This window comes from Eptesicus fuscus, chromosome 3 (assembly GCF_027574615.1).
Source record: "Eptesicus fuscus isolate TK198812 chromosome 3, DD_ASM_mEF_20220401, whole genome shotgun sequence".
NCBI lineage: Eukaryota > Metazoa > Chordata > Mammalia > Chiroptera > Vespertilionidae > Eptesicus > Eptesicus fuscus.
The window spans coordinates 107,990,828-108,135,006 of NC_072475.1; the positions used below are offsets into that span (position 1 = coordinate 107,990,828).

At 41.1% G+C, this 144,179-nt stretch overlaps 1 pseudogene; it reads left to right on the plus strand.

Annotated features, from left to right (window-relative positions):
* The first annotated feature begins 9,169 nt into the window (after positions 1 to 9,169).
* LOC114229333 (cilia- and flagella-associated protein 300-like) lies at positions 9,170 to 79,091 on the plus strand (annotated as a pseudogene).
* Positions 79,092 to 144,179: the final 65,088 nt, after the last annotated feature.

Sequence of the window (144,179 nt, forward strand, 5' to 3'; positions counted from 1 at the left end):
AAGGAAGAAATAAAAAACATCATGGCAACAAATGACAATGAAAACACAACAATCCAAAATCTATGGGACACAGCAAAAGCAGTCCTGAGAAGGAAGTTCATAGCTCTACAAGCCTACTGCAAAAAACAAGAAACAATGGTAATAAATTACCTAACCCAACAACTCAAAGAGTTAGAGAGAGAGCAACAAGAAAAGCCCAGTGTAAGCAGAAGGAAAGAAATAATAAAGATCAGAGCGTAGATAAACGACATAGAGATCAAAGAAACAATACAAAAGATCAACAATACCAAGAGTTGGTTCTTTGAAAGGATAAACAAGATTGATGAACCTCTCTAGCCAGGCTCACCAAGAAGCAAAGAGAGAGGACCCAAATAAACAAAATCAGAAATGAAAGAGGTGAAATAACAACAGACCCCGCTGAAATACAAAGGATTGTTACAAAATACTACGAACAACTGTATTCCAACAAACTGGACAACCTGGAGGAAATGGACATATTCCTAGAAAAATACAACCTTCCAAAACTCAATCAGGAAGAATCTAAACAGCTCAACAGGCCAGTAACTATGGAAGAAATTGAAGCAGTCATCAAAAAGCTTCCGGCAAACAAAAGCCTGAGGCCAGATGGCTTCACAGGAGAGTTTTATCAAACATTCAAGGAAGAACTAAAACCTATCCTCCTCAGACTCTATTCCTAAAAATTCCAGTGGAAGGAATACTTCCAAGCTCCTTGTATGAAGCCAGCATCACCCTAATACCAAAACCAGATAAAGACAACACAATGAAAGAGAATTACAGACCAATATCCCTCATGAACATAGATGCCAAAATCCTCAACAAAATTCTAGCAAATTGGCTCCAGCAGTACATCAGAAAGATCATACACCATGACCAAGTAGGATTTATCCCAGGAATGCAAGGATGGTACAATATCAGCAAATCAATAAACGTGATACATCACATAAACAAATTGAGAGAAAAAAATCACATAGTCATATCAATAGATGCAGAAAATCATTTGACAAAATCCAACACCCCTTCTTGATAAATGAAACTGTATAGCCTGAAAATTATTTTGGAAGGAAATAAAGAGAGGTTTCCTTCAAATATCGTAGGGATTGTAATTGATAACCAAAGCATTAGGCCTCAGAAGGTGGATATAAGAAAAGATTGTCTTAAAACTTTAAATGACTTTTAGAAATTATTAGGGGACATTAACTGGTTAAGACCTTATCTGAAGATCTCTACAGGAGAAATGACAAATTTATTTAGTTTACTTAGAGGTGACTCTAATCTTTCCTCTCCCAGAACTTTAACAGATGAAGCTAGGAATGAGTTGGTAAGGGTTGAGCAGGCAATTTCCTCAGCTCAAATAGCACGGGTACAGCCTGAATTACCTTTATTGGGACAAATTAACCCTACTGCAAATAGTCCCACTGGAGTCATCTTTCAAAACAAAAATTCTCCTGCCATTATTGAATGGGTCCACCTAGGACATCAATCCTCTAAAACGGCAGTTACCTATGTAGAACTATTGGCCCAATTATTATTTCAAATTAGGAAACGGTGTAAACAGCTTAGAGGGGAAGAGCCCCAGTTGGACAACAAACAGCCCGGAGGTCTCCTGGGGCATGGTAAAGGACACAGTACGGACGCCTGACGCCTGACAAAGTCTTTCTTGCCATGCTAGCAGTAATCAGCTGTACGGTAATATTACCTGGGACAAATGTGGAAGTATTTTGGACTTATGTTCCTGACCCTTCATGGGTAAGAACCCTTAAGTGGGCTGATCCCCTGCCTAATGTAGCCACCAATAATACCAAACACCTTGGTCATCCAGGAGGAAAATGGTGGGGCAAGGAAGTATAATTACACAGGTGTCGCCACCCAGCTTCCCTTTTGTATGACACAAAATCAAACCACTGCCCCTTTGTGTATAAAATTAAAGAGAGGTACAGAAAATGTAACTAAGACCCTGCCTATACAAAAAGAAATTGACAGCCAGTTTGAAAAATTGAATTGCCATGCCTAGAGCAAAGTATCCTTACATGATATTTTCTACAATGTCATTATAATTTTTGATGTTTTACAACAGCATACTGTACAATTACCCCAAACAAACTTAAAAATCTAATTTTTTGAATGTTTGGCAGCAATTTAATAAGGACATGAAAGGATTTAATCCCTTCCACTTCGTGGAAGGCCCCCTGGGAAGGCACTTAAGCATTCTATATTGGCCCTTTTTGCCAAGAGGGACCCTCTTCTCACAATCCAATTGCCCACAGCTGTTGCCTGAGTTTTCAGTTCATGCTGAGGTTGAAGCCTCGTGGTGGCTGGTACCATGGATCTGTCTCTCACCCAATGGCGTGAGCTGGCCCTCCCTGGAGAAGAAACCTGGGTTCCCCAAGACATGTGATCAATGCCGGGGCCCGCCAGCTGGCGAGGGGATCCCAAGGCAGGTGCTGGGCATGGAGGCCATAGGGGCACAGTCTACCAAGGAGACAGAACTGAACCTCACATCACCCTGCTTGGCCCCGGAGGATGGCTGGTTAGTCAATGACGGGTAAGATTCCTCAAGGGAGGAACAACCTAAGACAGGCACAGTCGCAGAGGGGCCATCAGGAGAGAACTTGGGGGTCAACAGAGGTGGGGCACAGAACCTTACCCCCCCAACATTGCAGAAGCTTGAACACTTGCCCCTTCTGAGGGAGGTCTCCTGCCCCATGGCTGCTTCGCGCTTCCCATGCCAGCTCAGATCGGGACCCAGGCAACATACAGAGACTTGGCCCAGCTTAGATCTGGAAGAGACCCAGATAACAAAAAGACTTGGCCCAGCTTAGATTGGGACCCAGGCAACAGAGAGTTGGCCAATGGCAGCTGCCCTATATCTAAATCCAGCCTAAATTCAGGAATGCTCAGGGCTTTCTCCAGGATGCAAAATAATCCTTTTCATTAATATTTACAGAGTAAACTAAGATTGTTGTTAGAGTATTAAATTTGACAGTAAAATAGTAAAGTTTTCAGATTAATTTAAATTGGCTAAATGAAATAAGTGAATATTTAAGAAAATTTAATTGTACAAAAAGCTGTTCCTAAAGTATTAACCAAAATTTCTATTGGTATTTCATTTCATGGTAAAATTACTTAATATGCAATGAACCTAAAGCAGTCATATTTTTGTGCAAAAAATTTAAAGTTATCAAGACTGCATTATAAAAATTTTCCAAAAGCCTCCTAAAACTTAAATAAAAAAAGGGGGGATTGTAGAAAAATACCATGTAAGAAAAAATATCCTGTAAGTAAATTACATCTTGAAAAATTTTACTTTGAAAATTAATTTTCATATAGCAGGACACCCATGAAAAACATACATGGTGTCAAAATAAGCCAAAGGAAAATTGTTTGGGCAAAAAATAATAAGGATCCCAAGAAAAATTTATAGAAAAGATTCCTTTATTAACTTTTGGTCGAGAATATGTTTGTATATTATCAGAAAACAACTCCAAGACCATGTGGATTCCTGTAATAGAGAGGAATTCACAGGAATGATCCAGCCATGAAGACAGAAGAGAAACAGTCCAGAGATGGAGGATGCTGACGAGGCCTTGCCATTCTAGCAGTCAGCAGTTGTGTGTCGCTGCAGGTTGCCCAGGTCCAAACCATAGAGGTCGGACCTGCATTGCCACCATTTGTCCACCATCCAGATACCATTGCTGATGTGTACACATGAGGAACTTTTGGACATTGAAACTTTGGACTCAGAACTTTTGGACATTTAAACTTTGGACTCAGAAATTTTGGACATTGAAATTGGGACTCAAATATATTTTGTTCTTATATGTTTATTTCTGGTCTGTTAATGCAAGATTGTTTTAAGGAAGGAATTGGGGGAGATGCCGGAAACCGAACATTGAGACATTGGAAGTTAAATGTGAAAAGGGAATCTGGAATGCTGGTCAACCTTAATCTCTCTGAATGGTCAGAGCCATTCACTCATTGTTTAGTTGAGACATTGGTAGTTAAAGCAACTCTCACCTGTTAATCATATGTAAATTTTTGCTGATTGTCTATTATTGGAATTTCCTGCCTAAAGGATATGGGTGTATCTCAGAACCCCAATAAAAGGGATGGCAAAGGCCAGAGCAGGGAGCAGTCCTCCCCCTAGATGTGGACTCCTGCCTGGCTCCCCATTTTTCCAAATTAACTCTTTTCCAGTCTCTTTACATTTTGATTGCGGCCTTCTCCAGAAACTGGACCTGAACAGGAATTCTGAAACACGCAGGACGTGACAAGGGATTGCACATGTTCACTCTAAATAAATACCATAAATATCAAATTTGTCTTTAATGTACACAAGTTTGTTTTTTGGCTGTTAATTTATCTAATCTGGAGCATATTGATAACAATGTAGGAGATAATCATATTTCATTTTTCTATAGTATTCTTTCATATAACTTAAAGTATAGAAATTAGTCACAAAAATATGTTGGCAGGAATGAGGGAATAGATTTAAAGTAATTTCAGCAAGTTTAAATTGTTGCTTTTAACTTTCATCCAAAATAGCAGGCCAGGCTGAGGGACAGCCCCCTCTGTGCACGATTTTGTGCACCGGGCCACTAGTTCTATAAAAAGCTTAACTCCAAACATATTTGCTGAGTCTCATACATTTCAGAGCTAGTTGTGTTTGTTGGCAATAAGGCTGAAAAAAAAATTTCCTTCATATCAGCATCATATTGGAAATACATTTATATTAGAAAAAATAGTGTATTGACAATATTTGTAATCCTATCCTTTTTCCTAGAGGAAGAATCTGTGACTCACGTCTAACAATAGAATATAGCAAAGATAAAGGGATTTCTTAGATAAAACTAAGGTCCCTAATCAGCAGAATGAGTTAATCAAAGGGGAGATTATCTAATTCCTGAGGTTCTGTTATTTATCGCCTATTTTTTGTATGTTTTTCAGATTTAGTAAATTCTATTGATCTGTTGACCTATCTTTAAATTCACTAATTATGTCCTTGATCATTTCTTCCTTACCTTTCAAATGTTTTTCAGTTTGCTTATTATCTTTTTTAGAATTATAATTTTCAATTGATTTTCATCACTTCTACTTATTTGCTGAGGTATTTTAGTTTTTATTTTAAGAGAATTATAATTGACTAGAGGCCCAGTGCATGATTGAAATCATACGAGGAAGCGCCCCGCCTCCCGCCTCCCTCTGCGTGAGGAGGCGCCCAGTGGGGTGCCTGCTTGAGAGGTGTTTCATGCACCTCATGGTGACCAGTCCTTTGGTCGTTTTGGTTTTGATGCCTCTTGGGCTTTTATTATTATGTTTGTTGAGGCATTTTTAGGACAGCAATTTTTAAATCTTTATAAGCTAATTCCAGCAGCTGATTCATCTCAGTTGATTGTGTTTTTTCTCATTTCAATTAATACGATAAATTTTTCTGATTTTTGGCATGAGAAATGGTTCTCAATTGTTTCATGGACATTGTAGTTATAATGTTTTGAAGTCTCTTGATCTTATTTAACGCTTTTATTTAGGAGGTGTTTTCTCAGATTAGTTTTAGTGTCTATGTTCTGGTATATTTTTGTGGACTTTAGTTCCCATGACAGTTTAGTTTTCAGAGCCCCTGCAAAGCCAATTTCAGTGGCTCTTTGGGTACTTTGGGTGCTTTCTTTTAATCCCTGCCAGTGTCATCTGTGCAGTGAATGGTGCTGGGTGTCGTTGGGCCCTGGGTGGGAGGACCTGTGCCTGGGTTTCTTTATGTCATGGGGGACTCAGAGGTTTCTTACACTGGCCCTGTAGTCCTAGATAAATCCACTGCAGAAGTTTTGGTGGTGAACTGGAGACTGGGACTCCCTAGGCCCTGCCACCATTGCTGCTGATGGGTAAGGCTGCAGCTGGAGCCTGGGTAATAAAGCAGGAATTGGGGCTCCCCCAAGGTCTGTGCTTGGCTCCCTTTTATTGGTCTTTTAGTCAGAGAAAACAGACATTCTTGGGTGATGTGTGAATGTGTGTGTGTGTGTGTGTGTGTGTGTGTGTGTGTGTGTGCATTTTGGGGATTGCTGTTATAGGCCTTTCTGGCATCTTTTCCACCAGTATATGGTTGGTTAACAGAAAATCCAGAAACTCACACATTGTTAGTCCTCAAGTTCTGAGGTTCTTAGCCAGTTTTCTTCTTCTTTTCAGCTTTCAAAATCATTTTATCCTTGTCTGATAGGTAATTTTCAGGATATTTGTCTGTATTTAGAGGAGAAAAGCAGGAAAAAATGAAAAGTGAGTCTATGCTATGTCATTTCAGAAATGAAAGCTATTTATTTTTTACTGTAAATGTATTAGTGGGTGTGGTGGTCAGAACCATAGAGGAGGGAGGGAAGCAATTGCCTACAAGCTAGGAGCTCTCATTCAGTCACTTTACATGTTTAAACTTTATATAAATCAGATTATACTTTATATATTCTTTTAAAAATCAAGGTTTTTTTGTTCAACTCTGTATTTGTAGGATTCATCCTTATGTATATGTATTGTTCAAATTTCACTCACATACTATTATCTAGTATATCTCACAAATTTTTCACTCATTTTTATTGGTGAATATTTAGGTTGTTTATAGTTCCATCTTTTATGTTTTTAAATACCATATAATAATTTATTTTATACCTGAATCCTTATAATCTACTCTATTTTTGGTAATAAATGAGTAATGTAGCATACTTAAGAGTCAAAAAAACATGCTAAAGATATGTAGATATCAACTGTTTGGTGTAGCTCAGTGGTTGAGCATCAACCCATGCACAAGGAGGTTGCCAGTTGGATTTCCAGTTAGGGCATATGCATGAGTTGTTGCCTAAATTCCCAGAAGGGGGTGTGCAGGTGGCAGCCAATCGGTGTCAATGTTTCCCTCTCACTGATGTTTCTCTCTCTCTCCTGCTCCCTTCCTCTCTCTCTAAAAATCAATAAAAATGTATTTTACAAAAGATATATAAATGTCAATAAAATAAAAAAGAGACATAATTAGCAAAATAAAGCTCTTTGAAAATATTAGTTGGTAGAAAACCTTCTAGCTGGAATGATCAATTAAAAGAGAAGATGCAAATTAAGCAAAAATACAGAAGGAAATAGAGGAATAAACTATTGACATAAGTGAGACAATAACAAATTATTGTCAACAACTACATTTTTATTAACTTAATAATTTAAAGAGTATTTATTTATCTATGTAAATAAACAAAAATATAAAAGGCCAAAATTAAGGCAAGAAAAATAACAGAAATCCTGAATAAATAATCACTTAAGAAAAGTGAAACAGCATTGGAAGACTTTCCTCCTTCACAAAGTCCTGGCACAGTTTGCTTAATAGGTGCATTTTATTGATCTTTCCAACTTTTATAAGTTTTTCAAGAAAATAACAAATGTGAAAGAATTACCCAACTACTTTTATAGTTACTCTAATCTTGACTCCAAAATCAAATAAGAGAGTAAATAAAATTATGAGTTCATTTAACTTATGAGAATAGTTAAAATATAACAAATTAGCTAGCCAATTTGAATCATCTATACTAATAAAAGGGTAATATGCAAATTAGTCAGGATGCCCTCACAGTAACAACCGAACAGCAGGCTGCGTGGGGTGACCAGGCCGGCAGGGGGGTCAATGAAGGGTGACCAGGCCAGCAGGGGGGACAGTTGGGGGTGAACAGGCCAGCAGAGGGGCAGTTGGGGGCAATCAGGCCAGCAGGGGGCAGTTGAGGGTGACCAGGCTGGCAGAGGGAGGCAATTAGGGGAGATCAAGCCAGCAGGCAAAGATGGTTAGGGGTGATCAGGCTGGCAGGGGGGACAGTTAGGGACAATTAGGCAGGCAGGCAGGTGAGCAGTTAGGAGCCAGCAGTCCTGGATTGTGAGAGGGATGTTCAACATCCCCTGAGGGGTCCCAGATTGGAGAGGGTGCAGGGTGGGCTGAGGGGACCCCCCCCATGCACAGATTTCATGCACCGGGCCTCTAGTGTTTTTAAAAAAGAATATATGACAATCAAATAGAGCTTAATATAAAGTCAAGGATAGCTCAAAATCAGAAAAATCTGTCAATGTAATTTATCACATTAATGAACCAAATTGAAAAAAATCATTGAATAATTTTCAACAATTATCTACCTAATAAAAGAGTAACATGCTAATTGACCATACCTTTGCGATGCCCACCAGCCAATCAGGAGTGAATATGCAAATTAACCCAGCAAAGATGGTGGGTTAATTTGCATACACAGGCACTGCTGAGTGGCCGGGGACTGGGGACGGGGCAGGACACTTGCGTCATCGTCATGGCAATGACATAGGCGGTCCACACCACCCCAGCCACTCAGGGCCTCTGGGTAGTGTGGGAAGGCAGAAAGGCAGCTCCGGGCTGGAGTGGAAAGGCGGCTCTGGGCCAGAGCAGAAAGGCTGCTCCAGCCAGAGCGAAGGCGGTGCTGGCAGCCAGGGGAACGAAGGCCCATACTTGCACTAATCTTCATTCGTGCATTGGGCCACTAGTTTATTATAAAAATAATCAGAAAACTGCATTTGTAAGGTAATTCATTGATTTGAAGATATCATATATTAAAACATCCATTACAACACAATCTTTTTTTTTTTAATATATTTTATTGATTTTTTTACAGAGAGGAAAGGAGAGGGATAGAGAGTTAGAAACATCGATGAGAGAGAAACATCGATCAGCTGCCTCCTGCAAACCCCCCACTGGGGATGTGCCCACAACCAAGGTACATGCTCTTGACCGGAATCGAACCTGGGACCCTTGAGTCCGCAGGCCAACGCTCTATCCACTGAGCCAAACCGGTTTCGGCTCAACACAATCTTAAATAACAAAATGCACACTATTCCCATCAAGTCAAAGAATAAGACAAAAATGCCAATTTTTACTCCTGATTTAATATTACTAAAAATCCAACACAATGTTATACAGAGTAAAAGCATAAAAACTGTAAGGATTAAATAGAATAAGTAAAATTATCATTATTAATAGGTGGTATCTTCTAAAAAGAAAATTCATTGTGATAAACTACCAGGACTGATAAGAGTCTAGGAAAATGGCAGATAAAAACACAACTTACGAACTCTGGTTTTCAAGTAAGGAGCTTGGAAGTCACTGTTCCATCCTAACAACATGGGAAAAGCTGAAGAGACTGAAAAATTAACACCTCTTCTTGTGTCCATAAAAGAAATGAGAGACAGACAGCTGAATACAGGAGTCATGAACTACCAGAGCAGAGACTCTCAGCAGAAACCTCCATGGGAACTAGTATCAAGGTAGGAAAACATGACTGTAATTAGTGGATTGCTGGAAGCTCAGTGTAGACAATTCTGAGTGTTAAAAACACTAGGAGGGCTCAGTAATAAAGAAGTCCCCACAACAGTGTGAGATTTACCTACAGGAGCTCAACCAGGCTCTCAGTAAATATTGGAGAACAATACTCCTGGTGGGAGTAAGGCGAAAGGAAACTTTTTTGAAACCCACCAGAGCACTCCATTCTTCTTCATCAGGCCCAACGTCAGGGGAAACTAGTTTTTCAGAGCCTAACCTGCTGGGGTATTATCAGAGCCTAACTGACCAGGGGGAAGGAAAAACCCAATTCCAGCCCACTCTGGCTTCCTGTCCCATTTAAGATTCAAAAAGGTCCACTCAATGGGCAATCTGCAATAATCTTTACAAGAAAAGCAACTATGACAAGGATAGCATCTAGATTTCAGTGGGTGAATTGGAATGGTGGAAGATGGAAGAGGACTGCAGCACGTTTAGATCATAGCCAATGTATTTAAAAGAGAGAAGGAAAAAAGAGTAGTAATAGGCAAGTATGAGATCAAGAACGTTTTCTCTCTTCATCACTTTCCCCCTCCTACTGCAATTCTGGTACAAACATGAGTTCTGTAAAATTGAATTCGAGTAAACATACCCATTTTTATCTAAAAAAACTTTGTTTTCTTTGTTTTTTTTAGATAAGAAAGAATTGAGTGTACTGAGACTTTGGGGAGAGATTAAGCAAAAGGGGAGAGGCAGAAGATAAAACAAAGAAGGAGATATTGGTTTAGTGAGGCTCTAATGCAAGAGTGAGGGGATGGAAAGAGGATTAAGATCAAGGATTAGAGCTAAGAAGCAAGATTATCTTCTCTTTCTGCTGAAGGTACAGTGTTAGGTTAGGAGCTTGGGAACAGCAATAAAAGTCTGAAACTGAAAAAAAAAAAAAAAGGTATTTTCTCCTCTATTGGAATGGAACCACCTTCAGGATGCTCAGAAAATGGCCACGTCTCAATGACAAGACAGCTATGGCTGTCACAGGAACCTGTCACAGAATTCCAACTGAGTGCTAAATGCATGTTTTTCATTAAAACCTCCTCAACAATCACTAAACAGATGGTTTCCCACAGTTAACTTCATCAGAATATCTTGTCAGGCCAAGCCTGTTTTGCTTTGAAGATGGCTTAAGTCATAACAATTTTCACTGGCCTAAGTCATAACTATATTTCACTGTTGGGCTGCTCACCTACTAATTATTTACACAAGCCAAATAGCTTTTGTGAAAGCTAGGTTCAGGAGAAGATGTGACTGTCATTTTCATAAATCTAATTTATTTCTTTACTAAAAGGGTTCTTTTAAAAATATAAGTCTAATTACTTAACAATCTTGCTTAAAACGAGTCACAGCCTCCTTATCTTAATTTGGGATAAAGCCATCTTTTTTTTTTTTTTTTTTTTTTTTTGGTCATGGCTCTCAAAGGAGTGATTGCATGGCCTGGATCATTCAACCTCATCACTTGTCCACTCCGCAGCCCCACCCTCTGGCGCAGAGTCTTACTTTCAAATTCGTGATTTGCACTTTTGTCTATGAGCCTCCACATGGGTTCTTCTCTATCATTCACCTGACTTGTACTTCATCATGTTCATTTATATCCTGTTTCATGTCTCATCTTAGATATCAGTTCTGAGAATCTTCCTTAACCTTCCATAGATTAAATCTCCTACCATGTGTTCCCAAGCTGCTCTGGGTTTCTGCTTTGCAATTGCCTTTTTATCTGTCCACCTCCCTCTGTTGTTTTTAGCCATATAAGTTCAGAGACCATACCTAAAAGGTCACTGTTATTTTTGTAGTACCTTATAGGTAGTTCCTGACACAAAGTAGGCTCTCCGAAAACATTTGTTAAATTAAACCATGGTTCTATTGTTTTCTGAATTTGGGAACAGACTATAAATACAGCAAAATTGGGGTTTGAAGAAATGATCCAGTTCTGGTGCTATTTTTTACTAGCTATATGACCTGGTAAAATGACTTAAATTTCTTTAAACCTTATTTTTCTCAGTTGTAAAATGGAGATGTCTACCTACCTTCTTATTTCATTGTTGTAAGAAGTAAATAAAACTATGTATGAATAGTATAATGAATAGCACAAAATAGGTAACATTAATGATGCATTAGTGTCTTTACTTAACCCAAATAAATCTCTGCAAGTATACAAAATTATGACAGCTATATCAATTACCTAGAGAGTATTTGTGCATGCAATTTATTTTTCAACTTAAAACATCAATGCCAACATTTTCTAATCATTTTCCTCCTTTTCTTCTCCTTCTACTCATTCTACTATGGCAGTACAAAGTATATTTGAAAAGAGATATTTATACAATTAGTTGAGAACTAAAAGTAGCTAATATTTCTTAAGCAATTACTCTGTGTCTGGCATTGTGCTAAGCAGTCTATATGTGCTATATCCCTAGCACTTATTTTTTATTATTTTATTCATTGTTATGAAGAAAGTACTCATTTGTCTTCCTGCACTCAGCAGTAATTAACTGATAATCTTATCAATTACCTTAATTTAGGTGGGCAGAGTATACCTAATATTTCTTTTGTGTTCCCTCACTTTTCATAGTGCTAGTGCATGGTAGGAAGAGAAAGATACATGTGAAAAAATTGACTCTGAGCTGCTCCTCCCCAACAGTTTTCACAACACATGCCAATCTACAGCTGTACAGATATGGCCCCTTCCTCTGGAAAATGTCATGATTTCTGGGCTGTCTTCTTCTGGGAATTCCCATAAACATCCTGGACACTTCAATGTCATTGAGATTTCATATTGTGTGTGTTTGGGTTTTGTAAATATATAATTGCTGCTTATTGCCATATTATTCTGTTTCCCAGTAGGTTTTGAACTTTGTAAGGGTAGAAGCTGTGTCTTTTTTGTCTTTTTTGAATAAATCACCCCATCACTTACACACATGTATACACACACACACATGAATATTTTCAGGAAATAGATATGGCTGACATGTTTGTGTATCTTGCACAGGTTTATTTAGGGTAAGTAAAAAATGCTATATGAGCAGTGTTGGCTCCTGTGGAAAGTTGGGGCTGATAAGAACAACTGGGAGAAAAAGGGGTTTACAAAATGAATAGCTGTGTTTCTCTGTTGAAGACGGAAGAGATGAGAAAAAATAGGAAACCGAGTGTGCTAATGTGACCTTGGACTCCTGGCCAACCTTATTCTGCCACCTCAATCAAAATAATTTTCTCAGTTAAGGTCTTTGGTCTCATCTGTCAAATGAACATGCTAAAAATGACCTTCACAGGATAGTCTTCAGGAAAAGCTAATAAATGATTACAAAATCTGAGAGAAGAAGTATAGGGTAAGTCTTAAATAATAAAGCAGGACATTTCTGTACTAAGTCAAACTAAGAAGCATTTAATTTGGAATTTACCAGTGTTTGGCTATCTGTTCAAAGAAAAAGGATCACAATAAATGTATATATAAAAGAAAAGCTGACAGTTGAAAAACCGAAATGAAAAGTAATGACATAAACAATGTTTGAGATGTCTTCAAGGAGACGAGTTCTCTGAAAGTTGAGATCTCAATTTAGAACATTTCTTTCTTTCTAATTGTTGTTTTGCCTGCCATTGCAATATGATGAAATGGCCATAAACTTAGTGTGATAGGTTTGCAGAATAATTTAATTATAATTTAACATTTACTTTTATGCTATGCAATTACTTTCATTGCTTTTTGCTGAAGACAATACATTTAAGCAACTGCACACAGTGAAAAAATAGCTGACAGGGTCAATTCTAAAGTTATACTAAGGTTTACTTACATTCCTTTTTCACCCAGTGGACTTAATAAGTTAGGCAGCATGAGACTAGCTGAAAGATAATCAGACAAGTAATCAGGAACCCTTGATTCTCCTCTAAACCTTTGCATGATCTATCTCTCTGAATTTTGTAGTTTCCACCATCTTTAGTGATTAAATCATTATTTTCTTATCTGTAAACATTGTCATTGGACATCAGTGTTTCTTTCATTCACTGACATTCTTAAAGAATCCAAGAAAAGCTGTGTAGTTTATGAGATTAAATTCATCCCCAAAGCCCAAGTCATCTACATATGTTGGGTGTCTACTTTATGGTATTCTGAAAGACTGGTTCATTGTGTTTGGCTGTTATTTTGTATTCTAGATTTCTTTACATCTTTCCTGAAAATTTGCATTACAAGTAACTTTCACATGAGTTTTACTGCAAAACATTTGTTGTCTGGTTACAGGGCAGAAATGATTATACCAAAACATCACTTAATATATTTTTGTGTTAATGATATTTCCATGCTCTCTGTGGCTTGAGAACTATTCCATGTTAATTTTGAAATTAACAGGGATATGTTTTACTACCAACACAACAATTTTGACTTGTATTCTGACAGTAATCAGGCTCTGTTAGAAATAGGAGTTCCAAGTAAAAGGAATAACTTAGATACCTATATTTTTAAAACTTACAAAGGACATATAAATTTTTAGAATATTTACATATTTTCTAGAGAATACCAGACATATTTTTAAAAATCTGGAATTTTCTATAAAATATATAAATTAACATAAAAATTTCACCCACTTATAATATACGATTCAGTGTTTTAAAATATATCTGTATGCTTGTGTAGCCATCACCACAATCTAATTTTAAAACATTTTTTACCTGTCCTAAAAGAAACCCCACTAAGCAATAAATCCCTATCTCCCCCATCTCTTCCTTCCCCACTCCTACGCAATCATTAATCTATTTTGTCTCTGTGGACTTGCTTATTCTAGATATTTCAAATAAGTGAAATCATACAATATTTCTTTCACTTAGTAAAATGCTTTCAAGGGCAGCAATGTGGTAGCATGTATCAATACTTCATTTCTCTTTTTTTCATTTTTCTCTTTATATATACAGGCAGTTATTCCATATTTAAATGTTTATTTTGTGGATATATCACACACCAATGTAGATATAATTTTGCTAAATATCACTACATTTCTTTCTATAGTGGTTATAACATTTTGCATTCCCACTGGTAGTGTACAAATGCACCTGATTTTCCATAGCCTTGTTGACAACTGTTTTTATAAAAAAATGTTTTCTTGTTGTTGATAATTTTCCTTGTTCAATAAAAGTATCAGTGTAGTATAAATCACTTAATATTAGTGTTTGTGAGATATATTTTTAACTTTATATATTTCTGGGATTTAATGTTTAAAATAAGTTTCCTTTTAATATTCTATAGTTTGGCCTTTATTTTATTTTATATATTTTAGGGTTTTTTTTGATAGTTGCTTTAATTCAATATGAAAAATGGTCTTTCAGACCATTTACATTTAATGTAATTATTGATTTATTTATGTTTAAACTTACCATATTAATATTTGTTTTTGTTCATTTTTTTTTTAATGTTATTTTATTGTTTAAAGTATTAACAAATAGTAGTACCTATGTCTCTTTTTTTCCCCATTGACCTACCCCTTGGCACATGCCCTCATGTTCATCTTTTTTGTATCCCTCTTTCTACTTCTGTACTCTTGGGATTAATTGAGTATTTTTAAAAATTTATTTGTATTATTGAGAATATTACAGATTTCCACCCCAGGCCTTCCCCACACTATTGTCTGTGTCCATGGGAAATGCATATAAGTTCTTTTGTTAATATCCTCTGGCTCCTTTTCCCTTCCCTCTGAGATCTGTCAGTCTGTTCCATGCTTCCATGTCTCTGGACCTATTTTGTTCATCAGTTTATTTTGTTCATAAGATGCCACATATAAGTGAAATCATATGGTACTTGTTTTTCACTGACTGGTTTATTCCTCTTAGAATAATACTCTCCAGGTCCATCCATACTTTCTCAAAAAGTATGAGATCCAGCCCTGACCAGTTTGGCTTATTGGATAGAGCATCGGCCTGTGGACTGAAGGGTCCCGGGTTTGGTTCTGGTCAAGGGCATATACCTTGGTTGAGCGCACATCCCTAGTAGGGGGTGTGCGGGAGGTAGCTGATCGATATTTCTCTCTCATTGATGTTTCTGACTCTCTATCCCTTTCCCTTCCTCTCTGTAAAAAATCAATAAAATATATATATTTTTTAAAGTATGAGATCCTTTTCTTTTACAGTTGCATAGTATTCCGTTGTGTAAATGTACCACAGCTTTTTTATCCACTCATCTACTGATATGCACTTGGGCTGTTTCTAAATCTTAACTATTGTAAATAATGCTGCCATGAACATAGGAGTGCATATTCTTTCTGATTGGTGTTTCAGGATGCTTAGGATATATTACCAGAAATGGGATCACTGGGTCAAATGACAATTCCATTTTTAATTTTTTGAAGAATCTCCATACTGTTTTCCACAGTGGCTGTAGGAGTCTGCATTCCCTTAGTGCACTAGAGTTCCCTTTTCCCCACATCCTTTCCATCACTTGCTGTTTGTTGATTTATTGGTGACAGCCATTCTGACAGGTGTGAGGTGATACCTCATTGTAGTTTTAATTTGCATCTCTCTGATGACTAGTAACATTAAACATTTTTTTCATACGTCTATTGGTCATCTGTATGCTTTCTTTGGAGATGTATCTATTTGGTCCTTTGCCCATTTTTTCAATTGGATTATTTGTCTTTTGTTGAGATGTATGAGTTCTTTATATATTTTGGAAATTAACCCCTTATCTGATGTATCATTGGAAAATATGTTCTCCCTTATAGTGGGTTCCCTTTACATTTTGAGGATGGTTTCTTTTGCTATGCAGAAGCTTTTTAGTTTGATGTAATCCTATTTGTTTTTCCCTTTGTTTCTCTTGCCCTAGGAGATGTATCAGTGAAAATTCTGCTACATGAGATGTTGAGATTTTAGTGCCTATGTTTTCTTCTAGGATCTTTATGGTTTCACAATTTACATTTAAGTCTTTTATTCATGTTTAGTTTATTCTTGTATATGATGTAAGTTGGTGGTCTAGTTTCATTTTTAATACTTCATTTGTCTTATTTTCAAATAATATACATTGAGTGGGTATACCACATTTACATTTTATTTATATATTCATCAGTTGGTTAATATTTGGGTTGTTGTCAATTTATTATTATTAGGACATGCTAATATGAACATTTGTTTTTAATTTTTGCACAGACATATATTTTACTTTTTCTTGTGTATATACTTGAGAGTAAAATCACTGAATCATATGCTCTATGTTTAAAATTTTGAGAAACAGTCAACTGTTTTTAAAAAATGCTACACAATTTTATATTCCCACCATCATGCACGAGAGCTCCAATTTCTCTATAACTTTGCTGACACTTTTATTTTTATTGTAACCATCCAATTCCTATGAAGTGATATCTTTTTGTGACTTTGATTTGCATTTCCCTAATGACTAATTATATTGAGCATATTTTCATGTACTCATCAGTCATTTCCATATCTTCTCTGGAGAAATGGCTATTCAAGACCTTTGCCATTTTTTAAATTAGGTTATCTTTTTGTGAATTATGGAAGTTTTAAATATATATTATATTTTTAAAATTTTTAATGTTTTTATTGATTTTTAGAGAGAGGGAGAGGGAGAGAGAGAGAGAGAGAGAGAGAGAGAGAGAGAGAGAGAGAGAGAGAGAAACAATGAGAAACATAGATCAGCTGCCTCCTGTATGCCCCCTACTGGGGATTGAGCCCATAACCTGGGAATGTGCCTGACCAGGAATCAAACCCATGACCTCTTGATGCATTGTGAGATGCTCATCCAACTGAGCCACACCAGCCAAGGCTATATATTGCATTTGTTATTTTTCAGTTGTTGTTATAATAGCCATCCTAGTAGGTGTGATGTGATATTGAGCACTTACTTTCTGAGGTATTTATTTAGCTACTAGAGGCCCGGTGCACAATTTTCATGCACTCAGGGAGAAGGGTGTCCCTCAGCCCAGCCTGTGCCCTCTCGCAATCCAGGAGCTTTAGAGAAATGTTTATTCAAGTCCTTGGCCAGTTTTTGGATTGGATTGTTTAGTTCTTTTGTTGTTGAGTTTTAGGAGTTTCTTTTATATTTTGGATATTCAAGCATTATTAGATACAACATTTGTGAACATTTTCTCTCATTTTGTATGTTGTCTTTTTACTTTCTTCATAGTGGCCTTTAATGCACAAATATTATTAATTTTTATAATGTCTTATCTATTTTTTTCTTTTGTTGCTTGTGCTTTTAGTCTCATATCTAAAAGTCCTTAATCAAATCCAAGTTCTTGAAAATTTAACCCTATGTTTTCTTCTTAAAATTCTTATATTTAGATCATTAATTTATTTTGAGTTATTTTTTGTACATGGTATGAGGTAGTGGTCCAAATTACTCTTTTGCATGTAGAAACCCAGTTGTTTCAGTACCACCTGTTAAAGAGACTATTCTTCCCATGTCAAATAGACTTAGTGCCTTTTTCGAAATCAATTAGCCATAAATGAATGTATTTGTTTCTGGACTATATGTCTCTCTGTCTGTCAGTACACCTTTTTATTACTATTAATTTGTAGTAATGGACCACTTAGATTCCATATAAATTTGAGAATCAGTTGTTCTGTTTTTGCAGAAGGGGCTATTGGAATTTTGATAAGGGTTGCATTGAATCTATAGATTGCTTTGTGTAGTATGAAAATATTAACAATACTAAATTTTCCTAAAAAATGAGTATATTATGGATTTCTATTTAATTCATATCTCTGCAATGTTTTATAGTTTGCAGCATTCAGGTCTTTCACCTCCTTGGTTAAATTTATTCCTAGGTATTTTATTCTTTAAATACTCTTGTAAATAAAATTGTTTTCTTAATGTACTTTTCAAATTGTCTGTGTTGGTGTATAGAAACACAACTGATATTTATGTGTTGATCTTATACCCTCATAGTTTTCTTGGGATTTTTCATATATAGGATTATTTCATCTGTGAACAGAGAACATTTTACTTCTTCCTTTCCAATTTGGATGCCTTTATTTCTCTTTAATATCTAACTGTGATGGCTAGAACTTCCAGTATAATGATTAATAAGAGTAGATAAAGCAGGCATCCATGTTTTATTTTTTATCTTAAGAGGGAAGCTTTTAGTATTTCACAATTGAGCATGATGTTAGTTGCTGGTTTTCTTTTAAAAAATATTTTAATTGATTTCAGAGAGGAAGGAAGAGGGGGAGAGAGAGATAGAAACATCAATGATGAGAATCATTGATCACTACCTCCTCCATGCCCCTAGTGGGGGATTGAGCCCATAACTTGGGCATGTGCCCTGACAGGGAAGTGAACCGTGACCTCCTGGTTCATAGGTCGACTCTCAACCACTGAACCACACTGCCTGGACAACTATGGGTTTTTCATAAACGTTATTTATCATGTTGAGAAACTTCTATTCCTTGTAATGTTATACTTTTTTCTTTTAATCATTACATATTTTAAAGAACTTAAGAAAAGAAAAATAGTCTACTGTATTTATATAGGTATTTAACACCTTTGCTGTTGTTCCTTTATTTCTGAAGTTACAATTTTCTCACTATTATAACTTCCTTTCTATCTGAAGAACTTACTTTAGCACTTTCTGTAAGACAGATGTTTTTCTTAGGTCTCCTTCACCTGAGAATGTGCTTATCGAGGTTTTATTCCTCAATGATAGTTTTTGAATATCAGAATATTGAATTCTGGTTTGACAGTCCTTTCCTTTCAAAACTAAAACTGTTGTTCAGTACCCATGGTTTCTGATGAGCAATCCATTGTCATTCAAACCATGGTCCTCTATAGATATGTCATTTTTTTACTATCTGTCTTTAAGATTTACTTGTCTTTAATTTTCAGACATTTGATTATGATATTTCTAGGTATGAATTTCTTTTGTTTATTCTTTTTATTATTAAATGAGCTTCTTGAATTTGCAATTTTATGCAAATAACAAATTAGTTAAGTTTTCAGCCATTATTTTTCAATTATTTTATCTATGCATGGTTTTCTCCTTTCCTCTAGAACTCTGACTACATAAAACAGTGATGGCGAACCTATGATACGCATGTCAGCACTGACACGCGTAGCCATTTCTGATGACACGCGGCCGCATGCTGAGGATGAAACATTTGCTGCTCCTGAGGATGAAACATTTGCGACTAGAGTCTTGGAGTTAGTTTTTTCCTCAAAGTGACACACTACCCGAGTTATGCTCGGTTTTTTGGCGAAGTTTGACACACCAAGCTCAAAAGGTTGCCCATCACTGATAAACATTAGAGCTGTTGATGTTTTCTGACAGATCCATTAGTCTCGGTATTATATATTTTTTTATTTTGCTACAGAATGGATATTTCTATGAAAATATCTTTAATTCATTGACTCCTTTGTTTTCTCTATTTAGCTATTGAGTAATTCCAAGGAAATTTTTATTTCAGTTATTGTGCATTTTTGTTTCAAAAAATTTTTATTTGGGGCTTTTTCATATCATTAGTTTCTTTGCAACTATTGCATTTCTATCATTTTTAAAATAATGTTAACCTTTACTTCTTGAAACTTGGTTATAATAGCTCCTTTAAAATTTTTGTAATATAATCCCAATATCTGCATCATTTCAGAATTGACATCTATTGGTTTTCTATTCTTTTATAGGTTATTGAGATTTTTCTGGTTTTCATACGCTAATTTTGAATTGTATCCTTGAAATCTGCTTATTGTGTTCTGAGATTTTGGATCCTATTTAGTTCCTATGGATATTGTCAGTGTGTGTGTGTGTACTGCACACAATTTATCAGTTAATAGATCTGACTAAGTAGTAGCTGAAAGTTCCAAACTACCTACTGTGGGCTATGGTTCTAAGTGGATCAACTATTAGGATGTAGTGCTAATTGGCTCCGTCTTGTGTGTACACTATCCAGAGGTTGGTCTGAAATTTTTGGGGTAGTCTACCAACAGTTCAGTTCTCAGAGCATTTGGTATGCTATTTAGGGTCACATTCATGATCAGGTTACACTAAGGTGACCAGATTTTAACATTGGTAAAGCGGGACACCATTGACTGGGGGGGGGGGGGGGGGGGGGGGAGGGGAGGGGTTCCTTTTTAAAAAAAATATATTTTATTGATTTTTTTACAGAGAGGAAGAGAGAGGGATAGAGAGTTAGAAATATAAGTAATACGAGTACTGTCTGCTAAATTCGATGAGAGAGAAACATCGATCAGCTGCCTCTTACACACCCCCTACTGGGGATGTGCCTGCAACCAAGGTACATGCCCTTGACTGGAATCGAACCTTGGACCCTTGAGTCCGAAGGCTGATGCTCTATCCACTGAGCCAAACCAGTTTCGGCCTGGGGGGGGGAGGGGGGAGGGGTTCTTGATTAAAAATTTGGTCTATATTGTAATCGCTTTTGGTTTTTTTAATAAAAGGAAATTCACTTCTTAGATCATTGTTGAATTTGCATCCTCTTTTCTTACTCATTATGTTAAAAATCTAAAAAAAAATTTAAAATTATATTATAAATTATCCTACCTAATAATAGACAAATAAACAAATTGACCATACCTACGACACATCCACAAACCATGCCCACAAGCCACACCCACCATCCAATCAGAGCGAATATGCAAATTAACCCAACCAAGATGGCTACAGCCACAGAGAGCAAGGTTTCCTAGGTAACAGAGGAAGCCAAGCTTTCCGCCTGCCCTTGCCAGGCCTAAGCCTCCACTCAAGCTATAAAGTTTCAATTATAAAAGGTAAACAAATTCAAACAAAAATGGCGGCAGAACAGAGCTTGAGAGAGCAGGCCAGGGTTGCCCCCTGCAACAGGGGAAGCAAAGCTTTCTGCACACCCTGGCCAGGCCCACCCACTTAAGCTACAAAGTTTTAATTATAACCCCAACAGAAATGGCTGCCAGCCACGGAGGGAGCCCCAGGCTTGGCTCCACTCCAGGCAACAAAGTTTCAATTGTAGAAGGAAAACAAATTCCAGATACCAGGGCCTCCACTTGGGTTGCCAGGGGGTGTGGCCAGCCAGCAAACCACCTCAGGCCCCTCACTCAGGCCGCCCCATGCCCCAAGGGAACCCCACCCTGATCAGGGACACCCTTCAGGGCAAACCAGCTGGCCCCCACCCCTGTACCAGGCCTCTATCCTATCTAATAAAAGAGTACTATGCAGATTGATCATCACTGCAACACACAATATAGCTGCCCCCATGTGGTCAAAGATCCTGCCCCCATGTGGACACAAGATGGCCACCAGGAGAGGGCAGTTGGGAGGCACCTGGCCAGCAAGGGAGGGCAGTTGAGAGGCACCTGGCCTGCAAGGGAGGGCAGTTGGAGGTGATCAACCCTGCAGGAGAGGGCAGTTAGGGGTGACCAGGCCAGCAGAGGAGGGAAGTTTGGGGCAAACAGGCTGGCAGTGGAGTGGTTAGGGGGTAATCAGGCTGGCAGGCAGAAGCGGTTAGGGGCAAATAGGAAGGCAGGCAGGCAAGCAGTTGGGAGCCAGCAGTCCTGGATTGTGAAAGGGATGTCCGACTGCCCGTTTAGCATCGGGCCTAAACGGGCAGTCAGGACATCCCTCGAGGGGTCCCAGATTGGAGAGGGTACAGGCTGGGCTGAGTGACAACCCCCCTCTGTGCACGAATTTCGTGCACCTGGCCTCTAGTTATATACATATTGCTTAAAAAACAGTAAGTAGGTACATAATTACATGAACATATTTTATTGTTAATTTATAAATTAAATTAATTTGATTGTTATAAAGTAACTATATTTTAAAAATTATTTTAATCCTATATTTCTTTCTAAATAATAACAATACTAACTTGTATTATTTTTCCTCTGAATTTGCCGTAACATAAGTCGTAAGTGTCACTTTCAAGGCTGGCGCTAGACTTTTTGCCGCCACTATAAAATATAAATAATATGAGTACTGTCTGCTAAATTCAAGAAAATTTATGTATTTATGAAATAAATAAATAAATAACCTACCTAAATTATCTGAATAGCTGATTTGTAATGACATCACTTGTTTAACTAGCTTACTAGCACGCAGTACGATGTGTATCGTCTGAGAGACAGTTACAAAATGTTTTTGTCGTTGCCAATCCCAAAAAATGCCATTGTTCATTAAGTCCAAACAATGGTGGTTGAATTCTAACAACTGATCAACAATGCGAACTTTGATAAGCAGTTCTCGATAATCAGTTCTCAACAATTATTTGTTATTATTAAAGTTTAACATTATAAAATTAACAAAAATAATATAAAACTCATATCCTGGCTAAATAGCCACATGGCCGCCGAAAACCATATATTCCCTTCCCATTCTCCTGCCGTTCCCTAGCTTGTCATGCATTCTTTCCAAAAATCGGGACTTTTTTAAAACTCTGCGGGACACGGGACAAACTGTTAAAATTCGGGACTGTCCCGCCAAAAGCGGGACGTCTGGTCACCTTAGGTTACACACTTCTTTATAGGATCACTTCCTTGAATTTTCAGTCTCTCTGAAACTTTCTGGCTCCCAGAGGCTCCCACTTTTTTCTTCTGCCTAGAAAGCTAGGGCTTTAGCTATCCCAGTATGTTATATTCTTCCCACAATTATGCCTAACTCTGGGGCCAACTAGCAGGACTATAGAGAGAAAAAAGGAGAATTGAGATACTCCCCCACATTCTCATGTCACAGTTCCTCCTGCTAATATGGAAGGTTTCCTTTCCCTCAGAATTTAGGTTCCTGCCCAGATGCTGCTGCCCAGCCCTGCCACCACAGCCCTGCCATGGGTTTGCCTTGGACTAGGATGGAGAGAATAGAAAAATAAATAAATAAATAAATAAAAACAGTGAAATTTTAAACTCTCTCTCATCCCAGAGGCTCACTTCCCTGATGTTCAGACCAGAAATGAAGTTCTTCTCTTATAGCCCTTTCTGCTCCTGTTCCAGCTCCTGTGTTCCTTTTCAGTCCTGACTTAAGAGAAAACAAGAAACTCACTCCCATGTGGTCTTACTTTGAGTTCTGGTTTCCATTTCTCATTCTACTTATCATTTAACTTTTCTGCCTTCAGATAGCTGTTTAATGCATTTAGTTGTATTCAGTAGGAGAGACAGAATATGTTTACTTTTATCTGAGCTAGCACCAGAACATTAAATGCATATTAAAAAGTGTACCGTATTTTCCGGCGTATAAGACGACTTTTTAACCCGGGAAAATCTTCTCAAAAGTCAGGTGTCGTCTTATACGCCGGGTGTCGTCTTATAGGGCGGGTGCTGAAACTTCCGAGCCAGACTGGAGAATCTGTGGTCGCTGCATACGGTGGGGGGAGCTCAAAAATGGCCGCACTCCATTCATTTCAATGGAGCCGGACAGAGACCGCAAGTGCCTCTGGTTGGCTTCTTTTTGTGCTGCATAAGGTCTCCGTCAGGCTCCATTGAAATGAATGGAGTGCGGCCGGGTGCTCGCCGCATATGGCGGGGATGCGGCCGTGGCCGTTTTTGAGCTCCCCCACACCCCCACACCGTATGCGGCGACCTTATGAAAGCAGCAAGGGCGGCGCTGTACAAGTATGGTAGAAGAAAATCCACTCACCAGGATTCGTGGAAAGAAGTGACTTAACGCGGTCCCGATGACAAGGTGAGGGGGCGCCTCACCGGGAAGGTGTAAGTGAAGGGCGGAGCAAGCTGCAGGTGTCCAGGATGCCCGGGGTATGGAAAAAAGAGATAGAGCTGTGCCCAGAAAAACACGCCTCTTTCACCCATCTGGCCCTCCCTTGTATCCTATTACCGTACGTTTGTTTGCACTTCAGTGGGCCAAATCTAACCCAGATCACAGCAACAGATTTAAGGCCACTGTATCCTGGTGTACTAGATTCATGGGAAGGCATAATATGGTACTGAGGTAAAAGACAAAAATTGCCCCAAAATTACCTGCAGATCTTGATAGCTAAGTAAATAGTTTCCATCAATACGTAATACAACAGCGCACTAAACATGGCTATGCGTTAAGTAGTATTGGAAATATGGATGAAACTCCAATGAATTTTGATATGTTTGGAAATAAAACTGTCCAACAAAAAGGTGAAAAAAACAATTTTAATTAAAACAACAAGACATGAGAAGTCCAGTTTTACAGTGGCACTAGGATGCACAGCTGATGGCGCCAAACTGAGACCAATGATTATTTTTAAAAGAAAAACAATGCCGAAACTCAAGTTCCCTGTTGGTTGTTTTGTACATGTGAGTGAAAAAGGCTGGATGGATGAAGAAGGGGTAAAGCTATGGCTTGATAATGTATGGATCAGGCGACCAGGTGGACTTATTCAAAAACGTAGTCTACTGGTGTGGGATATGTTCAGGGCTCATTTAACTCCCAGCACCAAGCAAAGGCTTGCAAGACCAAACACAGATGAGGCATTATTCCTGCAGGATTGACATCGTTGGCACAGCCACTGGATGTGTGCCTAAACAAGCCATTTAAAGATCGCATTCGAGAACAGTGGAATGAATGGATGGTTAGCGGCGAAAAGTCATTCACAAAAGGAGGAAACATGCGTGCTCCACAGTTGGATGTTTTGTGCAAATTTGTCATAAAAGCCTGGAATGATATTGATGCAGAAACAGTAATCAAGTCTTTCAAGAAGTGTGGCATATCAAATTCATTAGATGGTATGGAGGACGACTACTTGTGGCAAGATGAAGAGGAAGCAGCAGCTGAGACAACACCATCTGATACGGAATTCGATCCATACGATGACTGCCTTACAAATGTATCACAAGATGTCATTGATGTGGTACTTATGATATCAGATGACGAACAGGAGGATTTTGAAGGTTTTAAAGGGAAACTGTCACGCCAGCAAAACCTGTAAAAATACCGTAGCTTGCAGTTATGATGGGTGTTGCTAACTCGCCAGGGACTTGCCCAGCACTTGCTCTCTCTCTATTGTTTGTTATCTTCCTCCTGTCATCATCAGTTCCAGTTTGGTTGACAGCTTAGAAAACAAACAGCATGGCAGCTCCCATGGGTTTATTGTCTCATCCTTCCTTTCAGCTTTAGAGTGAATTAGGAAAAGTTTAATCCACTTGCACTGTTTTATGTTTACAGGTTTGATGACAAACAGCCTTATGTTTATAAGTGACAGTTTTCCTGCTAAGTACCTGCATGTCATAAGCATTTGAATTAAAATTACCATATTGAAATCAAATCTGATGTTTTTTTTAAATTTTTATTTGGTGTGCCTTGGAAGAGGGGTAGTCTTATACAGTGAGTATATCCCAAACTCTATATTTTAACTGGAAAAGTTGGGGGTCGTCTTATATGCCCAGTCATCTTATACACCGGAAAATAAGGTATATTAAAATAGATGAGTTTTTATTTTTGTCTATCTCATGTCTTTTTTTCCCCCTTCACAGTTTTTTAGGTTTACATTTTCTAAACCATTCTAGGCAACTGGCACAATTTATTTTTGAAAAAATTGTGTTCCTATAGAACAACATCCAGGCCTTCTATTGATATTTAATTTCATGCTTTAATTATCTTACCATCAAGAATCACTTCTTTATATTATTCTACCAGCCAGCTTCACCTTTGGTCCATGCTGGGCAGAATCAAAGTGTAGGCATTCAGGTTGACCAGATGTTTCAGGCCTTTCAGAAGGATGATTTCATTATGAAACTGAAGTGAAAACCATTGAAGCTATAAACGTTCTTTGCATATACTTCTTAATGTCATTTTTAACCAGTTATATAATGAAGATATTGAAAAAGATAGTAGACATGTTTTTAAATGTTTAGATTCTTTTTTGTGATCCTTTTCTTATTTCTGATGATTTATGAAAAGTTTTGCTAGTGTAAGACTCAGAAAAATATGAAGTGTTCATATATTTAGATAGACAATGGTTCCCATTTTGCCTTTTCAAATATCTTTGCCTCGGTGGAGCCCTTTGTTAATATGAAGATGTACTTAATCCATATCTGGAAACAACAAAGCTTATCTATAAGGATGGAAGGAATTCTCAAATCAAGAAAATAAAATTTGACCTCTTACATCTTTAAAGTTATAGCATATGATTCTGTTGCTATGTTCAACAGTCATGAACAGACATTTTCATACTGTATTGTGGATCCTATAAAATGTCATGTTCAAAAAAAAATGTCATGTTCACATTTTATATTACTATTATAGTGTGAGGGAAATGTCTTAACAATAATCTTTCAGGTTACCTATATCTAGTATTTTTATTTATGATTTTTAAATTTTAATACAGATTTATATATAAAATTATTGTTACTTGAATAAAAAGTTAATTCAAGTAAAATTTAAAGACCCCAATTAAAACAGAAGCAAACAAATGCCAAGATGCCTTTCTTTAAATTTATCTGGAACAGGCATCCTCAAACTATAGCCCGCGGGCCACATGTGGGTGTTTTTGCCATTTTGTTTTTTTACTTCAAAATAAGATATGTGCAGTGTGCATAGGAATTTGTTCATAGTTTTTTTTAAACTATAGTCCGGCCCTCCAACAGTCTAAGGGACAGTGAACTGGCCCCCAGTTTAAAATGTTTGAGGACCCCTGGTCTGGAAAATTGACATAAGTCAATTCCATAGCTAGTACAATCTATACCACCATATTTGCAGAATTTTTATGAAAAGTTACAAAGAACTAAAATTCGAGTTCACATTTGTTGCATTAAGATTGAAGTGAGTCCTCAATTTTCCATGTATTTTATTTTAGAAGCTAACTAATTCTGGATTGAAATTGTGTCAGGAAAGTAAATATCTCTACCACTAGTCATTAATATTGATTCGGGGTCTTTTTGATGAGCAGGGTGCAAGGGTGATTTCTTTCCCAGGTTCTTGTCCAGATGGATTCAAAGAATGAAGCCATGGACAAAAAGTGGCAAGTGAGAAGTACAGAAAATATATTGCAAGCAGATACTGTCTCTAAAATTCTAATTCTAAGACTGTCTCTCCTGGCATGGAGAAACAGAGGGGTCCCCTTAAGAGGGTGGCCACTGCTCTCTTTGTCTTGAGACATCATAATATTCTGGAGACCCTTTTTCTTAATCTAGGACCCCCACTTTACATAGTACCAGTTTCAAAGGCCAAATTTCACATGGTCCCCCTACCTCTTTCTTTCCCCATATTTTGTACCATTCCTCTATCCTCTGTGAAAATGTTTCCTGATATCCTGTGATTGTTTTTTATCCTTTGTGAATGTATTTCTGCCCCCTTATCCTGTGGAATTTCTCTATCCTTCATATATCCATTTTATCTGTTTGGGTTTGAATTTCTTTTGATCTACCTTATTGCTTTCTCCCAGTTGACCTGGCTGGAGATGTTTTATTTACCCTTATGACGTTCTCAGCTGCTCAGGTCAAGGCTGCTTTTGACCTAACTGATGGCTGCTTTAATTGTTCAGGCCAAGATGTCTCTCCTCTTTGGACCCCCTCCCTCATTAAGCTAGCTAGCTAACTCTTATCAATATGAATTGTTAGCTTTTTAAATTTTAGTTTTATTTCATTATATTTCTTCATTGTATATTTATATATCAAAGGCTATGAAAGAAAAAAAAAACACTTCTTTTTATTTCACTTAAACTTTAGTCCATTTTCTTTAGTTTTATCAATAGCATGTTTTCTAAGTAAGAAGTTGTGATATAGATACTTATCAGACTTTGATATTTTAATTGACCTTATCAATTTAAATAAAAATTCCTGAAGATGTATATTCACATTTAAGAACAATGACACAATGAAATGAAAGAAAGGAAAATTTCAATAACTCTCCCTCTCATTATGTTACTGTTATAATTAGCTAGTTATTAATAATAGGAAAGAAGCAAAAGGGAGACAAGACATTAAAAACATGATCATTTGAGGAGCTTCACCAGAAAGTTGCAAATTTACATGCCCCAAGATACCACTAGCCCATTTCCTACGCATTACTGGGTGATGGGTGCATGTGCAGTAAAGTCAGGGTGACATAGGTAAGATGCCTGTCGTCAAAACTGGAAACAGAAATCATTGCCCAGAGGAGGCAGAGCCACTGCAAACCCATGAAAATTTGGGAATACATAATACCCCCCCAAAAAAAGGAGCTCCCTCTCGGTTCTTGTGTAGCTCCTGGCTCTCTGATTTTTCTCTTGTTTGCCTGTGTTCCCTCCATAGCCACGTGGCCCTGTGGATCCTACATGCAATGGACTGATGTACTGGAACTTGAAACACAAACTAAGCTAGCCTGCAGAGACATGGAACGAAAACTCTGGACAATGACTTTAATTCTAGCCCTACTAAAAATGCAGCTTGACTTTTTCCTTGGCAGGATAAAGGAAGAAGAAACCTTGGAAACTCAGGAGTTTGATTCCACAGAAATAAAGCTTTCCATAATATCTCATCCTCCCATGGGAGTCTCAGAAAATTCATTTTCTCAAGATATTGAAACGGAATCTTTGGTCTGGAACCCGGATTCTTTGTCCACTGGAATCGAAGAATGAATCCACGACAGAAAGTAGTATAGCAGAGGTAGAGATTTATTGAAGAACAAGTACAGACTCCCACATAGGTAGGGGGAAGAGTCCCACAGAAGGGACTCCAAAGTAGGGAGGGGGAAAGGGTCCTACTCGGTTCCCTTTTCCTATGGCTTATAAAGGCTGCATATTATGGTGCCTTGATATCCCCTCTGATTGGTCACTATTCCCTTAGGCTGGCTACTATAGTAACTCCTGGGCTCAAAGGTTGAACCTCACATGGGACAAGTGAGGTTCTCCCCTCCTCCTTCCTTATTGTTTTTTTTTTTTTTTTAAATCCCCTTTGGCCTTTCTTCCTCTCCTTCTGGATGGAAAGCTTCTCTATTTTGTAAATATAGACCTTTTGCTGTTCCCAGCTCCCTCATTCTATAGAAATGTACCTGTTACAGCTTTTCAGCTTCCCCTATTTTATGGAAATATATCTTCTGCTGCTCTGCAGCCCTGTGCTTTCTCCATGGTCCCCTTAATTTCTAAAATTTCCTAAACCTGTCCTATTTTACCCCTAAAATTCCTGTTTCAGTCCCCCCTCAGATTAGGAAACCCCAACTGCCGTTGGGGACAATGGATGCCGAATCCTTTTGACTGCTTCCTGCTGGCAAAGGGGGTCATCGTTTGGAGGAGGCAGTCAGGGTCCCATCAGAAGTGGGCTACTAAGGGTTCACGGGTGCAGTGGCCTTCGTCTGCAGTTTCATGCAGAGGACCATTTGGAGCTCTAGGGCTTCTGAATGGGAGGATATGAAACCTAACAAGCAATGGTTAAAGATGAGTAATAATAAAACAGTATAAACCGAGGCCTGAGGAAGTGGTTTTGGTTGGTTGTAGTGGTGGCATAAGTTGTAAAGAGATGTGGGAGATATACATCTACTTGAGATTATTTGACTCTGAATTGGGCTGCTTATAATATACTTAGTAGTTAGGGATTTGGGGAGCCAGGATGGCTTGAGAAATTTACTATACCAGTGAGAAGGAAAACTCCTATTTTGTAAAACTACTGTTTGGAATTCTCTGCTGTTGTTTTAGACAGACTCTTATTCTAAAAAAAATAACTTTGCTTTAGCCTGCTTGAATAATGAGGGAGATAAACTTAGCTGCCTGACCTTGTAGGCCAGACACTAGATATGCCCATAATCTCTATGCCATGCCAGGTGCATTTTTTAATTGGATAGAACTGTGTTGTTTTCAAGGCCAGCAGCGAGATAACCACTAAGTGCACATAGGGCTGGCTCCTTAATAAAAAGGGAAGTTCTGCTTGTAGCTTTGCTTAGAATTTGAATTCATTTTCTCTAAGCCCACCGCGGTGAATAAAGTGAATCTCTCCAAACTCTCCTCCTGCATTGTTTGATTGTTCCGAATCTCTGTAACATAATTTGGTGCATTGCTTCGGGAAAACCAACCATGCTTGGATCTTTAGCCTCTGGTGAGTGGACAGGGTTAGGGACCCGGGGGCATTGGACAGGCTTCCGGGAGGTGCCTCTCTGCTGAATTAGCAGAGTTAAACCGGGGGACTCTGGGCGCTCCCGGACCTCAGCCCAGGACCCGGCCATCATCTGGAGAAAGCGGACAGACACTTCTGGACCTGTTGACAGAATCGGTAAGGTAGGTGCCCCGTCAGTTCAGCCTACTCCAAGTGAGTGGAAGGGGGAGCTTGATCACCTCCCCGGAAGCCATTTGGCTTCCTCAGGCAAATTAATCAGGAATTGGGTGGATTGTTGTTTAAACTCTGAGTGAATGTCTGGTGAAAGTGTGTGAGTGTGGAGGGAGAGGGCCTGCTCTCTCCTCTCCTTTGTGTGGCTCCACGACTTCAGTTACGGAGTCCGAGTGGGCCCCAATCTGCGGTTCCGTGATTCATCATATGGCATAACGGTGACTCACCCCCATGTGGAGCTGACCAGGCCCAGGGTTTATACGGATGCACCTTAGCTAAGACGAATCTAAGCTCCCAAGGGACGCGGCCAGGCGGGCATCTGAGTGAGGATCTGTGAAAACAGTTCACCCCTCCCTTGTCTGTCTCTCGCCACTGATCATCATGGGGTCAGGACAGAGTGAACCCACTGTTCTCAATTGCATGTTGAAAAATTTTAAAAAGGGATTTGATGGAGATTATGAAATTAAAATGAAGTCTGAAACATTGTGGAAATTCTGTGAAGTGGAATGGCCAGCCTTCAGGGTTGGCTGGCCCTCGGAAGGCTCTTTAGATGAAGGAATTATGAGTTCACTCTGCTGTTTGTTTGTGTGTGGGACTAGCCAATTTGTTACCGAGAAGGGGGGACTGGACACAGTCTTAACCCCTCCGGGAGTTTCTCACCAAGACATTGGTCGAGAATTCTGTTCTGGGGCATGGGTGCCTGGAGAGCCCCCAAGACCATCTGGGGAGTTGGGCATTGTTTCAATTATCTGCTCAGCTCCAATTTGGGCTAGTCTGCTGAGAGAGTGTGAGTATGGATGTTTGTATGTCTTGGCATAATTATCTGTTCATTAACTGGTCTGTGTGAAGTAAAAGCTACTTTGTGCTATATGGCTATGCACATGAGAGTATTTGTTATCTCTTTCTATTGTTTAATTTGTTTAAAGATAGTACCTACTGTGATGGTCTGCAAATGTCTTAAGCAGCGCTGCTGAGTTATTTTTCTCAGAGATGTCTGCTCTCTACCACAGTGGGAGGGAATCATCCCATTTAGCTAATAAAAATTCCTCTCTGTTTGTATGTTTGTATAAGTAAGGGTTTCAGTTTGCTCTGATTTGTGAATTTGCTGTATTAAATTGAATTTTTAAAGTCCTAAGGTTAATTTAAAAGTATAAATTTGTGATATTTCAAAAAGCAAAGAACTTTTATTTATGGCTTTCTTATCTCTTTTGGTGCTCGGAGACTCCCAGGGACAGGGCTTACAGCTCCATAGGGCGGATAGATTTACAGGCCCTGTCCCTGCCTGTGACATCATAGTCCAACGTGGAACTAAGGCTGACGTTATTATTAACTATCTATGGACCAAGTTAACCCTAGTTATGTGTCTTGTGTAGTCTTTTGTCTTCGTGGTTATGTTTCATTTGACTTAATTTCAGTTATTTATTAGGATCCTTATAGAGGACATAACCTGGTCTTTCCCTTCCTCTCTCGTCCTGATTCTGATAGCATCAGAACTGGATTAAAGATCTTTTCTTTCAGGAGGCCATCCAGGCTTTCAGCTCACAAGAAATCCTCTCCTGTGAGAGGAGAGAGGGACCCCCCAGAAGGGGCTGGATGCTCTCCCTCCTGACAGGTGTTTGTTTTGTGTGTTTTTTCGTGTTGGTGTCAGGACTGTTTGTTTTGTCTTTTTGTCTTGTGTTTGTCTGTCATATTTGGGCCCTATATGTGTATTATTTGTTGAGTTTTGATTTGTCAAGGTCTTGTCAGTTTGTTGTCAGTTAGTTGAAATCCTCTTAGAGGACATTGAGTGGTTCTTCCCTTCCTGTTTAACCTTTGACTGTGTGATTAGATTACTGAGCTTTTTATCAAGGTTCCTTGCAAGGTTTTGCCTCTCCTGGAATAACACTATGTGTAATGTGTCCCTCCCCGAGCGAGACTGCAGGATGACTTTTCCTTCACAGTCTCTGGCGGACTCCAGGAGTGGTTTTAACTTTTTTTCCTTCAACACACTGGTCTCGCCCACTGGCCTGAGGTGGCAGTGGCAGCGGAGCCAGAAAAAGCTGAGGCTGTGGCAGGGCCGCAGAGTTTGCAAGTCTATTAATCTTGTTTCCTTTGTCCAACATGAGTGCCATTTCTGTTTTGTTGAAACATGGGTTAAGAATCCTGTCCTGGGATGTGGGAAAGGGAGGCCCCCATCAGGGGACTTAGAGGCAGTGTTCCTGTTATCTGCTCAGATCCCAAGACTGTAAGAATACTTGTTTACTAAAATGGTATAAGTACAGATGTTTGTTTGATATTTTGTTTGTCTGCCTGGTTATAATTATCTGTTCATATGTAGAAGTCTGTGAGAAGAAAAAAAGGAACATTTAATTTGTTTAAGGCTGAGTGCTCTGACAGATAGCAACCCCCCGAGTGGCCACTGGGATCCCTTTTTCCCAGGGATGCTTGCTTTCTGTCAGAGGGGGAATCTGCCCACCTAACAACATTTCTGTCTATGTTTATTAATTTAAAGGTATAAAGTTGTAACAATTGTAGTCCAAAGAGATTTAAAGCAGGGACCAAATTTTAAAGTTAACTATTTACAAGAAGGAAGCCAGAGCTAGCAAAGTCACCAAGTCTTCCCAGCAAGCTCAAAAACTAAATGAATCTTATTTCTGACACCTGCTGCCACCCAGTCTTAATCAGTGGTAGAGAAACGGTCTCAGAAGTATTTGTCTCAATTGGCCATTTAAGTTTAATGTGATTAATGATTACAGTACATTGCAAAATCTTAAAAGAAAAGAAAAATATTTTGTGGGCCACTTGGTCCTTATATGTGTATGTCATCTCTTAAGTTATAGTTTTAAGATCAGTAATTTTTAATAGAAACACACTCAAGCAGAGTGGCTTTTCAGAAAGATCAGGGAGTCTGATTACAGTGTAGGGGTCACTGGTTCCCCCATGCCACCTTCAATGGCAGGAGGCAAGCACTTTTCCCAGTGGAAACAGAGAGTGGACTGCCACATGAAAATGCCTCGGTGGGAGCCCTCCTTTGCCACCTGGGACCCGCGAGGTGCTCCCTGCCTCCGCCCATCCGGTGTCCATCCCCTCCAGGGGTTGTTTTGAGTAGCTGGAGGTGTGGCGAGGAGAGAAATTCCCTTGTGACCCCCTGCACCCCAATGAGACCCAAGATCTTCCCGCAACTCCTTGGACACTTTTTACCGTGTTCTGTTAGGGGGCTTAAAAGTGGCAGCTAGAAATTCCCCCATTCCTCTTTTCAGGCTTATCAGAATTTGAGATCCTTATCTCTTAGGAAGAATGTGGCATTTTGAATTTCAAGTGGCTGGAGGACTGGGAACAGGGTGCTGGGACTGTTCTCTCCTCCCTCTGCCTTTTCTAGCATACAATACTGAAACATTAATTGCTAGAAATGTTTAGAAATACTAAATGGAAGATTTGAGTCATGGTTATGCATTTTTGAAGGACATAGAAAGAAAGAAAAGGTCAGCAGCAAATAGAAAGGAATTAGTATGCCTATTGTAGGAAGCAGGGGCACTGGAAGAGAGAATGTCCTGGCAGGTTAGCTAGAAAAGCAGAAAGAAGAGACTCAGACTCAAACTCAAAGGGTCTTTAACTTAGAGGAAGAGGACTGACAGGACTGGGGTTCCTTACCATTAAGCCCCCAGGGTAACCTTACAAGTGGGGGGCAAACTTGTTAGTTTCCTGGTGGACACTGGGGCAGCCTATTCAGTCTTGACAGAGCCGATGGGACCCGTAACCTCTAAGAAGACAGCAGTCCAGGAAGCCACCGGACAAATTGCCTGTTTTCCTTGGACATCAAAAAGGACTATGGACCTCGGAAGGAACACGGTAACTCATTCATTTCTGGTCATGCCAGAATGCCCGTACCCCCTGTGTAGACATGACCTCCTACAGAAACTATTTGGACTGCCATCATATCCTTTGAGGGGGACAGAGCGGGAATTCCTAGGGGCAGTTGGATACTACAACCTGTGGATACCGGGGCTCGCGGAGATTACTAAACCTCTGTACTCAAGTATTAGGGGAATGCAGCTGCTGAATTGGGCCGAAGTGGAAAAACGGGCCTTTGAGGAGCTAAAGAAGGCTCTCGTCTCAGCACCTGCCCTAGCCTTGCCAGACGTAATGAAGCCCTTCCACCTCCACGTGAGTAAGGTAAGGGGCATTGCCAAAGGGATTCTCACTCAGACCCTAGGTCCCTGGAAGAGACCTGTAGCCTATCTGTCTAAGAGGCTAGACCCTGTGGCAGCAGGGTGGCCAGCGTGCCTCTGGGCAGTGGACACCACAGCATTGCTGGTGAAGGAGGCAGATAAGCAGACTCTGGGCCAGGAACTAGCCCTGACAACACCCCATGGTGTGGAGGCCCTCCTTCAAGGTGCTCCAGAGAGAGAGATGTCAAACACCAGGATCACCCAGTGCCAAGCTCTTCTCCTGGACCAGCCCCGCATTCGGTTCCATAAGACACTGGCCATCAACCCTGCCAGCCTGCTTCCAGATGATGATCCAGAGGAACCCATTCATGACTGCACAGAGGTTACAGATGCAGTACAAACAGCTCTCCCAGACCTGACAAATATCCCGCTCTCACCACCAGATGAGGTATTGTTCATGGATGGGAGCAGTTATGTTTAGGATGGCATCCGATATGCAGGGGCAGCGGTAGTCACCCTGGATCACACCATTTGGGCACAGTCTCTGAACAGGGGGACATCAGTATAAAAAGCTGAACTTTTGGCCTTAATCCAGGCCCTTCGATGGGGACACAGTGCCATCCCCCAGGAAAGAGGGTTACCAACTTCAGCCGGAAAGGACATTAAGAGATATTAGCCTTATTAGAGGTCATCTGGCTCCCAAGGGCAGTTGTAATAATGCACTGCAAAGGACATCAGAAAAGGGGAGACAATTGAAGGCAGAGGAAATAGAGCCACAGACCAAAAACTGCCAAGGAAGCCGCCCAAAAACCAGTGGGGCCTTTACAAGTTTTAGTAACCCTGCGGGACTCCGACCTACAACGGAGCCCCTCCTACATCAAACAAGAGGAGGAATTGGCAGAACAGAAGCAAGCCATCAAAGGACCAGATGGTTGGTGGACCCTACCAGATGACAGACTGTTGGTCCCAGAGGCTCTAGGTCGGACGTTAGTTGCCCAGTTACACCAGGCTACCCACATAGGCGTAGATAAGGTAATAGAAGCATAGTCACTAGAAGTACTGTCTGTGCACAGGTAAATACTAAGCAAGGTAAGAGGGTCCCCCTGGGAATTCAGGCCCCAGGGAAATTCCCCAGGAGAGCATTGGGAGGTGAATTTCACAGAGATTAAGCCACCAGCATCAGAGTACAAGTACCTGCTAGTTCTCATAGACACCTTCTCGGGTTGGGTTGAAGGATACCCCACTAGGACAGAAACTACCTCTATAGTTGTCAAGAAATTACTCCAGGAGATTATACCTAGATTCGGGCTGCCAGTAGTCATAGGATCAGATAACAGCCCCGCTTTTGTAGCCAAGGTATCTCAAAGTATAGCTCAAGCCTTAGGACAGGCATGAGCAGGACTCTAAAAAGGAGTTTAACTAAATTTGTCCTAGAAACCGGTGAAAACTGGACCAACCTCCTGCCCTTCACCCTCTCATGGGCCAGGTGTACCCCCTACCGGGAGGGGTTCCCCCCTTTAAAGATCATGTATGGTAGACCTCCCCCACTCTTCCCAGGACTAGGGAAAAACTAAAAGCTGGAATTCATAACCATTCCCTTACTCAAGTCCTTACAGGCTCTGCAGTATACCCAGAGAGCCACCCATAAGCTTGTTTGAGATGCTCTGCCAGTGCCCACCGCGGACCCTGTACATCCCTTCCAGCCCGGGGACTCGGTGTGGGTAAAGTTCACTGCCCAAGGACTCACCCTAACCTGAAAGGGACACTACACTGTTATCCTGAGCACGCCCATGCCTGTTGAAGTAGATGGCATCCAGACCTGGCTACACCACTCCCAGCTCCTGCACCAGGAAACGGCCTGGATCCTGGCAACCAGCGGCCTCACCCGTGAGATCCCTAGCCTGGGCTCCACGCAGGCCAGGAGGAGGCTTGACGCCTGCAGGAGGGAAACTGGGTTTCCGTGTGGACAGTACTGATGGGGACTGTGGTACTAGGGGCCTTGGTAACTAAAAAAGTTTCAACACCCCTGTTCACCATAACATCCCATGGTTATTGTACCACAAGGCTGAAAAGCTTGTGGGACAAGGGGGGGCAATGAGAAGGAAAAACCCCTATTTTGTAAAACTACTGTTTGGAATTCTCTGCTGTTGTTTTAGACAGACTCTTATTCTAAAAAAATAACTTTGCTTTCTAGCCTGCTTGAATAGTGAGGAAGATAAACTTAGCTGCCTGACCTTGTAGGCCAGACACTAGATATGCCCATAATCTCTATGCCATGCAAGGTGCATTTTTTAATTGGATAGAACTGTGTTGTTTTCAAGGCCAGCAGCGAGATAACCACCAAGTGCACATAGGGCTGGCTCCTTAATAAAAAGGGAAGTTCTGCTTGTAGCTTTGCTTAGAATTTGAATTCATTTTCTCTAAGCCCACCGCGGTGAATAAAGTGAATCTCTCCAAACTCTCCTCCTGCATTGTTTGATTGATCCAAATCTCTGTAACATGACCGCAAACAAATTTCCTGGGTGGACAAGCTGTACTGACCACCACGGTGATGACCGGAGGTCACACAGAGGCCATCTGCTTGCCTCCCATGTAAGCGTACATACCCTGTGTCATGGTTCAGGTCCCTTGTCTGTGATTTAAAAGGGCCTGAGTGGCTGTAATGTTTTGAATTACCCACGGAACTGGATGGGTTGGAGTGCCTGCTGACCTGAATTTCCGAGGGGTCTTCTCTAGGATGAGGACTTGAGAGTTTACACAGTACCTGGAACCCTGGTTTGGCCATTATCCAGTGATCCGAGTAAAGTATTAACAGCTCCTGTTCCCATCTTGTGTATGCCCTCGTCATTAAAGAATTTATCCTCTGCCTGATTTTATATTTTACACTCCCGGCTTACTTGCTTAACTTTTAGTTTTTACTGACCCTTAATTTCTGTTGTTTTATTTTCAAACCTTTAAATGCCATTTTAGAGATTTTATTTTCTTTTAAACTGGGCAACCAACTTGGTTGCTCCCCTAAAAGATACCTGGGAAAGGGATTTTGTAGGGAACAATTTAGGTAAAAGGCATACCTTTTTAGTTTTTATTAATGGTGAATACTAGTGGAAAATATTTTTATTTCCCCCTTTTAAGCTTAAATTTGTCCCTGAATATTTAGTGTTTATTTGTATATTTTACTTAGTTATGCTAGGAAAGGGGTGATGTACCACCTTTTTTAAATATATTTTAGTTATTGTTTCTAATTAATAATTTCCTGAAGTTTTACAAACACCTTTTAGTTCAACTATGACCTGCTTAGAAGCCTGCAATTTAGAGTAAGTCAGAGTCCTGTCTATGGGTTTTTCTAAAGACTTAAATGCACCAAAGTAAGGCAATGGCTATCCAATGACAAAATTCAAAAGTGGCATGGTTCTAGATTTGTTTAAAATGCAATTGATAAAACCTTTGCTTCATAATATTCTGAGACAACAACCTTCTAGTACAGAAAACAATTTGTATGTAACCTGTGGCACATGGCTTATTGCAGACGGCGCATTAAAGCATTGAAGACAATTTATAAATCCTAATAAGAGAAACATAAAACCCCAGAATGTCACTGGCAGACACAGAGAATTATCATGCTTGCCCTTTTTCCCTGACTGAAAGCTTCCTGTTTGAACTTGGCTGTGAATCTGCGTTAAGTTTTTCTTCTGAAGTAGACTGAAATTTCTGTAACATTCAAAGTATATGTATTACATAGAATATTGCTATTAATTTTTATTTGACAGAGTTTCCTCATGCAACCTCAAGTATATTGTATTGGTCTAATTTAGTTTAAAGATATTTCTTTTTAGGGAGAGAGAATAAATCTTTGTATCACCTCAGGGCCCTTGAGATATCACAAATCTGTCTCTCAGTTAAATTCATGAAATATTACATTCGGAAAAGCTGTCAAATATACCCAATTTAAAGATTATTAAAACTTAAACCGGTTTTAACATTAAAGATTTGGTCTTGACCGCAGAATTAATTATTTTCAATCTGGCCATAAAATTTTTATATGATATACTTTGAATGTCAGAGAAAATGCTGGGTGGACACGCCTTACCGCCCGTCCATTCCCTTGCTGCCTTGCTGCCGTGCCCCCAAGGGTGCAGAAGCCGCAACACTGTGATCACCTTATAGTTAACCTTAGTTCTGGCTTCTGCAGGGCCTGCGCGGGTTTGTGACGTCACAGGCCGGCGTGGACCACCTGGTTCCCATTAATACTTAAGATGCCTACCAGATGTTTAATGGATGTGATGCTGGGCGGGGCTTTTCCAATTTCCCCTGCCCTGCCCCTTTTCTAAGGGCCTGCACAGGTTCCGCCACTTCTAAAAGCTGCTTAGCATCTGAGTAAAACTGCTATTTTTTCTTTTCACGCTTCACCCCAGGCAGGGAAGACAATGGCTACAACCTTAGCTAGTGGTCTTTGTTTAAACTTCCCTGCGTTTCACAAATTTACACTTTAAAATTAGCCTTATAATCTTAAAATCTTAACCTACCAGAACAACCTTTGTTTCTGAGAGATACAAAGCCTACATGGAGCAGAGACAGAGGGCTTTCTATGTTCATAAAGACAGACGGCAAAGAGCAAACCAACCTAGCAATCAGTAACCAAAGTACTATTAGGGACAAGGAGACTCAAGATTCAAACCCTGCCACATGTTCCTCCTCTCCACAAGCAGTTGGGCCCCAGAAAATTGGGACATTCCTTACTTTTAAACAGACTGATTCAAACATCAATAGAAACACAGTATTTACAAGTGCGCACAATCCCCGGACACTTCACAAAGCACTCCGTTAAAAAGCAATGTCACTCGTCCTGGGTTTGGGGACTGACCTCCCCAGAATCAGCATTTTTCCAATGGGCTATTTTGGGCATTGGCTTGCCTGGTTGCCTTGTGTATATGCCCCTTGTGTCATTTTTGCCATTTTCTAAAGAAAAACCATCTCAGGGCTTTTCTATAGCATCCGGGAAGAGATGGGGCTCCTGCCAAGGGCTGTTGCAGAAAACCGAAGAACAAAGCAATAGTTAGAGAGATGGAGTTACATTTATTACGTGCAGGTCCAGAGGAAAAATGTCTCTCAAATTCTGGGCCCCAACATGCAGGAATTCTCCCTATTTATATGATTCTACCTTCTTTGTCTCCCAAATATGGAGTGTTTCCGGCCCCTTTTGCAAGTTCTTAAAGAGCCCGTATGTACTGGGGCCTTGAAACCTCAACCAGAAGCCTAGTCTGGCGCCAGCACTGATAACCTTGTCTGGGGAAAATTTAATGGCCTTGCTGAAGTGGGAGTAGTCTTAGCAATCAAGAATTTACAGAAGCCAAATAGCAGGGTTAAAATTTCAAACAGCAGTTTTCATATAAGATGGATGCTTCAGGGCCACCCAAAATTGAGTGGGGTGCCTCCCCTTGAACTAGCCTTTTCCTCTACACAGATACAGAAAGTCCCAGGAGCATCCTTAATTTGTGAGAAATGGCTCACCTATTCAAATTTCAAATGATGGACTGGGAAATAAAAACATGGCAAAAATGAGACTTTTAAGAACACTCCTGAGAGTATCTAACCATTTTATGGAATCACAATGAAGGCGAGAGGCGAGTTACCCAGTAATTAATGGGCTAACTTAACAGCTGTGTCTGGCTGTAATGCTGAATTCTCTGAAAGGCTAAAACTTCTACAGGGGTGGAAAACAGTTAGCTGGCTCTTCCTTTCTTAACTCTTGCCTAGAAGTTTTCCCCCAGGACCCTTACTATAAAGGCCCACACAAATGGAGGCTTAGGATTTTAAGCTTATTGTGACCAGACTGCGGAGACAGTGGTCTTGGCTGCATACTATTTGATCTGACTGAGATAGAGAGCAGAAGAAAAGGCAGATGATTCTCCAATTAAAACCTGCTTGGGATCTGGGCCAGGGGAGTGAATGTATGTAGTGGGTCAGAAATGTGCTATTTTTGGAACTGTGTCTGTTTCTCTCCCAGCTGTCTATGACAGCTGCGAGGACCCAGGATGCTAGGTGACCAACCCTGTATGCATCCCCTGGATGGGTCAGAATTTAATTAATTGTGTTGTTAAAACCCTATTGAGGCGGTCTGCACGCCGTGGAGAGATTCTCTCCCATCACCTCCACTGTGGCTCTTATGTAAGAACATCCAAGAATCCCGAACCTTAGGGAGAATTACCTCTTTGATCTTCAGAGCTGGGCATGGACCTAAACACTCGTTTAGTCAATGGCTGGGCTTTGAATTGTGACTGGTGAAAGCCTAACGCTCTAACCTGACCCAGCACCAGTTTATCCTTCCATGGGAGACTTTTTCTTCTAGTGGCAATCACCCTAGTGACTTTTACTTGACTGACCCATGCCCGCTTTGTTTTTGGCCCTGGAGAATATATCCAGGAAGAAGAAGTGAAAGAGAGATAGAGAGAAATGCCCGCTTTTTAGATGGCAGCCAAGTTTAAGTGACTGGCAGGTGGCTGTCAGCCTCCAAAATCATACAAAAGAGAAAAGAGACAGAATCCATGGTTACTCACCATTCGATGTGAAGAAGGTTGACTGACGTACGGAGAAATCCCGGGCCGACACACCAACTGAAATGGAATTTTTGGACTGGAACCCAGATTCTTTGTCCGCCAGAGTCGAATAATGAATCCACGGACAGAAAGTGGTATAGCAAAGGTGGAGATTTATTGAAGAACCTGTATAGACTCCCACATGGGAAGAGGGAAAGAGTCCCACAGAATGGACTCCCAAGTAAGGAGGGGGAAGAGGGTCCAACTGAGTTCCTTTTCCCTATGGCTTATAAAGGCTGAAGATCTGGTGCCTTGATATTCCCTCTAACTGGTCACTATTTCCTTAGGCTGGTTACTATGTTATATTGTAAATCAGAAGATGCCTTAATCAATAAGCCAAATTTATTTGGAGTCTTGTTCGCTAGTGCTAGCAGGCCCAGAGGAAAATCTTGCTTCTCAAATTCTGGGACCCAATATGGTGGAAGTCTCCTAAATTTATACATTTTTCAGCTCTTTGTTTGCCAAATTTGGAATGAGACTTCCGGAACTTCTGAAAAAAAGTCCTGTGTGCTGGGACAGGCCATGAGACCATATATCAAGGCCTGGCCTGGCGCCAGCACTGACAACTCTGTCTGGGGCATAGTTTATGGCCTCTCTGTAATGGGGAATAGTCTCATTTTTCCCTATTATTTAAGCAAGCAAATGTTTACAGAAGCCATAATAGCAGGGTTAAATTTTAAACAGCAGTTTTTACACAAGACGGAGGTTACTATACTTCAACTATAGTAACTCCTGGGCTCAAAGGTTGAACCTTACATGGGACATATGAGGTTCTCCCTCACCCCCCTTTCTTACTTTTTTTTTTTCTATTCCCTTTGGGCTTTCTTCCTCTCCTTCTGGATGTAGGGCTTCCTTCTCTTTGTTTTGTAAATATAGACCTTTTGCTGTTCCCAGCTCCCTCATTCTATGGAAATGTACCTGTTGCAGCTTTTCAGCTTCCCATATTCTATGGAAATATACCTTCTACTGTTCTGCAGCCCTGTGCTTCCTCCATGGTCCCCTTAATTTCTAAAATTTCCTAAACCTGTCCTATTTACCCCTAAAATTTCTGTTTCAATATCACAAGAAACCCACATCCCCCAACAACAGGTGAGGACAGGGAGTGCTCCCCATCAGTAACAATTAGGATAGTGTGTAAATATCCACCTGTTGTATATATATATCTGCAATCTATTGAGTGTGCTGAATATATGCTTCAAAATAATATACATATGTAGATGCTTATGTAGGCAAATTCTTACTTCTGATTGACTTGACATATACTATAGAATTCCCCCCCCCCTCTAATTTTATGGTCTTTACAACTAATTATATATTTTTCACTACATGATTTAAGGTATACCAAACATTTTGTGGTGTTTAATAAGAAGAATCTATGTAAGTCCAGGTTTAACCTGTGGAGTAAGTGTAGGAACACTGGGGTTGTTATGGGAGTAGAAGGGTAAGACATAACCTCAGCACTACAAAGAATAAAATATGCCTGACCTTATGTGCATTTAAGAAACAAAATTGATTTATAATAAAACTAACAAATGTAGAGGTAAAAAATTTTCAGAATCTGAAATGAACAAAAAACAAAAAAGGGTTATGTTTCCTTATAGTGGATCTTTTGTGGTAGACTGTAACAAAGCAATAAAAGAATCAGCAATACTTGCATGCCCAGTGGACCATTTAAATATTACCATGAGTGAGAACAAAAGACTTCAAAATTCCCTAGCTCTCTTGTTTAAATCTATATGGGAATACAGATTTAGAGCTAAATGGAGCACAATGGCACAGAGAGCCTCAGGAGGCTACAAGGACTATGAATATTGATGGGAATTCACTTCTGTGGTGTGCTCTGAACAAATGACAAAAGAGTAGTAAACAACAATTTCCTTGGAGATGCAAATAGATTCCATAGGCTGTGAACTGAGACTCTTTTCCACTCAGATCTTATTCAAAGTAAACAGTATATTTAGAAGGGGAGGCATACTCTAACAATTAAATTGGGTATGGCAAACTAGAAACAATAAAACAGAATTAGTTCTAATCTAACTCATTATAACTATAAACAAGACTTTTCTCTCTCACACCAAGTAGGATAGAGATGGCATTATTTTTGTTTCACACTTTTAGAAATAAATGAATTCACTCTGGAAAAGTTGCCTTTGAGTCTTTAGCAAGATTTTGCTGGATCTGAAGTCTACGAGTGCTACCCTTCAGAGAGATACAGTACTTTCTGGAAGATTAATGCTAATATAATGTTTCTCCTGTTGAAAACTCTATTTTCTGAATAAGAAAATTTGTCTCTGGAGTCTGTAGTGGTTCAGAAGTGTCCTTTTAGATGACAAAATGCCATGAAGCACTGTTACAGAAGACCAAAGAAAACCATGCAACGCTTTAAAAGAAAAGGAGGGACACTTTTTATTTATGCTGGTGGACTCAGGGAATAGCTTTCCAAATCTGAGTGAAGGAACATGCAGGGGCTTCTCTTTATATGTCCCTGTGGTCTTTGTCCCGCAAATATGGATTATGCTTCCGGTCCTTTTCGTGGGCCTTGCAAGAAGGGCCCCAGGTGTTGGGGTTCTCCAGGCCATGTGTGATGGTCTGGCCTGGTGCCAGCGTTAATAACCCTCCCTCCCGGGCAGTGCACTGTTCACAGTTTTATGGCTTCTGTAACAGGTTCTGCAAGACCAGTATCTGGGAAGGAGGTAATGACTGAATTATAGGTTATCAAGATTGTACACTGAGCTTGCTGGCATGGATTCAGATCACTTGCCCCCAAATATCAGGGTTAGATTGGAATTAGCCCCTTTTAGCCTTCTCATTCCCCCCGCCCTTGTCCCACAAGCTTCTCTTAGCCTTGTGGTACAACGACTTCGGGATGTTATGATGAACATGGATGACGACCGGTCTTAACTGCTTCCAGCTGAAAAGGGATGATGACAAAGGGGTTAGCATCCCGTTTCTTCCTCTTGGAGGGGTTTGTAAGGAATTCTTCTGGTTTGTAGGACCATCTGAAGTTTAAAGCCATTCCTGTCCAGTTTGCAGGCAGGCAGAGGTAAGCAGCAGTCCCCCACACATAGAATGTTCCTGCAGGGGAGAACCAGGGGTAGGTGGTATTTTCAGTCTTGAGGGTAGAGTTGCATAGTTCATCTGGGAGGCGACCTGTTGGATGTTGCCCTGGGTACTGCTGATACAAATAGGAGCACCATTAGTTAGCTGCACATTGGCCGTGACAGGTCCTATTATTTTTTCCGCTCAATACAATCCACCCCCCCACCCCCACATGCATTTGGTAGGGGAGTCGTAACATGCCGCAGACTGATAAGTATAGCTAACAAAAATCTTGCTTGATAGGGCTTTCCGTAGACTACCATGTCTAGCATATTTGGATAGTGAGTTTCTAAGCAAGGACACATGGCAGTGGCTCCTATGGGAGGCAAGTATGTGCTAGCTAATATTATTAGTGGGAGCATGTTATTCCCTCTATTTCTGTTCAGTTGTGGGTCCAAAACAGTGAACCACTAGGACAAAGAGCAGTATTATGGCTATTCCTGCAAAGCAGATGTAGCCAAGGATGCATGACAAGGAGTAATCCAACAATTCATGATGAGGCCTTTCTTTCCTTGTTGTGTGGGAAGCAGTAATTTTATGGTGCTTCTGTGTCCCAGCAAGGGCAGATGAGTTCTCCTCCTGGTACTAGCCTCGGGTTCCAGCGGCACTCATAAAAAGACAAAATGAGAATTATTAGAAAGATAAAACCAATGACTAACCAGAAATACCAGAGCATATTACCTTTAGGAGATAAGAAAGGAAGATTAGTGTTAGGGAGAATTCAGCAGGGCATTTCTGAATTCCTTGGAGCAGATTGATCGGCCAGATCCGATGTCTTCTTGAGGGTGATCTACAGGGGGTGTTTCTGGTCAGAGGTCACCTTCCACTCAGGCGGGGCGTCACTTGGCTGGTGGGCTGCCTTCACCCGGGAGTGGTGGATCCAGGTGTTTAGTCCTGCAACCTTAAGAGCTGTGGGGGTGGTTAATATGACTGGATAGGGTCCCTTCCAGGTAGGCTTGAGGGGCTCCTTTTTTTAATCCTTTACCCAAACCTGGTCTCCAGGTTTATAAGGATGTACAGCTGTTCCTAGAGAGATGGGTAGTCTGTCAGTAACCCATCTGTGGACCTCAAAGACAGTTTTTCCAAGTCCTTGTAGTTGTTTCTGGATTTCTGAGTTACCTATTTCCCCCAAATCTCCGTTTGGTCCAATTAAGGGAAGGGGTCTACCATATAGAATTTCAAAGGGAGAGAAACCTACCCTGGCCCTTGGGGCACAACATACCCACAGGAATACAAGAGTCAAGATATCTGTCCAGGGTAAGGTTGTCTCTTGGCATAGCTTAGCCCTAGCCTGCTTTAGAGTCCGGTTCATGCGTTCTACTTTCCCTGAACTCTGAGGCCTATAGGCTGTATGTAGGTTCCATTTAATTCCTAAAGCCTTAGCTACCTGTTGTACTATTTCTGCTACAAAGGCTGGGCCATTATCGGACCCTATGGTCAGAGACATTCCATACCATGGAATTATATTCTTCAGCAATGCCTTAGTGACTTCTCTCGCCTTTTCCGTGCGAGTGGGATATGCCTTGACCCAGCCTGAAAAGGTGCAAACAAAGACTAGCAGGTATTTATTCCCTCTGCTAGGCTCTATTTATGTAAAATCTACTTCTAAGTCCTCAAAAGGAGCTTGCCCACAGCGCTGAACTCCTATCAGTTCCACAGGACCCTGTTTGGCATTGGGTTGAGCACAGAGGAGGCATCGCTAAGAGACTGAGGCACGTAAAGAGGGAAGGTGGGCAATTAGGTAGTACCTGCCTAACAAAGCTTCTAGGGCAGTCTTCCCTAAATGAGTGAGTTCATGCTGCTGGAGGAATACCTTATGGGCTAACTGTTCTGGGACATAGACCCTATGATCTGGGAGTATCCACCAGCCTTCCATTGTTCTCTTGCCCCCTTCTTGCTGGGCCCATTCCTCTTCCTGAGGAGTGTATTTTGGAGGTTCAGGTAATTCGGGGGCCAACACAATCAGTGACGGTGCCACTTGTTCTTTAGCAGCCAGCCTGGCAGCGGCATCAGCACACTGGTTTCCTTCTGATACTGAGTCTTTCCCTTTCTGGTGACCTTTGCAATGGATGGCGGCTATTTCCTTGGGTTCCCAGACTGCTTCTAGTAACTTTAAAATCTCATTCTGATTTTTTATTCCTTTCCCTCTAGCTGTCATGGACATGCAGGGTAGCAAAGGCATAGTGCAAGTCAGTGAAGATGTTGGCACGCTTATTCTTACTGAGTTCTAGGGCTCTTACTAGGGCCCAAAGTTCTGTCCTCTGCGCTGACCATCCTTCAGGCAGGGCCTGTGCCTCAATTGTCTCAAAGTTTGATAGCACTGCATATCCGGCTCGTCTTTTTCCTTCATCTAAGAAGCTGCTGCCGTCTGTGAACAGTAAGTCCGCATTTTGCAGGGACCTATCCCTTAGGTCTGGTCAGCTGGAATAAACCTCCTCTAGGACTTCCAGGCAATCACGCTCAGGGGCTCCCTCAGCAATGGGTAGAAAGGTGGCAGGATTAAGTGTTCTCACTGCTTCTAGTGTACCCGCAGATTCTCACATAACAGCCCTTGATACTGAGTCATTGGAGCATGAGTCAGCCAGTGCTGCCCCCTTGCTTCCATCAGGGTGACAACAGCATGAGGTACTTTTACATTTAAGTTTTGTCCTAAGGTAAGCTTATCTGCTTCCTTGACTAACAATGCCATGTCTGCAAGGGCCCTGAGGCACGGGGGCCACCCGGAGGCAACTGGGTCAATCTATTTGGAGAGATAGGCTACTGGTCTTTGCCAGGGTCCAAACTCCTGTGTTAGAACTCCTAGGGCTACCCCGCTGTTCTCATGAACAAAAAGATTAACCCTTTGCTTTTTTCTTTATTCCTTTATTCTAATGCTAACCGTGTCAAGTCACACTTGACATCCCAGTGCAAAAAGTCTTGTGTCACTTCTGGTAGCCCTAGTGCTGGGGCCTCAGTGAGCTTTGCCTTTATAGTGATGAAGGCTTTCTCCTGTTCGAGACCCCAGTTAATGGGTGCCTTCTCTTCTCCTTTTAAAGCTTCATAGATAGGTTTAGTCAGGTCTGAAAACCCTGGGATCCAAATTCGACAGAACTCTGCTGCTCCCAGGAATTCCCAAATATGCTGCTGCGTGCAAGGGACTGGGATGACACATACTGCCTGCTTTCTTTCAGCCCCTAGCCTTCATCTGTTTCCCTTGGAATTGGATATTGGCGGATTTTAACAGGCTGTGCCCCAGGCTTTAAGTCGATTAGCACTGGGTCGTGGTCCTTAGCCAGGCCTGGAGGATTCCCTTCCTCCCAGACCAGTGGAAATTCTTTCTGTAATTCAGGTTCTAATGGTGAGGCATTTGACTGCGTGGGGGGAGGGGGGGCGGGGGGGCGAGTAATAAAGTCTCCATTCTTCCTCCCTGCTAGGGACAGGATCATTGGGGAGGTCTCCGCACTTAGGCGAAGCTGTGCTGATCCATTTGGAGCAAAAGTAATTTCTGCCCCCATTTTGGCTAAAAGGTTTCTACCCCTTACAGGCACTGGACAATCTGGCAAGTACAGGAATTCACGAATTACTTGATGGCCGCCAGGTTGGCATCGGCGAGGGTGGCAGAATGGTCTATGGGTCTGGTCCCCAGTAGCTCCAATAATTGTGATCTCCTTTCCTGAGAGAGGTGCTACTTTCTGTGTAACTACTGAGTGCTCAGCTTCTGTATCGACCAAAAAGTCCACAGTCTGGCCCCAAATTTTCATTCTGACCATGGGCTTGTGGGGGCCTAGCTGAAAAGAGCCCGGTCTGTCCTAGTCAGAATCTGCCATTGGCTAGCCCAATGCGATCTGCTTCGAGTGGCTCTAGTTGATAGTGAATGGGCAGAAAAGGGGGTTCAGTTTTCTTACTTTGTCATTTGGGACATTCATTCTTCCAGTGTCCTGTCTACTTACAATAGGCACACTGGTCTCGTCTCAGGCTCACTTTCCTTTTCCCCCTGATCTGTATTCTTGCTTCCCTTTCTGATCTGTCTGGGAGCCTGAGCCTCTAAAAGCCGCTGCTACTATATTGGCCCTTCTTTGTATTCTCTTTTCTTCCTCCCTCCTTGCCACACTGTCTCAGTTGATGAAAACCTTGTTGGCTATCTCCAGCAGTTCGGTGGCATTCTTTCCTGGAAACCCTTCCAGCTTCTGTAATTTTCTCCTGATATCAGGCTGGGCTTGGCCTACAAAAGTGGCATTTACCATGGGCTGATTTTCTGGGGCCTCAGGTCTAAAGGGGGTGTAGATCCGGTATGCCTTACATAGTCTCTCAGAGAAAGCTGCTGGACTTTAGTCAGACTTCTGGAAAACCTCGGATATTTTAGCCATATTGGTGGGCTTCTTGGCTCTGGCCCTGACCCCCTGGAGGAAGGCCAGCTGATATCTTTCTAGCCCGGTCCTTCCATCTTCTGAGTTCGGGTTCCAATCGGGTTCCTCATTTGGGAAGGCCTTCCTGGCCCATCTGTCTGTATCTATTATTCCTGTCGGGGCCTGGATCTGGAGCCACTTCCGAGCCTCTGTTACTACTCTCATGCATTCCTCAGTGTTAAAGAACGTGAAAAGGAGCTGCTTGCAGTCCACCCCGGTGGGCTTCTGGGTCTGGAAAATCATTTCTAGGAGGTCTACCATGGCCTGAGGTTTTTCAGAATAAGCTGGGGTGTGATGTTTCCAATTCAGGATGTCACTTGTGGTAAAGGACTGATAATAATAGACTGGCTCTCCCTCCTGCAAGGTCCCATCTTCACCAAGCACTTGGGCACCCCGAATCTCCCTTAGAGGCATCTGACGTGCCGGTTGTGGCTTGGGCCCTTGATCGGCTGAACGCAAGCGCTGTCCAACTGGCTCTGGAGAGCCCAGTTGAGGAGAGGTGGAGGGGGGCAGTGTTTCTAGACTTTCTGGACCTTCCAGACCAGCGGGGGGAGCACTTGGTGCTGCCTGTGGCACACATGGATGTGGTAAACCTGGCGGGACTTCATCAGGGGGTCCTGGCAGAACAGGGGGTTGGGTTCCCTTCTGAGAGACCTGCTTCTTTTCTTCTGCCTGTTTCTCTTCTGCTTTCTCCTCTCCTGCCTGCCTCTCCTTAGCCTGCACCTGCCCTGCCTGCCTCTCCTTAGCCTGCACCTGCCCTGCCTGCCTCTTCACTCCTGCTACTAAAACCTTACTCTGTCCCTTCTTACACACACAGAACCGGACCCAAGGTGGCAAGGTTTGAGCAATTTCTAACCAGCTGTCTATGTAGGGAAACTGATCTGGGTGTCCAGGGTCTTTCGTGACTACATTCCAGACCGCCCCGACCAGTCCCTTATCTAAGGACCCTTCCGAGGGCCAGCCGACCCCAAAGGCTGGCCATTCTAATTCGCAGAATTTCCTCAGTGTTTTGGGGTTATTCTGATACCATAGTCTCCATTGAAACCCTTTTTAAAATTTTTCAACATGCAATTGAGAACAGTGGGTTTACTTAGGCCTGACCCCATGATGATCGGTGGCGCGAGACAGACAAGGGAGGGGGTGACTTGTTTTCACAGATCCTCACTCAGATGCCCGCCTGGCCGCGTCCCTTGGGAGCTTAGATTTGTCTTAGCTAAGGTGCACCCGTATAAACCCCGGGCCTGGTCACCTCCACGCGGGGGTGAGTCACCGTTATGCCATATGACAAATCGCGGAACCGCAGGTTGGGGCCCACTCGTACTGTGTAACCAAGGTCGTGGAGCCACACAAAGGATAAGAGAGGGCAGGCCCTCTCCCTCCACACTCACACACTTTCACCAGACATTCACTCATTGTTTAAAAAAACAGTCCACCCGATTCCTGACTAATTTAACTGATGAAGTCCTATGACTTCCGGGGAGGTGATCAAGCTCTCCCTTCCACTCACTTGGAGTGGGCCTGACTGACTGGGGACCCTCCCTTACTGATTCTGTCGACAGATCCAGAAGTGTCCGTCCACTTTCTCCAGATGCTGGCCAGGTCCTAGGCTGAGGTCCAGGAGTTCCAGGAGTCCCCCGGTTCAATTCTGCTAAAATCAGCAGGGCGTTCCTTCCGAGGCCTATTCCTTGCCCCCAGACCCCAAGCCCTGTCCCCTCACTGGAGGCTAAAAAAGCCAAACGCGGTTGTGTTCCTGGTCTCAGGGAACCAGTTGTTGCAGAAGACCAAAGAAAACCAAGCAACGCTTTAAAAGAAAGGGAGGGACACTTTTTATTTATGCTGGTGGATTCAAGGAATAGTTTTCCAAATCTGAGTGAAAAAAACATGCAGGGGGCTTCTCTTTATATCTCCCTGTGGTCTTTGTCCCACAAATATGGATTATGCTTCCAGTCCTTTTCGTGGGCCTTGCAAGAAGGCCCTCAGGTCTCCAGGACATATGTGATAGTTTGGCCTGGAACCAGCATTAATAACACTCCCTCCGAGGAAGTGCACTGTTCACAGTGTTATGGCCTCTGTAACAGATTCTGCAAGACCAGTATCTGGGAAGGAGGTAGTGACTGAATTATAGGTTATCAAGAATGTACACTGAGCTTGCTGGCATGGATTCAGATCGCTAGCCCCCAAATATCAGGGTTACATTGGAATTAGCCCTTTTTGGCTTATCAGCATTAAGGGAAAGGTAAAAATTGGAACAGTGGATTCAAAATCTGGAAATTATATTCTAAGAGAAAAAAAAAATACTTTTTTTTTTAGAGGAGAAAAACAGCAAAGTCTATTGAATGGAAATTTGAAGAAGAAAAAATATACTCACCCTGAAGTCAGATGAGCAATTAATTAGAAATAATGGAGTTGAAACTGTCCTTTATAGAATTTGGCACAATATCCATAAATAACTACAGCACTTTTGTTGTCAGTTGGAAACAGGCTCTCCCATGGGATCATGAGAAAAGAATTTCAAGGATCCATGCATGGGAGATCAAGATGTGGCAAGGTAGTTTATTGCTGATGGCTGCCTTTGCCCCTGGACTTCCAATTTCCCACCCCTCTCTGTCCTGACATAGAAAATGTCCTACCGTGTCTTCAGCAGGACCAAGGTAAATGCCAATGCCCAGAGTTTCTGTTTCATAGTCCTTCTGAGCCTCTGCAGTCTGAAGGCCCCAGGTGTTCATTCACATGCTCCCAGGACAGGGAGAACACAAATGGATGGGGCAAGTGCGGGTCAGGAGCAAGAGAGCTCCTTGTCTCCTGTGATTAAGCATTCCCAAGCTTGGGAGAAATCAGAAGCTTTCTAAAATAGCTTCCAAACTTTTGAGAGCTACTTATGGGGTCCACCTCCAGGCCAATGATGACTGACAATCCTCTATGGTCAAATACCTCCTCTTGTGCCATTATTTATTTTATTATGCATGTCTTTACTTTCCCATTTGTTATATTCCTTCCCTCAGTGATTTGTGGGGAATGGACTGGTGATTTCCTGGTGGGGATGAGGGGGGAGTGTGAAGCTGTAGCTTCCTGGTGAAGCAAACATGCCTTTGCTTCCCAACTGAATATGCTCAACAATGCCTGGCTCCCCCTTTGCTCTCTTCTTTCCAGTAACTAGCTAAGGCTGGTAATACTTTAAAGCAGTGGTTCTCAACCTTCCTAATGCCGCAACCCTTTAATACAGTTCATCATGTTGTGGTGACCCCCAACCATAAAATTATATTTTTTGCTACTTCATAACTATAATTTCACTACTGTTAATGAATCGTAATGTAAATATCTGTGTTTTCCGATGGTCTTAGGCTCTACAGCAGTGGTTCTCAACCTGTGGGTTGCATCTAGTTACCTTTACCATGTAGAGCTGCTGTCAGACAATGCTCTCAATCTGGCATTTATCAGTGCCTTTTCAAGATGCAGCCGAGTCCTGATGAGCTGAGAGTATTGATACTGTTGTAGTTAATCTAATCTACACTAATAAAAGAGAAAGATGCAAATTGGTCATACCAGCATGATGCCCACCAGCCAATCAGGAATGAGTATGCAAATTAACCCAATAAAGATGGTGGGTTAATTTGCATACACAGGCGCCAAGTGGCCAGGGGTTGGACACAGGTGTTCCACACTGCCCCAGCCGTTCTGGGCCTCTGGGCAGCGTGGGAAGGCAGAAAGGTGGCTCCGGCCAGAGTGAAGGCAGTGCCGGCAGCCAGAGGAAGGAAGGCCCATTCTTGCACGAATCTTCGTGCATCAGGCCTCTACTTATTAATAATAGGAAAGGAGTGCCTGTTAATGTAAAAACATTCAAACCTTTAAAGAAATTTTATGAGTTTATTTGAGCCAAAGTGTCGACAATTGCCAAGAAGCAGACCGTCAATGGATTGAGACAATGCTCTAGAGAATGGTTGTCTTTCATGTGGTCTTTTTTTTTTTTCTTGTCCACACAACCTATGAACCAGGAGGTCACAGTTCGATCCCCAGTCAGGGCACATGTCTGGATTTCGGGTTCAATCATCAGTAGGGGGCATGCAGCAGATAGCCAATCAATGATTCTCTCTCATCATTACTGTTCTATCTCGCTCTCCCTTTCCCTTACTCTCTGAAATCAATAAAATATAGTTTTAAAAAGTAACAGGAAAGGAATGAAGGGAAGGCCAAATATTATAGGCAAGTTATTTGGGCAGCTTCACCAAGAAGCTACAACGTTACACTCCCCAGGGTTCCAACAGAGGGGATATAGATGCATGTCCAGTAAGTTGGGGCGACTAGCAAAGGTGCTTACTATCAGTCACACTTGGGAGCAGGTCATTTCCCAGAATGGCCACTGCAAGGGCACAAAATATGGGATATTTACTCCCCTAAACAAAGAAGCTCACTCTCTTGTGCTCTTGATTGCTGTTGGTTTCTCTTGTGCTCTTTTGGTCTCCCTTGATTTCTCTTGGCTCACCTGGCTCCCCTGCATTTACCACACACAATGGACTGATGGACTGTAACTAGCCTGATGCTGAACTGGACCCAGCTGCAACATGGAATGGAAACTTGGGACATTGACTTTGCTTTTAGCTCTACTAAAACTCCAACTACACTTCTTCTATGGCTGGATTAAGGGACATGAGACTTTGGAAACTTAGGGATGTAATTCCACATAAATAAAAATCACTCATTCTCCCATGCAATCTCAGAAAATTATTTTTCTCGAGATATCGTAAGGACTCCATCCCAAGCACTTAGTGGGGGAAGGGACCTCCCAATGACAGTATTTGGTCAAGTCTTTTAAATCTTGACACATTGCAGCAAGCTGACCCAATTATGGCCCTATTTTCTCTAATGATCATTAAAGATGTAAGTCCCTTCGATCACCCATTTTCCCTTTATTGTTCTACCTGACAAACTCACAACATTTTTCACATGCTTTCTGAGAAACTTCTGTTCTTCAGTTATTAGACTCCCATTTGTCCTCAATCTCTTCACTGATCCTTCAGACAATGCTTACCCTTATGTGAGCACGGGCTCTTCCTTGAGAAAATCTTTCCAACTTTCACCAGTAAAAAGAAGGCTGTCATCCTACCAAACCCTTCATATTCTGGTCTGTGATTTGTTGGATCCATGGCAAGAGGCTGCTAATTGTCTTTGGTTAGTTATTCCCCTTCCTTCTGTGGCAATGGAGTGCCAATTTTTAGCTGAGTCATAGTCATCTTGAGTAAGGATATTTTCCAGAATCCCTTAAAACTGGCTGGCTTGCAATAAAGTCCTGTTTAACAGGATATCAGTAGAATTAGTGTATATAACTTCCTCAAATGTCTGTAAAAGAATGAAATAAACTCTTCTTATTTCTCCCTCCTATTAGCTGCAAGGTGGATGTGCTGGACCTGGACCAATTGTAACTTGAATGGAGGCCACGAAGTAGTATATCATACTAATATCTATTTCCATGCACATAGCATAGTAATAAGATAAAACAAACTAACACTAGTGTTACAGAAAACTGGAGAAGAACCAAGCAATGCTTAGAGAGATGGAGTTACATTTATTATTATTATTATTATTATTATTATTATTATTATGTGTGGGCCCAGAGGAAAATGTCTCTCAAATGCTGGGTGAAGTCACACAGGAAGTTTCTGGTATTTATATGTTTTTACCTTCTTTGTCTCCCAAATAAGGATTTTTCTGGTTGCCTTCGCAAGTTCTTAAAGGGCCCTATGTGCTGGGGCTTTGAGACCTCAACCAAAGGCTTGGCCTGGAGCCAGCACTGATAACTTCGTCTGGGGAAGGTTTATGGCCTCTTTGGAACAGGGAGTAGTCTTATTTCCTTATTATTTAAGCAAGCAAACATTTACAAAAGCCAAAATAGCAGGGTTAAAATTTCAAACAGCAGTTTTTATATAAGATGGATGCTTCACTAGTAGACCAACTATGACATATTGATTAATTAAAATATAAAATAATTTTTTATATTTAAAAATGATATAATTTTTATTTTGAAGAAATACAGATCATCTAATTAAATTTTTATTGAATTATGAAACAATTTCTGTAACATCCTGACAAGCATTTGCTAACCTTTCTTTTAAAACTGCTTAGAAGGAGCTATCTCACAACATAATTCATTAAAATTTATGTTATTATGTGGATGTGGTTATCTCAACAGTGCTTTGGAAGGACAGAGGTAAACAGGATCAAATCCCATGCTGAACATAGAAGTCCTAGAAATTTTGAATTTCTTAGTGTTGACACTTCTAGTAAAACATTGAGACTTAACTCTTCATAACTTCTCTCATTTGGTTTTTAGCTAATTTTGGAGATGAAGACAAGTCTAGTAAAGAGAGCTTGTTGAGCAAATTGAAGAACACATACCCGCACTAATGAAAGTAATTTTACTGAGCTCCATCCAGCTCTATAATTCAGGAAATTTCTCTTTTATCCTGTCCTTAGTTTCATTCACCTTCAGTTGTAGAAATAGCTTTCAGTTAAAGATAAAACAAACTAACAATAGTAGGCCAACTATGACATATCTGTGTGCTATATCTAGCCTAAGAGTCCCAGAATGTGACCACCATGTTAGATAACATGATTTAAGAATATCCTCTTCCTTTTGGACCTTTTTTGTATTAGAAGCTTAGTTATGCCTTGCATTAGAAAAACTGATAGAAAATGAAGTTTTGTGGATAGAAAAACCAAGAACTGGGGAGCATTCTCAACTTAGGTGCCTTTCATGACATCATGGAAAGAGACAGTGAGATTATATGTATGACATTAAAAATTTAATCACAGTAGGGCTGGGACTAATCATTTGAAAGGAAAAATAATATCTCTCTTTCACATGGTTTCTATCTTTGTATGGCTTTAATCACCAATAAAATTTTTTTAAAAAAATTACCTTTATTCTTGAAAGTAATACAGATGTACCCATTTTCCCCCATTGACCCCTTCTAGCCTGCCCCCTAACCCCATCCCAGGCCTTCACCATACTATTGTCTGTGTCCATGGGTTATGCATATATGCATATAAGTTCTTTGGTTAATCTCTTCCAACCCCCAGCCCCCATCTTTCCTCTGAGATTCATCAGTCTATTCCATGTTTTTATGTGTCTGGATAGATCCCAAGCTGTTTTTTTTTTTTTTTTAATATATTTTTGTTGATTTCAGAAAGAAAGGTGAGAGGGAGAGAGATAGACAGAAACATCAATGATTAGAGAGAATCATTGATTGATTGCCTCCTGCACGGCCCCCTTCTGGGGAATGAAGCCTGTAACTCTGGGCATGTACCCTTGACTGGAATTGAAGCCAGGACCCTTCAGACCACAGGCCAATGTTTTATCCACTGAACCAAACCAGCTAAGGCAGATCCCAAGCTTTTTTGAAGACATATTATTGGAAGTAGTATTAGTAGTGTATGAGCATGTGAGAATGTCCTTCTGGTAAGATAAATAATAAACTCTGTCTCTTTATTGTCATTCAGACAGCCATGAATCCCTGAAACAGTAGTCCCCTTTTATAACTTTCCAAGGTTTCAGTCATCCATGGTCAACTAAGGTCCAAAAAAATAAAAATAAAAATTCCAGAAGTAAGCAATTTGTCAGTTTTCAATCATATGCTATTCTGAGTAGTGTGATGAAATACCTATGCAGGGCATGAATTATTCCTTTGTTCAATGTCTCCACACTGTATACACTGCCTACCTTCTGTTCAAGTAACCCTTATTTTACTTAATGTTGTCACATTCACATAATTTTTATTACAGTATATTGGTGTAATTGTTGTTTAATTATTGTTGTTCTTAATCTTTCGCAATGCCTAATTTATAAATTAAACTTTATCACTGGTATGTATATGTAGGGAAAAACATGCTATATGTAAAGTTTGGTACTATCCATGATTTCAGACATCCACTGTCAGTCATGGGACTTACCCGCTGCAGATAAGGGGAGTCCACTGGATTTCTGTTGTCTTATCTGTTTTTATGTGTGTGTTTATAAATATATTTTGAGACTTTTTTGTTGTTGCTAAAATTCAGTTATAGGACATTTCTTCCTCTTGCTGCATGTGTTTGCCTTCCTTAAGAGAACACAGATTCCTGAGTGAACACAGCTTTTTATTCCATGCTTCACTCTAGATCCTAGAGTCTAGAATTATGTTGCCAATCAACTTTTAAATCTTTATAATCAGTAGTTTCTGAAATTCTATCTTTTTTCATGTTACAAGGGGGCTCAAATATATGGTGATGGAAGGAGACTTGACTTTGAGTGGTGAACACACAATACAGAGTACTGATTATGTGTATGCTTGAAACCTATATAATTTACTAACCAATGTCACCCCAATAAAATTAATAAAATTTCAAAAATTAGAATATTTCTTTATTCTGTATTTCAGAAATTTATCACAGTTGCCAAAATTCTAAAATAATTACTGTTTGTTCCATGATCATATCTATAGATTTTTTTCCCTGAGGTGTAATTAGTAAGAACCCAGGATATTAAAGACATTTAAAACAGCTCAATGCTCTTGTATTATTTTGATGTTTTTGTTTGTTTACCAAATACTTATTTAAGCATGAAGTGTTTAGGTTTGCAGTTGGGAATGGAGCTGTAACAACGAGATACAGATTTTGCTTTCCAACACTTAAGAAGGATAGAGGTAAACACTTGGGTTCAAATCATAGTGATAATAGTTAACGTAATTGAGAATTGCTATTTTATGTTTGCTTCCTTGATGCTCATTTTTCCCTAACAGAGTTATGGGATCAATGTTATTCATTTTACAGAAGAGGATGCTGCTGAACAGAGAGCTCCAATGAGTTATTAAACATCTCACAACTCATAAGTAGAAGTATCAGTATTTAAATCTAAAGTTTGTATTCACATCAAATTACAATTATGGCTCATTAGCCCACTTAACTTGAAATCCTATCCCTCATTAATTCAATTGACTGTGCCCATTTTGATTTTAATGTCATTCTTCTTAATAGAGAATCTAGAAAAAAAATAGGATTCCAAAGTAATGCTTATTTTCTGTCACCTACAGATGTGTCCTAATTTCATCATCATTGGACATATACGACTATGAAATGCTAATACAAGCATAATATTACATTGAACAGACTGTTGAATCTCAAAGGGAAGGCAGGGGTGGTTGGGTGTATAAGAAGAGATTAACTAAGAACTTAGAACTTAAATGCATATATGCATAACCCTTGGACACAGACAATAGGGTGATGAAGGCCTGGGACAGAAGGGGTCAAAGGGGAACAAGAGGGGACATCTGTAATACTTTCAACAATAAAGATAAATTAAAATTTTATATATATATACTAGAGGCCCGGTGCACAAATTTGTGCATGGGTGGGGTCCCTTGGGGTGGCCTGCAGGGATCAGGCCCCAGCTGGTGCCCCCAGGCTCACAGCCCCAGCTCATGTCCCCAGCCCCGCAGCCCCACCTGGCACCCTGCTGTGGCCTGGCGCCACCCCTTCAACTGCTCCACCATCCCACCTGCAGGGCGATGGATGGGGGCTGGGTCGCCCCCCCCCCCCGCCCAGTCCCTCAACCCCTGGGAGCTGGGCAGCCCCCTGTCTCCATCGCTGGTCGCTGGTTGCTGTCTACGGGGCTATCGGTGGGGTGATCAGCCCCCCACTTCACACTCACCTTGTCCTGTACCACCCGCTCACCTGCTCCACCATCCCACCACAGTCCCACTCTCGTCAGGGCCCATCTGGGTTGGTAGCGCCTCCACTGCCACCCGCTACCAGCACCCACCATGTTCCGCGCCGCCCCCTGGTGGTCAGCGCATGTCATAGCCAGCAGTGGAACTCCCTGTGGAACAATTTGCATATTGAGCCTTTATTAGATAGGATATATATATTAATTGTCTTTTCCCAGTGATGGGAAATATCCTTTTCATCTTTCTTATTCTAGCTTTAAAGATATTTTTAAATCCCTCTATGCTATTTGTCCTAAGATTCATTCACAACTATTCTTTCTATACATTTCAACATCTCTATCATGAACTTATGGGTTTATTCTCCCTTTTTTGTGTTTCTTCTTTCACTTATTCATATGTCCTTTACCTGCAATTATCAAAGACATCTCTGGGAGTTAAAAAATGGTGGCGGAGTAAGTGGATGCGACATGAACATTCTCCCAGAAAAAAAACTGGTATTACAACTAAAATATGGAAAAACTTCCTGAATAATCAACAGAAAACTCACAGGAGAGAACCCTGACACCAGAGAACCAAAACTGGAGACCACATAAAGAAGAGTAGGAGGAATAGAGGTGCAAAAGGGCTGTCTAGGAGCCCACAGACTAGCATCTGAAGTCCTGGAGAGATATCTCAGCTGTAGGGGGTTTCCAATAAGAACTCTGGGACCTAATTCCCAAGCTGGGCCCCCCAGCAGAAAGCACCAGAACTGAGGAGAGTACTCACATAACATCTGGTTGTGAAAAGCAGTGGGGTGCTGTCTGCCAGAACATAACAGCTGAAAATTCAGGCACCCTCTTAAAGGGCCAATGCACAAAATTCCCCATGGAGCTAGCCACACTGTGCTCTGGCAGAGGAAGGGGGAAGTGGACTGGAGCTCTGAGGGCAGAAGCCAGAACTGGGGACTTGGGGGATAGAGTTCAGAATGCAGACACCCTAAGTTTCCTGGGCTAAGTCGTTCCCTCACACAGTGGAGAACATCTTTCCACATAGACATCTGCCTTGCTTGGGAGGAAGACAGTTGACATACCCTATTGGAAAATATCTTGCCCTGGGGACACTTAAGAGATTAAAAATAACCATTAGCCTCCAGGCAGTAGCAACTGTCAAACCTGTTGAAAAAAATCTCACCACACCTGAGGACGATTGCCTGGGGGGCAGTTCAAGTCAGAATCTTATCAGTCTGTAAGTAGAGGTGGTCTCTGGATGCTTTGAGTCTTTGCCTGATACAGTTAGACAGAAACAGCCTTTAACACTGTCCTGCACTAGAGATTGAAAGGTGTAGAATATCTACTTACTACATAGTCACAAACCCAAACAAAAAAACAAAATGAGGAGACAAAGAAACAACCCCCAAATTAAAGAACTAGAGAATTCTCCAGAAGAAGAGATACATGAAATAGAGATAAGAAAATTATCTGAAACAGAGTTCAGAGTAATGATGGTAAAAATGCTCAACAGCATGAAAAAAAGATATAATAACTGAAAAAAGAACAGTCTGAGATAAAGAATGACATACCAGTAACACAAATAAAGAACACATTGGAAGGAACACACAGCAGATTAGGAGAAGCTGAGGATCAAATCAGTGAATTAGAAGACAGAGTTGAAAATATCACTCAATCAGAAAACCAAAAAAAAAAAAAAATTAAAAAGTAGGAGGACAGCTTAAGGGGGTTGTGGGACAATGTGAAACATTACAATATTAGAATAGCAGGTATGCCAAAAGAAGCAGAAAGGGAGAAAGGCATAGAGAAGGTGCTTGAAGAAACGATGGCAGAAAACTCCCCTAACCTGGTAAAGGAAAAAGTCACACAAGTTCAGGAGGCACAGAGAACCCCAAACAAGAAGAACCCAAACAGGCCCACAACCAGACACATCATAATTAAAATGCCAAAAATTAAAGACAAAGAGAGAATCTTAAAAGAAGCAAGAGAAAAGAAAACTGTTACCTACAAAGGAGTTCCCATAAGGCTGACATCTGATTTCTCATCAGAAACTCTACAGGCCAGAAGGGAATGGCATGAAATACTCTAGGTAATGAAAAGCAAGGATCTGAGACCAAAATTACTATATGCAGCATAGCTATCTTTCAAAACAGATGGTCAAATAAAGAGCTTTCCACACACAAAAAGGCTAAAGGACTACATCACCACCAAGCCAGCATTACAATAAATGCTAAAGGCATTGCTGTAATGAAAAGAAGAAATAGAGAGAGAAAACTAGCCATACAGAAATATAATGGCAATAAATAAGTACCTATCAATAATAATCCTAAATGTAAATGCACTATATGCTCCAATCAAAAGGCATAGGGTAGTAGAATGGATACAAAAACATTACCCAACTATATGCTGTCTACAAGAGACCCACCTCAAAACAAAAGACACCCACAGGATGAGAGTGAAGAGATGGGAAAATTTTTTTTCCATGAAAATGGAAAAGAAATAAAAGTTGGAAGAGAAATACTCATATCTGACAAAATAGACTTCAAAATGAAGGCCATCACAAGAGATAACAAAGGTCACTACATCATACTAAAGTTGATCCAACAAGAGACTATAACCCTGGTAAACATATATGCACCCAATATAGGAGCACCTAAATATATATATACTAGAGGCCCTGTGCACGAAATTCGTGCATGGAGGGGGGCGTGTCCCTCAGCCCAGCCTGCACCCTCTCCAATCTGGGACCCCTCGAGGGATGTCCGACTGCCCGTTTAGGCCCAATCCAGGATCGGGCCGAAACGGGCAGTTGGACATCCCTCTCACAATCCAGGACTGCTGGCTCCCAACTGATCACCTGCCTGCCTTCCTGATTGCCTCTAACCGCTTCTGCCTGCCAGCCTGATTACCCCTTAACCACTCCGCTGCCAGCCTGATTGATGCCTAACTGCTCCCCTGCCAGCCTGTTTGCCCCCAACTTTCCTCCTCTGCAGGCCTGGTCACCCCTAACTGCCCTCCCCTACAGGGTTGATCACCTCCAACTGCCCTCCCCTGCTGGCCATCTTGTGGTGACCATCTTGTGTCCACATGGGAGCAGGATCTTTGACCACATGGGGGCAGCTATATTGTGTGTTGCAGTGATGGTCAATCTGCATATTACTCTTTTATTAGATAGGATAGAGGCCTGGTGCATGGGTGGGGGCTGACTGGTTTGCCCTGAAAGGTGGGGGTTCCCTTGGGGCATGGGGCGGCCTGAGCGAGGGGCCTGTGGTGGTTTGCAGGCCGGCCACGCCCCCTGGCAACCCAAGAGGAGGCCCTGGTATCTGGAATTTATTTACCTTCTACAATTGAAACTTTGTAGCCTGGAGCAAAGCCAAGCCTGCTGCTCGCTCCTCAGCCAGCAGCAATTTCTGTTGGAGTTAATTCACCTTCTATAATTGAAACTTTGTAGCCTTGAGTGGAGGCTTAGGCCGGCAACAGGAGGCTCGGAAAGCTTACTTCTTTTGTTACCGTGGAAACCCTCCCGCTCTCAGTGGCTGTAGCCATCTTTGTTGGGTTATTTGCATATTTGCTCCTGATTGGCTGGTGGGCGTGGCTTGGCTGGTGGGCGTGGCTTAGGTGTAGCGAAGGTGTGGTCAATTTGCATATTACTCTATTATTAGGTAGGATATATATATCCTACCTAATTAATATATATATTAATATTTATTATAAATTTATATAAATTATTTAATAATATATATATATATTATAAATAGGGAAGCAGGTTGTTTATCACGACAGTTACCCAAGCACAGGAACATAAGGATTAGACAGTCAAGCATTGGAAAAAAGTCATGTGGTCCAATGAATCACATTTCCAGTTGCATCATGCAGATGGCAGAGTGAGAATTTGGCAGAAACAGCATGAAAGCATGCACCCAACATGCATGAGTACAACCTTTCAAGCTGGTGGGGGCAGTGTTATGGTTTGGGGCATGTTTTCCTGGCATGATTTGGGCCCTTTAATTCATGTGGAACAACGTCTGAACAGCACAACATACCTAAGTATTGTTGCTGATCAAGTTCATCCTATCATGTTGATGGTGTATCCCAATGGAGATGGCTTCTTCCAACAATTCAATGCACCATGCCACGGTGCTCGTATTGTGCAGGAGTGGTTTCAAGAACATGAGGGAAACTTTACCTTGCTTAGGTGGCCCCCACAATCACCAGATCTCAATCCAATTGAGCATTCGTGGGACCAAGTTAAAAGAGCCATCAGGCACCTGGTTCCACAACCATCAAATCTCACAGAACTGGACAGTGCTATTCATCAGGCATGGTGACAGATTCTTCGCATCACCTTTCAACATCTTGTGGAGTCAATGCCAAGAAGAATCGCTGCAGTATTGAAGGCAAAAGGTGACCCAATGAAGTACTGATGGGGTGGTCATTATAATCTGGCCACTCAGTATATATATAAAACTTCTAGAGAACTATAATGAAGAGATCGACAACAATACAGTCATAGTAAGGGACTTTAACACCCCTCTGACTTCACTGGATAGATTTCCAGACAAAAACTTAACAAAGAAACAGAGACTCTAAAGGACACACTGGAAACACATGGAGGCTAAATAGCATGTTATTACACAATAAATGGGTTACCAATGAGATCAAAAAAGAAATAAAAATTTTCCTGGAAACAAATGGAAATGAATACACAACAACCCAAAATCTCTGGGTACAGCCAAAGCAGTCCTGAGAGGAAAGTTCATAGCACTACAGGCCTACCTAAAAAAACAAGAAAAATCAGCAATAAACTATTTAACCCTACAACATAAAGAACTAGAGAGAAAACAACAAGAAAATCACAGAGTAAGTACAAGGAAGGAAATAATAAATATCAGAGCATAAATAAATAACATAGAGACTGAAAAACAATATAAAACATCAATGAAACCAAGAGCTACTTCTTTGAAAAGATAAAGAAAATTGATAGCCGAAACCGGTTTGGCTCAGTGGATAGAGCGTCGGTCTGCGGGCTGAAAGGTCCCAGGTTCGATTCCGGTCAAGGGCATGTACATTGGTTGCGGGCACATCCCCAGTGGGGGATGTGTAGGAGGCAGCTGGTCGATGTATCTCTCTCATTGATGTTTCTAGCTCTCTATCCCTCTCCCTTTCTCTCTGTGAAAAACCAATAAAATATATTTAAAAAAAAGAAAAAGAAAATTGATAAACCATAAGCCAGACTCATCAAGAAATAAGGAGAGAGGACGCAAATAAATAAAATCAGAAATGAAAGTGGACGAGTAATGACTGATACCACAGAAATACAAAAGACTGTAAGAAAATACTATGAACTGCTATATGCCAACAATCTGGACAATGTGGATGAAATAGACAAATTCCTAGAAAAATATAAATTCCCAAAACTAAGGAAGATTAAAAAAACCTGAATAGGCCAATAACAACTGATAAAATAGAAGCGTAATAATAATAAAAAAACTCTCACCAAACAAAAGCCCAGGTCCAGATGGCTTCACAGGGAGTTACTAAAACATTCAAAGAAGAACTAACACCTATACTCCTCAAACTATTTCAGAAAATCCAAGAGGAAGGAACACTTCTAAACTCTTTTTTTTCAGACTAGCATTATCCTAATTCCAAAGCTAGATAAAGTTACTACAAAGAAAGAGAATTACAGGCCAATATCCCTGATGAACATAGATGCTAACATCCTCTACAAAATATTAGCAAATCACATACAGCAATATATTAAAAAGATCATACATCATGGTCAAGTGGGATTTATTCCAGGGATGCAAGGCTGGTACAATATTCACAAACCAATAAATGTGATACATCACATAAACAAATTAGAAGACAAAAATCACATGATCATATTGATAGATGAAGAAAAAGCATTCGACAAAATCCAATACCCATTTTTGATAAAAAGTCTCAGAAAAGTGGGAATAGGGGGAGCATATCTCAACATGATAAAGGCCATATATGACAAACCAACAGCCAACATCATACTCAATGGGCAAAAACTAAATCCCTTTCCCCTTAGAATGAGAACAACACAGGGATGCCCACTTTCACCACTCCTGTTTGACATACTACTGGAAGTGCTAGACATAGTGATCAGACAAGAAGAAGAAATAAAAGACATTCAAATTGGAAAAGAAGAAGTAAAACTGTCGTTATTTTCAGATGACATGATATTATACATAGAAAACCCAAAGACTTCATCAAAAAACTACTAGACTTAAATAAATGAATTCAGCAATGTAGCAGGTTACAAAATTAACACTCAGAAATCTATAGCTTTTTTTAGACATCAACTAGAGGCCCAGTGCATGAAATTCGTACATGGGGCAGAGGACAGGGTCCATCAGCCTGGCCTGCACCCTCGGGGGATGTCTGACTGCTGGGCTATGTCGCAATCTGGGACCCCTCAGGGAATGTCCAACTGCTGGTTAAGGCCCAATCCCGCACCAGAAGTCGGACATCCCTCTCACAAGCCAGGACCACTGGCTCCTAACCACTTTCTTGCCTGCCTGCCTGATAGCCCCTAACCACTCTGCCTGCCTGCATGATTGACCCTAACCACTCTGCCTGCCTGCCTGATGCCCCTAACTGCTCGCCTGCCTGCCTGATCATCCCTAACCACTTGCCTGCCTGCTTGATCACCGCTAACCTCCTCTGTCAGCTTGCCTGATTGCCCCTAACCACTCGCCTGCCTTCCTGATTGCCCCTAACCACTCACCTGCCTGCCTGATCACCACAAACTGCTTCTGCCTGCCTGCCTGACCGCCCCTAACTGCCTCTGCCTCAGCCCCCACCGCCGTGGCTTCCTCCAGAAGGACATCCTGAATGACGTCCAGAAGGGCTTTCAGCTCTCTGGTCTAGTTAGCATATTATGTTTTTATTATTATAGATAATTAAGTAACAGAAAGAGAAACTAAAAAACATATACCATTGCAAAAAAAAAAAAATTAAGATACCTAAGAATAAACTTAACTAAGAAAGTAAAATACTGTACTCAGAAAACTATAGGATGTTGAAAAAAGAGATAGAGGAAGACATAAACAAATGGAAGAATATATCATTTTAATGGATTGGTAGAATCAACATCATTAAAATGTCCATAGTACCAAAAGAAATCTATAGATTCAATGCAATCCCTATTAAGATACCAACAGAATATTTCACAGACCTAGAACAAACCTTCCAAAATTTCATATGGAATAAAAAGACCCCAATGAGCTGCAGCAATCCTAAGAAAAAACAATGTTGGAGGGATCACAATACCAGATATCAAGCCATATTGAAAAGCCACTGTTCTCAAAACTGCCTGATACTGGCACAAGAACTGACACATAGACCAATGAAACACAACAGAGAACCCAGAAATCAACCCAAGCCATTATGCTCAATTAATACTTGAAAAAGGAGGCAAGAGCATACAATAGAGTCAGTAAATGGTGTTGGGGAAATTGGACAGATACATGCAAAAAAATGAAAGTAGGCCACCAACTTATACCATACACAAAAATAAACTCAAAATAGATAAAGGACTTAAACATAAGACGGGAAACCTTAAAAATTTTGGAAGAATCATAGGCAGCAAAATATCAGACATATGCCAAAGCAGTATCTTTACCAATACAGCTCCTAGAGCAATGGAAACTAAGGAGAAAATAAACAAATGGGACTACATCAAAATAAAAAGGTTCTGCAGCAAAAGAAACAATCAACAAAACAACAAGAAAGCCCATTGCATGGGAGAACATATTTGCCAATGTTATTTCTGATAAGAGCTTAATCTCCAAAATTTACAGGAAACACATATGACTTAACAAAAGGAAGATAAATAATCCAATCAAAAATGGACAATGGACCTAAATAGATACTTTTTGAAAAAGGACATACAGAAGGCCAAGAGACATATGAAAACATGCTCAAAAATCACTAATCCTCTGAGAGATGAAAATCAAAACAACAATGAGATACCATCTCACACCTATCAGAATAGCTATCATCAACAAATCAACAAATGACAAGCACTGGCGAAGATGTGGAGAAAAAGGAACGCTCTTGCAATGCTGGTGGGAATGCAGACTGGTGCAGCCACTGTGGAAGACAGTATGGCATTTTCTCAAAAAATTATAAATGGAGCTTCTATTTGACCCAGTAATCCCACTTCTAGGAATATATCCCAAGAAATCAGAAACACCAATCAGGAAGAATATATGCACCCCTATGTTCATAGCAGCACAATTCACCATAGCTAAGATTTGGAAACAGCCTAAGTGCCCATCAGCAGATGAGTGGATTAGAAAACTGTGGTACATCTACACAATGGAATACTATGCTGCTGTAAAAAAGAAGGAATTCTTACCATTTGCAACAGCATGGATGGACCTGGAGACCATTATGCTAAGCGAATTAAGCCAGTTGGAGAAAGATAAATATCACAGATCTCACTCATATGTGGACTATAATGAACAACATAAACTTTTGAACCAAAATAGAGTCAGAGAAAAAATATTTTAGACTATAATAGTAGTAGTCTTGTTATTTTCAGACTTTTAAAGGCAGTGACTGTGATGACCGAAAATACTGGTCAACCGAACAGCAAGCTGCATGGGGAGACCAGGTCAGTAGGGGGGCAGTGAGGGAGGACCAAATGACTGAACAGCGGGCTGTGTGGGGTGACCAGGCCAGCAAGGGGGCAGTGAGGGGTGGCCAGGCCAGTGGGGGGGGGTGTTCAGTTAGGAGTGACCAGGCCAGCAGGGGGTCAGTTGGGGGCAACCAGGACAGTGGGTGGGGGCAGTTAGGGGCAACCAGGCTGGCATGGGGCAGTTGTAGGTGACCAGGCTGGCAGGGGGATAAGTGAGGGGTGACCAGGCTAGCAGAGGAGGGCAGTTGGGGGCAACCAGGCTGGTAGGGGGGCTGTGGGGGCGACCAGGCCAGCAGGGGAGGCAGTGAGAAGTGACCAGGCCAGCAGGGGAGGCATTGAGGGGTGACCAGGTCAGCAGGGAGGGAAGTTGGGGGTGAGCAGACTGGCAGGGGTGGGCAGTTAGGGATGACCAGGCTGGCAGGGGGGCAGTGAGGGGTGACTAAATGAGAGGAGACCAAACGACAACAGCAGGCTGTGTGGGGCGAACAGGCCAGCAGGGCGGCAGTGAGGGGTGACCACACCAGTGAGGAGGGTAGTTGGGAGCAACCAGGCCAGTGGTGGGGAAGTTAGGGGTGACCAGGTCAGCAGGCAGAGGCAGTTAGGGGCAACAAGGCTGGCAGGGAGAGGCGGTTAGGGATGATCAGGCTGGCAGGGAGGGAGGCAGTTAGGGGTGAACAGGCCAGCAGGGAGGGCATTTAGGGGCAATCAGGCAGGCAGGCAGGTGAGCAGTTAGGATTGTGAGAGGGATGTCCCGGATTGGAGAGGGTGCAGGCTGGGCTGAGGGAACCCCCTCCCATGCACAAATTTTGTGCACCGGGCCTCTGGTATTATTATATTTAAAATAGTTTTTCTTGAAATATTAATGCTTATTTCATGTAATATTATTATACTTAAAATAATTTGTGTTTTTTTACAAAAACATTTCTGGTGAGCAGTATTTTAAATGCCATTATGCTAAGTAAAATAAGCCAGGCACAGAAAGGGAAAAACTAAGTAATCTCACTAATATGTGAGATCTAAAAAATGTCAAGTACATAGAGACAGAGAGTATGATGGTCTTTACTTGGGGTGGGAAGAGTGGGAATGGAGAGATGCTGCTCTTAGGGTACAAAGATACTGTTATGCAGGATAAAAGTCTAGAGAACTAATGTTCTGCATGATGACTATGGTTAATAATACTGTATTGAATACTAGAAATTTGCTAAGAGAGTAGATTTCAGGTACTTTTACTACATATAAAAATGGTACCTATGTGAGATGATATTTTAATTAGCTTGACTATAGTAATCACTTCAGTATGTATGTACATAAAATCATTGTTCACACTCCTTAAATATATATAATATTACTAAAAACTAATGTAAAGAAAGAAATGCTCTTCCCTCCCATGGTTTCTTCTATTAGGGTCCTACACAGACATTAGTTTTCTCTTTAATTGAAATATCTTCTTTCTGAATATATTTGATAGTAGCAATAATCCTTCCCATCTCCTAAACTTCTTCCACTTATTTATGCATTCATTTGTTGTTTCTTGTATGTGCCCTGACCGGGGATCGAACCCACAACGTTGGGGTATTAGGTCAATGCTCTAACCAACTGAGCCACCCAGCCAGGGCACCTAAACTTCTTAAAATCAATTTTTCTTGCCTTCTTTAATAGTATATCACACGTAAAGTGCATCCTCGTTTATAACCTTCATTTCAGGCTCTCCAAGTACAGTGGTGACAGTTGTGCTTTCTCAAAGAGGCCTTGCTGAGGAAATAGCCTGTGTGTAACTCTTCAAGTCATGCAACTGTGGCAAGAAGCTTGCACAGTTAATTCATCTAAAAAATAGTGCTCAAAATATTTATCTTCTAACTGTTAAGAATAAATGAGGTCTTGTAAGATATTGTGCATGAAAAGTGCATTATCCCATGTTAATTGAGATACTTATTCTTTAGAAAATAACAGTGTATACCATTATAAAATTATGTGCCCACCTAAAGTTATGTAACATTTTTGCATGACTCCAAGTGGTGCCATTTTCATAGCATCCCATGTACGTGGTATGCTCTGCAATTGTGCAAAGGCTTAGTTTTTACCTCAATCAAGCTCCTTACTCCATGGTCTCCAGAGTCCACTAAATTAACAAACATGCATTCAGTGTCTATTAGGAGCCTAGCACTGTGCTAGATGACAGGAAAATAAGGACATCATCTCTTTTCTAATAGAGCATACATTTTAATAAAATGTTCAGGTAGAGAATTATGCTAGAGGGAAAAAAAAGAGCAAGGCCCTGTACTCTCACATATAGCTTCTTGGTTTACTTCAGGAAAAAGCTTCTTCCCAGGGTGAAGTTAGGAAAAGCTGCTCTTTGTCAGGAGGGATGCAGCAAAGTTCTAGTTTCTTGCCCCTGACTTCTGACTTGGAGAACTGAACCCAGGCTGATTTCAGCTCTCACTCACATTTCCTAGCATCTTAGTGCAGAGTACAATCTGCAAACTGTACTCGGAGACACTGAATTGACAATTGCAAAGGAGGCTGCACTTTACTTCTGGATATGCTGTCGCAGAAGATCCAGTAACACTACCTAAAGAAACTTCAAATTTTGTATTTCCTACATGAAGCCAAGTTACCATGTCTTGGCTCACTGTTGCATTCCATGAAATGTGAACCTGGTATTTATAATCATTGAACAGCAATTTAAAATTTGAGTCTAGTATTTAAAGAAAATGCCAAAACAGAACTTTTAATTTTTTTTTTTTGGGGGGGGTCTTTCTCTTTTAACCAGAGAAATTTGTGTACTGGGTGGGGGGAAGGGGTTTCCCTCAGCCTGGCCTGTCCCCTCTCACAGTTCAGGATCCCTCAGGGGATGTCCTACTGATGGCCTAAGCCACAGTCTGGCTTCCCTCTGTGGTAGTTGACCGCGCTGCCCCCATCACCCTGCTGCTGCTGCTGCTGCCACTTCCTGCCATAGCAGCTGTGAGGCCTGAGCCCCAGGCCTCACAGCCGCTAGGGCTCATGGCTGCCTGAGCCAATGGCTGCCTGAGACCATGGCTGCTTGAGCCCCAGGCTTCACAACAGCTGTGGCTTTGTCCAGATGGACGTCCGGAAGACATCCATCCTAATTAGCATATTACCCTTTTATTAGTATAGATACATCATACCCATGGATTTGGGGGGTAAGGGAAGAAAATGAAGTATGGTAGCAACCATACTTGGGTAAAAACTGCTGTTTGAATTGTAACCCTGCTATTCTGGCTTCTGCATGCACTTACTTGCTTAAACAATAGGGTGGTTACCTCAGCTTCCAGACTGAGACCTGGAGACTCACAGAGGTAATTTTCCTGTTCCTGTGGACCAGAACTACAGGAGATTGATTCCCACTGACAGTAGCTCCAGGAGTAGAAACTGTAGATAACCTTTAGAGATTACTAACTCTGCTTGATTCTGCTTTCGCAAGATAGGGCCACATTCCAATGTCCAGCACGATGTGGCTGGGAACACCCCCAGCCTTTAGAATTTAGAACAAAGGAAAATTTTTGTGGTTTGGACCTTTAAAAAGACTGCCTACACCTGGGACGGCACGGTCGTGAGGGTGGCCACCTGCGTGTGGTGCCCTTGCGGCCATCCTGGCCAGTTCAATAAATTCTTGCCTGTTTTTTTTTAATCAATCAGCAGCCTCCGGTGGTCTTATTCTGACTCCAGGGTTTGACCCCACAACAGAAAATATGTTTCTTCCTGTCCCACAGGGTAAAATCATCAAATTTTTCTAGAAATTGGCTATACTTACAGGTAGAAATGTTGTCAACAGTATGATATTTAAGGGAAAAAATCTAATTTGCAGACTTCATTGAAGTCTATAGTGTTGGTTGGTGAATTAAGCTGGCAAATTTCTTTTTTATCCAATATTAGCTCATTAGTGGTGTTGTAATTCAAATTACTAGTTTCCCAAAAGTCTTGTAAAATATATCACAAACTAAAGTTTACATAAAACAAACTGCTGTACTTCCTTTTACCTTTTAACCCTGAAGGCTCATGAAAAAATATATACACTTTGGCATAGGGAACGGATAATTAACGGTTGCCTGTAATTCTGAAGCTGAGTGTGTTCAATCCAGGTAATTACACCAAATCAAGTAGAAACACTATTATCAGCTGTTAAATGCTATTGTACTACTAGGCTTTTTACCTTTCTTTTTCCACTTGAGATGAGATATGACACCTTAATTGAATATATCCTCAAGTTGATGAAACATTTTAAAATATTCAAAAGTACTTTCCCCCTAATGAGTATTCAAGGAGATTTCTAAAAGTAGCTGAGACCAACCTCACAAATCTGCACATAAAAATGTATTTTACCTGATGGTTCCGAAGTCTCTTCTGGAGCGGAACCAAACACCTCTATATTTATAATTTATGTTTTAAGCTTTAAAATATGCTTTTCAAATCAATTTTAATTATTTTAGTCACATTCATTTACTGCTCATTTTGAGTGAGACCAGCCTGAGAACAAGATTGAGAAGCACATCACCCTAGAATTTGTAAGTACTCGAAGAGTTGTTTGGCACGACAATCCAATTTGCAGAGGAGAACAATGACACTCAGAGAATTTTGTACTATTTTTAAAAAGTCATCAAACTTTCTATGGTCTACCAAGAACTAATAGCCGATTTCCATCAAGAAGCCTGCTTTCCACTCTAAAATGCTCCCAGGAGTTTCAAGGTTCAGAGCTCAAACTGATGAGAACACTTAACAAACACTGAGACCATGAATTCTTTTAAAACTGTCTTATAAATTTATGTCCATCACTTAAGTATTATTATTCAATAATCATACTAATTTTCATGAATAGGATAATCAAGGAATAGAGAGACAGAGAAGTAGAAATAGAAACTTAGATAAAATAGTTATATAATTTAAATACCTTCCAAAGGTAGTTTTTGACTAATAGGACATGTATTATCCCGTATGTTTAACTGTCAATGTAAATATAGAAGAGAAAATACAAATTATTCTTCTAATTATTCCCTTCCCTTATTTAATATTTTTAAAGCCTTATCTTTTAAGAATTTTTAAAAAAATTTGATCAGTTATATCTTCAACTCTCTTCATTCAAAAGATTTAGATATATCATCTAGATCAAAACCAGAACAAAACATAAAAAATAATGTATTTGTTATTTCATCCATCAATATTGATTGCAAAAGAATGAAGAAACTAGGTTGTAGAAGAAAGATGAATTGCAAAACCATAAAGGACATTCCAATTAGAGTACTGGTTTGGGAAAATTTTATTTTTCAGATTTATGCCTATTTAACTTACAGCGATACTGAGACATTTAACTGAAATGAAGTAATAGGAATGAAGAGAACTAGGTCATAATCTCATATATTCTAGTTAGTCATTTAGATGGTGTAAGTTTCCCAAGGGACAGTTAAGCAAAGGAAGGACAATGGGTCAATAACTAGACCTTGAGGTTTCTCGTGTTTAAAAATGATATTAAAAAGCTAAGAAATAAGAAAAGACTAATCAAAACCAGAAGCCTAGGAGTTGAAAGGGAAGATGAAAATCAAGGTAATTTAGTATTCCAAAAGCCAATGCAGAAAGCAGTCTTGGAGAGGTTACTGATGATTATGGGTTACAAGGGAGCCAACTCACCCAGAGTATCTGAGAGTCACTTACCTAGTATACCTCCACATGTTTCTCTCTTTCCAGCCTTCCTGGGAGACTTGATTATTATACTTGCTCTCTAGCCTGAACCCCACCTTCAAAGTTCTGGAGTCATTCAGGATTGAAATAAAGAATCACAAATATGTCCTTAAAAGTGGTTTACCCTGAATGGTTGTGTTATGCCCAGAGTTCGGGGTCCCCAATAATCAACCACAGGGAGCCTTTTCTCCGATGCAAAAGCAAAGAGTCTTTATTCAAACCCGGGTTTGGCTCCCAGCCTCTCTGGTGCAGCAGCGAGACGAGAGAGCGAACTCCGGGGGAGCGATGGGTTATAAAGGGTTGGACATTTGGGTGGACTTAGGGAAGTGACGTGGGTTACAGAGATCGCCTTATTAGGTCAGGGTTTTTCAGCAGGGTCTTACAGCGCAAAGGTCAGGAAGTGACCAGTACATTCTGAGGCTGGAGCCATCCCCCATTGTTTCTTGACTGGTCAACAGTGATGTCCTGTGGTTATGCCTTATTAGGACCTAAGCTGCATCTCTGGAGCTTCATTGGTCCACTCAGGCAGTGGTTGGGGAAGTTAGGACATTTCTGAAGCTCCTGTGGCCACTCCCAGCAGGGGAGGAGGGGGGATCAGACTGACTAGCTCCGCAAGATGGAGGATAGCCAGTTCTGCTTTGTCCTTTCAGTTGTAGACAGAATAAATATTGAGTATTAAAATAATTGTAGAATAGATAGCTATGTTACTTTTGATGCTTACTCCTCCTCTTGATTCATAATTTTGATAATTGATGTGCTGACTTTTCCACTCTGAATTTCTCTTTCCTGGTCTACTACTGCAGTGCTGTGAAGACTATGAAAATTTTCATCCTAGATTTTTAGAACTCAGGGGTCGCTCAGGCATCATCCCATTTAATCTCATATCATGGGAAAAAAAGCAGATACAAAATAGGAAGAGCTTTGCCAAAAAATACAGCTAACTGGCTTAGGGACTGGTCCAAAGTGTTTAGATTGACATTATGAGTTAACTATGATTTATCTTATTTTAAGTTTATTTTTATATTATATCAAGGACAGAGATATTTAAACAGAAAATAATAAAGACTAGGTCTCAGTTTTGCTGTTACTGTGTGACCTTAAATAAATTAATTCACCTTTTGGCACATCCTTTTTCTCACATATAGGGTAGACCTGGTAATGGAACCTTTTACACTGAGTTGTGAAGACTAAATAAACAAATACATGTAGACCCTTAGAACAGTTTCTGCAAGTAGTAAGTAATCAATATACTCTGTTAGTGAGCTATGTTAGTATTGTTGTCATTGTTATTACTATTGTTATTCCTTGGTAGGTGCAAAAACCATTTGGACTTTTCTGCAGGAATTCACTATATTGTATGCAATTCATTTAATAAAAAATAAAGTATGTTCCTGAGAAATTTATGGACTTAGGGTATTTTAGTTTGATTATAATTATGCTATTTATTATCTGTTAAATTAATTTAAACTATCTGAATCTCAATTTTTTATTTTATAAAAGAAGACAGGAAATTATTTCAGTTTCATGGAGTTACTGTGAAAATGAAACAAATAATGCATATGAAGGAATTATGTAAATTATAAAGTGATGTATACAAGTAAGACACTATATTTTTTGTTTGCTTGTTTATCCCTTGGTAGGTCACTAAGTCCAATGCCACTGTGTCCCACAAAATTATTACTTAAATTGAATATGGAAGTGGTTTGTATTACACCATTCATTCATTTTCTCTTATTCACATATATCTGATTTCCTTCATTTATTCCTCCTTCTTTTTCTGTTCTTTCCGTCACCTTCTTTCTTTCTTTGTTCCTTCCACCAATTATTTTTGAATGCTACCATATGCCAGGGCCTATTATTTACATATTGTAAATAATAAAATTATCTTTCCCTCAAAGTATCTCATTGTCTAGTATGGACAACAAACACATACAAGAGAAGTAAATTACTAAGTATGGATAATGCAATATGAATTAGATAGGGAAGTTCAGTTATGCAATTATTTAATAGGGTATTTAGGAATGTGTCTTTATCTATTTGTATTCTCTTTGTATTACAAAATCTTTAATCTCTGAAAACAAAAGTTGTGTCCAAAAAATGGAGTTACAGATTTTGGCAGAGCATTCATTATAAATGCAGGATGCTCCAGGAAGGAACACGGTAACAGGCAGGATGACAGTGAGGGAGAGTGTGAAGGAGTAAGGAAGTGAGAGGGGAGTGTGTGTGTGTGTGTGTGTGTGTGTGTGTGTGTGTGTGTGAATGAGGGACAGTTAAATCTCACAGGAATCTCAGGCGCTGGTGGATCAGGCTCTCCTGGACAAAGAGTCCCTGCTACCACCACAGGCACTCCATGAGTAGGCAGGGATCTGGCACAGAAACCGCACCATCTTGAAGGGGGAAGCAGTGAAAGATAGGAGCTCAGACTCACCACCACCCAGACTTGCCTTGGACATCACCCTGAACCCATGAAGTGAACCACTTGCCAGCAGGATCTAGCAAGGAAACGCCACTGCAGTCTCCAGGGATCCGACACAGTTAGTCAAATGCCACCTGTGTGTGGGCTCCAGGACTTCTCAGTGAGTGCACACCATGGGGACCTAATGCACCATCTTACTTGGGCTCCTGGACCATGCAGTGAGTGCATGCCAGAGGAACCTCGTGTTCCATGCTGCCACAGGTGCTGGGATCATACAAGAGCCCCACACCAGAGGGAACTGAGACCTCACAGGGAGTTGCATGCTATTGGGACTGTACTTGCACCCCTGCTGACCCTGAGCATCCACAGCTGACACTTGAGGGACCAGATACATGGGGGAAGGGAGTACAACACAGAACAAAGACAATAAAGGTGTGAGACTCAAGGCAGACCCAGCCTCTGGGCTAAGGAGTCCCTGACCACTGGAAAGCTAGGGGCTTCAACCTCTTGGACCTCAATCAAGTTGCTCAGGGCCAGAAAAAGACAGCAACTCACATTCACCTCACTAGAGAAGCTTCCAGAAGATCTAGGGTAGATACACCAGGGAATCAGATTCAACATCAGTGCAAAATCAGCAAGCCCCCACCTCACTGGAAGCAACTCAGAAGGAGATCTTTCCCACAAACAAGACATCAACAACCAAGTGAGACAAAAAACCACATCCACCATATTCTCTGAAAGCTAAACAGCACATCTCCATCCTAAATTCCTGTAAGAAACAGACTTTTGAGTGATAAGAGGCAGGCAGAGGGGAAGCCCAGGGTGCCAGGGGAACTTTGCTGAACCAGCCCTGAGCCCAATGCAGCTAACAACTCTATTTTAGAGGACAGATTGACCCCTCCTACTTGTAGTCAAGGCCTGTGGAGACAGACACAAGTGGTGGATCAGAGGATCAGTGGATCAGTGGATCACCTGGATCAGCAAGCTGCACATCCACAACTGCTTACACCATGAAGTCGGGGGTAAGCCACATAGTCAGACAATGTGTGAAGAGACTCCATACATGAACAGGACAATAATATTCAAGACCCAACTATATTAGGAGAATCTAAATATTTCAAGTAAGGGGCTTTCCTAGAACACTCACCCAAGGGGTTATGAGCGACTGCACCACTGGGTCCCACAAAACACCGACTACATAGGACAACCCCCCAAAAATCTGGGTGCCATAGCAGTTTGATCTAAGATATAGAAACAAATACAAAGACACAGCAAAAATGGGGAGACAAAGAAACAATCCTCAAAGGAAAGAAGTGGAGGAATCGCCAGAAAAGGAGCTAAATGAAATAGAGGCAAGGCAGAAAAAACAATGCAAAGTAATGTTTATAAAGGTGCTCAGACATCTTAATGAGAACTAAAAGCAAATTAATCAGAATTAGAAGGTGTTGAATGAGAAATACACCAACATGAATATGAATCAAGAGGAAATAAAAAATGACATAGGTGCAATAAAGAACACCATGGAAGTTTTTAACAGTAGACTAGAAGAAGCTGAGGACTAAATCAGTGAGTTAAAAGACAAAGTAGTAAAAACACACAAACAGAGCAGCAACTGAAAAAAAATAAAAAAGCAGAAGAAGACTCTAAGAGAGCTCAGAGACAACATGAAACAGCATAAGATCCACATAAATAGGGGTGCCAGAAGGACAGGAAGCAGAGAAATGAATAGAAAACCTGTTTGAACAAATAATGGTAGGAAACTTCCCTGAATTTGGGAAGAAAAATGTAACAAAAGTCCAGGAAGCATAGAGAGTCACAATAAAGATGAACCAAAAAGGCCTACACCAAGACACATCATAATTGAATTGGCAAAGATAAAAGACAAAAAAAAAAAAATCTTAAAGGCTGCAAGAGCAAGATAGAAAGTTACCTACAAGGGATCTCCCATTAGACTATCAACTGATTACTCAACAGAAACACATCAAGCCAGAAAGGAATGACATGAAGTATGCAAAGTATTGGAAAGAAAGGGACTGAATCAAAGAACACTCTTTCCAAAAAGGCTAATATTCAAAATTGAAGATGAAATCAGGAGCTTACCAGACAAAAAGAAAGGCTAAGGGAGTTTATTACCACTAAATAAGCAATGCAAGAAATGCTAAAGGGACTTTTGTAAAAAGAAGAAATAGAAAGGGAGAAATAGAAAGGGAACGGGCATAAAAAATAAAAATAGTGAGGGACTTGAAGATAGCAGCTGGCAGGACAGCAGTAAGCAGAGAGTGTGAGTGAATGAGGGAGCAAAAAGGAAAGAAGTGTGTATGTGGGAGTGAGGGACAGTTAGATCTTGCAGGACTTCTGGGGGCTGGTGACCAGGCTTTCTTAAATGGGGAGCCCCTGCTACTGTTGCAAGCCCTCCAGGGCAGCCAACACTGGCACAGAAACCACACCATCTTATAGGGGATAGCTGCTGTGAGTAGGAGCCCAGCCTCACCTTCACCCAGACTGGCCTCAGATACCACCAAGGATCCCACACCCACTCAGGCCAAAGACCTGCAACCTGAGCAGTAGACCCATGGACACCAGGACTCCAGCCTCCCTGGCTGCAGGCTCCTGTGAATCCCAGAGTGCACAAACCTCCTGCCAATCCACCACAGTGTCCACAGGCCCCATGCATCCTGGGGCTGGAGCTCTCCGGTAAATCTTGGGATGTGCAACCCTCCCACCAACCTGCCATTGCAGCCACGGACCCACACATCCCAGAGCACAAGCTCTCTGGTGACTCTCAGGGTGCATGACCCTCCACCGACCAATGGCTGAAGCCACAGGAACCACACATCCTGGCACCAGTGCCCTCCAGTGACTCTCAGGGTGCATGATGCTCCCACCAACCCGCTGCTTTAGCAACAGGCACTGCTTGTCCAAGCACCTGGGTCCTCTAGTGTCTCTTGGGGTGCGTGACCTCTGGTCAAACCCTCAGCTTCAACCACAGGCCCCGCACAACTCGGGGCCTGGACCCTTTCATGATAGCAAAAATGTGGAGACAAAGAAACTACCCCCAAAGGAAAGAAAAGGAATCACCAGAAAAGGAACTAAATGAAATAGAGGCATGCAATATGTTAGAAAAAGAATTCAGAGTAAGGGTCATATAGTTCATAAACTGGATGGATGAGAAGATCAACAACTAATGTAAAAATCAAGGGGAAATTTAAAATGAAATAACTACAATAAAATGCACAACAGAAGGTTTCAACTGTAGATAGAAAAGTGGAGGACCGAATTAGTGAGTTAGAAGAGAGGGTAGAGAGACACAACCAACCTGAATAGCAATTGGAGAAAAAAAAAAATTAGAAAGCAGGAAGAGAGCCTAAGGGAACTTTGGGACAACATTAACTGAAGTAACATACATATAGGACATACAAAAGAACAAGAAGAGGAACAAGGATTAGAAAACTTATTTGAAGAAATAATGGCAGAAAACTTTCCTGATTTAGGGAAGAAAAAGTCACACAAACACATAGAGTCACAAACAAGATGATTCCCAAAAGACACACACCAAGACACATCATAATTACAATGGAAAACGATAAGGACAAAGAAAGAATCTTAAAGGCTTGTAGAGAGAGACAGAGAGTTACCTACAAAGGATCTCCCATTCTATATAATAAAAGCCTATTATGCAAATTGTCCCCTCGACCTGGAGTTTGACTGGGAGTTTGACCGCTCACTATAATGTGTGCTAACCACCAGGGTGTGGCCCAGAACATGGTGGGCATCAGTGATGCAGCACTGGCAGTGGGCGGCACTGGAGGCGCTGTTGGACCTGATGGTCCCCAAAGAGAGTGGGACCATGGCGGGATAGTGGCGCTGGTGATCACCCTGCTGATTGCCCTGCAGATGGTGTCCAGCGGCGGCGGCAGGGGGTGAGACTTACTACCTGGCTCCCAGGCACTGAGGAAGCCGCTTGGGAGCCTGATTGCCCTGCCAATTGTTCCTCAGATGGCAACCAGCATCCATTATAGAGTAAGGGCAGATATCCATATTAAAATATTTCTTCTAATTATTTTCCTTTCAATGTGCATGAATCCATTCACCAGGTCACTATTTAGATTATCAAATGATTTCTCAACAGAAACATATCAGGCCAGAAGGTAATGGAATGAAGTATATAAAGGATGCAAAGCAAGGGACTGAATCCAATAATACTCTATCCAGCAATGCTATTATCAAAATTGAAGGGGAAATTAGGAACTTTGCAGCCAAAAAAAAAACAAACAAACAAAAAAAAACTAAGAGTTTATCACTACCAAGCAAACAATGCAAGAAATGGTAAAGGGACTATTGTAAAAAGAAGAAATAGAAAAGGAAGAAGAAACACAAGCATAAAGAATAAAATGGCTACAAGCAAGTACCTATCAATAATAACCTTAAATGTAAATGGACTAAATGCTCCAATCAAAAGACATAGAGTGGCTGAATACATAAGAAAACATGACCCATATATATGATGTCTACAAGAGAACCAACACATAACAAGGGACTCAAACAGACTGAAAGTGAAGGGATAAAAAATAATTTTCAGGCAAATGGAAATGAAAATAAAGATAGGTAACAATACTTATATCTGAGAAAATATACCTCAAAGTGAAGACCATAACAAGAGACAAGGAAGGCCACTTCATAATACTAAAGGGATCAACACAACAAGAGGATACAGCTCTGGTAAACATATATGCACCCAATGCAGGAGCACCCAAACATATATACAAATAAACAACAACAAAAAACTTCTGGAAAATATCAAGGGAGATATCGGCAGCAATACAATAATAGTAGGGGACTTTAATACCCCATTGACATCGCTGGATAAATGCTCCAGACCCATGGTCGGCAAACTGCGGCTCACAAGCCACATGCGGCTCTTTGGCCCCTTTGAGTGTGGCTCTTCCACAACATACTACAGCCTGGGCAAGTCTATTTTGAAAAAGTGGCATTAGAAGAAGTTTAAGTTTAAAAAATTTGGCTCTCAAAAGAAATTTCAATCGTTGTGTTGATATTTGGCTCTGTTGACTAATGAGTTTGCCGACCACTGCTCTAGACAAAAAAATCAGCAAAGAAACAGCAATCCTAAATGACTCACTAGATCAGATGAAATTCATTGACATCTTCAAAACATTTCACCCCAAAGCTACAGAATATACATTCCTCTCATGTGCACATTGTACATTTTCAAAGATAGACTACATCTTGGGCAAAGTCTCTCCAAACTCAAGAATATTGAAGTCATATCATGCATCTTCTCAGATCACAATAGCATAAAATTAGAAGTAAACTACAGTAAGAACAATCACAAAAATTCAAACACTTGGAGGCTAAATAGCATGTTATTAAACAATGACTGGGTTACCAAAAAGATCAAAGAAGAAATAAAAAACATCCTGGAAACAAATGACAATGAAAACACAACAATCCAAAATATATGGAAAACAGTGAAAGCAGTCCTGAGAAGGAAGTTCATAGCATTACAGGCCTACCTCCAAAAACAATAAAAAATGGTATTAATTATCTAACTCCCTAACTTAAAGAATTAGAAAGAGAGCAACAAGAAAAGCCAAGAGTGAACAGAGGGAAGGAAAAAATAAAGATCAGAGTGGAAATAAATGACATAGAGACCAAAAAAGACAATACAAAAGATCAATGAAACCAAGAGCTGGTTTGTTGAAAGGATAAACAGGATTGATGAACCTCTAGCCAGGCTCACAAAGAAGCAAAGAAAGAGGACCCAAATAAACAAAATCAGGAATGAAAGAGGGGAGATAACAACAGAGCCCACAGAAATGTCAATGATTGTAAAAATAAAACTATGAACAACTCTATTCCAACAAACTGGCCAACCTAGAAGAAATGGAAATATTCCCAGAAAAAATTGTCCTTCCAAAACTCAATCAGGAAAAATAAAAAAATCTGAATAGACCAATAACTATGTAGGAAATTGAAACAATCACAAAAAAACTTCCAGCAAACACAAGCCCTGGGCCAGGAGGCTTCACATGGGTTTTTTAATCAAACATTCAAAGAATTAAAACCTATCCTCTTCAGACTATCCCCCAAAAATTCAAGAGGATGGAACCCTTCCAAGCTCTTTCCATGAATCCAGCATTACCCTAATCCCAAAACCAGATAGAGACACTACAAAGAAAGATAATTACAGGCCAACATCCCTGATGAACACAGATGCTAAAACCATCAACAAAATTCTAGCAAATCGAATCCAGCATTACATTAGAAAGATCTTACACCATGACCAATTGAGATTTATTCTGGGGACTGAAGGATGGTACATCTGCAAACCAATAAATGTGATATATCACATAACAAATTGAGAGATAAAAATCACATAATCATATCAATTGATGCAGAAAAAATGTGACAAAATCCAACACCCTTTCTTGATAAAAACTCTCAGGAAAGTGGGAATAGAGGGATCATACATCAACATAATAAAAGTCTTATATGATAATCCTACAACCAAAATCATACTCAAGGGACAAAAACTAAAACCATTTCCCCTAAGAACAGGAACAAGACAGGGACGCCCACTCTCACCGCTACGGTTTGACATAGTACTGCAATTGTTCAGTAGAAATCAGTTGAGAAGAAGAAAGAAAATGCATCCAAATTGGAAAAGAAGAAGTAAAACTGTCCTTATTCACAGATGACATGATATTTTACATAGTAAACCCTAAAGACTCCATCAAAAAACTACTAGGTTTAATAAATGAATTAGGTAATATAGCAGGACACAACATTAACAGCCAGAAATCTATGGCTTTTTACTAGTATACACCAATAATGAACTCACAGAAAGAGAAACAAACAAACAAAAAACAATCCCATTTACCATTGCACCAAAAAATTATGATATCTAGAAATAAACTTAACTAAGGAGGTAAAAGACCTGTACTCAGAAAACTACAGGACATTAAAAAAAGATATATAGAGAGACATAAACAAATGGAACAATTTACTGTGTTCATAGATTGATATAATCAACATCATTATAATATCCATAGTACCCAAAGCAATCTGTAGAGTTAACACAATCCCCATTAAAATACCAACTGCATATTTCACAGACCTAGATAAAACTCCCCAAAAATTCAGATGAAACTTTAAAAAGGCCCCCAAAAGCCTCAGCAATCTTGAGAAAGAAGAACAAAGTTGGAGGGGTCACAATACCAGATAGCAAGCTATATTGAAAAGCCACTGTTCTCAAAACTGCCTGTTACTGGCATAAGAACTGACATATAGACCAATGGAACAGAACAGAGAACCATGAAATTGACCCAAGCCATTATGATCAATTAATATTTGACAAAGGAGGCATGAACATACAATGGAGTCAAGACAGTCTCTTCAATAAATGGTGTTGGGAAAATTGGACAGATCCATGCAAAAAAAAAAAAAAAAAAAAAAAAAAAAAAAAAAAAAAGTAGGCCACCAACTTACACCATACCCAAAAATAAACTCAAAATGGATAAAGGTCTTAAACTTAAGATGGGAAACCATAAAAATCTTAGAAGGAGCTATAGGAAACAAAATAGCAGACGTTTGGCATAGCTATATCTTTACTGATACAGCTTTGAGGGCAATGGAAACTAAGGAGAAAATAAACAAATGGGACTACATCAAAGTAAAAAGCTTCTGCACAGCAAAATAAACCATCAACAAAATAACAAGACCTCCGCAGGGGAGAACATATTTGCCAATGTTATATCAAATACGGGTCTAATATTCAAAATTTATAGTTAACTCATACATCTTAACAAAAGGAAGATAAACAATCCAATCAATAAATGGGCAAAGGTCCTAAATAGATACTTCTCCAAAGTGGACATACAGATGACCAAGAGACCTATGAAAACATGCTCAAAGTCACTAATCATCGGAGAGATGCAAATCAAAATGACAATTAGGTACCATCTCAACCTGTCAGAATGGCTATCATAACAAATCAACAATGACAAATGCTGGCAAGGATGTGGACAAAAAGGAACCCTCTTGCACTGCTAGTGGAAATGCAAACTGGTGCAGCCAATGAGGAAAATAGTATGGCGTTTCCTCAAAAAATTGAAAATGGAACTCCCGTTTGACTTAGTGATCCCACTTCTATGAATATATCCCAAGAGATCAGAAAACACATATGCACCCCTATGATCATAGCAGCACAATTTACAATAGCTAAGATTTGGAAACAGCATAAGTGCCCCTCAGCAAATGAATGGATTAAAAAACAGTGGTACATCTACACAATGGAATACTACACTACTGTAAAAAGGAAAGAACTCCTACCATTTGCAACAGCATGGATGGACATGGAGACCATTATGCTAAGTGAAATAAGCCAGTCGGAGAAAGACAAATATTACATGATCTCACTCATTTGTGGAATATAATGAACAGCATAAACTGATGAACAAAAACAGATCCAGAGATAGTGAATCATTGAACAGACTGCCAAACTTCAGAGGGAAGGCAGGGGAGGTTTGGGGTTAAGAGATCAACCAAAGAACTTGTATGCATGCATATAAGCACAGTCAATGGGCACAGACATTAGGGTGGTGAGGGCATGTATTGGGGGGATGGGGTGGCTGAGGAGAGCTCAATTGGGGGAAAAGGAGACATATGTAACACTATATGTAATAATTTAAATGATAAAGAATTATTTAAAATTGGCAAAAAATGAGTACCTATCAATAATAACCTTAAACATAAATGGATTAACTGCTTTAATCAAAAACTATAGGGTAGCTGAATGGATAAGAAAACATGATCCATGTCTACAAGAGACCTACCTCAGAACACAGGGCTCACATGGACTGAAAGTGAAGAGATGAAAAAAACAAAAAACAAAAAACCACACACACAAAATACTTCAGGCAAATTAAAATGAAAAAACAAAACAAAACAAAAAAGCTGGAGTAGCAATACTTATATTTGACAAAATAGACATCAAAGTGAAGACCATAACAAGAAATAATTAAGAACACTTCATAATACTAAAGGGATCAATATAACAAGAGGCTATGACTCTGGTAAACATATATGCACCCAATACAGGGGCATTCAAATACATAAAAAACCTTATGGAAGATATCAAGGGAGAGGTAGACAGCAATACAATCATAGTAGGAGACTTTATTATACCACTGTATAAATCCTCTAATAAAAAAGTCAGCAAAGAAACAGCAATCCTAAATGACTGACTAGATCACATGGAAATAATTGATATCTTCAGAAAATTTCACCCCAAACCTATGGAATATACATTCTTCTCAAGTGCACATGAGACATTTTCTAAGATAGACCACATGTTAGGACACAGCCTAAGTCTCTACAAATTCAAGAATATTGATATCATATCAAACATCTTCTCAGATAACAATGGCATAAATTAGAAATCAACTAAAATAAAAACTATCAAACTCATAGAGGCTAAATAGCATGTTATTAAACAATGAACCAGTTTCCAAAGAGAAAAAGAAAAAAAATTATTTAAAGAAATTACAATGAAAACACAACCATCCAAAAATCAATGGGACACAGTGAGAGCAGTCCTGAGAGGGAAGTTCATAGCACTACTGGCCTACTTCAAAAAACGAAAAACTTTTGATAAGTTAACTAACCCTACAACTCAAAGAATTAGAAAGACAGCAACAAGAAAAGCCCAGAGTAAGTAGAAGGAAGAAAATAATGATGATCAGAGTGGAAATAAATGACATAAGCCAAAAAATAAAATAAAAAAGTTCAATAAAACCAAGAGCTAGTTCTTTGAAGGGATAAACAAGATAGATGAACCTCTAGCCAGACTCACCAAACAAAACAGAGAGAGGATCCAAATAAAATCAGAAATGAAAGAAGTAACAAGTGACACCACAGAAATACAAAGGATTGTAACAAAAAATACTATGGACAACTCTATTCCAACAAACTGGACAATCTCAAAATGGACATATTCCTAGAAAAATACTATCTTCCAAAACTCAATCAGGAATAAGCAGAATACATGAACAGGTCAATAACTACTGATTAAATTGAAGCAGTAATTAAAATAAAACAAACTCCCAGCAAACAAAATCCATGTTCTGGAAAGCTTCAGAGGGGAGTTTTACCACCCATTCAAAGAAGAACTAACAGCTATCCCCCTCAAACAATTCAAAAAAAAAAAAAAAATCCTAGAGTAAGGTACACTTCCAAGCTCTTTTTATTACACCAGGATTAATCTAATTCCAAAAACCAGATAAAGATGCTATAAAGAAATAGAATTACATGCCAATATCGCTTATGAACATAGATGTTAAAATTGTCAATATTTACAAAACATTTACAAAATATTAGTAAATCAGTTCCAGCAATATATTAAAAGATCATATATCATGATCAAATGGAATTTATTCCAGGGATACAAGGCTGGTACAATATTTTCAAACAATAAACATGATACATCACGTAAACAAATTGGAAGACAAAAATCACATGATCATATCAATAGACACAGAAAAAAGTTTTGACAAAATCCTTTACACATACACATTTTTTATAAAAATTCGTAGCAAAGTGGGAATAGAGGGATCATATCTCAACATAGTAAATTACATTTATGACAAACCGATAGCCAACATCACACCCAATGGGCAAATACTAAAACTATTTCCCTTAAGAACAGGAACAGAGAGGGATATCCACTTTCACTACTTTTTTTAAAATTTTTTTATTCTTTAAAGTATCCTATCTAATAATAGACAAATATGCAAATTGACCATACCTCTGACACACACAAGCCATACCCACAAGCCACACCCACCTTCCAATCAGAGCGAGTATGCAAATTAACCCAAACCAAGATGGCTACAGCCACAGAGAGCAAGATTTCCTAGGTAACAGAGGAAGCCAAGCTTTCTGCCAGCCATTGCAGGCCTAAGCCTCCACTCAAGCTACAAAGTTTCAATTATAGAAGGTAAACAAATTCAAACAAATGGTGGCAGAATGGAGCTTGAGAGAGCAGGCCAGGGTTGCCACCAGCAACAGGGGAAGCAAAGCTTTCCACACACCCTGGCCGGGCCCACCCGCTTAAGGCAACAAAGTTTTAATTATAACCCCAACACAAATGGCTGGGGGCCTCGGAGGGAGCCCCAGGCTTGGCTCTGCTCCAGGCTACAAAGTTTCAATTGTAGAAGGAAAATAAATTCCAGATACCAGGGCCTCTTCTTGGGTTGCCAGGGGGCGTGGCTGGCCTGCAAACCACCACAGACCCCTCGCTCAGGCCGCCCCACGCCCCAAGGGAACCCCACCCTGATCAGGGACACCCTTCAGGGCAAACCAGCTGGCCCCCACCCCTGTACCAGGCCTCTATCCTATCTAATAAAAGAGTACTATGCAGATTGATCATCACTGCAACACACAATATAGCTGCCTCCATGTGGTCAAAGATCCTGCCCCCATGTGGACACAAGATGGCCACCACAAGATGGCCAGCAGGAGAGGGCAGTTGGGAGGCACCCGGCCTGCAAGGGAGGGCAGTTGAGAAGGACCAGGCCTGCAAGGGAGGGAAGTTGGAGGTGATCAACCCTGCAGGAGAGGGCAGTTAGGGGTGACCAGGCCAGCAGAGGAGGGAAGTTGGGGGCAAACAGGCTGGCAGCAGAGTGGTTAGGGGATGATCAGGCTGGCAGGCAGAAGCGGTTAGGGGCAATCAGGAAGGCAGGCAGGCAAGCAGTTGGGAGCCAGCAGTCCTGGATTGTGAGAGGGATGTCCGACTGCCCATTTAGGCCTGATCCGGGGATCGGGCCTAAACGGGCAGTCGGACATCCCTTGAGGGGTCCCAGATTGGAGAGGGTACAGGCTGGGTTGAGGGACAACCCCCCTCCATGCACGAATTTTGTGCACCGGGCCTCTAGTTACATATAGTAGTAAATATATCTTCTTTTTTTTCTCCATTGACCTTCCCCCAGCCTCCCCCCACCCCTGTTGCATGCCCTCATCCCCCCCCCCCAGTGTCTTGTGTCCATTGGTTGTGCTTATATGCATGCATACAAGTCCATCAGTTGATCTCTTTCAACCCATCCCCAACATTCCCCAGCCTTCCCGCTGTAATTTGACAGTCTGTTCGATGCTTTATGGCCTCTGTATCTATCTATTTGTTCATCAGGTTATAATGTTCTTTATTTTCCATAAATAAGTGAGATCTTGTGGTATTTTTCTTTCATTGCCTGGCTTATTTCACTTAGCATAATGCTCTCCAGTTCCATCCATGCTGTTGCAAATGGTAAGAATTCCTTCTTTTTTATAGCAGCGTAGTATTCCATTGTGTAGATGTACCATAGTTTTCTAATCTACTCATCGGCTGATGGGCATTTAGGCTCTTTCCAAATCTTAGCTATGGTGAATTGTGCTACTATGAACATAGGGTGCATATATCCTTTCTGATTGGTGTTTCTAGTTTCTTGGGATATATTCCTAGAAGTGGGATTTCTGGGTCAAATGGGAGTTCCATTTTTAGTTTTTTGAGGACACTCCATACTATTGTCCACAATGGCTGCACCAGTCTGCATTCCCACCAGCAGTGCACCAGGGTTCCCTCTTCTCCACATCCTCACCAGAACTTGTCATTTGTTGATTTGGTGATGATAGCCATTCTGACAGGTGTGAGATGGTACTGCACTGTCATTTGCATAGTTAGTGAATTTGAGCATGTATTCATATGTCTCTTGGCCTTCCTTCTGTCTTCTTTCTAAAAGTTTTTATTTAGGTCCGTTGCCCATTTTTTTATTGGATCATTTATCTTCCTTTTATTAAGTTCTATGTAAATGTTGGAGATTAAACCTTTATCAGTGATAACATTTGAAATATGGGCTTTCTTGTTGTTTTTTGTTGATGGTTTCTTTTGCTGTGCAAAAGCATTTTATTTTGATGTAGTCCCATTTGTTTATTTTCTCTTTATTTTCCATTGCCCAAGGAGTGGTATCGATGAAGAAATTCCTTCGGCATATGTGTGAGATTTCTCTGCCTGTGATTCCTCTAGTATTTTTATGGTTTCCTGTCTTATGTTTAAGTCCTTAATCCATTTTTAGTTTATTTTTGTGTATGGTGTAAGTTGGTGGTCTAGTTTCATTTTTTGGATGTATCTGTCCAATTTTCCCAACACCATTTATTGAAGAGACTGTCTTGACTCCATTATATGTTCATGGCTCCTTTGTCAAATATTAATTTAGCATAGTGGTTTGGGTTCATATCTGGGTTCTCTATTCTATTCCATTGATCTATATGTCTGTTCTTGTGCCAGTACCAGGCAGTATTGAGAAGAGTGGCTTTGTAATACAGCTTGATATCTGATATTGAGATCCCTCCTACTTTGTTCTTCTTTCTCAGGATTGCTGTGGTTATTCAGGGTATTTTTTTTATTCCAGATGAATTTTTGGAGAGTTCCTTCTAGGTCTGTGAAATATTCCATTGGTATTTTAATGGGGAGTGCATTGAATCTATAGATTGCTTTGGGTAGTATGGACATTTTAATGATGTTGATTCTACCAATCCATGAACATTGTATGTTCTTTAATCTGTTTATGTCTTCCTCTATCTCTTTTTTCAGTGTCCTGTAGTTTTCCGTGTATAGGTCTTTTACATCCTTAGTTAAGTTTATTCCTAGGTATCTTATTTTTTTTTTGGTGCGATGGTAAATGCGATTGCTTTTTTAGTCTCTCTTTCTGTAAGTTCACTATTGGTGTATAGAAATGCCATATATTTCTTGGCGTTAATTTTGTATCCTGCTACATTGACCAATTCTGTTATTAAGTCTAATAGTTTTTTAATGAAGTCTTTAGGGTTTTTTATGTAAAATATCATGTCATCTGCGAATAAGGACATTTTTACTTCTTCTTTTTCATTTTGGATGTAAATAAAAGATAATAAATTCTTCTTTTATTTCTTCTTCGTGTCTGATCGCAATGGCTAAAACTTCCAGTACTATGTCGAACAAGAATGGTGAGAGTGGGCATCCCTGTCTTGTTCCTATTCTTAGGGGAAATGGTTTTAGTTTTTGCCCATTGAGTATGATGTTGGCTGTGGGTTTGGCATATATGGCTTTTATTATGTTGAGGTATGATCCTTCTATTCCCACCTTTCTGAGAGCTTTATCAAAAATGGGTGTTGGATTTTGTCAAATGCTTTTTATGCATCAATTGATATGACTATGTGGTTTTTATCTTTCAATTTGTTTATGTGATATATCACGTTTATTGATTTGTGAATATTGTACCATCCTTGCATCCCTGGTATAAATTGCACTTGGTCATGGTGTATGATCTTTCTGATGTACTGCTGAATCCAATTTGCAAGAATTTTGTTGAGGATTTTGGCATCTATGTTCATGAGGGATATTGGCCTGTAATTCTCTTTCATAGTGTTGTCTTTATCTGGTTTTGGTATTAGGGTGATGCTGGCTTCATAGAATGAGCTTGGAAGTGTTCCTTCTTCTTGAATTTTTTGGAATAGTCTAAGAAGGATAGGTTTTAGTTCTTCCTTGAATGTTTGATAAAACTCCCCTGTGAAGCCATCAGGCCCTGGGCTTTTGTTTCCTGGAAGCTTTTTGATGAATGCTTCAATTTATTCCATAGTTATTGACCTATTGAGATATTTAGATTCTTCCTGATTGAGTTTTGGAAGGTTGTATTTTTCTAGGAATATGTCCATTTCCTCCAGTTTGTCCAGTTTGTTGGAATAGAGTTGTTCATACTATTTTTTAACAATCCGTTGTATTTCTGTGGGGTCTGTTGTTATTTCTCCTCTTTCATTTCTGATTTTGTTTATTTGGGTCATCTCTATTTGCTTCTTGGTGAGCATGGCTACAGGTTCATCAATCTTGTTTATCCTTTCAAAGAACCAGCTCTTGGTTTTGTTGATCTTTTGTATTGATTTTTTTGGGTCTCTATGTCGTTTATCTCTGTTCTGATCTTTATTATTTCCTTCTTTCTGCTTACACTGGGCTTTTCTTATTGCTCTCTTTCTTACTCTTTGAGTTGTAGGGTTAGGTATTTTATTACCATTGTTTCTTGTTTTTTGCAGTAGGCTTGTAGAGCTATGAACTTCTCTCTCAAGACTGCTTTCACTGTGTCCCATAGATTTTGGATTATTGTGTTTTCATTGTCGTTTGTTGCCATCATGTTTTTATTTCTTCTTTGATCACTCTGGTAACCCAGTCATTGTTTTATAGCATGCTATTTAGTCTCCATGTGTTTGATTTTTTTGGATTGTTTTTATTGTAGTTGATTTCCAGTTTTATGCCATTGTGATCTGAGAAGATGCTTGATATAATTTCTATCTTCTTGAATTTGAAGAGATTTTGCCTGTGACCAATATATGGTCTATCTTTGAAAATGACCCATGTGCACTTGAGAAGAATGTATATTCTATGGCTTTGGGGTGAAATGTTTTGAAGATGTCAATTAATTCCATCTGGTCTAGTGAGTCACTTAGGATTGATGTTTCTTTGCTGATTTTTTGTTTAGAGGATTTGTCCAATGGTGATAGTGGCATATTAAAGTCTCCTACTATGATTGTATTGCTGTCAATCTCTCCCTTGGAATCCTCCAGGAGTTTTTTTATGTATTTGAGTGTTCCTGTATTGCGTGCATATATGTTTACCAGAGTTCTTTCTTCTTGTTGGATTGCTCCCTTTAGTATTATGAAGTGGCCTTCCCTATCTCTTTTTATGTCCTTCACTTTGAGATCTAATTTGTCAGATATAAGTATTGCTACCCCAGCTTTTTTGTCATTTCCATTCACCTGAAAAACCTTTTTCCGTCTCTTCACCCTCAGTCTGTGTGCGTCTTTTTTTTCTGAGGTGGGTTTCCTGTAGACAGCAGATATATGGGTCATGTTTTCTTATCCACTCAGTTACCCTATGTCTTTTGATTGGGGCATTTAATCCATTTAGTTTTAAAGTTATTATTGATAGGTACTTATTTGTCGCCATTTTTATTCTTTACCTCTGTGTTCCTTCTTCACTTCCTATTTCTTCTTTTTACAGCAGACCCTTCAGCATTTCTTGCATTGCTGGTTTGGTGGTAGTAAACTCTCTTAGTCCTTTTTTGTCTGTGAAGCTCCTGATTCCACCTTCAATTTTGAATGATAGCCTTGATGGGTATAGTATTCTTGGATTCAGTCCCTTGCTTTGCATCACTTTGTATATTTCATTCCATTCCCTTCTGGCCTGGTATGTTTCTGTTGAGAAATCAGTTGATATTCTAATAGGGGATCCCTTGTAGGTAACTTTCTGTCTCTCTCTGGCAGCCTTTAAGATTCTTCCTTTGTCGTTGGTGTTAGCCAATTTAATTATGATGTGTCTTGCTGTCGGTCTTTTGGAGTTCAACTTGTTTGGGACTCTATGAACTTCTTGGACTTGCATAGTTTTTTTCTTGCCAATATCAGGAAAGTTTTCTGTCATTATTTCTTCAAACGGGTTTTCTATTCCTTGCTTCTCTTCTTCTCCTTCTGATACCCCTATTATGCGAATGTTGTTTTGCTTTGTATTGTCCCAAAGCTTTCTTAGGCTCTCCTCTTGCTTTTTACGTCTTCTTTCTAGTTGCTGCTGTGTTTGTGTGTTTTTTCCTACCTTGTCTTCTAATTCGCTGATGTGGTCCTCACCCTCTTCTAGTCTACTGTTTAAGCCTTCCATTGTGTTCTTTATTGCAGCTGTATCATTCTTCATATCCTCTTGGTTCCTTTTCATGTTGGTGACATTCTCATTCTTCTCCTTATAGTAATCATTGAGTTGTGTGTATTTGTCATTGAGTTGTGTATATTTGTCATCCAGCAGTTTCATCATCCTTATTACCATTACTCTGAATTCTTTCTCTGATATGCTACTAGCCTCAATTTCATTTAACTCCCTTTCTGGTGATTCCTTTTTTTCTTTCCTTTGGGGATTGCTTTTTTTCTTCCCATGTTTTGCTGTAACATTGTAATTGTAGGTCCGATTGGTTTGATACTCAGGTTCTTTTGGGGATGGTGCTACTGGTGTGATCTCTCAAGTCTCCTGGGCTTGGTAATCTACTGTAGCTCCCTACTTGAGCTATTTAGGTTCTCTTGATGTAGGCCTGTGAGCTGGAAAGGTACAACTGTGGTGTCTAGAAGTCTGCAGCCGTGGAGGGCGGTGTCCTAATTTTTGCTGTCTTGCGCCCTTGATTGAAATTGCACGTGCCCAGCTGGGACTCACAGTGGCACCCAGGAACCATCTGTTGAGGTGATGGGTCTCAGAAGGCCTGTGCTCTGGAAAGGCGTGACTGTGGTGTCCAGAGTTCTGTAGTTGTGGGGTGGGCAAACTCAGCTTTTTCTGCTGCACCTGTGGTGGATATGCATACACTCCCAGTGGCGGCTCATGGGAGCACCCTCAGTGCGTTTGCCAGTGAGGGGCGCTGAAGCATTCTGAAGGTCCCTGGCACTGAAGCCGCGTAATTGAGGCGTATGTGGGCAGTTATCCAGAATGAGTGAATTCAGAATTTCTACTGCCAGGGGGACTGTGTCCCTGTTTGTTCAAGATCACACCCAGCAAGGACTCACTGCAGCTCCCACAAGCACCCTGTGGATAGATGGGTTTAGGGTGCTTGCCCTTTGGAAATGTGCATGCATACTATGATGGTGCATTTGTCGACACAGAGCTCTGACGCACTTTGAGGGGCCCTGGCACTGAAGTTAAGCAGCTGGTGTGTCTGCAGGCAGTTATTCAGGCAGAAGAAATTCAGAATTTCTATTGCGGGGCAGCGTGTCCTTGTCTGTACAGAATCACACCCAGCATGGGCTGCCTACGGAGTGGTGTGCCTTGGATGCCTGTGTGCTGGAAATGCGTGAATGTGGTGTCCGGAGGTCTGCCACTGGGGAGACGGGAAGATGCACTTACTGTTGTGGGAACGGTGCATCTTTGGAGGTGGAGGTCCCAGGGTCCGTGGGTCTGAGGCTGTGATAGCAGGATTTTGGCTGTAGTGGCTGGTGGGTTGTGGGCAGTGTCAAAGTCCTGTCTGGGTGGTGGTGCTGATGAGTTTCTAGAAAAGGCCGTTGTCCCCTTCAAGATGGTGTGGGCTCCATGCCTGAGTCCTGCAGGCCAGAGAGTGCCCACAGTGGTAGTATTCTCTCCTTGTCCAAGAGAGCCTGGTCTTCCAGCCCCTGCTGCTCCTGAGGGTGTTAACTGTCCCTTACTCACTCACACATACACCACACACATCCACCCACTCTCCTTTCATACCCTCACTCACTTACTTCCTCTCCCTCATCTCTGTCCTGCCAGCCGCCACCTTTTTTCCCTCCTCACTATTCTTATTAAACATAATAATGGAAGGCTTAGCCACAACAATTTTGAGAAAGAAGATCAAAGTTGGAGGGATCACAATATCAGATATCAAGTTATATTACAAAGTTACTGTACTCATAACAGCCTGGTACTGGTGCAAGTGCAGGCATATAGATTAATGGAATAGAACAGAGACCCCAGAAATCTACCCAAGACATTACGCTCTATTAATATTTGACAGAGGTGGCAAGAATATACAATGGAGTCAAGACAGTCTCTTCAATAAATCGTGTTGGAAAAATTGGACAGATTCATGCAAAAAAATGAAACTAGACTACCAACTCATACCATAAGTAAGAATAAACTCAAAATGTATAAAAGACTTAAATGTAAGTCATAAAACTATAAAAATAGAAGAAACCATAGGCAGCAAAATCTCAGACATCTCTCATAGCAATATGTTTTCAGATACATCTCCTAAGGCAAAGGAGAAAAAAAACTGGACTACATAAAAATAGAAAGCTTTTGAACAGCAAAAATAAGCATCAACAAAATGAAAAGAGAACCCACTGTATCAGAGAATATATTTGGCAATGATACATCTGATAAAGGTTTAATATAAAAAATATATAAGGAACTCATATAACTTAACAAAGGGAAGACAAACAATCCAATTAAAAATGGGCAAAGAACCTAAATAGAGACTTCTCCAAAGCAGATATACAGATGGCCAAGAAACATATGAAAAAATGCTCAAAGTCACTGATCATCAGTGGGATGCAATTAAAATGACAATGATGTATCACCTCACACCTGTCAGAATGGCTACTATCAACAAATCGACAAATGACAAGTGCTGGTGAGGATGTGGAGAAAATGAACCCTAGTACACTGCTGGTGGGAATGGTGCAGCCATTATGGAAACCAGTATGAAGTTCCCTCAAAAAATTAAATATGGAACTGCCATTTGACCCAGTGATTCCACTTCTAGGAATATATCCTAAGAAACCCGAAACATCAATCGGAAAGAATGTATGCACTCCCCATCTTCATAGCATCACAATTTACAATAACTAAGATCTAGAAACAGCCCAAGTACCAAGCAGTAGTTGAGTAGATAAAAAAAAAATCTTTAGCCCAACAAAATAGCTATTAATTTATTGGTTATTATATCTGACCATATTGACTAATTTCTAAAGAGATTAAGGAAAGCAATGAGAAAGAATTAGATAATGAAAGGTTTCTCTGGCTATGGAGGTATGTTGTCTGTAATAATAACTAACATAATGGAGCCCTTTGCCATGCACTGCTTTAACACATACCTATACTCTTAGGTATGCACCATCATTATCCAAGTCTTACAAGTGAGAAAAACGAGGCCATAGATTAGAAATAACATGTCGGAAATTACCTAGCCAGTATGAGGCCAACCAAGGGTTTGAGCTCAAGCACGCAAGTTTCCAGAGCCCACTCACCTAACTTACTGTCTATATCAGTAATGATATTAAGCCTACCATTTACTTTAAATATATTTTACATAGAACCTACTAGATGAGCTCAGCCAGAGGTAATGATATCTCATGTCCAAAACCTATAGTTTTACACTAATAATCAGAACACCAGACTAAGGTCCAATAGATCTGGCTAATGAGCTAGAATGACCTAACTTCTGAGGAGGCTCAACAACCTCTTTGAACCTCTATTTTCCTACGTGTATAACGAGGGAAAAAAATTAGTCTCTCTGGTTGGGTTATTGTGCAGGTTCTATGTCGAGCTGGGAGGCAACCAACTGATGTTTCTCAATCAATGTTTCTCACATTGATGTTTCTCTCTCTTCTCTCTCTCTCTCTCTCTCTCTCTCTCTCTCTCTCTCTTCCTATGTTTCTGAAAACCATTAAACATATTCTTGGTGAGGATTAAAAAAATATATCGTGAAAGAAATCCATGGACTTTCAAGAGCAGTTCTTCTTAAAAACATGTTTCCAAATTTTCTAATGTAGAAGTGTTCCCAGTATTTTCAATTCCCTTTGTCAAGTTATGTGATTTTCAATTCCCTTTGGCAAGAGTTATGTGATTTCTTTGCATTTTCTCATACAACAATTCAATTACTTTTTCATTTTTTAAAAAATTGACACATCTATCTTTCTTCATGGACACTTTTCTCAAAGGACAAATATTTTACTCCATGAATGTTACTGTCACAAGATGAGTAGAAAATCCACAAAGTTACATTGAGATGTAAATATTGAGGATTTGTTTTCTGACTCACATTTGTGCATTAACAAAACTAAAATGATAGCATTTTAACAAAACTAAAATAATGACTTTTCAAATTAGTGAAAAACATTAGAAATTGAGAGTGTTAATTTTTCAAATGCCACAATCGTGGATAATTCACTATAATTTTAGTGCTATAAGAATACTGTGTAGCCCTAGCAGGTTTGACTCAGTGGATAAAGCATCGGCTTATGGACTTAGGGGTCCCAGGTTCGATTCCAGTCAAGGGCACATGCCCAATTGTGGGTTTGATCCCCACTTGGGGGCATGCAGGAGGCAGCCATTCAATGATTCTCTCTCATCATTGATGTTTCTATCTCCCTCTCCCTTCTTTGAATTCAATAAAAATATTATTTTAAAAAAAGAATATTGTGTAATCCTAGTATATAATTACAATTTTAGTACATCACAATTACTCAAGGTAAATCCACATTCTATTTTCAAGTATAGACCATATATGTGTTCTATTTCTTTGTGTGTGTGTGTGTGTGTGTGTGTGTGTGTGTGTGTGTGTGTAGAATAGTTTTTAATATAACGAATGAAAGAGAAACACATCAGATACTGTAATTGTTTACAAACATGCATGGGCAATCAAATTTCATAAAATGAGAACATACCAGTAAGTACAATTTTAACATTGAGTGTTCTATTTCTAACTTTTTTTCAGTGTTATGTGAAGCAAAACTTGAAAGCATTTTGCCAATATTTTACTTCTTAAAAAATTGTCATTTTAGAGGTGATAAAAAAAAATCTGTCTTTATAATTAATGAATTTATAGCTCCTGAAAAAGTTACTAAAGTACCTGATAACCAAGAAACCCTTTGCCTTTTGGAAAGTTTTCTAAGGATAAAAATATACAATTCCCCAAAGATTTAAAGCCAGTTTAAAAAAAGTCAGATAGGTTCTAATCTTGGCAATAATCACATTTTCTAAATGCAGTTTAACAAATTTAAGGGTTGCTTTTTAAAAAATAATTTATTTTTTCAATTACAGTTGATGTGCAATATTATATTAGTTTTAGGTATACCATCTGACACTATATCTAGTTATTACAATATTATTGACTCTGTTCCCTAAGACAGTGTTCGGCAAACTCATTAGTCAACAGAGCCAAATATCAACACAACGAATGAAATTTCTTTTGAGAGCCAATTTTTTTAAACTTAAACTTCTTCTAACGCCACTTCTTCAAAATAGACTCGCCAAGGCCATGGTATTTTGTGGAAGAGCCACACTCAAGGGGCCAAAGAGCCACATGTGGCTCGCGAGCCGCAGTTTGCCAACCACGGCCCTAAGATATACTTTACATCCCCATGACTATTCTATAACTATCAATTTGTACTTCTTTTTTTTTTTTTTTAATATATATTTTATTGATTTTTTACAGAGAGGAAGAGAGAGGGATAGAGAGTCAGAAACATCGATGAGAGAGAAACATCGATCAGCTGCCTCCTGCACACCCCCCACTGGGGATGTGCCCGCAACCAAGGCACATGCCCCTGCCGGAATCGAAACCGGGACCCTTGAGTCCGCAGGCCGACGCTCTATCCACTGAGCCAAACCGGCCTCGGCAATTTGTACTTCTTAATTTCTTTATGTTTTTCCACTTATTCCCCACTCCCCAATTCCACTCCCATCTGGCAAACTGACAAAATGTTCTCTTTATCTGAGTCTGTTTTGCTTGTTTGTTTATATTTTATATTTTTTAGATTCCACATATAAGTGAAATAATATAGCATTTGTATTTCTATGTCTGACTTATTTTACTCAGCACAGTACCCTCTAATTCTATTCATGTTGTTGCAGATGGCAAATCAGGCCTAAATGGGCAGTTGGACATCCCTCCATGGGTCCCAAATTGAAGAAGGTGCAGGCTGGGCTGAGGGACACTCTCCCCAGCCCTGCACGAATTTTGTGCACCGGGCCTATGGTATGTATAGAAAAGTCTTTGGAAGTGGCTTGTATGTGTGTCTGTAAGTTGGATGGAGCAAGGTCTCAGGGAATCACCAGAGAAGGACAAAGGCTATTAGCCAGGCTTATTGATTCTCAGATATGGTACCTGCCTGCCGCTCTGTGGAGCAAGGGTTCAGCAACAGAACAATGATCTCTGCCAGCACTTCTATTTGGGAGAAAGCTGCCCCTCCAGTCCTCATCCTGAATCCAGACAATTCAGTCCCTCTCTGTGTGACCCTGACTTGCTTTTCAGCTGCTGCCCCAGTGCTGGAGCAGAATGAGTGAGTGGGAGTAAGCCATTGCTTTAGTCAGTGCATTGGCTCTTTAAGAGGAGCACCTGGGATTTCAGCAGCCCTCCATCTCAATGAGCCACAGAGCCTACTGGTTTCCACAGCCAGAAGTAACGGGGACTTCCTTTTCCAGCACTGGAACACTGGGATTAGAGGTACTGTTGTGGAGCTGGGATACTTCACTCTTCAAGGGAACCTTTGCTATCCCTGCCAAATTTTATTCACCACAAATGTGTGTGGGACCAGTCTGTTTCCAGTCTCCAATCCTACCAGTCATGAATAGTATGGGAGGAAAATCAAGTAAGCTCCAAAAATAGCAGACCCAAAGGTAAATCACAGAAGGAACCAAAGTCTGGGCAGGCAAACTTTACTTATTTTATGAATTTTTCTTTCTAACCTTTTCTTTATTTTTTTTTATTTTTGTACTAGAGGCCCAGTGCACAAAATTCGTGCATGGGGGAGTGTGTCCTTCAGCTCAGCCTGCACCCTCTCCAATCTGGGACCCCTCGAGGGATGTCCGACTGCCCATTTAGGCCCGATTTGCCATCTGCAACAACATGAATAGAATTAGAGGGTACTGTGCTGAGTAAAATAAGTCAGACAGTAGGATCGGGCCTAAACGGGCAGCCGGACATCCCTCTCACAATCCAGGACTGCTGGCTCCCAACTGCTCTCCTGCCTGCCTTCCTGGTTGCTCCTAACCACTTCTGCTTGCCAGCCTCATCACCCCCTAACCATTCCCCTGCCAGCCTGATTGCCCCTAACTGCCCTCCCCTGCAGGCCTGGTCACCCCTAACTGCCCTCCCCTGCAGGCCTGGGTCCTCCCCAACTGCCCTTCCCTGCAGGCCCGGTCGTCCCCAACTTCCCTTCTCTGCTGGCCTGGTCACCCCTAACTGCCCTCCCCTGCTGGCTGTCTTGTGGCATTCATCTTGTGTCCACATGGGGGCAGCCATCTTTAACCACATTGGGGCAGCCATTTTGTGTGTTGGAGTGATGGTCAATTTGCATATTAATCTTTTATTAGATAGGATTTCATTTTTAAGACTTTTTTCCTTTCTTCTCTTTTTTCATATCTCTTCTTACTTTGTTTTTTATTCTAGTGTTCTCTTTTTTGTCTTCCTATTTTTTAAATTTTTCTTATCCTAGTCTATATTTTATTAATTAATTATTATTACTTTAAAAATTATTAGTATTATTATTTTATTTACTAGTTTGGTTTTAGTTTTTAAATGCTTATTTTTTTTCTTCCTTTTATATTCTGAATAATCTAAGCAATCTTGAGAAGAACATGAGCGATATCACAATACCAGATAACAAACTATACTACTATTGTATATACTATTGTAATAAAAAAAAAAGTCTGGTACTTGCACAAGAACAGACATATAGGTCCATGGAACAGAACAGAGAGCCCATACATCAACCTATGCCATCATGATCCATTAATAGTTGACAAAGGACACAAGAACATACAACGGAGTCAAGACAGTCTATTCAATAACTGGTCTTGGGAAAATGGAACAGGTACCTGCAAAAAAATGAAACTAGACCACTAACTTACACCATACCAAACAATAAACTCAAAATGGAAATAAAATGACTTAATGTAAGTCATGAAACCATACAAATCCTACAAGAAAACATAGGTAGAAAAATCTCATATATCTCACGTAGCACTATTTTTACTAATACCTATCCTAGGGCAATAAGAACAAAGGGGGGAAAAGTAAACAAATGGGACTACATCAAACCGAAAAGCTTCTGCACAGCAAAAGAAACCATCAGCAAATGAAAAGGGACCCCACCATATGGCGTAACATATTTGCCAATGATACATCTGATAAGGAGTTAATTTTCAAAAATATATAAGGAATTCATACAATTCAACACCAGGAAGATAAACAATCGAATTTAAAAATGGGCAATGGTTCTGAATAGGCACTTCTCCAAAGGGGACATACAAATGGCCAATAGACATGAAAAGATGCTCAATGTCATAAATCATCAGGGAGATGCAAATGAAAACTACATGAGGTATCACCTCACATGTGCCAGAAAGGCTACCATCAATAAATCAACAAACAATAAATTCTGGCCAGGCTGTGGGGAAAACAGAATCCTAGTACACTGCTGGTGGTACTTGGGAGTGATGTAGCCACTATGGGAAAACAGTACGAGTTTCTTCAAAAAATTAAAAATGGAACTGACATTTGACCCAGCAATACCACTTCTGGGAATATATTCTAAGACTCCTGAAACACCAATCAGAAAGAATATATTCACCCCTATGTTCATAGCAGCATTATTTATAATAACTAAGATCTGGAAACAGCTCAAGTGTCCATCAGTAGATGAGTGGATAAGAAAGCTGTTGTAGTACATTTGCACAATGTACACTATACAGCTGTAAAAAAGAAGGAGATCTTGCCTGGCTGGTGTGGGTCAGAGGTTAAGCATAGCCCTATGAACCAGGAGGTCATGCTTTGTTTCTCAGTCAGAGCACATGCCCGGGTTGCAGGCTTCTTTTTTCAACATCCTCTAGTTTTCCAGTTCAAATCTTTTATCTCCTTGGATAAGTTTATTCCTAAGTATCTTAAATTTTTTGTTGCAATGGTAAATGGGATTGTTTGTTTAGTTTCCTTTTCTGTGAATTCATTATTTATGCATAAAAATGCTATGATTTCTGGGCGCTAATTTAGTATCCTGCTACATTGCCAAATTCATTTATTAAATCTAATTGTTTTTGGTGAAGTCTTTAGGGTTTTTTATGAACAATAATATAATGTCATCTGTGAATAATGAGAGTTTTATTTCCTCCTTTCTAATTTGGAGGCTTTTTATTTCTACTTCTTGTCTGATTGCTGTGACTAGGTCTTCCAGTACTATGGCGAAAGTAGACATTCCTGTCTTATTCTTATTCTTAGGGGAAATAGTTTTAGTTTTTGTCCATTGAGTATGATGTTCACTCTAGGTTTGTCATATATCATTTTTATGATGTTAAGATTTAATCCTTCCTATATTGGGAGCATATCTATATATATAAAAACCTAATACACAAATAGACTGAATGGCGAAACAACCAAACAACTGGTTGTTATGACGTGTGCTTATCACCAGGGGGTGCACGCGGAACATGGTGGGCATCAGCAGCAGGTGGCAGAGCATGGAACATGGCAGGCATCGGCCATGGCGGGATGGTGGAGCAGGTGAGCAGGGGCTCCAGATCAAGGCGGGGCGCCAGTTGCTGTCAGGGTGAGCCTCTGGTGGTTACTGAAAAGTCTTTGCTCCCATGTGCCACAGTCCCACGCGGCACTTGCACCTACTACTGACGCTGGCCCCGCTCGCACCTGCTGTTGGCACCTGGTGCAAGTCCCGATCACTTAGAGCCATCAGCAGTGCAAGCAGTGGCTGCTGTCCCCAATTACCCCTGAGGGCTTCTCCACCTCTCCCTGCTCCTGAGGGGCAGTTGAGGCAGCAGCTGCTGCTCGCACCCACTGCTGGCACCAGCCCCAATAGCTCTGCACCATCAGCAGGTGAGAGCAGGGCCAGCGCTGTCAGCACATGTGAACAGTGGCGGTAGGAGTGGGGCTGCCAGCAGACAGGGTACTGGGGGACACTGAAGGAGGGGCCAGGCAGGGGCACAGAGGATGGGCCGAGATCCACACCTGTGCCTACCGCAGCCTTGTAGCCCACAGTTTCTTTCAAGGTGCATGAATTCATGCACTGGGGCCCTAGTATGTCTACTAAAGTTATATCCTCTTTTGGATCAATCCCTTTAATATTATGTAGTGACCTTTTTTGTCTTTGGTGATAGCCTTCATTTTAAAGTCTATTTTGTCAGATATGAGTATTGCTACCCCAGCTTTTTTTTTTTTCCATTTTAATGAAATAATTTTTTCCATCCCTTCACTCTCATCCTGTGTGAATCTTTTGTTCTGAGGTGGACTTCTTGTTGAGAACATATAATTGGGTCATGTTTTTGTAACCATTAAGCTACCCTATGTCTTTTGATAGGAACATTTAATTCATTTACATTTAAGGTTATTATTGATAGGTAGTTATTTTTGTCATTTTAATTCTGCGTGCCTATCTTTCTCTCTCTTTCTATTTCTTCTTCTCATTACAGCAATTCCATACGCATTTTTGCAGTACTGGTTTGGTGGTAATAAACTTAGCCTTCTTTGTCTGGGAAGCTCTTTATTTTACCAGCTGGATATAATAATCTTGGTTTTAGATCCTTGCTTTTCATTACATTGAATACTTCATTCTATTCCCCTCTGGCCTACATAGTTTCTGATGAGAAATCAGATGGTCACTCCTTTGTAGGTAACAAATTGCCTTTATTCTGCCTTTAAGGTTCTCTCTTTGTTGTTAATATCTGGCACTTTAATTATGATGTGTCTGGGCGTGAGCCTGCTTGGGTTCATCTTTCATGGGATTCTCTGTGCATTCTGTACTTGTGTGACTTTTTCCTTCACCAGATTAGGATGTTTTCTGCCATTATTTCTTCAAACTCATTCTCTATACCTTGCTCACTTTTTTTCTCCTTCTGGCTCATCTGTTATGTGAAGCTTGTTGCATTTCATGTTGTCCCACAGCTCCCTTAAGCTTTCCTCCTTTTTATAAATTGTTTTCTGTTTTTCTTTTTGGTTCTCTGATTGAGTGATTTTTTCTACCTTGTTGTCTAATTCACTGATCCATTCCTCAGCTTCCTCTAATCTGCTGTATATTCATTCTAATGTGTACTTTATTAGTACTGTGTCATTCTTCATAGTTACTATGTCTTTTCTCATGCTATTGAGCATCTTCACCATAATTACTCTGAACTCTATGTCTGATAAATTTTTTATCTCAATTGCATTTAGCTCTTCTTCTGGAGAATTCTCTTGTTCTTTCATTTGGGGGTTGTTGTTTTTTTATCTCCCCATTTTGGCTACCTGTTTAGTTTTGCAACTATGTATTAGGTAGATCTGCCATGACTCCCAATCTCTAGTGCAGGACATTGTCAAACTCTGTTTCTGACTAATTAGATCAGGCAAAGACTCAAAGCCTCTAGAGACCTGCCTCTGCCTGCAGACTGATTGTATTCAGTTTCGAGTAGCTTCAAGCAATCATCCACAGGTGTGGTGAGTAAATTCCAACAAGTAGGTCAATTGCTTCTGCCTGGAGGCTAATTGTTATTCTCAGTCTCTTAGTGGGCCTCAGAAACTCCATAGGGTGGAACAAGTGGTTTTCTAATAGGGCAGGGCAACTGCCTTCTACCCATGCAAAAATTGCCTTAATATCAAAGGTCTGCCTGAGAAGTATATCCTCTGCAGCTTGAAGGAATAACTCAGCACAGGAACCCAGGGTCTGCCTTCTGAGCTCTAACTCCAGATCCCCCAACCCTGGCCTCTGGTCACACAGCTCAGGTCCACTCTGCTGTCTCTCTGCCAGAGCTCAAGGTGAATGGCTACAAAGGAAATTGTGTATGTTGGATCTTTAAGAGGATGCCTATATATTCTGTCTACTGCTTTTCACAGCCAGATGCTATTTGGGCACCTTTCTCAGTTCCGTTGCTCTCTGATGGTGGGGCCAGATTGTTGTTTAGACCCCAGGGTTCTCAGTAGCAACCCCCACAGCTGCGATATTTATAATTTCTTTATAAATTTTGGATATTAATCCCTTATCAGATGTATTGGCAAATGTTTTTTTTTTTTTCAATTTAGTGAGCTGTCTTTTCATTTTGTTGATAGTTTTCTTTGTTGTGTAAAAACTTTTTAATTTTATGTAGTCCCCAATTATTTATTCTTTTGTTTCTCTTGCCTGAAGAGATATATCACAAAAAGTATTGCTATGAGAAATATCCGAGATTTTTCTGCCTATGTATTCTTGTAGCATTTTTATGGCTTTGAGTCTAATATTTAATTATTTAATCCATTTTGAATTTATTCTTGTGTGCCTTGTAGGAAGTGATCTAGTTTCATATTTTTTTTGCACCTATCTGTCCAATATCCCCCAAATCCATGTATTGAACAGACCAGCAATCACCAACTGGTGGTCTGTGCAGTCTGAAAGGTTGGCGACAATTGGAATAGACTCTCTTTAGCCCGTTGTATGTGTTTGTCTCCTTTGTAAAATATTAATTGCCTGTAAGGCATGGGCTTATTTATGGGCTCTCTATTTGGTTCCATTGATCCATCTGTCTGTTTTTATGCTAGTACCATGCTGTGTTGATTACTATGGCCTTGTGGTATAGTTTGATATCAGGTAGCATGATTCCTCCAAATTTGTTTTCCTTTATCAAGATTTCTGTTGCTATTTGGGGTCTTATATATATTTGGACCCACACTAATATATTTGTTCTAGTTCTGTTAAACATTCCATTGGCATCTTGATAGAAATTGTGTTGAATCTGTAAATTGCTTTGGGAAGTGTGGACATTCTAATGATGTTAATTCTTCCTAGGCATGAATACAGTTTATTCTTCCACTTATTTGTATCTTCATTAATTTTTTTATTCAGTGTCTTATAAGATGTAGAAGATTGTATACGGGGATACATGGTGATGCAGAAAAATAAAGAGAAAAAATATAGACAAAAAGAAAAGAATTGTATCACTAATTGTCTAGACCAATGAAAATTACATTTCTGGTATTTCTCACTGTAGTCTTCCCTCCTTTCTATTCACTTTATGCTCTGGCCCTCACCTCAGTTTGACATGAACTTCTTCCTATTTTTCCTTTGAACTATCTAAATATTATATTATGTACCTTCACAAAGGGACCATGCTCTCTCAACCACCTTTGTAATGAATGACACTAGCACTTTTCTCTGTTCTAGTTCCAGTACCTCCTCTCTATCATCTAGCTAGCTTGTCATGAAATGGAGCTACTTCATTTCTTCTTCACTGATATTGCTCTTATGTAATCTATCTTTTTATCTATCAAGGTATCTGACCTATTTGCTTATTCTGTATTTTGTCTAAATTTGTTATAAATTTATTAGAATTTTATTTAATAAATGTTTATTTGGTGCCTACTGCATGCCCAGTACTATGCTAGGTATTGTTAATAGAAGTAAATAAGTAGGTAGGATTCCTGACTTCAAAATCTCAGCTTTTCAGATAAAACTTAATGTGTGCATTACTTATTTCTTCTCTGAAGGCTTTTCCTATCATGTCAGACTTAGGCAATTCTCACCATGCTCTCAATGTACCATGCATTCAGCATCTCTGTAGAAATTATATTATTCTGTTATAATTGCATAATACCTCTGCATTAGATTGTAGGTGATTTAGATTCAGGTATTGTGTCCTCATTCTCTCCATTCTTAGTTTACAGGAACAACTCAATGGATATATTGTCTTAATGGAAAAATTAATGCAAAACTCTGAAAAACTTCACAGAACTTTTGAGCTATTTAAATTGTATTATGTCAATATTTTAATGTTTGATTATGTGTACTTTTGTTTTGCATGACTTTTTTTTTCTTTTAAAGATTCTAGTTTTAAATGTCTCTAAATACTATTAGAATTTATTTTCTTTGAAATTATTCAGTTATGTATTTATTGGAAATGAGAACTCTAGTATAGGCAATAAGAGGTAGAAAGTATGACCATTGTTTTTACAAAGCTCATATTCTAATTAGGAAAATAGGAAAGATCTCCATATTTATATAATGAATCTACTAAAATTTAATAATAACTTTTGATGAGTGCCTACTATATGTCAGACAGTAGGCTAGAAATTATGGATTTTTAAAGATTAAGATGGGGTTTCAACTTTAATATTTCTGATTTACAAATACAGACCTAATGCTGCATATAGTCATAACAACAACAAAATAATGGACATATTAATTAATTGTGCTTTGTGAACACCTCTATTGTAATACCTTTATTTTAATTAAGGCTTTTTACCTAGATCAAAGGGGTTAACATGGCTTCCTGGTGAGAAATGTAAGACTGAAATTCTAATCAGTTGCCTTTACCCAAGTTCTGTAATAGAAGAGGACTTCTTACTTAAATAAATAGTTAACTTTGCTAATGGAGGTGAAAAAAAAGCTGTGGTCACAAGTAATAATATAATCTTTAGTTACATATGTAGTCAAAACAAATAAAGTTAAAACAAATCATTGGCTATAGTTATAGAATATATTCACATATTTGAGGAGAAAAGATGGCAGCTGGCAGGACAGAGGTGAAGGAGAGGAAGTGAGTGAGTGAGGGTATGAAAGGAGAGTGTGTGGATGTGTGTGGTGTGTGTGTGAGTGAGTGAGAGACAGTTAAATCTCACAGGAACAGCAGGGGCTGGCAGACCAGGCTCTCTTGGACAAGGAGAGACTACTACTGCTGTGGGCACTCCCTGGACTGCTGGACGCCAGCAAGGAGCCCACGCCATCTTGAAGGGGAGAACGGCCTTTTTTAGGAACTCATCAGCACCACCAATGAGACAGGACTTTGACACTGCCCACAACCCAGCAGCCACTCCAGCCAAAATCCTGCTACCCCAGCTGCAGACCTGCAGACCCTGAGACCTCCACCTCCAAAGGTGCACCTTGCCTACAGCAATAAGTGCATCTTCCCCCCTCCCCAGTGGCAGAGCTCAGGACACCACTTTCTTTTGTGTGTTTCCAGCCGCTCAGGCATCCAGGGCATGCCTCTTGGCCACTCCATTGGCAGCGCCTGGGAGCCACTGGGAGCCCCCACTAGTGTGATTCTGTACAGACAAGGGCGCACTGCCCCGCAGTAGAAATTCTGTATTACTTCTGCCTACTGCCTGCAGACACTCCAGCTGTGTGACTTCAGCGCCGTGGCCCCTCAAAGTGCCTCAGAGCTCTGCGACAGCAAACTCACCACCACAGATGCACACATTTCAAAAGGGCAGGCACCCTGAGCCCATATATCCATAGGGTCTTCTGGGGAGCTGCTTTGAGCCCCTGCAGGGTGTGATTCTGTAAAGACAAGGATGTGCTGCCCCACAGTAGAAATTCTGAACTCCTTCCTCCTGAATAACTGCCCACAGACACCCCAGCTGATTAACTTCAGTGCCAGGGCCCCTCAAAGTGCATCAGAGCTCTGCACAGGCAAACTCACACCATTCCGTGCACGCATTTCCAAAAGGCAGGCACCCTGAGCCGGCGCTTGTGGAAGCTGCTGTGAATCCTAGCTGGGTGTGATCTTGGACAAACAGGGAAGCACTGCCCCCAGAAGTAGAAATTCTAAATTTACTCATCCTGGACACCTGCACACAGACGCCTCAATTACGCAGCTTCAGTGCCAGAGACCTTCAGAGTACTTCAGTGCCCCTCACTGGGAAATGCACCATAGGTGCCCCTGTAATCCTCCACTGGGAGTGTATGCATATTCACCATAGGTGCAGCATAAAAAGCTTACTCTGCCCACCCCACAACTACAGAACTCTGGACACCACAGTCATGCCTTTCCAGAACGCAGGTCTCCTGAGACCCAACACCCCAACAGATGGTTTCTGGGTGCCACTGTGAGTCCCCCTGGACATGTGTGATTTCAATCAAGGGCACAAGACAGCAAAAATTGGGACACACCCCTCAACAGCTGCTGACAGTGCACAGGTCTACATCAAGAGAACCCAAATAGCTCAAGTAGGGAGCTACACTAGATTACCAAGCCCAGGAGACCTGAGAGATCACACAAGTAGCACCATCCCCAAAAGAACCTGAGTATCAAACCAATAGGACCTACAATTAAAACGATACAGCAAAACATGGGAAGACAAAATAGCAATCTCCAAAGGAAAGAAAAAGAGGAATCACCAGAAAGGGAGTTAAATGAAATTGAGGCTAGCAGCATATCTGAGAAAGAATTCAGAGTAATGGTTATAAGGATGTTGAAACGGTAGGATGACAAATACACACAACTCAATGACAAATCACACAACTCAATGAAAACTATAAGGAGCTGAATGAGAATGTCACCAACATGAAAAGGAACCAAGAGGAGATGAAGAACGACATAGCTGCAATAAACAACACAATGGAAGGCTTAAACAGTAGACTAGAAGAGGGTGAGGACCACATCAGCGAATTAGAAGACAAGGTAGGAAAAAACACACAAACACAGCAGCAACTGGATAGAAGACGGAAAAAGCAAGAGAAGAGCCTTAGGGAGCTTTGGGACAACACAAAACTAAACAACATTCGCATAATAGGGGTATCAGAAGGAGAGGAAGAGAAGCAAGGAATAGAAAATCTGTTTGAAGAAATAATGACAGAAAACTTCCCTGATATTGGCAAGAAAAAAACTATGCAAGTCCAAGAAGTACATAGAGTCCCAAACAAGTTGAACCCCAAAAGACCGACACCAAGACATATCATAATTAAATTGGCTAACACCAACGACAAAGGAAGAATCTTAAAGGCTGCCAGAGAGAGACAGAAAGTTACCTACAAGGGATCTCTTATTAGAATATCAACTGATTTCTCAACAGAAACATACCAGGCCAGAAGGGAATGGAATGAAATATACAAAGTGATGCAAAGCAAGGGACTGAATCCAAGAATACTATACCCATCAAGGCTATCATTAAAAATTGAAGGTGGAATCAGGAGCTTCACAGACAAAAGAGGACTAAGAGAGTTTATTACCACCAAACCAGCAATGCAAGATATGCTGAAGGGTCTGCTGTAAAAAGAAGAAATAGGAAGTGAAGAAGGAACACAGAGGTAAAGAATAAAAATGGCGACAAATAAGTACCTATCAATAATAACTTTAAAACTAAATGGAATAAATGCCCCAATCAAAAGACATAGGGTAACTGAGTGGATAAGAAAACATGACCCATATATCTGCTGTCTACAGGAAACCCACCTCAGAAAAAAAAGACGCACACAGACTGAGGGTGAAGAGATGGAAAAAGGTTTTTCAGGTGAATAGAAATGACAAAAAAGCTGGGGTAGCAATACTTATATCTGACAAATTAGATCTCAAAGTGAAGGACATAAAAAGAGATAGAGAAGGCCACTTCATAATACTAAAGGGAGCAATCCAACAAGAAGAAAGAACTCTGGTAAACATATATGCACGCAATACAGGAGCACTCAAATACATAAAAAAACTCCTGGAGGATACCAAGGGAGAGACTGACAGCAATACAATCATAGTAGGGGACTTTAATACCCCACTATCACCATTGGACAAATCCTCTAAACAAAAAATCAGCAAAGAAACATCAGTCCTAAATGACTCACTAGACCAGATGGAATTAATTGACATCTTCAAAACATTTCACCTCAAAGCCATAGAATATACATTCTTCTCAAGTATACATGGGTCATTTTCAAAGATAGACCATATATTGGTCATAGGCAAAGTCTCTTCAAATTCAAGAAGATAGAAATTATATCAAGCATCTTCTCAGATCACAATGGCATAAAACTGGAAATCAACTACAATAAAAACAATCCAAAAAAATCAAACACATTGAGACTAAATAGCATGCTATTAAACAATGACTGGGTTACCAGAGAAGTCAAAGAAGAAATAAAAACATAATGGCAACAAACAACAATGAAAACACAACAATCCAAAATCTATGGGACACAGCAAAAGTAGTCTTGACAGGGAAGTTCATAGCTCTATAAGCCTACTGCAAAAAACAAGAAACAATGGTAATAAATTACCTAACCCTACAACTCAAAGAGTTAAAAAGAGAGCAACAAGAGAAGCCTAGTGTAAGCAGAAGGAAGGAAATAATAAAGATCAGAACAGAGATAAATGACATAGAGACCAAAAAAAAAAATCAATACAAAAGATCAACAAAACCAAGAGCTGGTTCTTTGAAAGGATAAACAAGATTGATGAACCTCTAGCCAGGCTCACCAAGAAGCAAAGAGAAATGAATCAAATAAACAAAATCAAAATGAAAGAGGAAAAATAACAGACCCCACAGAAACACAACGGATTGTTAAAAAATACTATGAACAACTCTATTCCAACAAACTGGACAACCTGGAGGAAATGGACATATTCCTAGAAAAATACAACCTTCCAATACTCAATCAGAAAGAATCTAAACATCTCAATAGGCCAATAACTATGGAAGAAATTGAAGCAGTCATCAAAAATCTTCCAGCAAACAAAAGCCCAGGGCCAGATGGCTTTACAGGGGAGTTTTATCAAACATTCAAGGAAAAACTTAAACCTAGACTCCTCAGACTATTCCAAAAAATTCAAGAGGAAGGAACACTTCCAAGCTCATTCTATGAAGCCAGCATCACCCTAATACCAAAACCAGAAAAGACAACAAAATGAAAGAGAATTACAGGCCAATATCCCTCATGAACATAGATGCCAAAATCCTCAACAAAATTCTTGCAAATCAGATTCAGCAGTACATCAGAAAGATCATACACCATGACCAAGTAGTATTTACCCCAGGGATGCAAGGATAGTAAAATATATGCAAGTCAATAAAGGTGATAACATCATATAAACAAATTGAGAGATAAAAACCACATGGTCATATCAATTGATGCATAAAAAGCATTTGAAAAAATCCAACACCCTTTTTTTGATAAAAACTCTCAGCAAGGTGAGAATATAAGGATCATACCTCAATATAATAAAAGCTATTTATGATAAACCCACAGCCAACATCATACTCTATGGGCAAAAACTAAAACCATTTCCCCTAAGAACGGAAACAAGACAGGGATGCCCACTCTCACCATTCCTGTTCGACATAGTACTGGAAGTTTTAGCCATTGCAATTAAACAGGAAGAAGAAATAAAAAGCATCCAAATTGGAAAAGAAGAAGTAAAGCTGTCCTTATTTGCAGATGACATGATATTTTATATAAAAAACCCTAAAGACTCCATCAAAAAACTATTAGACTTAATAATTGAATTTGGCAAAGTAGAAGGATACAAAATTAATGCCAAGAAATCTATGTAATTTCTATACACCAATAGTGAAATTACAGAAAGAGAGACTAAAAAAAAATCCCATTTACCATCGCCCCCCAAAAATTAAGATATCTAGGAAAAAAATTCACTAAGATGGTAAAAGATCTATATGCGGAAAACTACAGGACACTGAAAAAAAAGAGAGCGGAAGACATAAACAGATGGAAGATCATAAGATGTTCATGGATTGGTAGAATCAACATCCTTATAAATGTCTATACTACCCAAAGCAATCAACATATTCAATGCAATCCCCATTAAAATACCAACAGCATATTTCACAGACCTAGAAAGAACTCTCCAAAAATTCATCTGGAAATAAAAAAAAAGACCCTGAATAGCCACAGCAATCCTGAGAAAGAAGAAAAAAAGTAGGTGGGATCTCAATGCCAGATTTCAAGCTGTATTACAAAGCAACTGCTCTCGAAATAGCCTCGTACTGGCACAAGAACAGACATATAGATCAATGGAACAGAATAGAGAATCCAGATATCAACCCAAACCACTATGCTCAATTAATATTTGACAAAGGAGGCATGAACATACAATGGAGTCAAGATAGTCTCTTCGATAAATGGTGTTGGGAAAATTAGACAGATACATTCAAAAAAATGAAACTAGACCACCAACTTACACCATACACAAAAATAAACTCAAAATCGATAAAGAACTTAAACATAAGATTGGAAACCATAAAAATACTAGAGGAATCCACAGGCAGAGAAATCTCATACATATGCCAAAGCAATTTCTTCACCGATACTGCTCCTTGGGCAATAGAAAATAAAGAGAAAATAAACAAATGGGACTACATCAAAATAAAAAGCTTTTGCACAGCAAAAGAAACCATCAACAAAACAACAAGAAAGCCCACAGTATGGGGGATCATATTTGTAAATGTTATCACTGATAAAAGTTTAATCTCCAACATCTATAGGGAACTTATAGAACTTATTAAAATGAAGATAAATGATTCAATAAAAAAATAGGCGATGGACCTAAATAGAATCTTTTCGAAAGAAGACACAAGGAAGGCCAAAAGGCATATGAAAACACGCTCAAAGTCACTAATTATCTGAGAGCTGCAAATCAAAACAACAATGTGGTACCACCAACTCACACCTGTCAGAATGGCTATCATCAACAAATCAACAAACCACAAGTGCTGGCGAGGATGCAGATAAAAAGGAACCCTCATGCACTGCTGGTGGGAATGCAGCCTAGTGCAGCCACTGTGGAGAACATATGGAGCTTCCTCAAAAAACTAAAAATGGAACTCCAATTTGACCCAGTAATCCCACTTCTAGGAATATATCCCAAGAAACTAGAAACACTAATCAGAAAGGATATATGCACCCCTATGTTCATAGCAGCACAATTCACCATTGCTAAGATTTGGAAACAGCCTAAATGCCCATCAGCAGATGAAACTGTGGTACATCTACACAATGGAATATAAGGCTGCTATAAAAGGAAGGAATTCTTACCATTTGCAGCAGCATGGATAGACCTGGAGAGCATTATATTAAGTGAAATAATTCAGGTAATGAAAGAAAAATACCACATGATCTCACTCATTTATGGAAAATAAAGAACATAACTCGATGAACAAAAAGATAGACAAAGAGGCAATAAAGCACCGAACAGACTGTCAAATTACAGTGGGAAGGCTGGGGAGTATTGGGGAAGGGGTGAAAGAGATCAACCAAAGGACTTGTATGCATGCATATAAGCACAACCAATGGACACAAGACACTGGAGCGGGGGGGGGATGAGGGCATGCGACAGGGGGTGGGGGAGGCTGGGGGAAAGTCTATGGGGAAAAAAAGGAGATATATGTACTATTATATGTAATACTTTAAACAATAAAAAAGAATATATACACATATTTATTTATTTATTATTATTTTAAAATATTTTATTTTATTGTTGAAAGTATTATAGGTGTCCCACAGTCTCCCCCTCCCTCAGCTTTATGACCCTCCTCACTGCCCTTGCCCCTCTTCAGGCCTTCACCACACTATTGTCTGTGTCCTTTGGTTATTTATATATGTATATGACATCTTTGATCAATCTCTTCCAGTCTTTCTCCCCTCCCCTTTGAAAAATGCATTCGTATTTATGTATGTAAACTACAGGCCTGGTGCATGAAATTTGTGCACGGTATGGGGGTTGTTCTTCAGCCCAGCCTGCACTCTCTCCAATCTGGGACCCCTCAAGTGATTATTTTATTATTATTTCCCTCCTTCTGCTTACTGTGGGATTTTCTTGTATCTCTGTTTCTAATTCTTTCAGTTTCAGGGTTAGATAATTTATTACTTTTTTTTTTTTTCTTGTTTTTTGATGGTAGGCCTGGAGAGCTATGAACTTTCCTCTCAGGACTGCTTTCAATGTGTCCCATAGATTTTGGATTGTATTGTTTTCTTTGTCATTCATTTCTAGGATGTTTTTAATTTCTTCTTTGATCTCTTCAGTAACCCAATCATTGTTTAATAACATGCTATTTATCCATCAAGTGTTTGAATTTTTTTATTGTTTTTATTATAGTTGATTTCTAATATTATGGCATTGTGGTCTGTGAAGATGCTTGATATGATTTCAACCTTCTTGAATTTGGAGAAACTTTGCTTGTGACCCAGTATGTGGTCTGATTGGTGTTTCTGGCTTCTTAGGATATATTACTAGAAGTGGGATTACTGGGTCAAATGGCAGTTCTATTTTTAATTTTTTGAGGAAACTACATACTATCTTCCATAGTGGTTGTACCAATCTGCATTCTCACCAGCAGTGTACTATGATTCCTTTTTCTCCATATCCTCACCAGCACTTGTTGTTTGTTGATTTATTAATGGTAGTGATTCTAGCAGGTGTGAGGTGGTATCTCATTGTCATTCTAATTTGCATATCTCTGATAATTAGTGACATTGTGCATTTTTTCATATGTCTCTTGGCCCCTTATATGATCATAAGGCCAGCATTATCCTAATTCCAAAACGAGATAAAGACACTACAAAGAAATAAAATTATAGGCCAATATCCCTGATGAACATAGGTGCTAAAATCCTCAACAAAATATTAGCAAATCAGGCCCAACTATATTTTTAAAAAATCATACACATGACCAAGTGGAATTTATTCCAGGAATACAAAGCTGGTATCATATTTGAAAATCAATAAATGTGATACATTACATTAAGATTGCAAGTCAAAAATCTAATGATCATATCAATAGATGCAGACAAAGCATTCAACAAAATATAACACCTATTTTTGATGAAAGCTCTCAGTAAAGTGGGAATAGAGGGATGATACTTCAACATTATAAAGGTCATATATCACAAACTTACAGCGAACATCATACACAATGGACAGAAACTAAAACCATTTCCCCTAAGAACAGGAACAACACAGGGCTGTCGGCTTTCACCACTCTTATTCAACATAGTACTGGAAATCCTAGCCACAGTGATCAAACGAAAAGAAGAAATAAAAGCCATTCAAATTGAAAAGGAGGAAGTAAAACTTTCATTATTCACAGATGACATGATATTGTACACAGAATACCCTAAAGACTCCACCAAAAACCTATTGGATTTAATAAATTAATTTGGCAATGTAGCAGCATACTAAATTAACACCTAGAAATCGATGACATTTTTAATCAATTATATTTTACAAAGCAAAAAAAAAAATTGAGTTTGAGTGATTCTTTCCAAGGAATGTATCTAAACAGGTTTTACATATTACAGAGACTATCTCTGCCTATTTTCCACACACACAGATGCCATCACACCACACACACACACACACACACACACACACACACACACACACACACACACATTTCCCCTATAAGCCATATACTTTCTCCTCTCCTCAAAAGTGAGGGGCAAGAAACTTTTTTGGAGATTCTTCTAGCCCAGCAATTTTCAACCGGTGTATACTTTGAGGATGTAAACTCTACCTGGATGTTATAAAATTCATGTTCAACAAAATATTCTTTGGAAATCATCAGTTATCAGTCTTGCTGTGCCACTTTTGCTAAAATTGTTTATTGACTCAGTTTTTTATAGACATTACTTGGTTAAAAAATTAATATTTTGTCTGTTTGTTTAGTGCAAACTTTGAGAAAGACAATGATCAATTGACACATTCTATTATGTGCATTTGAAGAAAATCTGTTAGAGCCATTATTATTATTATTATTATTATTTTTTAGAAATAACAGTGGGCTAATAGTAGAAAAGTGGGGAGAGCAAGATATGAAATATTTTCTTAATACTATAATTTAAAAATGATAAAGAGCTATCCAATCACATCGCAGAAACAAGATATGAGTTGAAAAAATAGTTATAATTATCCTACCTAATAAAAGAGTAATATGCAAATTAACCATCACTCCGCTACACCCACCAGCCATGTCCACCAGCCAATCAGAGCGAGTATGCAAATAAACCCAACCAAGATGGCTACAGCAACAGAGAACAGGAGGGAGGCTTGAGTTTCCCAGGCAATGGAGGAAGCCAAGCTTTCCGCCTGCTCTTGCTGGCCTAAGCCTCCACTCAAGGCTACAAAGTTTCAATTATAGAAGGTAAACAAATCCAAACAGAAATGGCGACAGCCATGGAGCTGGAAAGAGCGGGAGGCTTGGGTTGCCCCCGGCAATGGAAGAAGCAAAGCTTTCCACACACCCTGGCCAGCCCAGGCCTCTGCTTAAGGCTACAAAGTTTCAATTATAGAAGATACACAAACCTCAAAAGAAATGGCTGCCAGACCAGGGCCTCCGCTTGGGTCGCCAGGGGGCATGGCTGGCCTGCAAACCACCACAGGCCCCTGGGCCCAGGCAGCCCCATGCCCCAAGGGAACCCCCACCCTGATCTGGGACACCCTTCAGGACAAACCAGCTAGCCCCCACCCGTGCACCAGGCCTCTATCCTATCTAATAAAAGAGTAATATGCAGATTGACCATAACTCCAACACACAATATGGCTGCCCCCATGTGGTCAAAGATCCTGCCCCCATGTGGACACAAGATGGCCACTACAAGATGGCCAGAAGGAGAGGGCAGTTGGGAGGCACAAGGCCTGCAAGGAAGGGCAGTTGAGAGGGACCAGGCCTGCAAGGGAGGACAGTTGGAGGTGATCAACCCTGCAGGGAAGGGCAGTTAGAGGTGACCAGGTTGGCAGAGGAGGGAAGTTGGGGGGGGGACAGGCCTGCATGGGAGGGCAGTTAGAGGTGACCATGCCTGCAGGAGAGGGCAGTTAGGGTTGACCAGGCCAGAAGGTGAGGGAAGTTAGGAACAAACAGGCTGTCAGGGGAGCAGTTAGGCATCAATGAGGCTGGCAGCGGAGTGGTTAGGAGTGATCAGGCTGGCAGGCAGAAGTGGTTAGGGGCAATCAGGAAGGCAGGCAGGCGAACAGTTGAGAGACAGCAGTCCTGGATTGTGAGAGGGATGTCTGACTGCCCTCCAGGGGTCCCAGATTGGAGAGGGTGCAGGCTGGGCTGAGGGACACCCCTCCCTCCGTGTATGAATTTTGTGCACCGGGCCTCTAGTTTATATATAATATGATTACATACAAAGAAAACAAAATTACAAGAATTAAAATGTGAATGTAAAAAACTGATACAAAATCATTATCTACCCCCAATAACTTCCTTGAAAGTGAATAATAATCCATTTCAAAATGCAATTAAATAAAATTCTAATTCAACACATATACTTATCAAGAAATTTGCAGAACATATATAAAAATAAAATTCTACTGAGGAATATAGAAAAAGGATGAGTAAACAGAATTACATGTTCTTATATTTGTGAATTTTCTTCAAATTAGGGTGTGTATTTTATGTAATATCAATTAAAATTAGAAATATATTTTATTTAAAAATTTGTAAACTATATCTTGAAAAATGAGTGAATAATAATGTCCACTAAAATTGTGAAAAACACATGTAATAAAGGCACTAATCTATCAAATATAAAAATATAATTTAAGTTGCATTGATTGGAAGTGTACTGAGACTCCAAAAATAGACTAATCAATGAAACACAACAGAATTAAATTTGCAATAGAATTAATATCTGACAAAAGTAGCTTGTTGAACAATTGAGCAAGGTTTCAGTTACTAAAAAGTATGAGATGCAATTCATTCTCTGTTTGAGAACTAAAATATAACAAAGCTCTAAGTAATACCTTAGGTCAACATAAATTTCAAATGTATTTAAGATGTAATACAAGTAGGAGAATAGATATTAACCAATATTTTAATAATTTTGGTTTACAAAGCTCTCTAAGCATTTGCTAGAGATAGACTACATAGAGTAAATGTTGATATATTTAATTATATAAAACTAGAGGCCTGGTGTATGAAATTCATGCATGTGGGGGGGAGGTGTCCCTCAGCCCAGCCTGCTCCCTCTCCAATCTGGGACCCTTTGAGGGATGTCTGACTTCCCTCTCACAATCCAGGATTGCTGGCTCCCAACCGCTCACCTGCCTGGCTAGCTGATTGCCCCTAACTGCTTCTGCCAGCCAGGCTGATCACCTACTGACCACTCCCCTGCCAGCTTGATCCACTCCTAACTGCTCACTTGCCAGCCCAATTTCCCCTAACTGTCTTCCCCTGCAGGCCTGGTTGCCCCCAACTGCCCTCTCCTGCTGGCCCAGTCACCCTTAACTGCCCACCCTTGCCAGCCCAGTTGCCCCTAACTGCCCTCTCTTGCAAGCCTGGTCACCTCTAACTGCCCCCCCCCTGCAGGCCTGGTTGCCCCTAATTGCCCTCCCCTGCTGGCCTGGTCCCCCGCAACTGCCCTCCCCTGCAGGCCTGCCCCCCCAACTGCCCTCCTCTGCCAGCCAATTCACCCCTAACTGCCCTCCCCTGCAGGCCTGATCACCCCAACTGCCCTTCCTTGCAGGCCTGGTCCCTCCCAACTGCCCTCCCCTGCTAACCTGATCACCCACAACTTCCCTCCCCTGCTGGCCATCTTGTGGCAGCCATCTTGTGTCCACATGGGGGCGACCATCTTTGCCCACATGGGGGTGGTCATCTTGTGTGTTGGAGAGATGGTCAATTTGCATATTACCTCTTTATTATACAGGATTAAAACATAATGTATGACAAATACACTATAAGAAATTAGAAAAAAACATTTGTAAGATATTTACTTTAGTAATGTTCTTAATTGAAAACAACAGAAAAGGCTGGTTAACATAACCAGAAAAGTAATTTTGGGAGTTGCTCAAAGATCCAATAGAAAACTTGAAAAACAGGTTTGAATCAGAGCAAGGCATAACAAGTATGTCTAAAGTCCTGTACAAGAATAGGATCTTCTCACCAGGGAGTCACTATAAAGTTTCTAGAACTTTTACTCTACCACAGCCACCTCAGATTATTCATAACATCTGTACTAACTTCACTTCGAGGTTCAACATTTCCAGCAGCAGCATCTGATTGGTCATCCTTAGATTATGTGACTCTCATCTACTTGCCAGAGATTGAAGAGAGAAATGTAATTTTTTTTTTTTTTTGGCTTCCAGAGTGTAAAGCAGGGGAATTCTTAAAAATTAGAAAGAGAATTTATTTGCTGGGCAACCCAGTCATTTTCTACTAAAATGTTAAACCCTTTGTATTTAAAGAACTTTTAAGAATCAAATGAGGAAAGGAGAGATACTTCAACAAAAAAATCAGATGAGCAGATGACATGAAAATGCAACACATAAATGCAAATACAATGTCCAATGTCTAACTTCTCAGTATAAACTAATGAATATTATTGAAAATTAAAATGTACAAAAATGTGATTAGCCCAAATTATAAAAATTTGGAAATACCAGTTCTCGTGAGGATGTGAGGTAATGGACACCTTGATAGGGTGTTAATGGAAATACTAATTGATATAACTTTCTATAGAACAATCTCAACTATATTTCTATCAGAACATAATCTCTATGAAGGCTGCTATTCTCTTCTGTTTTGTTTATTTCTATATTTAGTAGTGCTTGGTAATCATTAAGTTCCATAAATTCATTCTATAAATATTTCTCCAATAAGTTAACGTCAATGTTTAGTTTCTATGTAGTCTTTTGCTATACAGTTCCCCTCCTAACATATATCTTAAACATGTGGATGGCGGCATAGGTTAAACACCTAACCTGCAGCCGGGCACAACAATTTCAAAAATACAACTAGAGGTCAGAACGGACATCGTCCAGAACCACAGGAGAGCTGGCGGACTGAAATACCCACAGCTGGGGGAAAGGAGAAGGCCACGGGGACAGTCGGGGAAGCCGTAAAAGCCTGAGGTATGGAGAAACGGGCGGAGACACCAGCACACGCGCCTGCGGGGAGGATGGAACCGGAGAGGAGGGGGCGGCTGATGCCCTGGCCGGAGTTCACTGGCAGGAAGGAGATAAAGGCTCCGGAATGCGCTGAGCACCGGCTCCGAATGCACTGAACCCCATTCCGGGCGAAACCCTGGGAAACTCACTCACTTTCGCAACTCCGCCGCCCCCGCAGGCCGCCCGGCCCGGGACGCTGGGGACGCCGCCGCAGCGGCGGCGCCCGGAGCCCGGCGGCCTCCCAGCACCCGTCCCCGCCGCGCAGCCCCCGCGCGCCTGGTGTCGCGGGCCACGCACCCCGCACACCGGACGGAGGCCCGGGCGCCCTCTCCGTGCACCTCCTGGCGGCGCTAGACTTCAGTAGAGTTGACTGAATTCAAGGGACTAAGAAGTATAAATTGGGGGGACGCCGCGGCGGCGACGTCCGGAACGCGGCGATGGCGGTGCCTGGAGCTCGACGGCCGCCCAGCGCCCGTCCCAGCCGCGCGGCCCTCGCGCACCTGGATCCGCGGGACGCGCGCACCGCGCACCGGACGGAGGCCCGGGCGCCCTTTCCGTGCACCTCCCGGCGGCGCTAGACTTCAGTAGAGTTGACTGAAATGAAGGGATTAAGAGGTACGGATTGAGAAGTTTGAAAAAGATGGCGGCGGAGGTTAGGGGCTGTTCTGTTGCCTCGCACCCAGCGAAATCGGAGGGGATGAGGTGTGGAGGTGCGTGGGTCTGGCTGGTGGCGGGGGAGAGGGGCTTTTGTTCCAAACCCAGGGGAGATTGGCTCTCCATCACCCTGAAACCCATCTTCTGGCGAACCCCGGGAGACCCAGATGCCTGCGGGGAGAGGCGGGACTCTTGCGGAGGTGCGCCCAGCAATCAGTGTTTGCTGCGCTGGAGTGCGGAACGAGGGGACTTAGATACGTGGAAGGCAGAAGGACCAGACTCACAGCCATCTTGGCTCGCCGCACCATGGCCTGTGGGCGCCCTGAGACCCCGCCCCGCCCTGGGACCCGCCCTGCACGTTTTGAAGACCTGCCCCGCAAGTCTCGCAGGCACACCTGCGCCCCAAGCAACGGCTTATGCATGTGGGTGGCCTGCCCTCTGGCAGCGGACCAGATGATCTGCTGTTCTAGTCGGACTGCTCCAGGGCCTCTCAGACAGGAGGAAGAAACGACAGTTTTTGCTGTAATCCTTGCTGAGTGCCTAAGGCAGTAGCTGATCTACACCCCATTGGAGACCCAGAAACGAGGGCATCTAGTGGTCTGTAGGAGATGACACCAGATTTCAACCACGTGCATAAGGGACACATTCAACGGGAATATTCAGAGAGCGCCAAAGCTTTGCTGCACCAAGACCCGGCCCATTAACGTGTCTCCTGCACAGCAACTCTTCCTTTATAGACAAAGAGAGCCCCCCCAGTGACACCAACAACAATCAAGACTTAACTATACAAAGGAGGACCAAGATGGAGGCATAGGGCGGAAGCCTGATTGTTGCCTACCACAACAACTTTGAGACTACGACAAGAGAGCAGAACAGACACCATCCAAGACCACCATAAGGCTGGCTGAGTAGATGCTCTACAACTAGAATAAAAGAGGGGTATGTGGGATGATGCTGATGCCGGTGACCCAAAGACCACACTTTAAGAACTACGGCTCAGGCGACACAAAAGAACTATGGCTCAGGCGATACAACAGCGGCCTGGAACATGCTCGGCGCAGTTCCCCCGGCGGTCTCCGGCTGAGGGGACGGCTCCACTGGCAGCCAAGCACGGACAGACGAACCCCTATGAGACATGGGGTGGGAGACTCCGCGCTTGCTGACCTCTGAGTCCGTCAAGAATCTCAACGCCTCGGAAGCGGCCAGGTGCGCATGCTCGGCGACCAGCCACCGATGCAGACCCAAGGGCCGACGCAGCGATGCCAGACTGGCCCACCGCCATGCACCGGGTGCACCGGAGCTTTGCCGAGCCGCCACCCGACGAGTTCTGCAGCAGCCATACTGGAGCTCTGGAAGGATGGCCAGGGGAATTGCTGAGGGGGGATTGACCGGCAGGAATTGGGATCGGGAAGACGGGGCCCCGCTGAGACCCGGGTGCGGGCGGGGTTGCGCGTCTCTGGGCTCGGGTGTGGTCACACGCCTCTGGGTATAAGTGAGGCCACAAGTCCCTGGGTCTAGGTGAGGCCACATGCCCCTGGGTCCAGGTGAGGCCGGACTCCGGGTCCGGGTGAGGCCAAGTGCCCCTGGACCCGGATGACGCTGGATCCCTTGCCCGGGCGAGGCCAAGCGCCCCTGGGTCTGGGAGAGCCCACACACCCCTGGGTCCAGGCGAGACCATGTGTCCCTGGATCCGGGTGAGGCCTTGTGCACCTAGGCCCGGGTGAGCCCAAGTGGCCCTGGGTCTGGGAGAGGCCAAGCGTCCCTGGGTCCGGGTGAGACCATGTGTCCCTGGATCCGGGTGAGGCCTCGTGCACCTAGGCCCGGGTGAGCCCAAGTGGCCCTGGGTCTGGGAGAGGCCAAGCGTCCCTGGGTCCGGGTGAGACCATGTGTCCCTGGATCCGGATGAGGCCTCGTGCACCTAGGCCCGGGTGAGCCCAAGTGGCCCTGGGTCTGGGAGAGGCCAAGCATCCCTAGTCCGGGTGAGACCATGTGTCCCTGGATCCGGGTGAGGCCTCGTGCACCTAGGCCCGGGTGAGCCCAAGTGGCCCTGGGTCTGGGAGAGGCCAAGCGTCCCTGGGTCCGGGTGAGACCATGTGTCCCAGGACCCGGGTGAGCCCTCGTGCACCTAGGCCCGGGTGAGCCCAAGTGGCCCTGGGTCTGGGAGAGGCCAAGCGTCCCTGGGTCCGGGTGAGACCATGTGTCCCTGGATCCGGGTGAGGCCTTGTGCACCTAGGCCCGGGTGAGCCCAAGTGGCCCTGGGTCTGGGAGAGGCCAAGCGTCCCTGGGTCCGGGTGAGACCATGCGTCCCTGGATCCGGGTGAGGCCTCGTGCACCTAGGCCCGGGTGAGCCCAAGTGGCCCTGGGTCTGGGAGAGGCCAAGCGTCCCTGGGTCCGGGTGAGACCATGTGTCCCTGGATCCGGATGAGGCCTCGTGCACCTAGGCCCGGGTGAGCCCAAGTGGCCCTGGGTCTGGGAGAGGCCAAGCATCCCTGGGTCCGGGTGAGACCATGTGTCCCTGGATCCGGGTGAGGCCTCGTGCACCTAGGCCCGGGTGAGCCCAAGTGGCCCAGGGTCTGGGAGAGGCCAAGCGTCCCTGGGTCCGGGTGAGACCATGTGTCCCAGGACCCGGGTGAGGCCTCGTGCACCTAGGCCCGGGTGAGCCCAAGTGGCCCTGGGTCTGGGAGAGGCCAAGCGCCCCTGGGTCCGGGTGAGACCATGAGTCCCTGGATCCGGATGAGGCCTCGTGCACCTAGGCCCGGGTGAGCCCAAGTGGCCCTGGGTCTGGGAGAGGCCAAGCGTCCCTGGGTCCGGGTGAGACCATGCGTCCCTGGATCCGGGTGAGGCCTCGTGCACCTAGGCCCGGGTGAGCCCAAGTGGCCCTGGGTCTGGGAGAGGCCAAGCGTCCCTGGGTCCGGGTGAGACCATGTGTCCCTGGATCCGGATGAGGCCTCGTGCACCTAGGCCCGGGTGAGCCCAAGTGGCCCTGGGTCTGGGAGAGGCCAAGCATCCCTAGTCCGGGTGAGACCATGTGTCCCTGGATCCGGGTGAGGCCTCGTGCACCTAGGCCCGGGTGAGCCCAATTGGCCCTGGGTCTGGGAGAGGCCAAGCGTCCCTGGGTCCGGGTGAGACCATGTGTCCCTGGATCCGGGTGAGGCCTCGTGCACCTAGGCCCGGGTGAGCCCAAGTGGCCCCGGGTCTGGGAGAGGCCAAGCATCCCTGGGTCCGGGTGAGACCATGTGTCCCAGGATCCGGGTGAGGCCTCGTGCACCTAGGCCCGGGTGAGCCCAAGTGGCCCTGGGTTTGGGGGAGGCCAAGCATCCCTAGTCCGGGTGAGACCATGTGTCCCTGGATCCGGGTGAGGCCTTGTGCACCTAGGCCCGGGTGAGCCCAAGTGGCCCTGGGTCTGGGAGAGGCCAAGCGTCCCTGGGTCCGGGTGAGACCATGTGTCCCTGGATCCGGGTGAGGCCTTGTGCACCTAGGCCCGGGTGAGCCCAAGTGGCCCTGGGTCTGGGAGAGGCCAAGCGTCCCTGGGTCCGGGTGAGACCATGTGTCCCTGGATCCAGATGAGGCCTCGTGCACCTAGGCCCGGGTGAGCCCAAGTGGCCCTGGGTCTGGGAGAGGCCAAGCGTCCCTGGGTCTGGGTGAGACCATGTGTCCCTGGATCGGGGTGAGGCCTCGTGCACCTAGGCCCGGGTGAGCCCAAGTGGCCCCGGGTCTGGGAGAGGCCAAGCATCCCTGGGTCCGGGTGAGACCATGTGTCCCAGGATCCGGGTGAGGCCTCGTGCACCTAGGCCCGGGTGAGCCCAAGTGACCCTGGGTCTGGGAGAGGCCAAGCATCCCTAGTCCGGGTGAGACCATGTGTCCCTGGATCCGGGTGAGGCCTCGTGCACCTAGGCCCGGGTGAGCCCAAGTGGCCCTGGGTCTGGGAGAGGCCAAGCGTCCCTGGGTCCGGGTGAGACCATGTGTCCCTGGATCCGGGTGAGGCCTCGTGCACCTAGGCCCGGGTGAGCCCAAGTGGCCCTGGGTCTGGGAGAGGCCAAGCGTCCCTGGGTCCGGGTGAGACCATGTGTCCCAGGATCCGGGTGAGGCCTCGTGCACCTAGGCCCGGGTGAGCCTAAGTGGCCCTGGGTCTGGGGGAGGCCAAGCGCCCCTGGGTCCGGGTGAGACCATGCGTCCCTGGATCCGGATGAGGCCTCGTGCACCTAGGCCCGGGTGAGCCCAAGTGGCCCTGGGTCTGGGAGAGGCCAAGCGTCCCTGGGTCCGGGTGAGACCAGGCGTCCCTGGATCCGGGTGAGGCCTCGTGCACCTAGGCCCGGGTGAGCCCAAGTGGCCCTGGGTCTGGGAGTGGCCAAACGTTCCTGGGTCTGGGTGAGACCGTGCGTCCCTGGATCCGGGTGAGGCCTCGTGCACCTAGGCCCGGGTGAGCCCAAGTGGCCCTGGGTCGGGGAGAGGCCAAGCGTCCCTGGGTCCGGGTGAGACCATGCGTCCCTGGATCCGGGTGAGGCCTCGTGCACCTAGGCCCGGGTGAGCCCAAGTGGCCCTGGGTCTGGGAGAGGCCAAGCATCCCTGGGTCTGGGTGAGACCATGCGTCCCTGGATCCGGATGAGGCCTCGTGCACCTAGGCCCGGGTGAGCCCAAGTGGCCCTGGGTCTGGGAGAGGCCAAGCGTCCCTGGGTCCGGGAGAGACCATGTGTCCCTGGATCCAGGTGAGGCCTTGTGCAACTAAGCCCGGGTGAGGCCACGTGCCCCTGGGTCTGGGAGAGGCCAAGCGTCCCTGGGTACGGGTGAAGCCAGATCCTGGGTCCGGGTGAGGCCGTGCGCCCCTGGATCCATCCGGGTGAGGCTGGGTCCCAGGCCCGGGTGAAACCACGTGCCCCTTGGGTATGGGTGAGGCCACGTGCCCCTTAGTCTGGGTGACGCCGTGCCCCTGGGTTCGGCCGAGACCAAACCAGAGGGAGTCGGACCTCCGTTACCACCATTTTTCCACCATCCAGAGCTGAGGGGTCAGTGCTGACATGTACACATAAGGAACTACTGGACATCGAAATTGGGTCTCAAAAGAACTGTTGGTCCAGGGGGAAGCTCGCTACAGATTGATTCATTTGCCTGTCAGCATAAATATTATTGCTCGTCTCACATTCAGTTCTTATTAGTATATATCTAGTGACATATGATCTCGTTCATCTAGAGGAAATGATGAACAACATAGACTGAGGAACAAGAACAGAACCAGAAGCAAGGAGGCATCGATCGGACTATCGGGCCTCAGAGGGAGGATAGAAGAGGGTAGGGGGAGGGTGGGGGGAGGGGGAGAGTTCAACCAAAGGACCTGTATGCATGCATATAAGCCTATCCAACGGTTAAGTTCAACAGGGGATTGGGGCATGCATGGGGAGAGGGGTGGGATGGGAATGGGGGGATGAGGACAAATATGTGACACCTTAATCAATAAAGAAATTAAAAAAAAAAAAAAACATTTCAACAGTTAAAAAAAATAAAATAAAATAAAATAAAAATGTCAAAAAAAAAAAAAATGCAAGTATGTACATATCATTCTTATCTATCTATCTATATCTATATCTATATCTATATCTATATCTATATCTATATCTATATCTATATCTATATCTATATCTATATCTATATCTATATCTATATCTATATCTATATCTATATCTACATATATATCTATATCTATATCTATCTACATATATCTAAGTGACTGTTATGGTGGAATGACTGGAATGACCCTAATGACCAGAATGGTTGGTATGATGCACACTGAGCAGGCAGGCAGGTGAGTGGTTAGGGTGAGCAGTCAGGCAGGCAAGTGGTTAGGGGCAAGCAGTCCTGGATTGGGAGAGGGTTGTCCGACTGCCGGTTTAGGCCTGATGCCTATTAGGCCTTAACCGGCAGTCGGACATCCCCTGAGGTGTCCTGGATTACGAGAGGGCACAAGTCAGGCTGAGGGACCCTCCTCCCCATGCATGAATTTCATGCACTGGGCCTCTAGTATATATATAAGAGTGAAGTATGAGGGGAAAGATCTGACTGTTCAACCATTAGTTATTGATTAAATATACTGTGATATTTACATATAATTAAATATTATATAGTTCTGAAAATATAGATGTAGTAACATGAAACAACCATTATTGAGTGCGAGAAAAGTAGTTAGCAAAATATTATCTTATTGGATCTGATTTTTTTTTTTTCAAAAATAAGGGACATCTCTGTAGACATATACTTGCAAAAACAAAAGTCTACCAATTATACACCTCAAAATGGTAGCTCATCCTTTATCTCATCCCTTCTCTTCCCTTTCTGAAAAGTTCATTCCAAAAGCTCTAGGAGGGATCACTACAAGGAGAAGGGAGCTACAGTGGACGTTGTTATTTTTAGGAGTTTGAATACCTCTACAATCCCAGTCTCCAACAAATCATTCTTGACTAGTTCTTATTTTTCAGGCTTATTACCCTAGTTCTTTTGATGCCCAAAATTCACTGTTATACTTTTTAGTGCCTGACACCTTCACCTCCTCCAAATATCCTCATTTTCTTCCTTATCAGCTTCATTTTCATGATTAATTTTTTAATCACTCCCTTGTATATACCCTTAGCTTGCTCCTCTCATCTTCTCTTAGAAATCATCCTCTTCTGGGAGAAGACTAGGAAAAAACAAAGTAAATAAGTATATGTTAAGTAATGTTAAAGTTATGAAGAGAAATAAAACTTAGAAGAGCAACAGTGAAGTTATAATTTTACATAGGCCTTTTATGGGTAGGTGACATTTTAGAAAAAGCCTGAAGATTTGGAAAGCAAGTTATGCCAATATTTGGGTTAGGAACACTCCAGGTAGAAGAAATGGCAAGTGGAAATGTTTAGAAGGGGGTGGTGTGCCTGGTGTCTTCAAGGGACATGAAGGACAGCAGTGCAGCTGTATCATAGTAAATGGGGGGGGGGGTAGTAAAAAGATGACCTCACAGAGGTACAGGTGACGAGATACATGGGGCCTAAATTTACCACCTAAAATCCTTACCACTCTTAACATTTTGCATATTTTCTTCTATTTTTGTTTCCTGTGTAATTTTTTTACATAGTTGAGAGTACCTTAATTTTTTGCATTAATCTATATATATAAAACCCTAATATGCAAATAGACCAAATGGTAGAACAACTGGACGCTATGACATGCGCTGACCACCAGGGGCTGCACGCAGAATATGGTGGGTGTTGGCAGCAGGTGGAAGAGCACAGAATATGGTGGGAATCAGCCACAGCGGGATGGTGGAGCAGGTAAACAGGGGTGCCAGACCAAGGTGGGCACTGGTCACTGTCATCAGGGTGAGCTTTTGGTGGTTACTGAAAATTTTTTACTCCCACTCACCGTGGTCCCACCTGGTGCTCACACCCCCTGCTGGCACCGGAGCCACTTCTCACACCTGCAGGTGGCACCTGGCACTGGCCCCAATCACTCAGTGCTAACAGCAGGTCGGAGTGGCGGCTGCCGGCCCCAATCGCCCCTGAGGGCTTCTCCACCTCACCTCCCCCTGCAGAGGCAATCAGGGCAGTATCTGCCACTCGTACCTGCTGACAGTGCTGGCCCCACTCACACCCGCTGATGGCGCGGAGTGATTGAGGCTGATGCCATCAGTGGGTGGGAGCTACGGCAGTGGGAGCAGGACTGCCAGGAGACAGGGGACCAGGGGCTGCAGCAGGAGTGGCTCGGCGGGCTTGTGGAGGATAGGCCGAGACCCACCCCTTTGCCCATAGCAGCCTTGTGGCCCATAGTTCATTTTAAGGTACATGAATTTGTGCACTGGACCCCTAGTCCTTTTATAATATTACCCCGTTAAGCATTAAAATTTTCCAATGGCATGACAACACTTTCAACATTTTTTAAATGACTGCATGATATATATCATTATATATACACTAGAGGCCCGGTGCACGAAATTCGTGCACAGAGAGGGGTTGTCCCTCAGACCAGCCTGTACCCTCACCAATATGGGACCCCTTGAGGGATGTCCGACTGCCCGTTTAGGCCCGGGGGATCGGGCCTAAACAGGCAGTCGGACATCCCTCTCACAATCCAGGACTGCTGGCTCCCAACTGCTTGCCTGCCTGCATTCCTGATTGCCCCTAACCGCTTCTGCTTGCCAGCCTGATCACCCCCTAACCACTCTGCTGCCAGCCTGTTTGCCCCCAACTTCCCTCCTCTGCTGGCCTGGTCACCCCTAACTGCCCTCTCCTGCAGGGTTGATCACCTCCAACTTCCCTCCCTTGCAGGCCTGGTCCTTCTCAACTGCCCTCCCTTGCAGGCCGGGTGCCTCCCAACTGCCCTCTCCTGATGGCCATCTTGTGGTGGCCATCTTGTGTCCACATGGGGGCAGGATCTTTGACCACATGGAGGCAGCTATATTGTGTGTTGCAGTGATGATCAATCTGCACATTACTCTTTTATTAGATAGGATAGAGGCCTGCTGCATGGGTGGGGGCCAGCTGGTTTGCCCTGAAGGGCGTCCTGGATCAGGTGGGGGTTCCCTTGGGGCATGGGGCGGCCTGAGCGAGGGGCCTGTGGTGGTTTGCAGGCCGGCCACACCCCCTGGCAACCCAAGTGGAGGCCCTGGTATATGGAATTTATTTTCCTTCTACAATTGAAACTTTGTAGCCTGGAGTGGAGCCAAGCGTGGGGCTCCCTCCGAGGCTGGCAGCCATTTGTGTTGGGGTTATAATTGAAACTTTGTTGCCTTAAGTGGGTGGGCCCGGCCAGGGTGTGCTGAAAGCTTTGCTTCCCCTGTTGCTGGCGGCAACCCTAGCCTGCTCTCTCAAGCTCCATTCTGCCGCCATTTGTTTGAATTTGTTTACCTTCTATAATTGAAACTTTGTAGCTTGAGTGGAGGCTTAGGCCTGGCAAGGGCAGGTGGAAAGCTTGGCTTCCTCTGTTACCTAGGAAACCTTGCTCTCTGTGGCTGTAGCCATCTTGGTTTGGGTTAATATTCATGCTCGCTCTGATTGGATGGTGGGCGTGGCTTGTGGGCATGGCTTGTGGGTGTGTCGGAGGTACGGTCAATTTTCATATTTGTCTATTATTAGATAGGATAACTGATACCAATTACTACATACTGATCAGAATATTCTGACCATTCATATAGGAAGCAGATAGGAAACCACAGGCTGTTGATTCTGCAACTTAGAATAGACCTCTTTATTCTTAACTCTCCCAAGCCTATGGAACAGTTCTTGACTTAGTTCCATGACCCATGATTATATCACTTCCTTATTTCTTATTTGTGTGTGTGTGTGTGTGTGTGTGTGTGTGTGTGTTTAACACAACCCTTGTTAAAATCCATATCTTGAAAAGCTGGGCCAGAAACCTCTGGAGTTCTCAGCTATGGGATCCTAAAAACCACACTCACTCCACTTCTCCAGACTTATTTATTTATAGGTAAATAAAGGAGATATTTTAAAAATATCATATAGTAATATTGTATAAGACTATAATAAAAAGGACATTAACACATAGCCAACTTTTAATTTTCCAGGGCATGTCATATGGAATGTCATAAAGCATTGGAATAAAACAGAAAAATGCATGGTTTCATTAATGAGTTTGACACATAATTTACAATTAATTTAACTCACCTAATCAGTGAGATGCATATGCCATATTAAGGCCTTGTTAGTTCATTATGACTCCAGAATCTTAGAAGGAATGAATGATGATAGCCTTTGGCCCACATAGCGTGTGTATGGCTGGAAGCTCTCTGAATAGTAGGGATCCAGAATAAGAAACACAGAATAAAGGTTGATAGGAAACACACTAGACAGATGTTTTATCTCCTCCTTTGGAGGAGAATTCTCTAGAATATCCTAATTTGGGCCATAGGCAGTAGAGGAAGAGCAGATAATTGGGATAATCCTGGAGTAGCTGGGACATTCCATATCTGTAGGACAAATATCATGTTTCTACGATGAAGACGCTCTGGGCCAGCATTTTTACACACTGCTTTATTGAAACAAGGTTGAGGGACACTATGTGGATCTTTATCATAAAATCGAACAAAAGGCCCACATAATCAGATCGCCCTTCATTAAGTATTAACTGCATAGCTGATGTAATGCTGAAAAACTTCTCTGTAATTTCTAGGAACCTGAGTGCTTTAGTGAATTAACACTTACCACTCCTTGATTTTTAAATGATGACAAATATTAATGCTTTGCATGTCATTATTTAAATAGCACAACAAAGAGAGCTGAAGTTTTCCAAATTATCACCTGCCTCTTTTTATCTTTATCATTATTGTGTGTGTGTGTGTGTTGCTTAAAAAGCACAATACTGTGAATGTAGTCATTCTTCACTACAAATTTCTGTTCAGCAAATGAAACGTCAAAGAGAAAAAGATATTCTTATGATGAAACCCAGATAAATTACAATTTGTCTTTCAAGCTTATGGAATTTTCCTTTCTGAATCTTCCCCAACACATCCAGATTATGGCCTAATCACACAGTGGGAAGGATACATTAATGGAAGTCAGAACTAGGGAAAATGAATAGACTAATGGAAGCTTTTAAGAATTCCAAGTACTCAATGTTAGAACCTTTGTCATAAGGTGATGATATTAACAATAATAACCCTCTAAGAAAAGACTAATATTAGGTCTGACTCAGAGCCCCTAGATCCATCCAATGCTGTCCAATGATGCCTTGATTTCTATTTCTAGTTCTGAGTACATATTGTACAAGCCGATAACCTGAATTCTCACTGGTAAAACAGAACATCGAAATGAATTCGATAATTAGCTTCTCCATTAGGGGGTTCATTTAATTTCAAAGCTAACGCTATCCATATTTCCATTTCTAATTAATCCAAATATAGAAATGTGATAATAACCAGACAGTGTGTTCTTTGAAGAGCTGAACCTATGACATTGTCATACTGTCAACAAACTTTCATTAGAGATGTGATTATAGACCATAATTCCAAACAAGTGGACATTCTTCTCATATTTTTTCTTGAATTTGTTTGTTTTTAATTTAAAACATTTCAGAAATATGCAACTTCTCCCAGTCTGATTTCGTGAGACATATTTAACCATTTGTAAATAAGCTAGGATTTTTTGGATAAGATTCAGAATAGAAAAATTATGAGTGGAAATTATTTTGAGCTCAAATCCCAGAAATTTAGAGCAGTTATGGAAAGTTGCCCTGAAAAATTATAAACAAATATATACCTATTTTTGGGGGGCTGGCAGATTCTATTTCATTAACAGGTTTTGCACATATGAAACTATGTAATGTGATAATCATTCCTTTAGTTATTTTTAGAGATATATACCTATATTCTAAATTTCCTATTAGTCTAGTCAATGAATATGAAAATGGGAAAAGGGAAAAGAGAAACCACTGGGATATAAAGCTGTATCTATCTATTCTACAGGTAAGCAGAATATGATATTGGCCTGTTCCCTCTCCAGCAGCTAGAGGAATTATTTAAATGTGGTTAACTCTGCATAAATTGCATTTTCAAATTATGCTGTCAGGGTTTCCCTAGAAGGAGGGTGGAGGAAGAGATTTGTCATTGAGTAAATATTTAAATATACAACCATATGGCTACTATATATGTTCATACTTATGTATGCAGCAGAATAAAATAAAGAATAAATTTATTTATTTACTGATTGCTTGAAGGAGAGTCAATGTAATTCAAACCATTTAGAGCTCAATCTAGAAGCCTTTACCTGAAAGAAGCCTGAGCAATTCCTAGAAACAATAGCCTTGAGATAACCCAAGAAATCATGTAAGAACTATTTGATCAAAAGGATCACAAACAGAGAAAATGAAAAGAAGCAATCAGAGAGACCCAATGCCTACTGCCATCACAATGATACTGTTGAGTACAATGAGGTAAATTGGATTTTCCTGAAGAGATTGTAATTATAATTAGGGTAGCTTTCTAAGAATTATTTCTAAATGGTTGTAATGGGATTTTCAACATTAACAGTTTTTTAAAATGTTCCAAAAATTTGGTCAAGCAATAGGGATGTTTGACCGCTAGAACAAAACCAAAGACAGGCTGTTTCATAAGAACAGAGCACCACCTTGTGTTGGTATGTTATTACACTTCCCTGGACACCTAAGGAAAGCCTTGCCATGGTGTTAAATTAGAACTTGTCAGTAACGCTACTGAGTAAAATAGACATGCATAACATCTTCTCAGTCATTATAATATCTTAGCCTTATGTTTAGCTGTGTTTATGTGGTAAGAAAGAGAGGGAAAAATATATAAAGAGATGATTAATCAGGCAAAGCCAAAAATGAGCCTTTTAATATAAATGCTTTTATCTCAGGAAAGAATTTTGTAAATTAAATTTGTATCTCTGAACCTAAGTAAATTTTGCATTTAACACATTATACTCATTGCTTTTTATCTTGAACTTGGTTAAATATCAAATCTCAATGAAGCAATTTTGAATTTGAAATAACTTAGAAGTGCATTATTTCCTGAGTATGCAACAAATAAGGGTTATTTAGAAACCATCAAGTATCAACTATCCCTAAGTTGAATGTTTCTGGTAGGACCATAGTGCATTAGTGAAGTAAGAGGAAACATCAGTGAGATGCATGCCAGACCTTCACTCTCATAGAATCACAGCTCTAAACACTTTATTTTTATATATAAAACGGGAAATTTAATGTCCTGCAACTGATACACATATAAACTTTCTCATTCTTCAAAATTAAACTCAAATCTGAACATATGTTTTTCTGTGGTCATCCCATTCTCAGTATTCCTAGAGCACTTGGTTTTATAAAATTAAAACTTTTTTATTAAAGTGATTTTTATTAATGTTTCATCTCCACCAACATATCTCCAGTTCTTTGGCTACAAGACCTCGTCTCAACCCTTTCTTTTAAGTCCCCAACTGTCTTAGGAAGTTATTTGTTTATTCTTTATTGTTGAAAGTTTTACATATGTCTCCTTTTTCTCCCATTGATCTCTCCCTGCCCATTCCCACCCCCACCCCTAGCACATGTCCCCACTCCCCTATTGCCTGTGTCCATTGGTCATGCTCATATGCATGGATATAAGTCCTTTGGTTGATCTCTTAAACACCCCCTCAACCCTTCCCTCCCTTCCCTCTGAGGTTTGACAGTCTATTTGATGCTTCTATGTCTCTGGATCTGTTTTTGTTCATCAGTTTATGTTGTTCATTATATTCCACAAATGAGTGAGATCATGTGATATTTATCTTTCTCTGACTGGCTTATTTCATGTAGCATACTGCTCTCCAGATCCATCCATGCTGCTGCAAATGGTTAAGAAGTCTTTCCTTTTTACAGCAGCATAGTATACCCTTGTGTAGATGTACCACAGTCTCTTAATCCACTCATCTGCTGAATGGCACAGGCTGTTTCCAAATTTAGCTATTGAAATTGTGCTGCTATGAACACAGGGGTGCATGTATTCTTTCTGCAGTTCTTATCCTATGAAATTTTCTGCAGGGGTAGAAATGTTTTCTTGTACTGTCAGGTATGGTGGTGGTCATATTGGACAGTGCAGAAAACACATGTGGCTAGTGTGACTAAAATTAAATTACATTTAATTTTTAAAATATTTATTGTTGAAAGTATTACATACTTCTCCCTTTTGTCCCCCATTGACCTGTCCTAGCCTGCCCCCACCTCCCACCCTCCATCCCCACCTCAGGCCCTCACCACCCCATTGTCTGTGTTCATGGGTTTTACATATATGCATACAAGTTCTTTGGTTGATCTCTCCCCCACCCTTCCCTCTGAGATTCGACAGTTTGTGTGATGATTCTATGTCTCTGCATCTATTTTGTTCATCAGTTTATTTTGTTCATTAGATCCCACCTATGCGTGGTATCATGTGATACTTGTCTTTCTCTGACTGGCTTATTTCCCTTAGGATAGATAATACTCTCCAGGACCCTCCATGCTGTCTCAAAGGATACGATTTACTTTTTTTTTTTTAACTGATGCATAGTAATTTTAACTAATGTAAACTTAAATAATCACATGTGGCTATTTGCTACTGTATAGACAGGGGGGCTCTACAGAAATGCCTTAGCAAGAAAAGATCTGTTGAAGAATTAAATGGTAAGTTATTTGAACAAGAGGTGTTAAATTTCTACTTTTTTAGTGTAGGAAATAACTAAAATTTTAAGCTTTACATTTCATGTTTTATCTTAAGTAAAACTTGAAAAGTTAACTCTTTCATGTGAAAACTTTTTTTAATCTAAATTATTCAGATACTTTTGCTTTTCTCCTATACTCGTCCTCTGTCCTTCATTCTCATATAGTTCAAAGATAAGTTTTTAAAAATCTTGGGTTAATTCTGTAAAGCAATACATTTAATCATTGCTTCATTAGAGTAACATAGATGAGTACAGGTATATATAAGTAAATTTGAAATTTATATGAATAAACTTGAAATTCAGTATAATCTTGTCCAAATTTACAAAGTCAAGTTACTATAGAAACCCCTATTTTACTAATTTTTTCTCTTCCTCCAAAGAGAACAAATACTTAGGATAATATAGTATCCTGAAATGTTTTTTTTTCTTTTTCTGGATAGAATCCTGCAAGTGTATGGGCATGACTTAATATTTTGCATTCACCTTCCAATTTTATTTGCATTTATTTATTCAACAAATGTTTATTAAATCTGTATTAGATATCAGATGTCAGCCAAGTACTGGGGCAGATATAAAAATAAACTCTATTAACATGTTTAAAGTTCGAAGTTTTAAGGCCAGGAAGCAGCTATTTTAAGTTACTAATAAATATTGAATATTTAGTTATTTAAATAGCTCTGTTATTACTAACTTTACTTTACAATGATAAAAATAAGGTTTGGAGATGTTAAGCAACTTCAAAGTACTGTATATAACTGGCAAATGGAAAAGTCAGGATTTGAGTTCCAGTTTTATTACTTGTAAGCTAAAAACTGATGACAGCTCCCTATATTCAATTTTCTGTAGATAATTATTTTAAACAAAGCATTATGAGTGCTTTAAGAGTTTGGGAGGAAATGGATGAGGAAGTTACTACAAGTAAGGCAATTCACATGAATTCAAATGTATTGAACATACATACACTTCTTTGATATACAGAAAAGTGGATTGATTAGAGCATAAATGATGTAAAATTTAGTCTCATAATTACATAGATATTTGTCAAGCAATATCTTCCTTGAGCTGGAGAGAAAACAGATCCCCTGAATACATATACTAGTATTTGGTGCTGTGCAGGAATGCCTGATCATGAATCATTATATGAAGAAAATGCCCCCAAAATATTATCAGACAGTATTGGTGTTTAATTACTAAATACTAGTATAAAATGGGAAATGCATTTGTATTTTTTCAGCAGAATAACTTTTATTTAGGAAAGTGGACATATTTATATTATATTTAATATGAAACATACCTTACCTTTTAGAAACTGAAAAATTACATATTATTTAAAATGTAATTTTTCTCTTTGTTTAGTTTTTTTTCCTAAATGTGTAAATACAAAGATTTTTTAGAGATTTTTTTTCTAATATATCTTTATTGATTTCAGAGTGGAAGGGAGAGAGAGCGAGAGATAGAAACATCAATGATGAGAGATAATCATTGATCAGCTGCTTCCTCCACACTTCCTACTGGGGATAGAGCCTGCAATCCTGGAATGTGCCCTTGACCGAATCAAACCTGGGACCCTATGTCCGCAGGCTGACTCTATTCACTGAGCAAACCAGCTAGGGCTAAATAGATGTGATATCTAGTTTTTAAATTGTGATTGTAGTATTATGAGCACTCATTGTAGGAAAACCATATTATTTGCAAGCAACTATAATCCAAATACCTATGGTTAAATGTGAAAATTCAATGTTGGATTAGTATAGTTTCATGTCATAATAGCTAATGTTCATTAAATTAATGTTTAGTGAACTTATTTTTTCTTATGCTTCCTCTATGAACACTTCATTCTTCCTGAATGTTTGAGTATTAAATTGTAGGGCGTATTAAAATTTCTAGTAAAATATTCTATTTATTTAAATTATTTTATTTATCTTATGTTTTAATGTTTCATCATAGCTGGACTTTGCAGCTAACCAGTTATGTTTATGATAGAACAGTTTTTTATTATATCCAAAACATTAATTAGTTCTTCAGTTATTCTTTTTTCATTTGTAGTCATCTATGTGATTAATCAATTCACAAGTATATACTCCTTGAATACGTAAAGTGTGTCCAGCATTGCAGCAGGGAATACAAAGTAGGTAAGAAACATGGCTATCTTCTTAAAGCTTTGCAAGTTTGCTCAGGTGCCAAAATTAACAAATATCATCATTACTAGAGGCCTGGTGCATGAAATTCATGCACTCGGGGGAAGGGGGTCCCTCAGCCTGGCCTGTGCCCTCTCACAGTCCAGGAGCCTTTGGGGGATATCAGATGGATGGCTTAGGCCTGTGGAGCGGGCCTAAGCTGGCAGTTGGACATCCTTAGCACTGCCGCAGAGGCGGGAGAGGCTCCTGCCACCCCCGCTCTGCTCACCAGCTGTGAGCCCGGCTTCTGGCTGAGCAGCACTCCCCCTGTGGGAGCACAATGACCACTAGGGGCAGCTTTTGCATTGAGCATCTGCCCCTTGGTGGTCAGTGCACGTCATAGTGACCGGTCATTTGGCCATTCAGTCGATTTGCATATTAGCTTTTTATTATATAGGATTATCAGAAAAGATAAAAATACCACTAAGTCAATAAATGCAAGAGGAATTAAAAAGAAGAGATCAGTCTGGGCAAAGTATTCTTTTCATGATATCCCAGTGATGTAGGAATTATTTTACTCCTCTTTATAGATGAGGAAAGTGAATATTAGGGAGGCTAAGCAATTTTGAGAAATTTAACTCTTTCTGCTGTGTCACTGTGTTGGAGAAAGCTGAGGTTGGTACTCAAGCTGAGTTTCAAAAAATGTGTTGAGTTGAACTAAACGGGGTGGGGAGGGCGGGAGATGAACATGCAAAATCAGAAGGCTTGCCTGATGAACCAGAGCAGTGTGTTGTATAGTAAGATGAGTAGGATTTTTGGGCCAGAAACAGTCTTGGAAGCCATGCACACTAAGGAATTGATTCTTTTTGTGACAGAGTCCAGAATAGGACAATTGCATATTAAATGACACTTTAGGAAGATTTATTTAGTAGGTAAGGATGAATGATTTTGGGGGGCAATAGTTGTAATCAGAAAGGCAACTTTTCTGGAAGAAGTTGCAAAGAAAATATTTCATTGGGTACAGGATTAGAACAAGAAACCCCTTTTTATTCTTCTAAACTGCGCTTTGGAATGAGTGATGTATATTCATCATCTGTATTTGTGCATCTCTCATTTTCTTCTCATCTCACTCAGTGTGGCTCCATAACCACCATTTCCAGTTATATTGCCCAACAATAGAATAATCTGAAAGGGACCACGTACTTATTTATTTTTGGTCTTCTCCATCAGAATATAAGTGCCACGAAGAAAGAAAATTTATCTTGTTCATCTCAGTATCCTTAGAACCTTGAATATATCCTGGCAGAGTAGATGTTGTAGAAATATGCTATTGAATTTTTATATTATTGCCTTTTGTTTAAATCATAATATCTTTCAGGCTTAGTGTCTAAACATATTTGCATGGCAAGATTAGAAATAGATATAATGCAATGCTTAGCAAAGATGCTCATAGGAGAAGTGCATACAGGAATGTAACTAAGTTTAAAATAATGATGGCCTAATTCCAATTACTCAGAAGCTGATTAGTTTGCAAATCGTCCTTCTCTTCCTTCTAACTTCTGACAACTTTTTGCTAATTTTGTGTTCATTAGCACTTCCTCTAGAGCTTGGGCAAGGCAAGGATGTAAACCTTTGAGTCTATCCATTTTACTGCTTATAACACTTATGGGGAGGGTTTGGTAAAATAGAGAGTGTAACTATTGGCAAAATTAGTACTTTATATTATTATATATTATTTATTTATTTTATTTATTCATATAATATTTCTCTTTTATGTATGATATATCTGAAAAGTAAATCTGTAATATGAAAATACCTAACCCTCTTCTGATCATAAACTTTTGTTGACATGTCCATACATGTGGATTATAATGAGAATAGATATTTGAATTCAAAGGAATTCAACAAAGTTGTCATGACAAAGTTATCCAATGTGTATCTTATATGTCTCTTAATGTTCAATGAGTTAGATTATTATACAAAAATTGTTTTAATTAAGAAGAGCCACACATTATATTTTAATAACTTAATATGATCACAAACTTATATATAGAAAATGAAAATACCAGGTTCTATAATGGATTGAGATGCAAAATAATGTGGAAATAGAAATATCAATAGAAAGATTAGATATTATAAATTAGACATGAAGAAAAAACATAAAACTAAATTGCAATCATAAATTCAAATCCATTAAAATAAAATGGAGATATCAGTGAAAGTTAGAATTACCAATAAGGTAGATAATTTGCTGCAGGACTCATTGGACTTTAAGATATACCTAATAGTTTCATTTTCTAAAATAGTCTAATAAAAATCCTCAACTATATAGCCTACCCAATTGTTTCATGAAATCTCTTCCTCATGGTACAAAAACTATTCTGTGATTCTTGAGTTGGTTGGAATTTGCTACATGAGAAAATTCCATTATTTTAATTAGATTAGTGTTTCTGTAAGTAATAAAGAGTCAAGGGTTATAGAAGTACAGAGATAAAACTGGAATCTTTTACTTTTATTTTTATTGAAAACAAAAAGGAAGTAAAAACATAGTTGATTATATTATTTACTTTTTTGAAAAATTAAACTCAAAGTGGGTTTAGGTTCAAAACTGTGCTAGGCATTTGCTAGGTATACAGCAAAATAATATCCTATATAATAAAAGCCCAATATGCAAATCAACCGAACAGCGGAACAACTGGTGGAATGACTGGTCGCTCTGACATGCACTGACCACCAGGGGGCAGATGCTCAATGCAGGAGCTGTCCCAGCCTGTAGGCCTCAGGCTGGGCTAAGGCGGGTGCCAGCAGGGGGCCCCTTATAGCCCCGCCAGTCACTCCACAGATCAGCCCTGATCGCTGGCCTGGCCTAGGGACCCTATCCATGCATGAATTTAGTGCATCAGGCCTCTAGTAGTGAAAATAAAGGGTATGGCTTGACTGAATGGGGAAAATAAAAGATCTTGTATTAATTTTGATTGCTGAAGATAATTTGAATTAGCTTTGAATGGGCACTAATAAGTAAAAATATATCATCTAAAAATGTAGTACTTAATGGAGTATATTTTCCGTATATCTCAAATATATTTGTCTTAAGTTATGACATGCTTTACTCAATATATTTCTAAGAATTATCAAGTGAAATCAGGGACATTCCTATTAATCAGATTTACAGTCTCTACAAAGTTTACATAAAACAAGGTGAGCTATAAATACATATAAAAATAAGTAAGTTTAGTAATAAATTGGAATAAATTGAGAGCCTTTATCATGTTAACCATCCCAGGGAAAACAAATAAAACACGCACACACACATACACACACACACACAAACACACACACACACACACACACACACACACACACACACACCCCTCTATGCATGTACAGTTGCATCCAGAGAAATTACCTTGTAGTTGTGAGGACTTCTCCTTTCCAGATTATCATTTTCCTTTAGAACATAATACCCCACACATTGCCATTAACTTCCATCTACCTTCTGCTTCTCTTGAAGCTGGGATAAATAAGAAAGCATCCGTAACCTTTCTCACAGTACTAAGACAAAATGAAGGCAAAAAAGCCCAGGGTCTATAACAGGTGTAGATCACCCAGGAATCCAATGTAAGAACATATATTACCCCAATATACCAAAATTTCTGCTTCCCCTTCCTTCTTAACACATTGCACACCAATAGTTTTATTGCTAGCTTTACCCAGTGGCCAGATAAGTTTCTATTGAATGAGTACAAAAAACATTTTACAAAGTGTCATACTTTAAAAAGATATTGGCTTGTAAGAACAAGTAATAAATAACTTCAAAATGTAATGGGTATTTAATTTTAAGGCATGCCTTTAACATTTATGTAAAACTGTGTAATATGAAAACATGAGAATGCTCATGATCTGCCTGCAATGTGTTAAGAGCACAAATGTCTTTAGCATAAACAATTAGAAGGAAGCTGCATTAATCTTTACCAGGCACATGGAGAAAAATGTTTAAAACTTTAAAATAGAAATTATTATTTTTTTTTTCAAATTTTAACCTGGGGTGAGAAAAATCTGTGCAAAAGCTAGAATAAATACTAGTATAGCTACATAAACTTGCTTTTAAAACTGAATTCAAAGTATTCCATCTCTTTTTTTAAAATTTTTTCCCTTAATTTACAAAGTGGTACATGCTTAAGAAAATTAAAAAAAAAAACCTACTAATCATTTTAGTTGTTCTTTTAGTTCCCGAATACCACCTCTCAAATGTAACTAATCCTAATGTGTATCTTCCTCATTGTTTTCTAAGCTTATACACACTGTATTCATAGGTATTGTTCCTTTCTCCTCTTCTTTTGTTAAACAGATATGGGATCCTAGTACAGAAATTAGTGTGAAATTGTCTTTTATTTAATACACTAGGGGCCCAGTGCACGAATTTGTGCACTTTGAAAGTAGCTGTGGGCCGAGAAGCTGAGGTGGGCACAGGGGTGGGTCTCAGCCCATCCTCCTTGCCCCTGCCTGGCCCCTCCCACTGCGGCCCCTGGTCCCCTGATTGCCAGCAGCCTCACTCCCTCCACTACTGCTCCCATGCACTGATGGCGCCGGCCCCCCTCGCACCCGCTGATGGCATGGAGTGATTAGGACTGGTGCCATCAGTGGGTGCGAGTGGTGGCTGCTGCCCCGATTGCTCCTCAGAAGCAGGGGGAGGTGGAGAAGCCCTCAGGGGTGATCAGGGCTGGCAGCCACCATTCGCACCTGCTGATGGTGCTGAGTGATCGGGGCTGGCACTTGGCACCAGCAGCAGGTGCGAGCAGCAAAAGATTGGGGCTGGAGCTGGGTTCCGGCAGCAGGTATGAGCAGCAGTTTCGGCGCTGACAGCAGGTGCGAGTGGGGCTGGTGCTGGCAGCAGATGTGAGCACTGGGTGGGACAGCAGCGTGTGGGAGCAAAGAATTTTTAGTAACCACAGAGGCTCGCCCCAATAACAGCAACCGGCACTCCAACTTGGTCTGGTGACCCTGCTCATCTGCTCCACCATCCCGTGATGGCCGACACCATGTTCCATGTTTTGCCGCCTGCTGCCAACACCCACCATGTTCCATGCATGTCCCCTGGTGGACAGTGCATGTCATAGCAACTGATTGTTCAGTTGTTCTGCTGTTTGGTCTATTTGTATATTAAGGTTTTATATATATAAATCATGAACACCCATGCAAGTCAATATATAATGCTCTGACTTTCTTCCAAATCTTATATAATAAAAGGCTAATATGCAAATCAACCGAATGGCAGAACGACTGGTCGCTATGACATGTACTGACCACCAGGGGACAGACATTTAACACAGGAGCTGCCACCTGGTGGTCAGTAAGCTCCAAGGGGGAGCAGGCCTAAGCCATCAGTCAGACATCCCCCAAGGGCTCCCTGATTGCGAGAGGGCACAGGTTGTGCTGAGGGACCCCCCTCTGAGTGCACAATTTCATGCACCGGACTTCTAGTAATTGCATAATATTCCATAGTGTGGACATTGTGAAAGCTATTTAAGCATCCTATCTAATAATAGAGTAATATGCAAATTAACCATCACTCCGCAACAAAACGGCGGCCCCCATAGCCACAAGATGGCAGCGCCCAGTCACCTCAGCCCTGCTGTTGGAGTGTCTGGCCTATCTGACCAACAAACAGAGCCGGGACAGGAGGGCATGGCGGCTTCCTGATCGCGGCAGCGGGGAAGCCCCAGGCCCTGCAGACAGAGCCCAGACAGGAGGGCATGGCGGCTTCCTTAGCACTGCGGCAACGGGGAAGCCCCAGGCCCTGCAAACAGAGCCTGTAGAGCAGGGCATGGTGGCTTTCTTAGAGCAGAGGTGGTGGGAACACCCCAGGTCCAGCAGACAGAGCCCAGACAGACAGCAGGACTTGGGGGCTTCCTTAGTGCGGCAGTGGCGGCGAAGTCCGCAGACATGGCAGTGAGAGCCCGGACAGCAGGGCATGGGATCTTCCTTAGCAAGATGGCAGTGGGAACACCATCAGGCCCCGCAGACAGAGCCCAGACAACAGGGCATTGGGGCTTCCTTAGTGTGTCCCTGTTGGCGAAGCCCCCAGGCCTGGCAGACAGAGCACACTGCAGGGCATTGGGGCTTTCTTTGCATGGCGCATGGGGAGGCCGGCAGAGAGTGGAGAGCAGGGCATGGGGACTTCATCTCCATGGCTGCAGGGAAACCTCCAGGCCCTGCAGAGAGCAGAGAACCATGGAGAGTGGGCCTAAGCCATCAGTAGGAAAACCCTGAGAGCTCCTGGATTGTAGAGGGTGCAGGCTGGGCTGAGGGACCCCCGTGCATGAATTTCGTGCACCGGGCCTCTAGTTCTTCTATAAGTGAGTATAATGGATTTTGTTATGGTCATTTTTCAGTATTTGTGGCAATCAAGCAAAACTGACATCAACATCTGCCTCTGTATACCCCTGTGTACTGATCCAATGGAGATTCCAGAGGTGAACTGATGCAACAGTAAATAGATGTCTATGTCTTTTTTAAATTTATGGTGAGGTTTTATGGACTCACACTCCTACTAGTAATACTCACTCATACTGAATATTATAGTTTTTTAATTGTTATTAACTCAAAAGGTTAAAAAAAAATTGCATTTTCAGTTGTTTCAGTCAATGTTTTTCTGATTACCAGGGGCTGAGAGTCTTATTTAATACTCATTGTCCATGTGCATGGCCTCTTCTGTGAATTATTTCCTTATCTATTTGTAAACACTTTGTAACTTTATAGATACTAACCTTTGTCATATATGTTTCAGACTTTTTTTTATTTATGATGTTGGCATATGCAGTTTATAATTCTTATGTGGTCAGATATATTTATCTTTCTCATTAAAATTTAAAAATATTTTTTATTATAAGATGAAAAAATATTTTCTAATATTTTTCTAATTTTTTATTTAAAGTTTAGAACTTTATTATATTTGGTTGGAAGTAGGAGTTCTAACTTTTTTGTTCTATATAGATAGACAATTATAACAATTCTGAAATAAAATACTGTTTGAGGACTTTTTATTTAGTTTCAATGGCTTATTTTGCTATTTATGTGCTTATAACTATTATTTCATAAATAAAATCTTATTGAAATGCGTGATTACATTGATTACATTCTTTAATAAAAGTTTACAGTGTTTTCTCTTACTTCATAAACCTCAATTTTATAAAATTTGTGCTGAAGTTTTGGATATTTTTCTTTGTGTAAATTGATTTTTATTCTCATTTATGAGGTTTGATGTTTTAGTTCAACTGGAGGCAATCTCATTAGCACTTCATTATAAAATTATTAATATTTTGTATAATAGAATCTAATTTTTTTGTCTTGAAAAGTGTTGAATGATTCAAAGTGAAATCTAAAGAAAAATCTAAATTGGTTCTACATATAGCCTTGTCTAAATAGCAGTGCTCTTTATCTGGGTGTAATGGTCCATCAGCTAACTGCCAAGTGTTGAAGATAATACACAAAAAGTGTGGAAGAGCATAAGGACAAACTCTGAGTCAATCAGTTCATTGGCATATATCCTTGGAAGCCAAGGAGAAGATGAGTCGGAAACTGTCATCTCATTCAGAATACTAAATAATCTTCCATAAAATAACTATTAGTTGAGCCTGGGCTGGGTGGCTCAGTTGTTTGGAATATTGTCCCATGCACCAAAAGGATTGGGGTGCATACAGGAGGCAACCCAAAGGATGGATGTTTCTCTCTCTCTCCCTTCCTCTCTCTCTCTCAAACCAGTGAACATGTCCTTGTGTGAGGATTTAAGAAAACAAAACAAAAACAAAAGTATCATATATAATAAAAGCCGAGCGACTGAAATGGCGAACGACCAGAACAACCAGAGACCAGAACCACCATGGCCTCTTGCCCGGGCTAGCCCTGTCCCCCACCAAGCGGTTAGGGGCAATCAGGCAGGCAGGCAAGTGGTTAGGTGTGA